Source organism: Emydura macquarii, unplaced genomic scaffold (genome assembly GCF_026122565.2).
Source record: "Emydura macquarii macquarii isolate MOO-44397 ecotype Brisbane River unplaced genomic scaffold, CSIRO-AGI_Emac_v2 contig_1483, whole genome shotgun sequence".
Taxonomy (NCBI): domain Eukaryota; kingdom Metazoa; phylum Chordata; order Testudines; family Chelidae; genus Emydura; species Emydura macquarii.
The window spans coordinates 9094527-9216422 of NW_027131620.1; the positions used below are offsets into that span (position 1 = coordinate 9094527).

The 121896-nt window shown below is 41.0% G+C and overlaps 6 protein-coding genes and 1 pseudogene across 7 annotated transcripts; 5 read left to right on the top strand and 2 right to left on the bottom strand.

Moving 5' to 3' along the window:
- Positions 1-8137: 8137 nt before the first annotated feature.
- Positions 8138-16904, top strand: LOC137157256 (androgen-induced gene 1 protein-like). The gene is made up of 6 exons (XM_067554549.1): positions 8138-8317; positions 9519-9662; positions 11123-11224; positions 12573-12688; positions 16171-16322; positions 16752-16904. The coding sequence occupies exons 1-6, from the start codon at positions 8138-8140 to the stop codon at positions 16775-16777; spliced, it is 720 nt and encodes a 239-aa protein (XP_067410650.1). The 3' UTR covers positions 16778-16904.
- Positions 16905-34066: 17162 nt separating this feature from the next.
- LOC137157257 (aurora kinase C-like) lies at positions 34067-39935 on the top strand (annotated as a pseudogene).
- Positions 39936-40778: 843 nt separating this feature from the next.
- Positions 40779-53756, top strand: PRELID3B (PRELI domain containing 3B). Of its 2 annotated transcripts, none has more exons than XM_067554156.1 (6): positions 40779-41080; positions 42004-42172; positions 42685-42774; positions 43455-43525; positions 48798-48900; positions 51646-53756. In XM_067554156.1, the coding sequence occupies exons 1-6, from the start codon at positions 41049-41051 to the stop codon at positions 51763-51765; spliced, it is 585 nt and encodes a 194-aa protein (XP_067410257.1). In that variant the 5' UTR covers positions 40779-41048; the 3' UTR covers positions 51766-53756. The 2 variants fall into 2 exon arrangements, with proteins under 2 accessions (XP_067410257.1, XP_067410258.1); XM_067554157.1 differs by having other exon boundaries at positions 40781-41096.
- Positions 53757-65417: 11661 nt separating this feature from the next.
- ATP5F1E (ATP synthase F1 subunit epsilon) lies at positions 65418-68008 on the top strand. Its single transcript, XM_067554624.1, has 3 exons — positions 65418-65577; positions 66119-66245; positions 67847-68008. Exons 1-2 carry the CDS (start codon positions 65546-65548, stop codon positions 66240-66242), a joined length of 156 nt encoding a protein of 51 aa, XP_067410725.1. The 5' UTR covers positions 65418-65545; the 3' UTR covers positions 66243-66245; positions 67847-68008.
- A 3813-nt stretch (positions 68009-71821) lies between these two features.
- Positions 71822-79067, bottom strand: TUBB1 (tubulin beta 1 class VI). The gene is made up of 4 exons (XM_067554158.1): positions 78919-79067; positions 76281-76389; positions 75636-75746; positions 71822-74059 (listed from the first exon to the last, which is right to left on the bottom strand). The coding sequence occupies exons 1-4, from the start codon at positions 78973-78975 to the stop codon at positions 72975-72977; spliced, it is 1362 nt and encodes a 453-aa protein (XP_067410259.1). The 5' UTR covers positions 78976-79067; the 3' UTR covers positions 71822-72974.
- Positions 79068-88591: 9524 nt separating this feature from the next.
- On the top strand, positions 88592-96467 carry CTSZ (cathepsin Z). Its single transcript, XM_067554159.1, has 6 exons — positions 88592-88857; positions 89798-89961; positions 92075-92254; positions 92943-93093; positions 93413-93575; positions 94172-96467. Exons 1-6 carry the CDS (start codon positions 88721-88723, stop codon positions 94283-94285), a joined length of 909 nt encoding a protein of 302 aa, XP_067410260.1. The 5' UTR covers positions 88592-88720; the 3' UTR covers positions 94286-96467.
- A 1541-nt stretch (positions 96468-98008) lies between these two features.
- On the bottom strand, positions 98009-110278 carry NELFCD (negative elongation factor complex member C/D). The gene is made up of 15 exons (XM_067554550.1): positions 110159-110278; positions 109167-109282; positions 108950-109059; positions 107574-107683; positions 107015-107122; positions 105740-105892; positions 104449-104579; positions 103766-103931; positions 102992-103126; positions 102035-102174; positions 100842-100956; positions 100357-100452; positions 99989-100129; positions 99404-99533; positions 98009-99008 (listed from the first exon to the last, which is right to left on the bottom strand). The coding sequence occupies exons 1-15, from the start codon at positions 110276-110278 to the stop codon at positions 98974-98976; spliced, it is 1806 nt and encodes a 601-aa protein (XP_067410651.1). The 3' UTR covers positions 98009-98973.
- Positions 110279-121896: the final 11618 nt, after the last annotated feature.

A 121896-nucleotide genomic window follows, 5' to 3' on the forward strand; every position in this document is an offset into this window, starting at 1 on the left:
ATTGTACTGTATAGCACCCTGATTTGATAGTTCAGAAGAGATAATCCTGGCAATTATTTTTTCTTTTATTCCCCTTAACTCTTTACATCAGGGACAAAGTTTCCTTTTTAAATTGATTCAGAAGCATTAGAGAGGTACCACGTCTTCTCATATGTCATACTGTCAGAGCTGGGATCAGCAGGCACTTGAGATGGAGCCTCATTAGTAGAAAGAAGAGGAAGCTGGTGGCAGGGCATTATCTGTGAGGGATCCAAGGCTTCAGAATTTGCTACCTCTACTGGTCTGAAATATCCTGACTCTGATGACCTCCAAGGCATCCTGGCTCACTTTTCTTCCCAAGCATTTGAAAAATAAAGGGAATTGTATGGATAGGGAATTGTTCAAAGGGGAGGTGGATTTGAGTTTTTAACTGATCACTAATGGGTTATAATTGTATTGCTGCACTTAGGATGCATTTTTAAATTATATCAAGAGCACTGATGACATATAGACAAATGCCTTTTATAACATTCCTATAAATGGAAATAAATAAATAAATTAGAGACTGAGCTTTATTTTATTAAAATTTTGCTTCAAAGGGTATGTTAATATTGGATCCCTGTAACTAAACAGCTAAATCTTGCAATTAATTTAAATACTTAATGTTAGGGCAGCTGCCGTGATGAATGTTGCCATAACAACACAACTGCAGTGATGTCCATGATGACGCAGAAGATCGTTTCTATAGTAATGGAATGTCTTAGCTTCAAGGATGCATTACAAAAAATGGGAACTGACACACTAGGTTGAGGGAAGTTTCTTCCTTGTACTGCCCGTCTGTCTGCATCCATCTGTTGTCTCTTGTCCTATACTTAGATGGTAAGCACTCTGGAACAGGGGCCTTCCTTTTGTTTAGTGCTTGCATAGTGCCTAGCACAGTGGGGTCCTGGTGCATCACTAGGGCTGCTAGGAGCCCTAGCAATAGAAATAATAATAATAATATAAATGGGACAGTCAGCTTACAAACCAGAAATACAGGAGCTAGATTTTGTTTCTAATTATGTAAGTGTAAATTCAGAGATTTACTGGTGTCAGTAAGATCAGAATCAGGCGAAATACCATGATTCTGATTTCATTCCATTTTTACCCCCCTACTTACTACAAAGGAATTATTTCAGTGGTGTGAAATCAGAATCTGGTATCCATTCTAATTTTAGTTTATCCAAAGGATAACTGGAGGTTTTTAAAAAGTAGTTAAGAGTTGAAACAGTAAGGGAAAAGGTAAGTGAGGGAAATAGAGGGACCTGAGGAACACTAAAGGCAGACATTAGACTTTAGTCTAATGAAGAATTATCAGTGAAAAAAGCTATTTGGATTCTCTTCCAGAACAGTAGGGGAGAAGGAAGGTTGAGGGGGAGGGAGCTATGTTCTTGTTTTGTATTGCTTTTTGCCAGTTGTTATATAAAAATTACATCCTTCTAAAACTTTCCACCAGGAATTTCAAAGCAAATTATAAAACAATTAACATTAACATTTAAAAAATTAAAAAAATTAATTAACATAGCATATATAAGGCTTTTGATACTGTGTCACATGATCTTGTCAAAAATAAATTGGGAAATGTTGCTTAGATGAACCCTACTATAAGGTGGATGCACAACTGGTTGGAAAAGTGTTTTCTGAGAGTAGTTATCCAGGGTTTACAATCAAGCTGAAAGGGCATATCAAGTGAGGTCCCCCTGGTCCAGTTCAATTCAATATCTTCATAAATGATTTGGATAATGGCAAAGAATACACTTATAGTTTGCAAATGATACCAATCTGGGAGGGGTTGCAAGCGCTTTGGAGATCAGGATTAGAATTCAAAATGATCTTGACAAACTGGAGAAATAGTCTGAAATAAACAGGATGAAATTCAATTCGGATAAATGCAGAGTAATAGACATAGAAACGAATAATCAATTGCATAGCTACTAAGTGGAGAACCAACTGCCTAGGAAGGAGTACTGCAGAAAAGGCTGTAGGGATTATAGTGGATCATAAACTAAATGTGAGTCAACAATGTAATACTGTTGCAAAAAAAGCGAAACATTCTGGGATGGATTAGCAGGAGTATTGTAAACAAGACATGAGAAGTCATTTTTCAACTTTACTCAGCACTGATTATACTCCATTTGAGGCCTTTGCAAAGGTGTGAACAAACTGGAGAAAGTCCAGAAGAAAGCAACAAAAAATGGTCTAGAAAACATGACCTACAAGGAAAGACTGAAAAAATTGTGTTTGTTTAGTCTGGAGAAGAGAAGACTGAGGGGAGGACATGATAAGTTTTCAAGTATGTAAAAGGTTGTACTGAAAATGTGGTGATAAATTGTTCTCCTTAGCTACTGAGGACAAGACAAGAAGTAATAGGCTTAAATTGTAAAAAAAAAAAAAAAAAAAGGAGATTTAGGTTAGACATTAGGAAAAGCTTACTAACTGTAAGGGTAGCTAAGCACTGTAACAAATTACTTAGGGAGGTTGTGGAATTTGCAGCATTGGAGGTTTTTAAAAACCGGTTAGACCAGTGATACTCAGACTGAGGTTCACGAGCTGCAAGTGGCTCTTTAATGTGTCTCCTGTGGCTCTTTGCAGCACATGATATTAAAACACCATGTGATTCAATTATTAACCAAACTAAGTTATTAACCAATCAGGATGCTTTTACTATGTTATTAACCAATTGTAGTTGATAAAATAATATGTGGTCAATCATTTTGCTGTGAGAATTGTGTGTGTGTGTGTACACACACATACATAGAGAGAGAGAGAGAGTAAATGGAACAATGAATTCACATTACTGTGGTCCTTTTAGGTAATGTTGATTGTTAATTTGGCTCCTGAACCACTGAGGTCTAAGTATCACTGGATTAGACAAACATCTGTCAGGGATGACCTAGATAATACTTAGTTCCTGCCTCAGTGCCAACGATTTGACTAGATGACCTGTCGAGATCCCTTCCAGTCCTACAGTTCCATGTTTCTATCACAACACCAGTACTAGATAAATATGTATTATGAGTCACATTTTACAAATAGGTAAATTTAAAAACCAAAAGGCACCATGTGGGTTCCTTAATAAATGTCCTGATTATCGGGGAGGGGGAGGTTCTGCAGTCTCAATGCTCATTAAAATAAGAAATGACTGGATACTCCACACCTTTAAAAATCAGGCTACTTATTTAGGTGCCCAAATTTAGGTACCCCACTTTGAAAATTTTGGACTAAATTACTTAAGTCACACACTGAGCCAGTGGCACAACTAAGAATAAAACTCAGAAGTCCTTATTCCCTGCTGAACCACTAGACGTTAAAATTCCTTTGTTGTACTATGTCAAAAAGAAAAGAACTTTACAACACTGGACACCAATCCCACAAACACTTAAATAGATGTGTAACTGTTCTTATACGTAGTTCTACTGACTTCAGTGGGACTACCCATATCAGCAAAGCCACATACACACAGTTAAGATTTCTTCAGAATTGAGGGAATTAGTTACCTTATTTGCTTTACAATATGTTTGCATGAGATTGGTGCCTTTTTAAAACTAAATTGTTTATTCTGGAAAACAAAACTAAGGCCTATAAAAAATTAAGGACTGCCAATACATTAGGTTAGTCTGTAATGTTGTTAACACCAAAAATAAAACCTCTGAATTACTTAAAATGTGTCTTAATAATGGAGATAAAGTGGAATGACCTACTTTCTAACGTTATAATTTACCTGGAATGCTGGTACAGTCAGTTTTCAGTTTCAGTTATTAGATAATTATGTGTGTAGCCTTCCAAGAATCCAGGCCTCTTTATCCACTGTTTCTAACAGATACCTCCTAAAGCTACTAAAATGGTTATAGTAGCTATATGTAGGATATTAAATGGTCCTTTGGGATACAAACATGTTTTCTTAAATTTTGGAAATGTTTTCTCCAAAACCAAAATATGTTAATTTTCTTTGGAATTTACAAACCTGGGTTCCCTCAGGAGATGATTCTCTGTGCAATTATGAAGCACAGTTCACTTACAAATGTTTTAGTAGCAATTATGAGATTTTTCCAACTCCAACTACTTTCATTAGATGCCAAAAATGTTTAGCAAATTTCAAAACTATACTCAAATGTTTCAGGAGCAGTCAATCCCCACGAATTGGCCTGACTTTTGAATCTCTGTTCTAGATATCACCAGTTAATCTCATTGTTAGGTGGGGTTCTCTTTAAAAATGTTATGTAAACATCTAGCATGTTTCGAGGTTGTAATTGATACTTGTATCTGGAACATTCCAAAGTTGGAGAGAGAATGTCAATTGCAGGTGAGATGTGGAGAAGAGATGCCAGTTAGTCTGAATGCAGCAGTGACAAAAACACAAGTACCCAGACAGATCTTATGAGAGGCGTGACGACAAGAACCCCACTCAGGTACCTCAATTATAAACTAATCATCACCCGCTTTCCTAAAGCAAACAGTCACGCATCGATATTCTTGTAATAGTTTACAGGGCCTATGTCTATCTTACTGTACTTGCAAAGACCTTCCAATTTATCTTAAAATCGCTTTTGACTCTAATTTTAACACCTTTACTTTCCTTGTCTTTAAAACTAGCCTAAAAACAATTTAAAAAATAATAATGAACAGAATCAAACAAAAGTAGCGTTGAAGTCTGGCAAAGAATTTCAACTGTTAATTTTGAACTAGAATTGTAATGACTTCTCTTCTTCCCTTATATACTTTTTTCCCAACAGGTTCTTCATTATTAATAGTAAGTATTGGAAAACCAAGTTTAGTTCCCTATAGCACACAGCTTTGTATCTCAAACCACTATTATCAAAATTGTATATTTATCATGTACTTTTCATGCCTAACTATTTTATGAGCTATACAGAAATCATTCACCCACCATAGAAATACAACCCCCTCTGGGGGACAGCTCCAGTTGGATAAAAAGAGTTAGGACAGGACATGAAGAATTTAGGTTGGCATAAGAAATTAGCTATGATGGAATCTGATCAGGGCACTGGCATTGACACCACAACTCTTATGAAAAGCGTCTGGGGTCTTTTATGACAATATCAGGAACTTTGTTTTCATCTTATGCTAAGGATGGTGGACAGACAGTGTGCCCAGCCAGAACAATGTTGTGAAGGACCTCAGTCTGTGGGGCTTGGGAGGGGGCATAAGCCACAGAAGTGCTTATCTCAAGAGGATTATGCCCATCCCAAGCCCCACATGAGGTACTCCACAGCAGATGTAGGCATTCCCCCATAGTCTGAGCTTCATTTTGCCCAGGACACTTAGGTCCTGCACTACAGTCTGACCCCTCCCATCCAGCCAACACCAGGTCCCTGTGGGTGGGCATAGTCACACAAGCAGCATGTCAACTTCTCACTAACCACTGACATCACCTGTGTTACTCCACTGAATGAGCCATGGTCTGCTGAGAGGTTAAGAGGAGTAAATCTGGGCTGCCCGTCATCACCTGCTCCCCAGACCCCCACTCCTCACACTGATGGGCATTCCTTGCTACTGTGAAATGAACAGGTGTCACCACAAAGCTTCACTTCACCATGCAAACCTCATAACATGGTGTCACAATGAGGTCACACAAGATGGTGGCGTGGACAGGCATGTGCAGAGTTGGGGGCGTGTAACCAGGGACTTATATGTTGGTCTGTCCTGCCAGCACGGAGCTGCTCCACTGCTTTTCCACTCCACTTGGCCGGTATGCCTGTCTGCCACTCCACTCCACCGCGCTGCTCTGCCTGCTCGCCCACCTGCCTCTGCCACTCCGCTCTACCCGTCTGCCACTCCACTCTGCCATGCTGCTCTGCCCATCTGCCTCCCTCTGCCCGTCCACCGCTCTGCTCCGCCATGCTGCTCCGCCGGTCCACCCGCCCGCCTGCCTCTGCCCATCCGCTGCTCCAGTCCTGTCTTATCCACTTCGCCTCTCCGTTCCTGTCCGCTCCACCAGCCCATCCTCCACTCTGGTTCTGTCCACTCCGGTCCTCTCTGCTCCACTCAGCCAGTCGCTCTGCCCGCTGCTTCGCTCCTCTGGTCTTTCAGTGATGGCCCTGCTGTGCCAGCCAGCTTGCACAGTCACAGTCCTCATACAGAGAGAAAACCGTATGTAGCAAACAACTGGAACTACTAACGAAATAGGTCATCCTCGGGCTCTGCTTCTTCTGCCTCTGTGCCTGTGGTGGTCTTCGTTGCCTCTGTTTGGTACATTCCCATGTTGAACCTTCTAAGCATCTCCTGGGTTGGGCCAAACTATTTACAACAGATCCCCCGCCATCTTAATTCTTAGCAGCTATGCAATATACTAGACAGAGTCTGTTGACCCATCCGCTACAGAGCTTGGATTTGACATTGTTCATGTGGGAGAACGCTTGTTCCACATCTGCATTACTCAGAGGCATGGCACATCTGCATTACCCACAGTAGGGAATGTGCAAAGAGGGCTAGCTCTTTAAAGAACCATTCACCGCTGTTGTCTTCAAAACTGTAAACCTCGGCCCAGGATTGCTCTGCCTTTTTGTCATCAGCAGTTTTCCATTTTTGGAAGTTGATGACTTGATACTGTGTATCTAACGTCCCCAGGTCACCTTTGTACATTTTCAATGTGAAGACAGTACACAGTTGAGGTTTCCCCTGACCCTGGGAAAGAATAACCGATGGACTGAATGCTAACATGGAGTTCCACAGATCGGTATTTGCCGGACGTCTTGACTGCACTTGTTCTGCAGCTTCAAGAAGGAATTCTCGTCATATAGTCTTCAATAGCTTTGCATCTTCTACAGACAAAGTAAACACTGTGCCAAAATTAACAGCAGACAGAGGCAAGTGGTTGCTTGAGTCAATCAAATTGACTTCCAGCAGCTTAGCGTCCGATGTAGGCATTCACCCTGAAAGCAACGGTCTTGACAAAAAACAACAGAAGAATGACTGGAGGCAATCCAGCATTTTGAAGGCATTACCTCCAGATTCCAGTTGGAACAGTTTATTGATTCTTGAAAATTCCTGTAGAATCAGTGTCAGAAACTGTAAAAACAGTTTATTCACAGGGTCACAATACATCTAATAGAGGACCTCTTCATCACAGCATCGTTGCTTATCTTTGCTTATTTGGAAATGCAATTTTAACTCATCCCACTGATCCAGTATGCACACACAGCATTCATGGATGGAGAGCCATCTTGTTGCTGATAGTTCGGTGGCTTCCCTCCCTCCCACATGCGCCTGGCGGCTGGGCCCCGACACCACAGCTGCTGGTGGGCAGTGGGTATTGTGGGTCCGGGGCTCCAGATGGGACCTGGGAAGGGCAGGCAGACTGGCAGAGGGTGGGGCGGTGTCACTTCTCGCCACTTGGGGCTGGGTGGGTAGGGGCTGCTGGGGCCTGCGTGGGCTGGGGGACCGTGGCACGGGTGGCAGCCAACAGCCTTTGGGCCCAGCCGGCCTGGACTCACAATGCTGCTGTGCCTGCTGCCCCGCTCCTTACCTGCCTCCTCCTTCTGCGACCCCAGCCTCCACTGCTCGTGTGCTACGCACTACACAGCCATGATGCTGCCACGCTGCCGCTCCTCCCCAGGCTCAGAGTCCAACTGTAAACAATGTATGTAGTAGTAGTGTAAGTAAAAAAGAATCAGGGTTGAAATAAAGGAAAAAGGAAAGGATAAGAAAATTACAAAGAGAGAATAAAGAGACCGACGTGAGGTCGGTCCCCCAAACTCAGCTCGGCGACAAAAAATTCAAACTGAGCTTATAAAGCTCACAATTACCCAATCAGATCCATCCCCAGTGATCAACTGCCAATCAGATTCCCTCCCTGACAGAATTTTTAAAAAGCTAGACCACTTAATTTTTTTAATTTTAGGGGGGCACTGCGTACGTAGTATGATTGACAGGGGAGGGGCATGTTATGTGATGCAAACATTAGTAGCGTAACCTAGCAACGAGCACTTCCAGTTCCGGTTGTCACTCAAAGCGGAAGCAGCCCTCACGCAGCAACCGCCGCAGGAAGCCCAAACGAACACAAAACCGGACTTGGCAACTTTTCACACGCGTGCGAGTCTGCGGGAGGCCCCCGGGGTGAAGGGTGAGGGTGTCGCAGCTGCGACAAGGCCCACCCAAGATGGCGGTGCGGTTGCGGTTGCAGTTGCGGGGCCAGCGGCTCGTGATCTCCATCCATCTGTCCTGCTTCCTGTGGACCGTGTTCTCACTCTCTCAGAACGTGGGACTGCCCCACTCCCTCCGCAGGGAGAGTGAGAACAGCTACGGTGGTCGCTGGAAATACCTGACCTTCATCAATCAGGTGTGGGCCGGCCTGAGCGGGGCTGGGGTTGGCGGGGAACCTGATAAACGAGGGGCTGGAGGGAGGAGGCCAAGTGAGGGCTCTAGGCACATTGCGAAGGGGGAGTAAGAGGGAGGCTTGGCTTGAGTGTTGCAGGGTGCAGGTGTGGGCCAAAATTGGGGAGGAAGACTGGCCTGAAGAGGGGACCGGGCCTATCATCACTTGAATCAATAGTCATTGTTATTTGAAAAATTCAAACAAAGTTTACATTAATTTTGAAAAAAAAATTGGAAAAAAAATTAAATCAAATTATCTTAGATAAAAGTAATTAAAAATATAAAAGCAATAATGATGATGACAGTATCCAATATCCCCCTGCCCTTGTGCTGTGTTTCTTCAGAGTACTTTGCAAATCAAAGAAATCAAACAGTATTTTGAGGATGTTATCACCTAACTTATGTTGAGAATTCATGGAATTTTTTTTTTCTCTCTTTTCAGTTTTTTTTAATGCTCGATAAAAAAAATAGCAGATGATTAATTCTAGACAACTTAATTTTATAACAAGAAGCCACATAAAATAGCTTTTATAAAAATGGGAAATTTTGAGATAGTGGAGATAGAAGATTTTCACACTGATAATTTGAGACTTGATCTTGCAAGTCCTGCTGTTCACAGAACTCCTGTTGACAGGAGTTTTGCACAGGGACAACTTGCACATGGAGAGGTAGGATCAGATCCCTGCACTTTAAAAAGTTTGAAAATCCATTTCTAAAATGCATGTTTAAGTTGCTAGAAGCAAGAAAGCAAGTGTTTTAAAATTTGTGGGCCTGACCCAAAACTCCATAGGGAAAGTCATTGGGAATTTTGGCTGTATTAGAAATACAGAATTTTGTCCTATTTTTGAACTGATAAGATGTCATTACAGTAGATAGACTAGAAACACAAACATTTGAATGTTTTTTTTTTCTTTTCAAAGGAAGCTTATAGCCATTATAGTGCTAGTAAATGCATATGTGCACAAAAACAAGTATATTGATTGAAGTGTGAGGCAACAGGCTAGATAAACATGAATATCTTCCAGGGCAAACAAGTTATATACACTTAAATAAATGTTTTCTTCTTTGGAAAACTAGAGAAGAGCAATAAAAAGCATATATTTGTAACCAAAATAATGTATTAAACAATTTCTTAATGTGTTTTCTTCATTTCTTAATACATTTAGATTCTGCAAACTCTATTGTTTGGAATATGTGTCATAGCTGACTTTGTTCTTATGTTCATCCCTGCCAAAAAGAAGAGTGTGTCAGCCCGATTATTGACTCCGAGAGACTTCATCTTCTCAGTGCTAGTATTCCCTGTTGGCTTAGTAAGTAGTTCCAAGAAACAGGACCCCTCTCAAATAACTTCAGAAAAGACAGAAGATATTGGCACATCCAGATTAAATTGACACAGCTGTAATATTTTATACACCTTTTTTTTTAGTTTCAGAGAAAGTAACAGGCCTAATTTATCCCTGACTTGATTGACTTTTAATCCATGCCCAGTAGGAAAGGACCATTTTGTCTAACGTGTTATCAGCTGCTTTTTGAAACATAGGGATACAAAGAAGGAGAGAAACTAGATTCTGTTGAGTTCACTTAGGGCCTACCTTTCTTCATGTAAGTAATCCTCATGATTGGGGCTACTCATATTAACAATGAATATTTATGTGAAAATGAGTTTGTGGCCTTGTCCACATGAGAGGTGCTCCAGTGTAACTAAATTGGTACAACTCCGTAGGTGGACACTCTTATTCCAGTGTAAGAGTACCTTATTTTGATTTAGTTTATGTCAGCAAGAAATGAATGTAAGGCTATGTCTACACTACCAATTACGTTGGTATAATTTATGTTGTTCGGGGGTGTGAAAAAACAACCCTGAGCGACATAAAAATTACACTGATGTAATAGTCAGTGTGGATAGTGCTATGTTGGCAGGAGAGCTCTCTCCCATCGACATAGAGCAGGTACACAAGTGATCTTACAGCAACGCAGCTGCATCGGTATAGATGGTCCAGTGTAAGCTGTCTAGTGTAGACATGGCCTAAGATAAACCAAGAAAAAGAACTCATAAATCGAAATAAATGTCCACACAAAGGATTTACATTGATTTAACTGAATTGGTTTCTAAACTGGGTCAGTTAAATCAATGCAACTTTCTTGTATAGACAAGGCCTGGGATTGTCTTGAGTTCTGTGAACAATGGAATTTAAGAAAATAATTCTTACCATTTAGAAAATATAAATATGCATATTTTAGCAATTACGGAAGTATTATATTTTAAAATTGCTACTGTAGCTCCTGTACATATCACACTTTATCTTTCTACAAACTTTTTTGTTCTTGGTTAATGATTAACAATTACATTGTATTTTCCAAAGGACTTATATGTGCTCTGAGTTCATTAACAGCAAGTTACTGATAACATTTCCCTCATTCTTTAAGTAAATGTTAACCAAAATGGCGTGCAAACCACCCACTGTGTCTGCATCTACTGACTTCAAAGGTAAAGTTCCTATGGACTTCAATGGGAGCAGAATTAATTCCATAAATTCTCCTTTACTTATGCAATAACTTAGAATACTTCTTCAATGAACTATAAATTTTCTGATTTTGACTGAAAAAAAAGACGGAGGTAATTTTAAGATCCACCATATAAGCAGAGAAACATTTCAAAAACCTTACCCTCAAAGCAACTATTTTGATAAGGATAAACTCTGTCTTAATAGTTCTGTGTACAAAGATTAGTAATATTTAGTTTTATTTATATGCAATTTTTTTATCTCAGTTTGTAGCTGTTATGTTTTGGACCCTTTATGCATATGACAGAGAATTGGTATATCCTAAAGAATTGGATGAGATTAATCCAGCTTGGCTTAATCATACCATGGTAAGTAGATAGTGTTTCTTCCTTAGAGTCTTGGGTTTGATGATTTCCACTTTATGGTATTTTGCTTACTATATATGTACCATACATGCAGTTTGTTTGAACATAACAATAACTTGCAGACAATTTAGTGTACACATTTCTTACTTATCTTGTGGTATTCAGTGCAGGATCAAGCCTCCGGAGCATTCTCTAACTATAACTCCTACCATTTCCACCGCTAGTGGAGCTGCACCAGTAGTAACAACAGTGTAGACCCAACCCTCTGTGCTGAAGGGTACAACTACTCTGCAAACAAAAAAACAAAAATACCTGCAACAACTCTCTGGGTTTCAGAGCCCAGGCTCCAGCCTGAGCAGAAACATCTACATTGCGGTTTTTAGCCCCTGTAGTGTGAGCCTAAGTCAGTTGACCCAGGTTCTGAGACTCACTGCTGTGGGGTGGTTGGTTTTTTTGGGGGGAGAGGTGTTTGAGTGTAGTTCCCTTATGTTCCCATACCCTTAGTTCCTCATATAAACAGCTAGCTGCCTCTTTCACTGAATATCACCCATCCAGTGCACTGAATTAGGCAGGGTACACATAAAACAGTATGTAGCATGTAATTAAATACTGTATTATAATGCAGACATGGAAGGGGAAGAATTAAGGCTGCACAAGTCTGATTTTTGGGTGCTTCACTTTGCAACCAGAACATTCTTTCAATCTGTTTTTGTATGGAATATATATTATATACGTATTATGGAATATATATAAATTTGCACCACATAATTCCTTAAATCTTGTAGAACATCCACAGACAAATCTATAAATTGCACAGTAACTTGTCCTATATATTATGGGCCAGGTCCAAAGCATGTTGAATGCAGTCAGCTTTGGATCAAGACCAATTTTAGCTGACTATAAGTGAACATAACTCCCACTGAAGTTCATTTGAGTTCTGAATGACTGCAAGGTTTTACATTATTTTGTGACTGACTCTCTAATGTGTCTCAGAGGTCCTGAGCCATGTCACCATGTCAATGACACTTTGCCATTGAACTCAGTGAACATAGGATCAAGTCTCTAGTACTCAAAATCAACTATGGGCATTTTATTTCCTGATTAAAAACATCAATTTAATTTTGATTGCATCTTTTGGTGACCTTTAATTTCTGGGGGAGTGGTTGCAGATGTTATAAAATAAAGAGACTACATTTGTGAGGGATGGAAGGAGTCTGTTATAATGAATAGTTCATCAGAGAAGCCTACTCAACAAATTAGTCAATGTTTCTGTCATATCATTTTCTAGAACATCTTTTGTTTGTATTGTATATTTCCACATCTGACTCTTCTATTTGATTTTTATTTTCAGCATACCACTATACTGCCACTACTTCTCATTGAGCTGGTTACATGTCCACATAAGTATCTTTCTAAATTGAAGGGAATGATAGGACTTAGCATCTTTGGTACTTCATACCTCACATGGTAGGCATTCCTTGTTTCTCAGAAACACATCAGCAACAAGAAGCATAAGGAGCAGAATGCATGTGTGTACTGCTACCATGTGTGTGATTTTTTGTTATAATATTTATTGCTTTTCTTGATGTAATTACTATACTGTATCTTGGTTCTTACACTACAATATAATAATATACTAATACAGAAGAAATCATCACAATCTTAATGGAAGATTGTGGATGGAAAATATCTTCCTGGACACTGCTACTGTGTGAACACAACATTTAGCGACACACCTGAACTGAAATGACAACCTTTATAAATCTATACTTACCATACTGCTGCATGTACATGCATATAATATGAGAAAAGCTGAGAACTAAGGAATAGGTACAATGTCATATTCCTTGGGATTGGCAACGTAGGATCAGGTGTGTCTCCTATGCACAAATTACCTGCATAGATCGCTGGAAGCTCTTCTAAGTTCCATTCCCAGTGCAGCTTTTCTGTTATCATTTCCTCATGCATGGCTCTCCTCTCCTTACCTGATGGAACAAAAAAGGTGTGTCAGCTCCCAAAAACAAGTGGATCCCACAAAATCTGCTTGGATATCAGGGGAACATGCAAAGGGAAGGCCTGTCTGTGCAAAGGCTTTGTAATTTTCTTCCTCCTGTGGCTCTTTCCGCTCTTGCTGGCAGCCTGACTGTGACAAAGCCCTGCTGCTAAGGACACATTTAGGGATGATGTATGGAGAATACTCACTGAGATGGAAGAACAATCTGGCCAAGGTTGAATAAACGCTACAGCAATAATGCCCTGTAGCAGTTTGGTGTAAGAGTTTGCTTATGGTATTACATTATTTGTATAAGGCCTATGCATTGCAGTTTTTAAGTGTTATTTTTTGATTCCATCATTTACTTTTTCCCACTGATATTGCAGTTCAGAGTTTTCCATTAAAATACAGATAAGCAATTACAACATTTCTGAAGCTCTGTTTATATCTACACTGTCTTAGTCTTATTGTGGATCTGTATTCCTAGTTTCTTCAGCCGTGGAACTTGTAATAAAGGGAATTTATATTGGCTCTAGGCAGATGTCGTCATTCAGCACTATAAAAGAAAAATACTAGATTTTTTTTCTTGGTTTGACCAGTGTCTTATGGTGGCAGTTGAAGTTGATGTTTTCTGCTTACCATACAACACCATCATAGTCTGGCAGAAAGCAACAAGAAAAGCCCTACCAGCTAAGAGAATGAAAGTTGAGGAAAAGTTATTTTGAAAGCCTTTACAGTAAAATTCATACCCTCTTTCTGTTAGTGATTTCTCTTTTATAACTAGAGAAAAATTTTGTGCAACTCTACTTTTCATTTGATTCAGTTTACAAGTTCTCCCACTTAATTAATACACTCTTGTTTATTAAGCTTCTCTTCTTTAGTTTCTCACTGGACTGATGATGCAGCAGTGCATAGCTATCTGGTGACATTAGTCCCCAATGTTGATAGCAGATGTTGCTAAATGAATGCAGAAAAATGAATCTGTCATCCGCCATTTCAAATGACAATTCCATTCTATGCAATACTTGACCTATAAGCCAAAAGACCTAGTTTCAGCTCCTTGGGCTGATATTTATTTACTCTGTGACCTTGAGCAAGTCCTTTCATTGTCTCCTTCGTCAAATGGAGGTATTAATACCTTCCTTGCCCAAAGACGCATGTGAGCATTAATTAGAAATATTAAAACTGTTATTTGAAAAGATGCAGCTCTTCATAAGTAATTATTATTTGTCCCTTCCAGAGAGTGCAGTCTTTTATTGTACCTCTACTGCCTTCCACAGAAACTATAGGGGGCATAAGAGTCTCAGATTTACTGCACTTACGGCCAGATTTTTAAAGGTATTTAGGCACCTAATTCCCAGTGAAATCAATGAGAATTAGGCATCTAAACATCTTTAAAAATCTGGACCTTACCCACGGGGCCCGTACAGAATGCTTCAACTTGTTCAACAGTGGCTTCTCTGATTTATGAGGTAACATTGATTGGAAGTGAAGGTCAGTCAGTCCTCAGATGCAAGATTGGTAGCTACTACATGGGGCCTGAAGGGTGGGAGTGGGAAAAATATGGATGATTCTGTGTACAGCAAAGAATATGGAGGACTTATTAAAAATCTTATCAAGTCTTTAGTTATACATTTTTTCAATTGTGGAACAGCATAAAATATTTAAACAACTACAATAAAATGTTCCTAAGGTTGAGGCAGTTCTGTACCTGCTATAATGTCTATGCCATTTGTAACTTAAAATTCTCTGATTGTGTGGGTTTATGTTGCATTTTTAGGGTCATATTTTCAAAGGACAGCCATGTAAAACTTGTTCCTGCAAAAACAACAATGCATAATTACCAATCAAAAGAGGTAGATAGACATTCAGCGATGACAGTTTTCATTCAGAAATGCTTTGTTTGCTCACACACACAGAATTGGGTTTTGTATGTACAAACAGTTGTATGTGTAATCCACCGTTCGGTTGTGTGTTACTTACCTTTCTAGTGGACAGAGGTTTATGAATCTGCTACTGCTTACAGCTAGAGAACAGTCATTTAGCTCAACTGACAGAAGCTTGTGCTTTTAGTCATAGGTTCAAATCCCACTGTTGACCCAAGTGGGATTAGCTGTACCACATCCAGTGCTGAAGGTCCTCTATAAATTTGATACACATGGGAAGATTTTTCAGAAGAGCTCATGATTGCCTTCCCTTTTTGCAGGCTAATTTTTGCACCTCAGAATGTGAATTCAAATTTGTATATTTGCACCCACAGGCACCTAGTTAAAGGTTCAAGTACTCAGTTTTGTGCCCACAATGGATACAGAAGTACTGACACAAACTTTGTAGGCTTGTCTTGCATTAAATTTTGAATATTTGGCCTTTAACATTGTTTCATTTTAGTATTCTGTACTTAAATGACAGTTGGAATGCACACACACTTAAAAGAACATCTGATAGTAACACAGTTTGGCACAAATGAAGAATTCTGTACTGATTCTCTCTTGTGTGCACATCTGCTATATATTATAATTTGTGGTTTGGCAAATCTCCATAGTTTTGTGATTTTAAGCAATGCCTGAAAAATGCTTTGTGAACCTTTGTTCAAAGGTGCTAGAGAACTTCAAACCATTATTGCTATTAAATATTATTTAAATAATAGCAGGGATATTACATTTCACTCTTAAAGCCTTTCATCAAGGATCTCAGAATACTTTATAAATATTAATTTATTCTCACTGCACTCCACTAAACCCCCTTATGTTGCTGTGACTGCAGGGAATAGTTTAAATCAAAACAAAGCTATTATAATTTTAACTGAAAAATTTAAATACGAAAATTTGGGCAGAAAAATTGTTGTTTGAAAATGTAACTACTTATCAAACATTGTTCCTTTTAAGTGCAGAATTAAAACAGACAATAGAATTCTTAATTCTTGTTTCTTAATACTCTTTGTCTTTCTTTGTTTTAGGATACTATGGGTAAATTACGCCTCAGGGATCTGGGCATACCCAGTTCTAGAAGTGCTGGGCATACTTGAAAAGGCGGTATTTTTTATGATTTCCTATCTTGTAATGGTAGGATTCTATTTACTTGGAGAGCATCTAACAAAATTATTATGGGGTAAGCAATGCAGAGAATTTTCATTGTTTTAGGGTTTTAATTGGGATAAGGACAGTAAACGTGTTAACGGATAAATCTTCTGTCTAAACCTTTCCCTTTTCACATTCCCATCCTCACTTCCTCACCTCTATCATTAGAACATAAATTTCTTGAATGATTGATTGATTGTAGTCTAATATGGAACTTTATAAGTAAATGTCGGCTGTTTCAGTGGAATTTTCATCTCTGGAAATCGAGGCTGAAATCATGCTTGAGTCAAAAATGAGAATGACCTTAGTGGCCTCAGTTTAGTCTCTAGTTGATACATAGCCATTGGACAATTTGAAACAATTCTTCAGGAATCTATGCTTAGAGAGTCCCGGAACTGGAAATGCAAACCAGGATTGAAATGTCCACACTACTTAATTTTAATTTGTTCCTTTCTTGCAGGTGACTTTCAAAAATGTAAGAAGTAAGCATAGAGAGGAAGCTGAAAAATAGGTCACAAAAAGTGCGAGTTCATTTATGAATGTATTGCATTTTTAAATCAAGATGCCAACTTGCACTGTTTTGAAATATGCTCAGTCATGTCTCAAATATATTGTTCAAAGCAATAAATGTTTTTCTATACTGTTAAACAAGCAAATAATCTATAAGGAAAAAGCCAATTTGTAATCAAGATTTTACTGCTTCTAACAAACTCCCTCTCCAGTTATACAGAAAAAATGGTTTACATATATATATTACTGTCTGTATCTCTGTGTGTACACATGCACATACATATTCAGGCCACAAGAATGCTTGGCATTCTTTATCCAAGAGGATATGGTTCTGGCTAGCCTTAGGGTTTCAATGCTCAAAGACGCTAAAATTTTCTCCCAGGATCAATTCAAGGACATATTAGGCCCTACGTGTCATTATATGATGTCCAACATTTGATAGAACAGTACTGTGTTAAATAATATTACTGGGGATTTAAACGTCAGCCTTATCATTAATTTATCTCTTTAATGATTAAAACTTGATTTCAAGACCAACAAGATATTACCTTATGCTCCCTTATAAATAATATACCATTTATTTCAATTTAAAAATAGAAATAACTGTCCAGATCCTTACAAAATATTGAGTCATAATAACATCCTATTAAGCACATGAGGCATAATTAATCATCAGGTCCTTCTTTGGATGGATTAAATATATTAACAACCTTTCTATTGCATTTATAGCCAATCTAGATTTAGGATTTTGACTCTATGGGAGATTTATTTAATTGTAGTAAATCTTTTTGTCTCTTAATGTGTATCTAATATTGAGGTATATTTCAACTTGGACCCTTGATATTGGAAATGGAAAATATTTATAAACTAATTCCCTGAGGATGAGTCCTGGATTGTTCTCTCTCTTTTCTTGAGTACTTTGTCCAATCTAAGAATAGGGCTCCACCACTTCTTTTGGGAAGAATATTATACAGTCTGATAGACTTGGGTATTAGAACAATTCTCCTACTATTGAAACTAAATTTTCATTTTCTCAGTTTCCCCCCATTGCTTCTAGGGGATCCAAAACAATTCCTCTCCCTGGTTGACATTTACATCCGTCAAATCCTTGTAGACAGTTATTCTAACTTATTCCAGTGCTTTATTTTCCTAACTGCTTTCAATAAATTGTTCCTTGTAATAGTTGCACAAACTCAGAAGAACAAGTTAAATATAGGCCCACATTTACAGATGTGCCTAAGGAACGCACAGCAGAACTCAGGAGGAGATGATGTCAAAGGTGGTCTTTGTGCTTCTCAGAGACTAGCCTTGATGTGCATCTATCCAAACCCCTGGTTTTAGTCAGAGCAGCCCAAAGTTGTTCTAACTTATGTGAGTTACCAACACTCTAAAGGACTGATGGTAGCTGGAGATCACAGGGATGCAGGGAAGCCTGGACCACACTCACTGTCATGTAAAATGGGGTTTCTGTGACAGTAAGATTCAGCTGATAATAATGGATTCAGCTCCTCATACTCAGTCTCTTCAGAATTCTAGTATCTGGTATTAAATTTCATGTCACTGACTCAATGTTGCAAAGCTTTATTGTAACTTATGACAGTAGTGGTCAAAGCCTCATAGCCAGACATGGTTTATAAATCAGTAAAACCCTATTAGATGTCTTGAATTTGGCTAGAAACAGATTGTGTTTTGTTGTGTAATCAATTCAAAACTTTACTGAAAAATGTTTGATCTTTTTAAACTGCTGGATATAAATAACAGCCTCTGAGCTTGGGATTTGTATTGATGAGATTGAGGTCTAAAAAAAGAATTCTTGTCATTTCTAACCAGATAACGTATTGAAATTTTGTGTTATTTACTTTTGAGGGTTACGACAGCTGACGTTGGGTGTAACAGTTACAATTACAATGAGTCTCCTCAAGGTCTTTATTTTTTTCTACTAAAACAGACAATAGAGTGCAAAACTTAAAATATTGTTATTTCACTTAAAATTGTGTAAACCTAATCATGTGTATTTCTTGCTGAGCAGTTTGGGAACTCCTGCCTGCTTGTGGTCCAAATCCAAAAACTCAAGGATCGTCCCTTAATCCTCCCTTTACACCCTGCTCATGACTGACAGTCAGCTCACAACTGTGTAAGTCACAACAATGGATCGTCATTCAGTTATATGGACCAAGAGGTGGATTACCAAAGGGACAAACACATACACAAACCAGCCCCCAGTATTCCCAGCTTGCCCCCAATTGACTTGTGTGGGGTAGACATGCTTAAAGCACACCTGCCGAATCAGACTCCACAGTCAAGATAGGCAGGGGAGATTGAGACCTCTGTCAGGGCATAGGCATGAGCGGTGGATCCAAGCAGCTCATTAGCTGTGGGGGAGCTTCAGGGCTTAGGTGTTTTTGTGCATTCCTATCAGTGGAAACTTTGCCACCTACAAGGTTAGCTGGCAACTGAGTGGGGATTTTGAGAATGTCAATGGTGCCTAAATGTTAGACTTCTGTACCTCATGTATCTGGCCCCTATCTCCCCCCTGTACAATCCTGGGATCCTCACCACCTAACTTGGAGTTAAGAATTCCATTAAGAAGCAGGGGGCATAGGAGTTAGACATTGCAATGCCTAAAGTCCCCATGTGAAACTGGCCCCAAGAGCTTAGCAGGATTCATAACAGAAATGTCCGGGGTTATAATTGTAAACATTTTTTAGAAATAATGCCATGTAAGCCTTCGTTCTTCAGGGCTTAAACCAGCATCTTAACTATTTGGAGTAGGAGGAGCCTTTTCCTGTGAGCAAGTTATTCTAGAACTGCTTACTGTAGGAGTTCTTGCTGCTTCTTCTGAAGCAGCTGGTAAAAGTCTCTGTTAGAGACAAAATACTGGACTGGTTGTAAGACATTGGTCTGATTCAGTATTCCCACATTCCCTCACACAAGGAAGAAGTCACTTTGGTGGTAATTTTAGCTATAAATCCCCTGGCTGTCCAATGCTCAGTATTTTTTTTAATAACTTTGTTACTAATAGTTTAAGGGTAATATAAATTTAGACAATCTGTTTATTCTAAGATTGTGTAAATATCAGAGAAAATTATGAATGGTTGTGATTACAGTTTTCAATATTTGTTTATAATGGCTATACGTTTTGTACATTTTACCCCTTAAGCATGATGAAATAAACTTGTAAAATAGCCCTCAGGAGGTAGTCGGTAAAGACAGCAATGTTCCACAAAATTAAAAACCGAAAATTGAGTTTTATCTGTGTCATAGCAAGTTATCAAAACTTTTAAATTGTCCTTCTTTCTTATTTTGTGGAGCAAGCATTTTGTTAATGTGGCATAATATAGTAAAAAGTTCCAGAGGGGTAGCCGTGTAGTTAACAAATGAGGTTCCAACACTAAGTTCAGTATAGATAGGCTTGATCTTTGGATCTGGCTATTGGTATAGGACCCAGAGAGGAGCAGAGAACAAAGATGGCTTGATGCTTTGCCCTCCTCCCTATCCTGCAGCTAGCTGAGGGCCAGCACAAGTTATTGCAGTCTCAAGGCGGTTCTAATTTGCATAAGGTGGTAATAGTCCCCAGGGTCTATTACAAATAGGAACTGACAGAGCACAAAGGCACTCCATTGGTTCTTATCTGGGGCTGGGCAGGAAGAATCAACTGGCAGCTTCATGGTACCTCTATACCATTGTAGCAGAGGCCAGGATCTGGCCTTCAAACAGAAAGGAGAAACTCTTGCCTCTCTCTACAGGGTTAGGACTGTGAACTATGTCAAGAGAATGGCCAGAGAAAGTACATTCAGGTTTCAAGCCTAATCAGAGATGTGGATATGGTAGATACCTAGCAGATGGATGAGGGAGTGTATTTTGGGGGGCCATATACATAGGGTAAGACCATATTTAGGATGTGGCCACTGTCAGGATGAATCGAGGCAGGCGTGGGTAGGTAGCCATCCATGAACTTGAGATCAGACATTTCTATGTAACTCTTCAGGGACATATATTGATTAATGGAACTTCCCCTTCTGAGTTAAGTGTTGGTGCCTAACACACAAATAATAATAGTATGTGTACATTTTTATGATAAATAGAATCATTAGATTCAGAATTTTCAGGGATCAAAGTTTGAGAGTATTATGATTGTTTATTTCATAATTAGAGGACAAGACAACCTCTCAAACAAATTAAGCTATGCAATTGTGTAATTACTATGGGCAGGTCTACACTAGAAGAGCTACAATGGTGCAGCTGCACTGATGCAAAAGCGGAAGCCATATCAGCGGGAGAGCATCTCCCACCAACCAGTGTGGTCAGCACTTAGGTCTCCGTAACTTGCATCGCTCAGAAGGTTGTCTTTTTCACACCCCATAGCAACATAAGTTAGATCGACTTAAGCGGTAGTGTAGACCTGACCTATGATTGTTCAAGGACACTGAGCAAATACATGTGCAAATACATGTGATTAGCATCTGACTTCACAATTATGCAATTCATATGCACATTTATTGTAAATATAAGCATGAATTGTTGGACAGCTCGCTCATAATTATCATATCCTGGAGGTTTTTTTTTAAAAAAAGCATTTGAAGTATGAGATATTTCATTGTTGAGGGGTAGTCACTCACTTCACATGCATTACGGTTCTGTGCCACCAGTTGTGCAACTGGTTGAAATAGCTGGTGACCGCTGCTCATTTAAAGCACAAACAGGATGGGAATAATAAAGAGAACTATTTAGTACAGCTATACTCAAAATCCTCAGAACTATGTAAGTCAGGCTTATTTCCATTATTAGAAATATGTCGGAAGGAAGAGGGCCAATGCCATGAGTCATACAATATGTACATTTTGTTACAAATTCTGACTCATTTTTAAACTGAAATTATGCATCATTCAAGAGCAAAAAAACATTTTAAAAAGAGTTGTGTATTGCCTACGTATGACAGTCTGGTTATCTCTCAAATGTAAAAAATATGATTGCACCTATATAACTTGGTATCTCATTTAATCATGGGGTGGTTTGAATATGTTAAAGCAGAAGAAGACTCTACAGATTGCATGGGAAAGAGCTAGGGGCATACAATACTCTTGTGATGGGCGTCAGAGATGGCCAAGGGAGTATCCTTTGGGATGTTGTAGGATTTTAGGATGGGAAGAGATCTGATTGAAAAGTAATTCTTTGCACTTTCCTGACCAAGGTCTCAGTACACTTCACACACATCAATTATTATAGCCTCAAAATACCTCTGTGAGGTAAGTATTCTGCCCATTTTACAAATGAGGAAATGACACTCCAGAGAGGTTGTGTGACTTGAGAAAGCCACTCAAGAGGTCTGTGACAGAGCTAAGAACAGAAACCATGTCTCCTGACTCCTGGCTCTGTGCCTTAGTCACCAGATCATTCTACCTAATCGAGACTGTAAGCTCTAATTTAAACTATTTGCTCTTTGAGGCGGAGACAATGCTTTTACTTGTGGGTTTGTTTGTGAGGGTTTTTTTTTTTTTTTGGTGAGGTGCATAGCATATTTTGGGGGAGCACCCAAAGAATTGGTAATATAAGTCCAACCTCTGTTGGGACATTCTGCTGGGATTTTAACTTCAGCCAGAGAGGCTGAAGTGTTTGCTTATGGCTCACTCTGAACTCATTGAGTAGAACTAAAGCAAGGAGTAAATCCTTAACCCTTTCATGGGCCCTTTATGGTTTGAGAGTAAATGGAAGGTGACCTAAGGCCAATTTCTGCCTCCACATACTAATGCACAATTTCCATTACCTTATTTTATTTGTTTATTTATATTTCTGAGAAATCACAATGGAATCTAAACTTCAGTGGAAAATTTCCTACAAGTACAAATCTGATGGTAGAATTTAGCCACTAGCTGGAAAATCTGCCTGTTGAGTAACAGCAGAGAAATCAAGTGTTCTAAAGCTTTACTTGTTAGCCACGGGGGGAAATGTATATCTCCCCCTGGAGAGGAGGTCATAGAAACAAGAAGAAACCCTAGCTTAGAATGAATAACTAAGTGATGCACTTCTTCTCCTTTTGTGTTTTAAAAAGGCAAGAAGTGAAGAGTGAGGGGAACAGCATATTTTATTGCTTGCGCTCCAACGCATTCCGTTACTGTAGAAAGTTAATAATGCATATGAAGTGACATGTAAAACTATGTGAGCCGTAAGTATGGTATTGTCCAATGAGCAACAGGTTTTTGTGTGCTTTGTTTCCATTCTGTATTTGTACATGAAAATATCTGGAAAATAAATCAATAGCATCTGTCCAGTGTGTCCCCAAATCACATATTCTGAGTAATGCTTATTCATTGGAGTTCTACTCTGTGTCCCACATCTCCACTTACACCCTGTGATCAAAGCAGTGGTAAGATTGAGGCGATAAAAATTTTAGTAGATTATTATTTTACAAACATGCTGACTTGAAGCTCTTGTTTCTTTTCATCTCTTCAGCAAGACACTGGTGGGACTAAATTGTAGAAGATCAGGCGTTGTATTTTTTTTCTTTGTGTTTCACGTTCATTGCATACTACCAACATAAGGGGCCAGATTCTCAGTTACTCTGCACCCTCTGTAGTCATTTATACCAGTGCAAGATGAGGGCAAAGTGCGGTATGAATTGTTACCATTCTGATTTGCACTCATTTTGCTCTAACATAAAGGGTCAGGGCAATTAAGATTTAGGCCTAGGGTTTTCAACATTAATATCGTGCTAAAACTGTCATATGCCTTGTATAATCATTTATACCTGGTCAAAGTGAATGTAGAATGTTACCATTATGATTTGGTAATGTTTTATGCTGACTTTACACTCATTTTGCGTAGATGTAGATGTGCAGGGCAGTGGAGAATCAGGCATACTTCGTATATACATATTATATACAAAATGTATGTACAAAAATACATTAAAAATAATGTGCAAGTCCCATGTACATCTGTACTTTTCCTAGTTAAATGGCTGAAAGTGTCGTATGTGAAATGCCTTGTAAAATTGGGATGATTTCGTTTACCTGGTACTCAGATGCACTGAGGCGCTTTGTAGACAATTACTATGAAGCAGACAGAAATCTAAACAAGTTAGAACATGCACAGCAAGGAGCTTTTTTTTTTTTCCAAGGTAAGTATTAAGCTCCAATGCTGCTGCCCTTCCTTGTAGGCATACAGATTACTTGTATGAATAGTTTTGTTGAAATAGTTGTGGCTACTCATATGATTACAGGTCATTCCAGGGCTTGGTTCCTTATTTTGGTGGATTCTGGTTATTTTTATCAAGTCTTTATTATTATTTCCTTTTATAAACTATTAAAAAAGGGCCTAATTGTATCCCCATGATCCACTTAAAGGACACATCCACCTCTGCAGGAAAACCTGTGGACTCTATGGACAGGCTACCTTGGAGCAGCTGCTGGCTGTGGGAGCCCTGGAAGGGCAGACAGACGTGTTGCCATGCAGATGTGATGCCACAAAGCATGGCGTTAGGGTCACAGAGCCAGTGTGGTGGCACAGGACTTCCTTCAGATGGTCCTGTGCCGACTAAACCCCTGGGATCCCCAAGGTTTGGGGTGAGTCCTGTAGCCTGTTTTATAAGGGCGAATCCTGTCCTTTTCCTGATGGAATGACTAGCAACAATTCTCAATTAGTCCTGCCCCTTCCCCCCAATAGATTTTCCACACGCGAGGCATGAACAAGCTGAGAGCTATTACACATACTTTTGAATAATCACAAAACCACCTTCTGAAGCATGTGTGCAGTGCTGATTCACCTCTATCTTCAGACCACATACAGGCATTCCAGCACAGAATTTGGCTCCCTGAAAAAGTTTTAACACTTATTTCACTGCAACCTGGTGCTCACTTCCAGCCAAGAAAATGAGGCAGCATGAGTGAAATGTCACGTTGAATAAAACGTGATATGTTTGGAGGGGGAAGGCTGAAGAGAACTGTAATTTGAATTGCCTGAAATGCAAAAAAAAAAAAAAAAGAAAAGAAAAGAAAATTAATCACTTATAAACAAAAAAATCTGAACGATGTAATAAACAAAATTTCATGTGACTGGAAAGATGGAAACAGATTAAACATATTGCTATTTTTTTCAAATCAAATGTCTTTGCAGGATCTTCTGGAATAATTTAAAATTCAGCCGGAGATGTTTCATAAGACATTCTGAAGCATTTTTTTTCTTTTCTTCATTTGATGGTATATAATGATTTTAATCTGTTCTACTTTTCTTTAGTCCTTCCACCAGTCTTCAAACTAAACAGCTATAATTTTGAAGATTACCCCTTCCTTTCACTTTCATTTAGCAACACATTATGCAGATATGCACAAGGAATTGCTAAGGTTCACAAATGCTTCTTGGAAGAAGTTTTTGAAGAAGCTTTTAAAGTACAGTTCTGCTCTGAAAAGCAACAATAAATAATTATAGCTCTCTACTCAATAGATCTGCTTCCAGTGTGTGTTCAGAGTCAGATCCGCAGGCTTCAATGACAAAAATAAGTTTTTGCTACTTTTTACTCCTCTTAGCTTGGCAGAGCCAAAACAGCTAACAGAGAAAAAACTGGGATCTTGTGCATCATCAGCAGAATTGTTTACAAAGTTCCAGTCATCACTGTGCAACCGCATTGAAGACAATGGCTTTGCATGTGTCAGAGGACATAATTCAAAGGCAATAAATTTACACAGGAGTAAGTGAGAGCCCAGTGTGGCCTGCAAATACTTCATTACTGATGAAGATAAATAAGAAGGAAAGAGACTGACTTTATGCCAAGAGCTCAGGTTGAATTTGCAAGGTTTGTAGTTAGGAAAAAACATCATTGTCACTTGTAAACTGAGCACATGTGATACAGAAATCATTGACGTACAGGAAATGTGGAGCCCCACAACATCTTTTTTACTGAATGATTTTTCAGACTAGAACTGCACTTTAAGAAGATATCAAGCCAGAATCTTGAAGTCTGTCCCATCCTAATTTATACAAGCTTGGAATCTGACCCAATCTCCAAATCAGTTTAAAACTTATCCAGTTTCACCCAGTCAGGATAATATCTTAGGGCTGTTAACACTCCAGGATTGTCCTGGAGTTCCCAGGAATTCAAGATTAATCTTTAATTAAATACTGTCATGTGATGAAATCTCCAGGAATATAGCCAATCAAAACTGGCAACCCGTGAAACCTACAGTGCTGCACCACTGTTTAAAGGATGGATCGCAGTATAAGTAAGGCAATAGATCTCCCTAATGACAGGGAAAGAAGGGAGGCATTAGATTAGCGCTAGAGGACCAGATCATCAGCTGGTATAAATCCATGTAGCTTTATTCATTGGCGCTTTGCTGATTCACACCAACTGGCCATCAGGCACAGCATTCGAACTTGGGGCAGTAGGTGATTTCTGGCCGCTCCTAAGTGTGGAGCTCACTCCTTCCGGGTATTCACCTCAGTTCATTCCTTCCCACTTTTAAAAAGTTATTTTCTGGCTCACGTTTATTCTCTCTACCACTCCCAAATGCTGCCATGTTCTTTGGCTTTTAAACTTTTGGGTCTGTCTACACCGCAACCAAAGGTGTGACTGCAGCACAGGTAGATATACTGGAGCTGGCTAGCTTTGATCTAGCTAGCTAGCATAATAATAGCCATGAAGCTACAGCAGCTATACAACTCTTCCTGGGACACTGGATATGTACTCAAGCTGCTAGTCCATGCTGATGCAGCTTCACTGCTTTTGTTATTTGAACTAGCTAGGTCTAAGCTAGTCTGGGTATATCTCCATGAGCTGCAGCCACACTTCTGATTGTATTATAGACATTCCCTTTGTCTGATTGCTTTATGATGCTTTTAGTCTTATGTTACCTTTTTGCACAAGGCATTGAATGCCGCCATGGGGCATCCTTTCATTGTTTTTGTACGTTTTGTCTGCATGCTTATTATCCTGAATAAATGAGCTGGCTTTGGAAGAGCTGTGTTGGTAACTTGTAACTGCTGGCATATAATCATTGCTACTTCCACTGAGAGGTGGGTAATGCGACGTCCAGTGGCCAGTTGACAGCACTGGTGTTTTAGTGGATTTGCACAAAGCATGAAAAACACCAGCAGTTAACAGGAGCACCACGTGAAGGCTGTCATCTTGCTCCCAGGGGGCCAGAAAGACATTAATCAGCTCACTGCTGTGGCAACATGCTGGCTATCAAATCTAGATATAAATTTGTAATCACTGCTACCTACTAAGCCATACGAAAGAAGAACTGCTGGCATACGTTGTTCGTAGCCCTTGGAGAAAAAGCACAATGCAGAGGATGGACGCAGTCAGATCTGCTTGCTGGGGAGAATGGCAGTGAACTGTAGAGAACTGGTCTGGAACAAGGAGTGACACAGGTCCCTGCCCATACCAAGGTGAAGGCTAGAGACCTGAGACTTGAACAGGCATAACCTAGAGCAGACCAGAGAGGGGGTCAAATGTGCAGGTACCCTCAAACTGTGACAACCTACATAGCCTAAGTGAAAACCCTGGGGGTTTTTTCAGCAGCATTCTTTATTTTTGGTAACTCAAGATTTTTCATAGCATATGGGATAACAAAGGCATGCTACCCAATTTATTAGCATGTATTTGGAAAGAAGACAGCTACTTAAGTGAGATTTTTTTGGTGACTACATGGAGACACAACATTTTTGTTAATTGCAGTCACTGGTGCAATTGTTGCTTTTATTGTAGGATGCAAACTGATTGTTTTCAGGGATAAAAATGACTGAACCTCTCTCTCTCTCTCTCTCAAGTTTTATAAAGTCACTCATCACTGTGATACCAACGTCTATCCATAGGCCGAATTAAGTCCTGACTTTCTAATCATGCTGTGAAACTCAGTGGTTTGGGCATTAAACTTGACTCTGGCTTATGGCTAATGCCCTGATTTCAGATTGTGGCACATCATTCAGACCTAAAACTTTTCTACTTCTGTTTCCCTTTGCTGCAAAATCAAACAGCTGTGGGAGGGCCAGTCTTACTCAAGCAAACTCCTACTAAAGTCAATCAAAGCTTTGCCTGAATAAGGGCTGCGGGATCTGGCTCGGACTCTGCACCAAAAGACTGGCATGCTCCTGCAAAGCACACCCAAAAAGGAGAGCACGATGGTTGAACTTTTTGGACACCTCCCACCCCCACTGTGTTCCCCAGAGGTGGTAATTTTTAGACACTCCCAGGCCTTGTGGGTTGGGGTGTTGATGTGACCATTGTGTTTGGCGCTCTGTTTTTGTACAGAGCCCCTGACTCTCTGCTCTGTGTTACAGGCATATGCTGTGTGTTTGTACTGACTGAGGTAATAAAGAATCCTGTACTTTTGAAGGTCAAAATCTGGATCTCGAAGAGGTGTTCTCGCCCCTGCGAGCTGCCTTTGTTCCCTGTTTCCTATAGTCAACATTTATTTCATTGCAAAACATATATGAGGATACAGCCAGCTGAGCAGATTAGAGATGTGCAGCTAGTGAACTACCTACCCCTGCTTGGGGCACCCGCAGAACATACACAGGGGCCTTTTCACAGTGCTGAGTACCTTCAGTTCTCATTTATTGCTGAGTACACCAACTCCGTTCAGTGGGAGTTCAGTGTTGAGATGCTGGTCAATAATCTAAGCATACAGATATCTGACCTAGGTGAGAGAGACAGTGTAACTTATATTGGGATAGTGAAATGTTTATTATATGCCAAGATTGCTTTAATTCAATGAGGGCTGTTGGAAAACAAACAGGAAGGCAACACAACACCTCCAGATATGAACATTCCGGCACACGTGTGAAAGACAATGGTGGGGAGCTATTCAAGGATTCAATATTCCATTTCCAGGGACGGTGCAGGCCTTGTTTTGCCAGGATGGGAGCCTGGCGATGAGACCCAATGAAGACTAAGCAGTTAAAAATCCTTTCACAGGAGATGGGAGTGGATGAGTTGTCAATTGTCAGCAGATGTCCAGGAAGACAAGCTGACAGAGAAACAGTCTAAAGGCATTGGGCCTTCCTCCAGATCCAGGGAATGGTAAGACTTAGGGAAAGGCGGGTATGTATATAGACTACTTTATGTTTTTAAAGCTCTGTTTTCTCTGAAATGCTTTCATTCTAAATAATTAATGCTTTGCTTTAAGAAAGCTGTTTGACTGTTGGGTACCACTATCATTGCTCCTGGAAGGCAAAGAAGTGCAGAGTCTGGACATAAGTCAGAGCTGCTGAGATAATCACAGTTAGTACCAGAGCATTGCTCCCCAGCACCCAGTCTGAGTGTGGGAGAATTACATGATCCCACCCTGAGACAGGTGACAGGCAGAGGCTTGAGACCTGAAGGGGGACGTGTTTGAAAGACCAGGAGCGGTTAGATGTTCAATTAGCCTGGTAACTGACCTAACACCTCACAGAGTCTGGGTCTAAGAAAATATGTTTTGACAGGAACTATTTTTTTTTTGTCTGGATGTAGCAAAAGTGTGTTAAATCCAATCCCTAGATCCATACTTAGCCTAGAGATGTTCTATGGCAAAAAATGATGTCCTGTAAACTGTCAAACTGTATAATTAGGTTTTACTAAATTTAGAGACATTTAAAATGAATTTAATCTGGTCCACATTAAGTAGGAAAAACATTTTTAACTGGCATTTTTAAAAACGGGTTCAGCTAGCATGGGTATTTTTTTAGGGCCCAATCTTGCAGTCTCAAAACTCAACTCATCTTAAATTCAGCAGTAATTTTCTCTGAGTAAGGACTGTTGTATTTGACCCTTACTGTGACCAGGACCATAACAAGTAAGAAGCCAGCTTAATAACTGAATAGAAGACTTCCAACAGAATGGTCAGCATCAGATGCTTCAGAAGAAGATGCTAAAATCTTCATGTTGGAAAGTTCTGTAATAACCAGTCCATGGGGAATTTCCTTCCTAACCCAAATCAATCAGTGGTTGGCTAGTAGTAGATCAACAGTGCTCCACAGGTTAGCTGTTATTGATCAGTTCCTACTTGAGAGTTGTCCATGTAAAACAACCACCATCTCAGTTGGCACTGCTTGGCCCTTTCGTGGTAGTCTCATCACAGAAGCCAGGGAGACTGGGCCATTGAGACTGAAATATCCTTTCTTCCCTAGTGCTGCTTTGAGACATATTGGCTGACCACTGTGGGAAAGCTTGTACTGCTGCTGCCCATGCTACATGTGCTCTGGGGAGAAAGAACTTCACTCTCCAGGGCTGTCATTTTGGCTCCTTTCAAGAACTGTAAGAGCCCTATGCTGTCACATACTCAGATCTATTGCTCTTTAAATAGTCCCATTGAAATGATGAATGAAGTTATTACTTAGCATTATTCAGGGTGGCAGAATCTGTCCCAGAACAATTAAAGATGAGATCCTCTTGTTTTTTGCTAAAACAATGAGAGTCCTGTAGCACTTTAACGACTAACAAATTTAATTTCTGCAAGCATAAGCTTTCGTGGGCTGTAACCCACTTCGTCAAAGTTTAAGAAATGAAAACAGCCAGTGACATACATGTGGATCTCTTATCTCAGCCATTTAGAGAGTGCTTTATAATAATGGCCTGTAATATTCTTCCCTTTTTAAAAAAAAATGGATTTACTTTTGCACAAATCAAGTCACTTCCTACTTCATGTTGTATTTATAACTGTGAAGGGAAATGCTGATTAAAGATCCATGTCAACAATCTTTGAGAGACCTATTTTGTGGCTATAGCTGGATTTTTGTGTGTGTGTGTTTTATGATGTTTGTAAATCACTTCTATTTCATTCCAGAAATGTATAGGAATGACAGGCCAGAACAGTCAACGGAAAGCAATTATCTTCTGGAAAAGGTACTTTGTAACAAGAGGAAACTGCCAGAGAAGGTAATTTAGGAGGAAACTAACTGTTTCATAACTATTAGTTATAAAACAACTCCCAGCCAGCAGGGTTACAAAACAAGTTGGCTAACACCAAAAAATTGCTGTGGGTTTGATGATCATGAATAAACCAGTATAAATAATGTTTATACATGTCATCTCCTCCCCAAAGCATCATTCTAGCTCTATCAATGGGATTCACAGCATCCCTGTGCCCTCTAGTGGCTGGTAGGCAAATAGATCTGTTTTCAAATACAATAAAAATTAAATGAAAGATAGACACCTAGTTAAGGTAACATGACATGACATGACATGAGTTGTGTTATGTAAGAGAATAGTGAATAAACTTAGATTTGCAGGTGATACTGACCTCATAGCATTGACCAAGGAGGATTTACAGAGAATAACTTACAAGTTAGACTGGGAAAGCAGAAAATTCAGACTGAAGATCAGCACAGCAAAGACAAAATGTGGCAATCGGAAGAAAAGAGAAAGAGGCAAAGAAAAAAGTCAGAGACAAAGAACTAATGGAACAAATGGGAAAATTTGTGTCCCTTGGAGATTTAGTATCAAAGAATAGAATAGAAAAGAATAGAATAGAATTGTGAAGATGACATAAAAAGGAACCTTGGACTAGCTGCGATTACATTTGGAAAACTGTAAGATCTCAAAATCTAAGGACATTTAAATAAAAATGAAAATCAGTGTATATGAAATAATTATCATGCCAATACTGATGAACAGTCAGAATGTTGAAATATTAGGAAAACTGACAAATATAAGATGTTCACTGTAGAAATGAACTGGCTGAAGGGAATATTGAGACTTTCAAGACTGCAGAAAATAAAATGAAGTGATAAGAAAATAGCTAGGGAAAGAAATTCATTTAAGAAAGATAACTGCAGTGCTTTGGACACATGTCTAGATTGAACCCGAAAAGGATATCATACATGGCAATATACTGGAATGCAAGAAACTTGAAATAGAGGAAGACCAAGGTTGTGTTGTACAGATTCAATGAAGAATGACATAGAATAAAATGTTTTTAAAATGAATGAAGCTATAAGGCTGGTACAAGACAGAAAGTGGTGGAAAGTCTTTATTTGGCTCCATCTTTGCTGGTCCCTTGCTCTGTAGTAAGTCAAAACAAATCATTCCAAAGCTTTCTTCATTCCTGGGTCCATTTCTAAATCTAATTATATTATATTCATATTAGGCACAAGCCTGGAACTCAGAAGATCTGTATCCTTTTTCTGGCTCTACGATTGACTTGCTGTGTGACCCTGGGCAAGTCGCTGCTTCCCTCTGTGCCTCAGTTTCACAATTTAGAAATAAAGTTCTGACACAATGGATATAGCAGAAGTAGGGAGTGTGATTTTAAGGCCTAAGGGGTGTCATCTGACCCTGACTTGTTATATAAAGGGAGCTTTTAGAACTCTTTGGTCTTTCCAGTGCTAGCTGGTGAGTGTTACATGGAGATGGAGTAGAAACTGCTGATGGTCAGAACTGAGAGCCAGACACACCTCTAGATCTATAGCCTTATTGAACATTATTTTACATTAGAAAGTTACCAAGATTCCTGGAACAAACAAAATCTCTTTAATTGTGGGCACTCGTGTTTTAATATCTATCTATCTATCTTGTTATTTGTATTGGAAACAAAACTCAGCACTCACTTAGTACATGTGTTAATGAATCCTTAAAATACTCATTTTAATACCTTTGGGCAATCTCTTATAAAATGTTCTTAAATAATAACTTGTCTACATAAAACTCCAGCAGCGCAGCTTAATTTCTGGCCAACCTTTGGTCTGTTTGGTGCCTATAAACTGCTTCTTAGAGCAGGTTTGTGTGACTGTTCTTGCCTATTTTCTTGTTAAAGCCTCAGCTCTTGTGAGAGGTGTGTGTCTGATTAAATGAGATCTACTCTAACTATCTTAGCAGGTGTAAGTGGTTGGGTAAAATCTTCTCTACTAATGACTAATGGGGGAACATGGCATCTTACAAATAGATGATGGCCTAAGATTTCAAAAGTGACGAGTGACTATAGGTATTCAGCTTAGGACACTTTAAAAAGGGAGGGTGCTGAAAAATCAGAGTTGTTCTGAAGTTAGGCACCTAAAATTAGTGACCTGAGAACAGTGTAAAGGCTAAAGAATTCTAGTTTAATCCTTTTACCCCTTTACATCTATGCTAATGGGAAACTCCCTGAAAGTGAGATGTTAACCTGGGATGGGGGCTAGGGTTGGGCGGTGGCAGGCATTTAAGTCAGACAGGCAATGGAAAACAGAGCCAGGTAAAGAGCACATCAAGGTGTGGAAGGAAGCTGAGGGGGAAGAGGCTGGGAGTGACTATTGACTAAATCAGTTTAGCCAATGAAAGTTCTTAATTTCAGTGTCTAAAGAGCCAACTTCAGACTGTTCTGGGTTTGCTCAATCTGGCCCCAGCTCTTCCTGTACTGGTGTCAGTCTTGTGATGTGGATATTTTATTTCTTTGTCCTTGATCAGCTAGCTGAGCCTCTGTTAGCACAAGTATCTATCTGTGCCTTAATGTTCACCACTATGATTCTTTCTCCCCAGCATCCTCCTCTTTACGCACGTAATACACCATGGAAAGCAAAGAGACTGTAGCTACATGCCATGGCAGAGGTGGCAGAAAGGTAGGTCCTTGTGGCATATAGGCTGGGAGACCATTCATTGAGTTTAGGTTAGCGTCTGTGTTAAGATTCTGCCTCTCTGGTTGTTTACAGAAGTATGCATTGTGCTTGTTCTCTTGTGCAATACTACAGAAAAAGCTACCATTTTTATTGAACTACTGACTGACTGACTGAATTATCACATGAGCGCCTAAGCCATTCTCAACCTTACGCTGTTCCCTAGGCTAGAGTGGATTTATCATTGGTGACAAAATACCAGTCTAAAAGCATTGGCAACTGAAGTCCTCTACGGAGGCAAAAAAATCAGCCAGTCTTTGTGCCTTCATGCTAATATTACGGGACCATGACAGTATTTTGTATTGATGCAACCTTTAACTGCTGCTGATAATGGTAAAAATTATGATGGTGGCTTCTGAGAGGTTGGATAGTTGTCCATTTGGTACTGAGACCACTCATTCATTCTACTGGCCCCTGAACAATCATCAGATGATAACTTTGGCCTGTTGTTTTCAGGACAGCCCAGATCAACAGACACAAAATTAAAAGCTGGTAATCCAATACTCTCAAACAATACAGTTCACATTTCTTTATGTATAGTGTAGCCTAATTATTTTATTATTTGTATTGTGGTAATGCCAAGCAGCTCTGCCCATGAACTAGGGCTCTACAGACACAGAACAAAAAGATAGTCGCTGCACCAAATCTAACTTTATGGTGTTCTTGCCTCTTGGATTTTCACTCTTAAAGTTGACTCCAAAGCCAATGACCATATACAGCTCAGATGTGCACCAGAAGAACATGACAAAGCATCTGAGTAGTTCCTGCATTTCAGTGTTTTCCTGCAAGGGGCTGTCTTCTCCAACAAACAAGAAGATAATAAGCAAAAACAAAGCAGGATCAGAGTCTAAGGGTATGTTACTCACTCAAACCATAGCTGGCCCCACATGTTATGTGGAGATGGGAATTTTCCAGTACCCAGACATCCTGAAGGGGTCTCCCACTTGCCAAAGAAATGCCTACAGTTTCAACTGTAGCATCATAAAATATAAAGTCAAGGTAGTGCAGTTGAAATTGGACAAGGAATAATCTGTTATTTGGGCAGTAACTCATCTGGTGGGAGGGGGAAATAGGATCCTCTGCTCCTGATTGATGCTTTCTATTAAAAATCTGGCTGAGATTTGACTGACTCTTAAAGCTTCCAGCGCACGCACTAGTTCTATGACTTCCTCTTTTAAGAAGTTTATGAACACAAAGAAGCTTGTGTAATGCTTCAGCTGCTTTAAAAAATCCTGTAAGCCAGGTAACAACAGCAGAAGTCACTGAAATAAGGGTGCTCTTTCACCTGGTCAAAAGTAGCTTAGCCGAACTCCAACAAACCAGGTAGGGATTGGATGCTCCACCTGTCAATAACTCAATTTCAGTGGGTTCCTGAAGTTGCTTCCCAGTTTATCATCTCTGCATTTATTTATTTTTTAAATGCAGGGCAGTTCAGCCTTAAAACAAACTCCCCATATTTAATGGTGCAAAAGACACAGGCCCTTCTACAAAGATACAAATGAGCCTCTGAAACATTTTTTACAATAGTGCGCTTATTCCTAGTCAACTGGAGCTCCATGTACCTAAGTGCAGAAATTAGCCCAGATATAACTGATGCTTATTGTGCTCCAGACACTTTTAAACTGTTGATGAATAAAATTGGGTGCAGTTTTCTTTTAAGGAGAGTTTGAAATTTCCCCCTTGACTCCTAAGTTAAACATGCAGGTAGTTTCAGTGAGTGATCATCTTCCTATTCAAGGATGCGAGAGTTACCTGGGGGTGCCAGCTTCTTCAGTCCCCTTCCATCATGAGATAGCAATCACTGTTCTTCCCCTGGGCTCTGGTCATTACTCACCCATCCCTTCCATCTCCATCCTTGGTTGTTTTTTTTTAATTGCACTTTATTATCACCACAATTGATGAGTAACATGATACCTCACATTAACACTATGTCCAAACATTCCTAGGGCTACTTTCACGACAGAACACAGATCTACCTGATGTTGGAATATGCTCCAGGAGGAGAGTTGTACAAAGAGTTGCAAAAACATGAGCATTTTGACGAGACAAGAACTGCCACGGTGAGTAAAGTATTGATGCTGCTTATGTTTTGGGAAGGGGAATGGAAGCTCATCTTGGAACTACAATAGTGTATTCGCTGTAGGCCTACGCACGGGGTTCACGTTCAAAACAAATCTTCTTGCCTAAGCAAAACTAGTTGGAAATATCTTGCTCAAAGTGTCTCATGTGACTGCCAATGCTCCAGTTCCTGGATAGAACCAAGAATTGCCAAACTATGGCAAGATTTCTTTCTAATCCTCAAAGGTTCAGTACACTTATGTGAACTAGTTCATCCATCCCTGGTTTTATATAGTGTTACCATTAGCTTTCTAAGTAACTCCTACAAACAATATCAAAACAAAAATTGGTAAATATCAAACCAAATCACTCACTGCCGAGTCGCAATATGATTTGTATTTCAATTACTAAATCGTTAAACCGTATTTACTATATAAAACTACTACGTAAACTGTGTTTTGACTGTATAACTCTCTTTGGTGTGTGGCACCTTCTGCAGTATGTAGAAGAAATATCTGATGCTTTGATATACTGCCATGCTCAGAAAGTGATCCACTGAGATATCAAGCCTGAAAACCTCCTACTAGGACTAAAAGGGGAACTGAAGTTAGCAGACTTTGGCTGGTCTGTGCATGCTCCATCACTCAGGTGAGTCTGAATATGGACGATATTTTGGTAAAATCTGTCTAACATCTTAATCCTCTCCCTGATGCCACATAATAGTCTCCAAAGAAATGAACCGTGGACAGTCACTGGATTGTGACACCACTGATAGTGAGCAAGGAGGAGCAGGATTGGCTCAAGGTTGTGTGGTCCCTTGAACACTGAAATGAATCCTCAAGGCCTCCACAAAGGCATGAAAAGCATTGTGCCCCACTTTGCTTCCTCTACGTGGTCCCTGAGACAGCATGAGCAGGGAGGTCCACCTGTAGCCCCATGATCAACATCTGAGAGAAGCTCTCTTTCAAGGCTGGCTATCTCTCTACACCTTGACTGGCACTTTGAGGAAAGAAAGAAAAACAGTGCATATGGCTTTTGTTAGATATTAGAATCTTTATTTGCTTCAAAGATTCTTACTACATGAAATAGTCTCAAATATTAATCTCATGGGGCCATAGGAGTGCTTCATGAAAGACAAGAGGCACTGAGAGATTGTTTTTGCTTATGCAGTTCAACATGTCATGTAGCTTCTGTTCTACCTAATCTAGATCTCTGGAGACTAGACATTGTCTTCCGAAGTTATCAAAACTGCTCCTTTAGACTGAAACTTAAGAAATTGTATGCAGTCACCCAGCTTGCATGCACAATTTTGAATGTTTGGGCCTTAATTGGTCAGAAGATGGCTGGGCAATAAAAGCACTTTCCAGGATTGAGAAAAGGAAGTTAATTTACTTTCCCCAAACCTAGGCCACAAAGCTGATGTCCTACCTAGGCCAAAGTTTTCAAAACAGCTCAGCATCTACCAGGTCCAAAGCTGACCCCTGAAGTTCTAATAAATTGGATGTAGATATGTAGTAGTCATCAGTTATTGATAAATTACTACTATACCTTATTTCTATGCAACAAAATGACTGGTGATTTGTTTTTAAATAGAAGGACAACATTGTGTGGCATGACAGACTACCTTGCCCCAGAAATTATTGATGGGGGAGCCCATGATGAAAATGTTGATGTCTGGTGTGTTGGTGTTCTGTGTTTTGCGTGTCTTGTGGGGTATGCTCCATTTGAAGCACCCACCCGCAATGAAATATACAAAAGAATCTCTGAGGTAAGTTTTCGTAAATCTATGTAAGTGGTTACTTGTTTTTGAAAGCAAAGAGAACCTCCCACAGGCAAACAAATAATTAGGCTCGGAAGGATTTTTTTTTTTTTTAAATCAGTTGATTTTCATGGTTCGCACAAACCAATTAAATAATAGTTTCATTGATGATCAAAATTTACAGATAGGCAAAATAAAAAAAATGCTACTTGAGAACTTTAGTTTGATTTAAGGATATTTACTTTGTATACTTCAACTGATGTTGACAACTTGTGTTTTTAATGGTTATAAAGCTTTAACTTTTTGAATCTCAGCATCTGTTATTAAATTGTTTGATTCCCCATAACTTTCCGCAATTGTGAAAATTTCATCTGATACAAATGGGAAAAGGCTTAAATAAACATTTTGATATTATCATTGAATTATATAAAAAAAAAAAATCAAACTCTAACAACCCTACAAATTACCTAATCATACAAAAGATTAGATTAGGAACCCAGAATGGTTGGCACCACTGATGACAAGGCAGATAAATTCTCTTCTTTAGGATCAGATACTGGATTTTGATTTTATCGGCATCAGACATGTGACTGGTTAAACTGTCACGATGCATTACAGAGAACTGGGCATCCTCGAAAACTATCTTGTTTGATACCATCTCGTATTCATTAGGAACCCTGACACTCCCACTTAAAATCTTCAGAACAAAGTCAAAGTAACTTTGTTTATAATGAACAAACAAATTTTGAATATATTCCTGTTAATAACAAGAAAATACTTTTTCTTGCCTTTACCATTTCCATCTTCAAAGTCTGTGGGTGAGCAGGGTTGGATAAAGATGCCTTCAGAGCACACAGACTCATTCTTAAATCAACCAGTATCCTTGCATAGTAATGTGAAGCACTCCCTTTTACTGAAGCACTCATCTGTTGCATTACCTAGTTACCTAAAATAGCACAAACCTGCCATGGCACTTCAACTGGTAATACACATTGCAAAAATGCTAAATCTAAATTAGTGTTGGATGTGTTTCAGACAGCTGCTCCTTTTTTGTAGTGTTTGGGGTGAAAAGTGGTGACAAGATGTAAGCTACCTAATTTGAATCATCTTTAATATTGATTTGGGGTCTTGTCTTTTATCCATTTAAATCTGCTGGAGTTTTGCCATTGACTTGAATGGGAGCGAGATTGAGGCTGTAATTTCTTTTGTCTGTATTACCAAAATTGACATGGTGGACTGAAATGTACAAAGGGGCATGTGCAGGAACTTCAGTTTCAGTGCTTTTGGAGGTGCATGTTCTGGGCCTCAGGGAGCTGTCAGGCCCTCCCCCAGGCCCTGGAGGAGTGCACCCTTGCTTGCCACCCCTTGTGCACACTCCTGAATGTAGATAAAAGTATATAAATATATTGAAGATTAGGGATACAGATACAAAATATATCAGTTGTATACTGTAATACTGGCCTTATTCAATGACAGTTCCCCTCCTTCATTAATTCTAACTGTCTTCCATGCTGCTCAGTACAAAATGTCTCTTTAAAATTCAGAGCAGCCAACCAATTTATTCCAGTGAACACTATTAACTAGTGTCCTTGACAGTGACTTTAATGTGTACACTGTATCACAGATAATTGGAAGTGTATTATGCCAGAAATTACTGATCATCTTCTGCACATTAATAAGGGTTAAAAGTATATTACATAAAGTTCTTGTGATTAGATCTATTCTGTGTCTGCAGTGACAATGATCTGGTTTAGGAGATGTTATAATGCAACTCTGGGGAGCACAGAGTATCTTACTTTTCAATCAAATTCAGCTGTATTCATAAAACAACTAACACTATCAGACTTACATGAATTCCAAATCCTAATAACTATCAGTAACAGTCCTGTATTTTCATAGTCTCTTTGAAGACACTAGTTTACTACAATGGAATTACCTGGCTTTGGTAATACTGTCACATCACTTATTACCTTTTTAAGCAGTACTTGAAGTAGCTGTGAAGCCTACGAAAAGCTTGACAACTGCTAGTGGCTGGTGTGCTGAAACTGTCACAGTCTATCATGCTGATCAATATTGGCTCTTCTGTCGGTTTGTCTTATACTTAGATTGCAAGCTTTCCAGAGCAAGGAATGTCTCTTTAATTCTGTTTGTACAGCAGTGCAGTGGGGTCCTGGTCCATGACTGAGGCTCCTATATGGTATTCTAGTACTAGGGTGACCAGATAGCAAGCATGAAAAATCAAGATGGGGGTGGGGAAGAGTAATAGGCACCTATATAAGACAAAGCCCCAAACATCAAGACTGTTCTTATAAAATCAGAACACCTGGTCCCCCTATCTACTACTCATTGTACGTGCATCATACTTGCCTTTACCTCATGAAACTAATATTGCTTCTTTTTGTTGTTTTTATTTCGAGGTTAAATTCACATTTCCCCCATCGGTGCCTGATAGTGCCAAGGACTTTATTTCAAAAATACTGACGCGCCTTCCTTCTTTGAGGCTCCCCCTCAAAGAAATAATAAAACATCCCTGGGTTAAGAAGAACTCAAGAAGGATTTTCCCACCAGTTCATAAAGAAGATGCACAATAAACTCTTGTGCTTCCAAGAGAAGACACTCACTCTGGAATTGGCCACTTGTGCTGTTTTGAGATGGCTGGATGGTTTGGTTTTTTTTTTTTTTTTTTTTTTAATCCAATGATTAGAATTCAGTTTACCAAAATGAACAGGAATAAGAATTAGACACACGCGGGGAGAAAATTTCCTCCCCGTGACTCTGAAAGGAGAAAATGTTAGTGTGGGTTTTGAGAGGTTGATGGGGGAATAGCATCAGCACTAAATGTAATATATTCAAAGGAAGAATGGGTTGATTCACTTTTACACACAAAGCAGCTGCTGTCACTAATCGTTTGCTTTTTCTATAAGCTTAACTGCATAATTGGGCTCTCCCCCTCTCAGCTGATGCCTCAAGGCCAGCTTTGAGTGTAAGTACCACCTTCAGGCTTAAAATGAACATTTTGCACACTCGATGCTGGCTTTACCTCCGCATCCTGCCTGCAGCCCCGTGCTCTGCCCCGGGCGTGACCGCCTCCACTTTGCACAGCTCAGGCTCCTGGCTGCCTGCCGCGAGAGGGGAATGGAGTGGGTTAAGCTGTGCAGGAGGCGGCCAGGCACGCAGTGCCGTGGGGCGGCAGCTGCGGAGAGTGGACAAGTGCTGCCTCCCCCGCCCTGCTGTGCCCACACCCTTATGCTGCAGCGTGCACCCACTAGCCTCCGTGCAATGCTGGAGGCACAAGGCAGGGGCACTTCCCCACGCGCCCAGCCTGGCCGCAGCAGGCCAGCACCTGGATGCACCATGCACGGCCAGCCCCGGAACCCACAGGACAGCCCAGGCCCAACCCACCAGCTGGCGTACGACCGAGCAAACCAAGCGCTCACTGTGAGGTGAGTGACTCAGGCTGCGTCAGCGACGTGCAAAGCTGCGCATGCGTCCACAACACCCCTCCCCTCCCCCCTCCAGGCCGCGCATGCACCCTGAGTGCAATTGTGTCATGACCCACCTTGGGCGTGCGTCTTTCTTGGGCTGGGGGGGGGAGGCCGGCGCAGCACGTGGCCAGCGGCGTGTCCTTCCGACGGGCGGCGCGGCCCTTCTGACGTCACGCGGACGCAGAGCGCAAGACGGGTGGGGGAAGGCGAGGCACCCGGAGCCTAACGCCCCTCTCCTCACGGCGCAGGCGCAGTGGCCGCCGCCGGCTCCTCCCCCCCTACTCCCCCGTCGCACAGGCGCTGGGAGTAGCGGTCGGTCACCGGTGCCGCGTGAGGAGGAGACGCGCGGCCGCAGCCCGGCCCGCCCCGGGCCGAACCCGTCACCATGAAGATCTGGACCTCGGAGCACGTCTTCGAGTAGGGGCCGGGCCGGGTGAGGGGGGGCCGGGCCGGGTGAGGGGGGGCCAACGGGCGCGCGCGCGATATGCGGGGCCGAGCGACCCCCGTCGGGCCTGCGTGGGGGGGGGGGCGCGGCGTGGAGAGCGACTGCCCTGTCGGCATAGCAACCGCTGCTCTGTGGGGGCGAAGCCTCTGCCCGAGGGCTCCCGGAGGCCCAGGGGAGTCGGTGGCCGGGTGTCCGCCGTGTACCCGGGGGCGGGTTTCTTGCCAAGGGGCCTGTAGCTAATCGTAGGTAGGGGCGTGAGCGCCGGGCTCCCCGATGAACGAGGCGCGCCTGGGCAGCGCGGTGGCCGGGCTCGTGGGCTGGTCCCGGGGTAGGAGGCGGGCGAAAGGATTTATCGGGCCTGGCGTGTCTCGGGGGAATGGACGGCGTCGAGCCCCGCGGAGCTCGAAAGCTTGTCCTTCGTTCCTACCAGCAGCCGTGGGAGATCGCCTCGCCCCTCTTGTCTCCCTCGTGCTGTGGCCAGGAGCACCAGAGCTGTGTCTGACATTTGGCACCTTGTCGTTCTGTCTGCAGAGTGACAGGAATTTGCCCCCTCCCCTCCCGAGTTAATGAAAGCTCAATGCATAAATTATTGGGGCAGAGCTCCTTTAAACTTTCTTTACAGCTTGGGAGAGCAGCGGAATGATCGTGGTTTTACATAATTGTTCATTAAGGGGTGTGCTGAGTGTTACAGGAAAGCCTATAAATAAGAACTCGGCAGTTCTCTGGTATTTTACAGAGGGTTGGCTTTTTATGTATTGTTTCAACTGAGTCAGTATGTTTTGTATCTGTTTTTAAAGCAAACTGTTAAACCACCTCATTTTTGTTGTGTAATAGAAAGTATGACAAACCAATGTATGCAATTTATAATTGTGTTAATTTTGATTTGTTTTGTCAGCCATCCCTGGGAAACAGTTACAACAGCTGCTATGCAAAAATACCCAAATCCCATGAACCCTAGTGTGGTTGGAGTTGATGTACTAGACAGACACGTAGACCCCAGTGGAAAGTTGCATAGCCATAGACTGCTCAGTACTGAATGGGGGATGCCTTCTATTGTTAAATCAGTAAGTACATTATTACAAGATTTGAGAGAAATTGCATACGAGTCGTTTCATTTTTACAAATAAACAAAACAGTATATAACTTACAATTCGGCTCTTCTTGGGACGACAACAGCCTGGGGGAGCATATATGCTGCACCATTCCTTAGTACCATCCCATGTCCCTGTCTCCTTTGCAATTATTTGTGTCCTTGGTGACATGAGGGAGCAGTAACTTTACCCACCCTCAAGTGCATTAAAACTGCCTGAGGGATTCAAGGTCAAGAACTGCAGATTTCAAACTGGTGGTATCCTTTTAAATAAATTGCATTAGATTATAAACCGAAGATAAATACCAATTTAGTCATTTTAAGGCTAATCCCATTTCTTACTCTTTATTCAGTACAGTAATGTTTACTTTAATATTCCATAATGGGTTGAAACGAAAAGGAGAAAAATAAATACAAATCTTTAAATTTTCCAGAATAGTTATTGCAATATGTATGCATGTGTAATCTTGGATGTCTTTCTTGTAGCTTATTGGTGCTTGCAGAACAAAGACATATGTTCAAGAACACTCTGTAGTTGACCCTGTGGAAAAAACAATGGAACTTAAGTCAAGTAACGTAAGTACTGTAATTTCTTATATAAATAATGCTAAAAAGTCATTTGTTAACTAATGTGTTTACATTGTATAAACCTTTTGAAAGAAAAAAATTTATCTTGAAAATAGCATAAAATGTTATCATAGTGAAAATACAAGCTACTTGAATATAACTGCAAATATTCCTTTCCTGAACATACCTCATACTATCAACCTCCCATGGTCCATTGTAGTAAAGGAACTTTTAGTATTTCAGAGCTTGTTTGTCAGCTTTGTTATGAAACACCTGAACTCAAATTGATAAGCAGAATACAAAGTGTTCTTCTTTGTTTCATAAATTCTTTTGTTGTATTGCTTCTTCCTTAATGTACTTTGCTCAGTACTGTGGATCATTTGTACACTGTCATTGTGAAAATACTTTTGTGAGCTTGAAAGTCTATAATGAAGGACACAAGAAGAAAAAGTAGTTTAGCAAACTTGAATTTAAGGATTTATTTCTTTTGTGTATGTTTTATATTGGTTTTGTGGAATAGCATTTCAGATGTAATTTTAGAATAATTAATGAAAATACCACAAGGAAGGGTGGGATTTAAAATCAAATATTTGAGTGTTAAAGTCTTAAATTGTTTTGGTTGTATTTATTGCATCTTCTTAGATTATTATTAACACACAATTAAAATATTAAGTCATTTTATTCCATAGATTTCATTTACGAATCTGGTGTCAGTAGATGAGAGGCTTATCTATAAACCACATCCTCAAGAGCCAGAAAAGTAAGCACATATACATTTATCTTCAAGATTGCACTTTAGTATGGTTGCTGTCATTTTTTTAATATCTCTTAATGTATTTTGGGGGCGGAAATAGAATTGGCATATAAATTGATTTTTTTTTTCCAGAAGAGTAAAATAAATTTACATTCTCCTTAATGACATTGCTTCTGCAGATTTCCACTGTGAGATTGCATGCCCTTCCATATGAAAGTGGAGTCCATTTCAAAGCAATTGTTCAGGGAGTGGACATATGCCCTTCTGTTTCAGCATTTTAGAATGAAGGGTATAAAAGTTCCTAGTCTCCTTAGTCCCCTAGTCTCATTTCCAGAGCCCTGTGTTTTTCACAAATATGAAATAAAATGAAAAACAACCTATAAAGCAAAAAACTCACCATGCAACAGTAGCTCCTGTCCCATGGGGCTGGCTCAGCTCTCCAATCTGTGGCGTTGTGACCTGGCACATGGTTTCTCAGTGCCATTCAGGTTTGGCCCAGCCACCCCTCTATCGTCATGATACCAGTGCAAATCGAGGGAAGTGATTATTCTCCTCTATTTGGCACTGGTGAAGCCACATTTGGAGTATTGTGTCCTGTTTTGGGCCCCACACTACAGAAAGACAAACTGGAGGGAGTCCAGAGGAGGGCAACAAAAATTATTAGGGGACTGGAGCATGACTTGTGAGGAGAGGCTGAAGGAATTCAGCTTGTTTAGTCTGCAGAAGAGAAGAATGAGGAGGGATTTGATAGCAGCTTTTAAATACCTGAAAGGGAGTTCCAAGGAGGATGGAGCTAGGCTGTTCCAGGGTGGATTAATTTAAATCACCATGTGAAAATCATTGATTTAAATCAAGTTTCCCACCCTTACTTCTTCATATATTTCTTAAACAATGGTGCAAATCCGATCACTAAAACATGTTAACTTACAACTCAGTACAGCATTTTACAACATCTAGGAGGGTATACTTTGTGTAATTTTTTAGATAACTTGATGTTTATTAATTTAGAAAATAGTACATAATACTCATTACCTGTGTCAAGCTGTAGATGCAGCAGTAGTACATTAGGAATGGTAAGAACTAAATAACACTAAAGAAAACACAATAGCATTTATATTTTAGTAAACTAAATCTTAAATGTTACATAAATGTTTCACATTTGCAGTTGCAGCAGTCTCCTGAGTTGCCGGCTGATGGCTGTCCTTAAACTCCTTTTTTTAAATTTTCAAATGTTATTAACCCTAACAGAGTCATCACAACACTAAACATGTGCTGTCCTTAAAACTTCTACAACTAGCTCTCATCTTTCCCACTCCCGCTGTCATTTTTATTCATAGAGTGAAACAGAAATACGAGTTTTCCTGCTTTTTCAACTCCCAGTTGATTTTCTTAGCTTTGAGTGAATAATACCAAATGATGAAAATATTCTCTCTGTGCCTGCAGAGGAAGCTACTGCTGTGAAAAGTTGGCTTAACAACTGAAGGAACTCTGTTTCAAGGTGACTGGCTAATGATTTCCACCAATTCAGGGGAGTGACTTTGTTCGAAACATCATCAGTAAACCATTTACTATCAGTAAAAATGGTTCCGCTCCAGCCCTGAAATTTATTATGACTGGCATAACTGAGGAGTGATTTTGAGATGCCCATGCCATGGCAGCATCATCTTCTTCAGAAGTTAGGCTGGGATCGAGAACATTTGCAAGAAAATGAGGTGGAGTTAGTATTTGATCCATTCACTTCTTTATTGCCTACAGTTAAACTTTCTGGTGAGGTATTTCTTTCTTCAATGTCTCTTGAAGTGCCTTCCAAATTTCGACAGCATCAGCAATGCAGCAACAATTTCTCTGAAGTTTGTTTAAGGCTATAGATGCAGGCTTCAGTATACTGAGCATATCCTCTACATTCCTCTTTAATCCAATGTTAGATACTTTGGATGAGATAATTCTATCTATTTTATCATGGTTTTCTTCACAAAGTTTTATGAGAATAGGTCAGTTCTTCATAAATTGTTCAAAGCAATCCACCACAGAATTCCATCGAACATCTTGAGGGAGAATTAGTTTGGATCCTCCTGCTCTCTTCAGTGAAGCTGAAGCAAAATGGTTGTCACAGAAGTATTTTGCGACTTCAGCAACATTTTCTTTTATTCCTGGAGAAGACATACTTAAGTCTTTGGCTAAAAGATGCATTAAATGGGCACTGCAGCCATATGTGATTAAGGAGCATCCTTCCATTTCTTCTTCTAAGTATCTTCTCATCTTTGCCACATTTGCAGCATTGTCTGACAAAACTGCACACATGAAAGTTGAATTTTTGTTCTCAGTTTATTACAGCTTTTACTGCCACTTTTAAATATTCTGTTGTGTGGGCATTTCCTGAGTATTGTTTCTGAAAGATATGCAATCCCATCTTCCGTTGTCACACAGGCACATATTACTGGATCATCGTGTACATTGCTCCACCCATCAAGGCTTAAACTGGCAAATTTCCCCTCAGTATTTCTTGCACACTGTTCCAGTCCCTTCTCATACACTGTATCTAGCAACCTTCCACCAATGTCTGCTCTACCAGGTGGAGTGTAGCCTGGTTGTAAGGACTCAACCATGTCAATGAAGTGTTTATTGTTAATGATGCGAAAAGGAGAATTTGTGGCATAAATGAACCGAGCAATCTTTTCATCTATGGTGTCTTGTTTGTAATTGCTGGTCCTTACTACAAACCCATCCCTGGTGGTGGTTTTACTGGATGATTGAAATCTTTTGCTTGCTACTGATACTTGGTTGTCTGAAATACGTTTAGTTGCCGCACTGCTGCTAAAAGTACCAACAGATGACTCTGAAGTTGTTGCAGATAGACAGTCACAGTCTCTTATGCTTAAATGGAATCCTGAAACAAAATTCAAAAATGATTTTGAATAGTCATTCTTCTCAGTTCTTCTCACTCTATTTATTATTCAGTTCATCGTTTACATTTTTTTCAGCAAGGATGCAGATCCGATTCCAAATTACCAAAAAAGCTAAGACTAACTGCACATAGAGTGCACTTGATTTTGGAGTAAGCCCCATAGAACTCACTGGCGTTTTTTGAGAAAACAAGTATAGGATGGTGTTCCCTTCGGAAAGCTGAGTTATGCTGAAGTAAAATAGGGAATAGACTTATGGCATCACCATTATGGTCTGTGGTCATGATGTTCCAAAATAAGGGACATGTATTATGTAATATAAAATAAGAAAATGGCAACTGGCAACTCTAGATTTCTCTTACTGCAGCTTTCTGTACCATATACTTGGGTGATAGCTTCTAAACCTCGTTAACTAAACAAACAAGCCATAAGGATTAGCTAAACTACACTTTTTTTTCTAGTAACATCCAACATAGCAAACAGCTGGAGAATTTATTTGTTAAATCACACTTATACTAAAAGGCATAGAGAGAGTATTGAAGAATGATGCATTGCAAAGTGAATTATTTACGTTACTAACCAGTTGATCCACATTGTTCTTCAGACATATTCACATCATTTTCTCCCAATAAGCAGTTTTCTTTATGATGTTTCATTCTTGCAACTAGGCCCTGCATCTCCTTGCACTGCTTACACTTGACACATTTTCCTTTTTTACCTAGGGAAGAAATTTCTTCAAAATATTCCCATATAGGGTCTCCCTTGCACCCAGAAGCCATGACAGTTTTTCTATGGCAAAAGTGTGGGGGGATATAGGAAGTTGTGTGTGTACTGAATAATATTTTCCCTTTTTCTTTCCAGTCCACTCCACTGTTCCTTTCTACTCTGCCTCCATCCTTTGTCTCTCTGTCTTTAAGACAGTGTCTTAACTAACTCCTCTGCCTAGTTTGGCCCAGCTCCACTACCACATAAGCACAGAACAAAAACAGTTCTATCCACCCTATTTCTTTCTTTGCACATGTGACTTTAGTCTGCTGAGAAACTGAAACAGAAACTGAACACCCAGAACTTCGAAGAAGCAACAGCTGGTAGTTAGGCTGGACAGACATTAATTCATTTTTATGAGACATTTTTAGCATGTTTGTGATGAGATTTAATTGTATCTGTTATTTTTTAAATGAGAGAGAAATTTAGTATTTTATTGATGATTTTAAAAAAAATCTGATTTAAATTTTAAAAAATCTGTTTTTTTTTGTTTTTTTGTTTTTTAAATCATTCATTTTTATCCACTGTTCTCAGTGGTAGTAGATGGCAGAACTAGGAGCAATGCTCTCAAGTTGCAGTGGGGGAGATCTAAATTGGATATTAGGAAAACTTTTTCACTAGGAGGGTGGTGAAGCACTGGAGTGGGTTACCTAAGGAGGTGGTGAAATCTCTGTCTTTAGAGGTTTTTAAGGTGCAATTTGACAGTCCCAGCTGGGATGATTTAGTTGGGGTTGGTCCTGCTTTGAGCTGGGGGTTGGACTAGAGGACCTCCTGAGGTCCTTTCCAACCCTAATCTTCTATGATTGTATGATGATGAGCGTGGGGCAGGCTTGCTCTGCAACCTCCCTCCCTCCCAGGGGCAAGACCCATTCTCTTCCTCCCACCCATGTCGATAAAATGAAATAACACAAAATTGTGGGAAAATAAAATGAAAAATTACTTTAAAAATAAAATAAGGAATTTCATGGGTCTGTACTCTTTTTTTTTCTTCTTTCCATCAGCCCGAGTGCACACAGAACATACACCTCTGTCAGCATCTGGATTTATTTTAGAATAACTGAATTTTGATTGTAGATCAGATTGGCTGCTCCTTTTGGGAGAGTTGTGTTTATCATTTTGTAGTTAGTAATAGTCCACAGCCACCTCCTGAAGGATGATTGCTGCTAGTTAGTCTCTCTCTGTGGAAATATGTCCTGGCAATGTCATAAGGGAGAAAGAGAGGTGACTTTTGTTTTTTAAATGTATTCCCTCTGCAGATCCACATTGACCCTGCCTTTTACCCTTTAAAGGATTCAAGATGAAGTAAGGGACATTAGTGTGTGGTGGGGGCTTTTGTATTTTGTTTCTGGAATGCTGGAACAGACTCATGCGTGCCCTGCCTCACAGCAGCACAGCCCATTTCAAACCAATTAGACATTGGGGGAGTTTGTGCATGCTTTTCTGTTCCTGCATTCCAGAAGCAAGATATAGAAACAGTTTTGTCAGATGGACCTGTAGAAGCAGGGCATTTGGAGAGATGGGGGAGGGAAAAGCTACTTGTATAAATAACATCTCTACTTGTTTTTATAATGTGAAAAAATAAACAACATGAACTTTGTTTTTTGCTTCAGGACCATTTTGACTCAAGAAGCAATAATCTCTGTGAAAGGTGTCAGTGTCAGTAGTTATCTAGAAGGATTAATGGAAAACACTATCTCTTCCAATGCGAATAAAGTAAGTACGACTTCTGCATATATGTTTTTTTTATGATTTTTGGCTTCCTGAATTGTGGAGTAAAAACTAAGATTTGTTTATATTCTTCATCTTATGTTTAGTTTATTTTTGAAAAAGATATGGCAGGGTTTCTTAAAAGGGATCATAATGTGAATCACTTCTTAAAATACAGATCCTGGCATAGGCATCGACACTCTCAACCTCCCAATCCTGATTCTGCACCTTCCCTATAGTAACAATAGCTCTTTGTTAATATTGTCCTAACATTTAAGATGACAAAATGAAAATAAGCATATTTTAGCATGATGGATGTGGCTGCTTGATCACATCTGTCTATGAACCTATTGGGTTTTCCCCCTCATTGACTGTAGGACTTACATTTATTAATACCAAATACCCTTTGCTGCTTGGGCTAGCATCGCCAGGTCACTTTGCATTTTGGTTCTATCCTATATGTTTACCATTCCTCTGGTTCAAGTGCCATCCACAATTTTACATGAAAGGAAATATGGAACACAGGCAGATGTGAAGGAGAGGCAAGAAGTTGCTTCTTTCTAGTGCAACTGGTACCAGCTCCATGGACTGCACTACAGCAGTTGGGAAGCATAGGCTTCACAGAAGCAACTTTGCAGATCACAATTTAAACACTGCTAAACTAAAGGAAATCTTTATAAAAACGAAAAGCTGCACTTAATTCCTTGATACTTTGGTCGCTCGTTTTATTTGTTGAAACAATGTGTATTGAGGTCTCATTTAATTTACATCTTCCATTTTATAGGAACTAAATTCATCAACTTTAGCAAAATAAAGCTTAGGATTTTTTTAGTTATATGCCTCATCTTCAAAACCTCTACTGTTTTGATATTGTCATAGATTACAAGAACATGGGGACACACAAAATGAAAAGGCTGTAATTTTATAAATCTAATTAAAGAAAATGCTATTTCACATAATATTCACCTCTGTACAAAGATACTCTACACATTGTTTTATGTAACAACTTAAACTATACTTAAGTCTTTTAAAATGGGGAATAAGAGGCATGTAAGGCTTAGAGTGGGCCTCCTGCATAGGGATAAATTTCAGCCTTAGAATATAATTAATCCATGATAATTGCTGGTGCCAGAGATCAAGAAAACAATAATTTTATTGCCATTTATAACAATTGTATCTATGGCCCTTCTAATATTTCTCTTCTGATCTTTATAATAGTGCCCATCACTTTAGTTATCTGAGTGTCTCCCAAAGAATTTGAAATCAAATCTATGAACAGTTTAGAGGTCCAATTGCCCTTCTTGCCTTCCCATCTGGTATTAAGCTCTGAAGTCTTGGCCCTGTTCCTGAAAATGCCCTGTTTCCCCTTTCTCAATAGCTTCATCCTTAACGTTGACAGTTTTGTAGTTTCTGTTGACTGTCATTGCACAGAGGATTTCCCTTTTAAAAAAAACAAACCTAGAGCCAATATCATGGAAGGCCTTAAAATTTAGAATTACAGCTTTTGAATTTGACACATTCTTTTGAGAGACAGCATAGTGAGAAACCCATATATATTTATTTACAGAAATGCACAAGTGAGACACCTAAGCTACTTGAACTCTCCCTATATTGACACTGTGCAATAACCATACAATTATGATTGGCACTTAAGTGTTTGTAAATCCCAGATTCAACTGATTCAAGGATACTTGACTCCTTTTTCTCAGGATGGCTACAGGGCCTATTTTTTAATTTAAACTCATAATCTAACTGATTTACTTGTAAATTCTCAGAAAATTTATTCTGTGCTCAAAGAAAATGCTGTATCTTCATACATAACAAAGTGGTTCAATCCCTCTTACATGTAAAACTCAACACAATCTTAAGTGTGGAATTTCAGTCAACTTCAATGTTGTTGAGGTGCTTGTGTCTAGGTATAGTACAATGTAGTTATTCTAACCTGGATATTCCAAAGACCTTACTCACATTGCATCCCATCATATACAAAAAAGGTCAATCTTTTAACCTGTCTTGACTATCATTCTTGTCAACTGTTTGAGAAAGTCATGGACAGGTCAATAAACAAAAATTCACAAAAAATCTGTGATTTTTACTAAAATAATGGGGGAGGGGTACTGATGGAAGGGACAATTGAAGCCCAGGGGTGGCGGGGTGCGAGCGCAAGCCCCGCTGTGGGAGGAACAAGAGTCCAGCACCTGCTGCAGCTGAGAGCTCCGAGGCACCCACCACCTGACAGCTCCAGCCCCACTGCCCCAGGGCTGAAGCAGAAAATGTCACAGAAGACTTCTGTGACATTCATGGCATAACTTTATCCTTAATTATCAAATTGTATGGTGTGTATTCAGCAAGAAGTCACATTATCTACATTATATATGTTTTGTCGAGACCTAATTATGTCTACAAATGTTTTCTGCCTACCAAAAGAATAACAGCTGAAATAATTTTTAGATTTCAACCCAGAGTATAAATAGAAATATCTTTAACACAAACTGGGCTCAAATAAAATTAATTAGATATGGTCTTTCATAGCTAGGTCCTGTAAAGGTTTTAAAGGAAAGTCTGGAGCTTGGAAGAAAGATCTTCCAGTTTGCTTGAAGAGTGGAGGTATATCTTTGCCCACTCTTGCCTCCCCCATTTCAACTGATTTGTTCTAGCTAGTCTTCAAGAAAATATGATGCCTTGGTTATTTACTTACAAACCTTTCTTTTCTTGATGAATATGTGAATAAGTGGGTTTTTTTAATTGCAGGGCCGTGAAGCATTGGAATGGGTAATTGGTAAATTGAATACTGAAATTGAAGAGTTCACAGCGTCAGCAAGAGGAAGCATGAGGACTTCTATGGCAGCAGCAGCATTTGTAGAGAAATAATAGTGAATACAGCTATATCAATTAATAGTTAGGTCTAAGTGTCTGAAATAAGCAAACTAAAGCTTCTCTCCAAGTTGAAATGTATTTATTCTTATATTTGTTATTTAAAGGCATATTTGTATATTAGGTAGGTTTTAAATTAAAACTTGGAGAGAAGTTGCAAATTCTTGTGACTGAGGGTAATGTGCTGGGGCTTCACTAACTTGTTAGTGCCATTGGACTGAACATTAGTTTCAAATTAAATAACCTTCTAACATTCAGAGCTAGTTCCTGTATTTAGATGAACACTTACATAAAATAGTTTTTTTTATCCTACGTAAGGTTGCAAATGTTGCAGGAGATTGACGTGTTAGTGAATCCTACTTGGGTAGAATTTTAGTGCTTTGGTTCATGGACTCTACCTCTTTTGGGACCAAGCCCAAAATTAAGCAAAATGGCTTGTTCTAGCAAAGTTGCTGTTATGTTTGTCTTGGGCAGTTGAATGATATAACTTGATTTAAATGAAAGGTTTATTACTTGAAGTCTGAAATATAAATTAATGTTTGTATAAAAATAGTTTTTGATAAACTGCTGTTAAAAATTATTGAATAGCTGAGTTAAAACGGTACTTTTAAAGTTAACTATATCCGTCAAACAGCATCTTAAAATTCACAGTAAATGGCACTGCATAGTTTTGAATAGTGCACTTATCTGCTGAGGCCCAAGTTCTGTCCTTAAATATGAAGTCAGGTGTTACATGCCAATAACTGAGGGAAGAATTTATCTCTAGATACTTACTTATTTTTGTCCACCATCACAATAAAAAGAAAAACTACTTCTATTTCTGTAACCACATATGCATTTTTAAATATAATTTTGTAGACCATTAAAGCTTCGTAGAAATGTATTTTGAAATTCAGAAGAAAAGCTTTCTTGAAGTTATTAGAGGAACTTTCTAGATCTGTAGAAGTGAGATTGAGATACTTCCTCATATGTTTACAGGCATTGTTACATTGCTAAACAGGTTTAAAATGTTGCCTAATCATGCTTCAAAAATACTCATTTAGCATAGCATCACAGGATGCATGTCCTTTAATGTAAACAGAGTATTTTGCTTTTAATTTTCTGTGTAATGCTCTGTCTTCCTCTATATATCTTATTGAAGTAATTGTCTGCTTACAAACAAGGCTCTTTAAATGAAAGACGAATCAGAATTCAGAAAAGGGTTTGATAATCTTGTTTCTTGGTACTGACCACAGATTCTTTGAGCTCTCTCATTCTTGAGTTCCCACAGCTTATTGCTAAGGGTCAGATTTTTGCCAACTGTACTGATATCAAGTACCATGTTACTCTGCAGATAATTCCATTGAAATCAGTGAGAGCTTCTTATAAAATAAGGCACCCTTCAGTGTGGCGAAGAGTGCAAAATGTAGCATTAAAGAAACTGCACTGACGATTTACTGGTTGGAAATACTTACTTCTGGTGCCATAAAAGTCTATTTGGCATTTCAGACCTCATCATGTTTTGTTTTTTGTTTTTTGTTTTGTTATTCAGAATATAAAATGTCACTTGTTTAGTATTTTACATGAGTATGTTACATGCCATTTTTCTGTGTTACTAAAGTTGCATATTTGAATATTGTGTGTTAAACTGGTGCAAAACTAGATCTTTTCAGTGCTCAACATAGGTGGAAACAAACTTCAATAATATTTTTCACATAGAAAAAGGACTGGTGTATATGTGTATATAATGCAACAAAAGAAAATTTACTTATGTAAAATTTAATATTTTTTCTACTTAAAACCTATGAAGTTTTAATTTGAAACGTTGTTAGCACATTTTGTAAAAGCAAAATCCACTAGCGTTTGTGGCTTTTTTTTACATGCGGAGATTGTTTGTACAACTGAAATTATATTTCAACTAAAGATTAGTAAATGTTGCTACTTGATAAAACTTGATAAAATTTCTGTAAATCATACTGTATGTTGTGATAAAAGATGCAATGCTTAAATTAGTGATTAGAAACTTTGTACATAAATTTGTACATTTACTCTTAAACCTAGCTTAATTCTGTGCATTCTAAACTCAGCATAAATTTTCCTCAGTTTGTTGCATTGAGGACAAGCTAATTTGAATGGGCACTAAATAATTTAGTAGGCATTTGAAGGATTTTGATTTTTGTTTCGTATTTATTCAGGCTTTGTGTTCTTCCTTAGGAGGGAAGTGCTTTTGTGGTGAATTTTTTATTTTAAATAAAATTATGGGTGAGTGTTAGCTAGTTTGTCAGAAATCAGTCAGGTCATGAGATCTTATGTGTACTTTAGAGTAGGGCAGTCAGATTGAAGGCTACTGATTCTTTTCTTCACTGTTCTGTAGTGGAGGAGGAACAGACACTGCTTTTTAATTTACTTATTAAACAGCATATCCCCAAATTTACAGAACCACTGTAAGTTAAACACAAATAGTTCCTATAACCTTTCTGTTCTGCCTAGTAGTGTGCTTTTTCTGTAAGATCACCACACACTAACCTGCAGCCTAGTTCAAAGTTATTGGAAAGACTTGTTGAATTGCAAAAGGAAAATGCACTATCTGCTCACCTTGCTTGGCGTTAACAGAGGGAACTGAAGCCATTGGAGCAGTGCAGTCCTTTCTGCTCTGAGCTTGTAGTGGCCTCCAACAAGAACTACTTTCCAGAAATGTCCCAAAGCTCTGTGGCACTGGGGATAATATCCTGTCGGTGTGAATATGGAGAGGCAACACTATGAACCACAGTTACCATAGTAGCCTGGTTCCTTTTTTTTTTTCTTTTTTTTTAATAGTTGCTTGCTTTCTGACTACCACTGTGGCATTAAATCCTTTGATTATAGAAAGAAGCTGGGCCCCAGCTAGCTTAGTTCCTAACCAGTCTAGGAGTACGTTTTAAAAAAATGATCTGATAGGCTGGCTCGACTGTTAGGAACTAGGTTTCGGTGAAGTCATTTTTCAGTGCTCTGAAAGGTTGGTGCATTCGTGTAGGTGAGGCCATTCTGGGGGCAACAATGTGTGTTTGAAAAATTAATAAAAGCAAAATGGTATTTTTGGGTGTAATGGGGAGAGTTAATCTAGTGTTTGTGGGTTTTTTGTTTGTTTTAGTAAACAATTTCACTGTGCATGTCATTTACCCTTCCCCCACTGATTCATTTACATAGGCTTTGGGGTGGGTATCTAGTGTAAAGATCCAGTGATGGAGTTTGCCATCCCCTCAACCTTTGGGGTATCCTCATAAAGGTGGGTCTAGCACGCCCTCAACCCCAAAAGCAACCTCCATGTGGCCTATCTTGAGCTATCATGGACCCTCCCTTTCATGGCAGATAGCAGCTGTCTGCCTACCTGCCCCCTTGGGACTTAAAAGACGCAGAAAGCTTTGCATTTGCTCTCTGAGAACAGTCTAATGTACAATGTCTGAGTCTAAATACCTAATAATTGAACCCTTTGAAAATTACCAGACACTGATGGGTATCCCATTCAGAGGAAAGATCAACCTGCTGCCAAAGTTCAGAACCAGGTTTATGACAGAGGTGAGGAAATGCATGCAAGGAAATCTCAAGTGAAAGCTGAGTCATTTCAGAGCCCTTCAACTCCTGAGAGTGCATGCTGCTCTTTAGGGGGAAGGAGCTATCTTTTTTCCTGTCCCAGAGCACTTGGGGTTAGATCCACAAAGGAGCCTAGGTGTCTAACCTCCATGCTAAGAACCTAAGTCCAACACTTAGATACCACTGAGATTCTTAAAAGCCCCACTCAGCTGCTGCCTAACCCTAGAGGCACCTAAATTACTGGCAAAAGCAGCTGTTGCCTAAGGAAAGTCTAGGAGCCTGTTTCCACTGGTGGATATGTGCAAAGCTGCCCAAGTCCTGACACTGCTGAACTTCTCAGTAGTACCCTAGTTAACAGGTAAGACCCAGTGGGGTTCTCACACTAAGCTTTTCCAGTGGGGCGCAATCTGGTAGGCGTGCTCAGACCGTAACTAATCCACACAAAAGACAACCTTGAGGTAACTAGATAAGGAATTTTGGGGAACTGGCTTCAGCTGGGAGCCTAGCTCCTAGGAACCCAGGCAATGTTTTGCTCTCCAGGGACCCAGGTGGAACACACGGGGCTACAGAATGCATGCAGCTTCCCTACTGCAGCCAGGGGGACTGGAGATCAGCAAGGAGAGAGGCAGCCGCTTTGCTGAACTTTCGTCTGGCTGCAGTGGGGGCAGGGGGCTGCTGGTGGAGACTGGTGCCCGTTGAGGCTTATAAAAATTATATTTGTGACCCTTGAGCCAAAAAGGTTGCGAACCACTGATGTAGACATTCAGGCTTGGTCTGGAGCCCAGACTCTAAGGCAGGGTTTCAAAGTCCAGACTGAGTCTGAATGACTACACTGCTATTTTAGCCCCACGAGCCCAAGTCAGCTGATCCAAGCTCTGAGACTTGGTGCCACTGGTTGTTTGTTGCAGTGTGGATGTACTCTTTGACATAAAACCTAATGCTTCTAATTGACTGTAAAGTATGTTGGGATACTGTCTGTAATACATACAATATACAAATACATGATGCTGTAGAGAGAAAAGGCTAGCTTGGAAACACTTCGAAACCCATCAGAGTTCTTCCTTTATTATCATGCTATCAACTAGAGAATATAAACTCAATAATATGAGCATAATCAATATTTTTCCTGCAAACAATGGGCCAAATCTTGCTCTCTCTGAAGTAAATTGGAACAGGATTGAGCCCAGTGTGAATTTTAAAGAAATCCCTAGAACTTGCTGGATTTCAAAGACAGTAAGAAACTGGTTTAATTTTATGGCCCTGATCCTGCAACCAGGTCCACTGGGACAAGTCCCTCTCAATTGGGCTCTATGGGGGTGTAGGGGGGCTGCTCCAAGGGAGTAGCTTGCAGGATCAGGGTCTATGTTTGTAAAGTAACGTGAACTTATGGGGCAACATACCTAGATGATATTTTTAAAATTCCAGTGCAAGGGGATTAGCTGGCAGCCATGGGGGTTTTTTGTCTTGTTTTTCTCTTATTTTTAAATTTATTTAAAATAAATACGAAGTAATGAAAAGATTGTACAACCTTCATTGCTTTTCTATCAGTGGGTAGGTTCATTTCAAGCTGAGACAGTGCATGTTTGCTACTTTTCCTGGTTCTATGGTTTGAGCTGAAATTATTCTTTTAAACAAATCAAACAGCATTTAGGAAAGTAAAGGAAGCAGTGTTTAGTCACAGAGGAGTTGCACAAGAAAGGGTTCAGGTGGGGTGTGAATTTTATTTGGGGCTAGACTAGGGTTTTACAGGAAGTAAGGGAGAAATTTCAGTTTTGTGGAGTGGCTTCTTTTCTGCAGAGCAAGTTTATGAGCTTGCTACTGCTGTTTGTGTCTTTATTGGATTGCATTTATAATTTGTCAAAAGTGTCTGGACTCTGGGATAGATGCTCTTTTATATTCACTGCATTGAAATTTAAAGTAATAAGTAACCTGCTTCTGATTAAGAATCTTTAAAACCCTTTTCATCTTCAAAAGCAGCTATATCCCAAGCCACTAAGAGACAGCAAAGGTACAGAACCAGTAGCATGGCTTGAAGTGAAGAACCCAGTTTACAGCAGTTCGAAGCGTATTGCAGTCCTGAAGCCATTTACATGCTGGAACAACAAATAAAGGCTAGCTTGCATACAACCATATTTAAAAACAAGCAGCACTGTTCTGCTTAACGTAGAGCAGTGTGCTTGGGCATAACCATGTTTGCAGACAGTTTTAAACTCATTTACTAGTAGTAGTAGCAACATGGTGTTGTACATAGGACGAGGGATTGGAAGGCAGAGGATCTGGGTTATACGTCTGACTCTGCCACTGTGTGACTTTAGACAAGCAATTTTATTTCTCTGTGCCTCAGTTCCCCGTCTGTAAAATGGGTAAAATTGTCGAAAGTGTCTAAGTGGCTTAGAAGCCTCATTGACTTTCACTGGAATTTAGGGCTTGTCTACACGGTACACTAATCTGTACTAGAGGGGTGTGAATTCTAGCATGCACTAGCATGTTGCACGCTAACTGGCCCATGTAGACCCTAAAAGTTCCCTCATGCACATTAATGTAGTCCAGTTTCAAACAGTACTACATTAATGCGCACTGGGGAATTCTTAGTGCACACTAGAACATAGAACTTCCACCCCTATAGTATGTACATATCCATAGTCTCCTAAGGGTTGGATTCACAAAGGTATTTAGTGATTTCAGGGGCAGTTAGGTGCCTAAACACCTTTGTGAATCCCACACCTAAGTGTCTTAGGTGCTTTTGAAAAGGCTCTTAAGTCAGTTAGGTGCTTTTGAAAATTGTACCCAGTGTTATTTACTATCTTCTGTAAAATGCTTTGACATTTACCAAAAAAAGCCCTATATTATTGTTATATTACAACTGACAGGGCATAAGAATATTAAATACATTTTAAATTAAAAGAACAAGATCAAGTCATTAAATACATCATTTAAAATAGTTATTTGTAACTAGACCATGTGGACTGTATCCTGACCCACAACACCTCTATTATTCCAGACTTGGGTCTCTCTAGAGAATAGTCATCCAAGCATGCCAAATTGTGTCTCATTTGTGGAGTGGACAACTGAGAACAAGAATTTCATTGCCAAAGTCATTTTTACTTGCAGCCTAAACCAGGAGTTGAATCCAAATGTCCAAAAGTTAAACAAAAAGACAACTCATGGGTTTATCCATTTCACCATCTCATCTCCAAAATCCAGCTCTGTAAAAGAAAACAATACAGAACCGCAACCCTACACTAAAATTGTAGATCATTTCAGAGAGTGTATGTACTAGTGATCCATGCTGAGTGCTTCATTGAGGCAGTAAGGGCTTTACCAGCAGTTGACCTGTATTTTAATCAGCCTAGCATGATTTTCAGTAGCTGTTGAACAGATTAGAGTCATCAGCAGGAAGCACAGCAGAGCTTTAATAGCAGAGCCCAATATGGCTTACACTAGAGACGAGAGGTGACAAATCCACACATAGAGAAGGTATGACGGATTATTAAAGCTCTGTGTCTATTCTATGCAATGATGACTATGCTTCCATGTTTCTCCAATGTGTGTCATTTCACAGGAAAAACTGAGTAGCTTTACCACGCTAAACAAATGCAGAAGAGACACAGTGAAGGGAGATTGGACTCTGCAGTGTGTTGGAAAATCATGTCAAGATCGGCTTTTCATTGTGTTGTGATTAGGCTTACTTATAATGCTTTGCTTTCTATTGTAATGTGCATGTGTGAAACGTTTCAGATTAAAAAGAGAGAGTCTCAGGACGATCTCTGTTAATTAGGTAGGAGAGGATTTCTCAGAGATGGGATATCATTTTTATTGTTTCATCAAGTGAGGGAAGGATAGTGAGCATACGTACAGTCTCATCATAAACATTACTGACACCTTTGTGGCAAGAGATTTTCATGTATATTGGCATCTTGATCCATATATTTTGTATACTTGATAAAATAACAAATATGTTGAATGACCTCTAAAGTCATGGGTTATTAAAAATACATGTAAAGTTTATTTGGTAATTCAGTACTGTTTAGCCCTTGTACTGCTGCATATGTGGATGTTATTTTGTAGAATGAAATATTTTTCATATGATGCCAACTTCCAGTAGTCCTTAGGCTGTACAGACTAAGACAAAACTCCTGTTGACTTCAGTTGGTATCTAATAGACATTAGAGGGAGTGATAACGTTAATTATGTGTGCATCTGCAGTCAGACACCGATACAAAGTTTGGGTGTGTTCCTAAGCACCCAAGAAACTGCAGCCTTGCATCATGAGTGCATGTCTTGCTTTCCTGGCCCATTATACTGTGTTTGAACACAGCTGTGAGTAAATATATTTTTGTAAAAAAAATTTTTAAATACATCTCTTGCTATGTATCCCATCATGACAACTGGGATCAGTAACATTGGAACTGCTCACTGTCTTACTGTGCAGTCTTGAGAGGCAGGGGGCAGGGCCTGCAGCTGTAGAATTCTGACCTCGTGATGTATCCCAAACTATATCAAAGACACCATTCTGCATTAGAATCTAAAGTTTTCAGTTCCCTTTTTAATTTTACAATGGTTATATTGTGAGGCTCTGCTAAGAATGTGCCAAACTTCGTTCCCACTCTGGGATTAAAATGGATGTACTGTCTTTTTATCATAATTGAGCGCTTCAGTATAGTTTATTAAGGCAGCCAGACTGCCCACAAATTAAAGATCATGATTATTTTATTAAAAATTACATCCAAAGAAAAAAATGACAAGTGATCAGATAGGACCACTATATAAAATAAATAAATAAAATAAAACTTCTTTTCAATATGTTTCGTAATTAGTTGTGAAGCCAGTTTGGAGTAACATTAGTCCCCCAAAATAAACCAACACTTATTGCTGAGAGAATTACTATTTTCTTTTCCATCTCTATTAATATCCTTAAGGAGATGCACTTTGCTGAATTATGCCATCTCTCTCAGCATTGATTCAGATGAGAAAGAAATGATCCATCATATTTTTATAGTGATAGTCTAAATAGGACTCATACTTGCCATTTACAACTATATTTGTTTAAACTATAAGCCATTAAAAGCCTATCATCTATCTGTCTGCAGAGGCATTTATTCCACTCTAATCACCATGGCATCTGAATGCCCCCTGGTATCTGGAGACCAGAAGCTGAAAAAAAGGTTTAGTAACTTCCATTCTCTTATTTAATTATAAATTTATTTTAAATCATCAGGCCTGGTGCTGAGCCTGTGTAAGTAACAGGAGGATATTTGGAAGGTCCTGTGCTAAGATTTTGCGCATACAATGGTCTAGACACATAGATACACTTAGACAGACAGATACGTACTGACACACAAATGCTTCTATGCATTACTTGACTGGCAGTATGGGAAATGCCAGTATTCTATGGGATAATGCTATGAGCTTGTAATATTAGAATTTGCTTTTATTAAAATCCCAGAGTGAAATCTGTGTTTAGTTACTTTCAATGGTAATAACTGGTTTTCATGTTCTCATTCTTTTATATTTTCTTAGCATTTTCATTGTTGGAGATTTTTAGCCGAACCTGCCTATGATTTTATAAGACACCAATTGTTTTGTGGATTTACTTGGCTTTTCATTCTCTTCAACCTCCCTGGATCTCCCTTGTCTCATCTTTTTGGCCTCCCTGGACCCCTCCATTTTTGAGTCTTCGGCCTCCTTAGAACTCTCCAAACTCACCTTTTCAGATTCCTTGGACCTTTCCAGTCTCAGCTCCTCAGATTCTTTGGACCTCTCCAGCAACACTCCTTCATCCTCTTTGGACCTCTGTGATCTCACCTCTTCATCTTCTCTGGACCTCTCTAGTTGCAGCTCTTTGGCCTCTCTGGACATCAACATCACCACTTCAATTTCCTTGGAGCTCTCCAGTCTCACGTCTTCAGGCTCTCTGGACCTCTCTAATCCCAGCTCTCCAATATCCTTGGACCTCTCCAGTCCCACTTCTTCTGCCTCCTTGGATCTCTCCAGTCTCTCATCTTCACCCTCCCTAGACGTCTCCAGTCACACCTCTTCAGCTTCCTTGTACCTTCTTCATGCAGCCTCTTCACCCTCTCTGGATATATCTGATCTCATCTCTTCAACCTCTTCACCCTCACCGGACTTCACTAATTTAAACACTTTAACATCTCAGGGTTCCTCTGATTTATTCTTAGCCTCTCTGGATGTTTCTAATCTCATCTCTTCAGACTCTCTCAATCTCTCCATCTAACCCTCTCAATATCTCCAGTGTCCCGTCTTTGGCTTTGCTGGATCTGTCTAATCTCCCCTCTTTAGCATACCCATTCTGCTGTCTGTGTCAAAGCTCTTTAAATGAGTTCCGGTTTGCGGGCGTTCAGAGCTTTTGGAGTGTTCTATAAATTGTACTCATAACTGGGTATGAATACAGTTTGTACAGATCTGTAGTGGTGCCTTGTTTATGGCTGCAGAAAAGTTAGTCATCTACATTCTACAGTTTTTGTAGAGCTCCGTGTATGTTCATACACTAAGCCTCATTCTGTCTCAGCCTGATAGCTCTCTCGGAGCCCTGCCTTTTCTTCCAAACTCATACTGATTTTCATCTTCCTACCCAAAATCAACAGATGACAAATAGGGCTAAATGATCAAATAATTGCACGTAGTTTGCATATCTGCAAAATTGATTTACACTTGAGCAAAGTGTGCACAATTCTAGGCAGGTAGTAGGTCACACTGGAATACAGTGAGAGGGACAACACGGACAAAGCGCAAGGCAGGAGGAAAACGGAGAAAGACCAAAGAGGAAGAGAGAGAGACAGGGCAAGAAAGACAGGCAGGGTTGAGAGAGGGAAGACAGAAAAGCAGAGGAACATATAGCTAGGATAAAGGTGCCCAGGGCTCCTAATAGTCTAATAAATTGTCTTGGTTTGGGCCACACATGAGGCTTCAAATGACCTTGCTTAGAGCTATTGTATTTATCAAATCAAATCACCAGGTGTAACAGTTCAAAGCCACCTAGTTTAAAAATAGCCTTTCCTTCCCTCCCACCAATACTAAATGCCTTGGATTTAACAAATAGAATAGTTAGCTGTACAACGCCTAATTTGTTGGCAGGATTGTCACAAAAGTAGTGGAGGTAGGCATGTTCCAATGTTTCCTTGTATCCTACTCTTTTTTGTTTTGCCACGGATGCTTCCTGTGCTTTCAGGCAGTTGACTCAGTTTGTTGGGTTTGATATTGACTGACTGACACACCCTCTCCTTGGCTGCTGAGTCCAAAGTGATGTGTGTTCAGTATAAATAATTTGTATTTCTCTAGTAATAGGTTGCTTTTTACATGCTGGAAAATTGCTACAACATGCCATGTATGCCTTGTAAGTAAGAGACCAAAAATGACTTGCAGAAAACCAAGCAAGAAAATAAACACATCGAAGAAGATTGTTTTTGTCTGCTTTTATAATATTTTTTTCAGAATTATTATAGGAGAAATTTTGGTGTTTTTATTTTATAAAAACTTTTTAAAATGAAGTCTGAATTCAACTGCTGCAATTGCTATCAAGTAGTTGAGCAGACCCTTAAAAATCAGCAAATTAGTGGCTTAGGTGAAATGAGCTGGTCAAATTCAGTTACCGATAGAAAACATACAGTAATCACAGCTGGCACTAACTGGAATCCTTGCTAACAATCTCAATGGAGAGGTCAAGCAGGGAATATACAGGGAGAGTGAACTCTCCCTTCCAGACCTAATAGGGTTTTGAGGAACACTGGTGTGGGAAAAAGGGGAAGTTTGTACTTTTGGTGCCTTTGTTACATGTTATGTAACAGACTGTATTTGTGCATGACTAGACATCTCCAGGGCTGTGAGTCTCACATCTTGCATCAGCGCCAAATAATAATTAACATGGAAAATAAAAAAATAATAATCCAATGAGAAAAGGAAAGTAGAAATTATTGATATTGCCACTGGATTCCACTAACAGATAATTATTCCATAATACTAGCATTTTTGTCATTTCAAAGTAGCTGGTCTTACTCAAGATGGAACAGAATCCACTGATCTCTGGTTTGGATTCTGGGGAGGCTATGCCATCTTTCTTATCATGTATGGATTTTTTGTTGTCATGGTTTTCAGATCAAGTAGAAGCTCTAGTGTGCATTTGGAAATGACCTGTTCTTTGCCATGGAGAGTCTTCTGTGTGTGAGACAGAAACTCTAATAAATTGATTGATAGTTTATTGGAGGGATTTGCCAAGTAGTGGTGTCCTGCTTCTCTCCAATGGAACGAAATAGACTTTGCTTCCAATATGAACCATTCAAATGCTGCTTTTCTGGCAACAGCACTGAAAAGAGGAGAAAAAAAGGCTTGTTTCAGTTTACGCCCAGTTTAAATCCACCTCCACAGCACCCTCTTTGCTCTTTCCCAGAACTGCTGCACAGGGAGCAGGCCAGCATGCATACATAATCTTGGTAGGCAATCAGCAGTAAATACGCTTGAGACTTCACTTCATACTGGAGCCACTTCACACTTGAGAAATTCCCTTGAAAGGCATTCCGAGGGGCCATCTCTGCTTCTGAAATCTTTGCAGTAGCTTCTATGGAGACACACTGGCAGGGCCCAGAATAGGCATGGAAGCACAGGGCATCTGCATGGATGGCCCAGGTCTCCAGAGAATTCCTAACACCCACCTTGCCCAAGGGGAATCCATAGGTTGTTTTTTTTGTTTTTGGGATGGGGGGGCATGCTTGGATCCATCCTTTTTTTATTATTGTTATATATGTAAAGTCATCCACTATTTTCAAGACGCTGTAGAAAATTATTAGATTAGTGGTATTTTCCCTCCGTTTCCACGTCTATGTTTAGGCAAACTATGAGTTTAGTTTTCAGGAGTATATAAATATAAAAAGAGTTTTTTCTGTTATATCTAAAGGCGGACCCTTTTAAAGCCTCATATTCCCAGGGATCAGGTCTCAGTGAATGTGGGGGAATTTTAGGGTGCGCAGACACCTTTGCTAACAATTTTCAACTCTTCAAATATAGTTAACTGTAAGGGGTTATGTGCATTTTAGAAAAGCATATTCTCAAATGTTTGCTTCAGATATTTTTTAGTCAGTTGTAACCTAAAACCCTACTGAAAGATGTTATATAAATGTAAGATATCATTATGCAATGAAAAGACCATCCACTGTTCTCCAGCCTTGTAGAAAATAATTAGGGTTTCCTTTCTGTTTTATTTTGTTCTAACTTTTGGTGGTTTTTCAGGCAAATTATTGGTAGTTTTTAGAAATGATAAACCAAAGCCCTGATCCTGAAACTGGTTCCCTTTGGACAGACCTCTGAGCATATGCAGAACGTCACCTTTAGTGTTTGGAATATTATGCAGCTCAGAGGTCTGCCAGTCCACAGACAGTTGCCACTCCAGGACTGGGGCCATGGTTTCTCTTAATGTTAAATGAGGGAGTGAGGAGGGGAGGGGAGGGGAGGGAAGGAGATTGTTGAACATTACAAATATGCAGGGAAGAGGGACCTACACTCTGGAATACACAAAGAAACAGGAAAGGGAGGACTGTGTTTTCCTCTAATCTGGCCCAGTTACAGTGATTGTGGGAGGCGGTGAGGCAGATCTCAGACAGAAGGGTGGGTTTGGATGGCTTATCGTGGTCCCACAGCCTAGGCAGGGCTGTGGAGGTGGCCTTGGATTGGGCAGGTTTGGGGCAGGCCCAGGCCTGGTCTGCTTTGGCAGCACTGTGGTGACTGGGTCTGTCTGTCAGGTCCCAGCCCAGGCCAGCCTGCGTGGAGGCGGAGCGCGCGATGATGGCCGGCTTCAGGGCCCGGCCTGAGGGAGGCGCGCGCACAGGATGCCTCGCGCACACCCCAACCCACCGCCAGGGGCCGCTAGACGGCCCACGAGCGTGGCGTGGCTGTGAGCTCGCCGCCCGCACCGCTTGGCGGCTGCCAAGCCCTGCCGCAAACAGGGCGGCAGCGGCGCCGGGCCATTCCGCCCTCTGATTGGCTGCACAGAGGACTCGGGTTGTGATTGGTGGGAGCAGTTGATTGGCCGAGTTCCTTGAGGGGGGGTGTAAACTGCGCTTGGTGACATGGGACGGCTTCTGATTGGTTACCGGCGAGTTAACAATAACTTCCACCTTTCTTGTTCCGGGGCGCGCGCGCTGACCTTGCGGTCCGGAGGGTCCGTTTCTCTCCCGCTTCCGGCCGCTGCTTGCGTTGCGCGGCGACCTGAGCCGCAGCCATGGTGGCGTACTGGAGACAGGCCGGCCTCAGGTACCGGCTGCTCGAGGCCAGCCCGCGGCCCCCTTACACCCTCGTCTCCTGCCCGCGGAGCGGTCGCAGGGGGGCGCCGAGGCCTGGCTCAGATGCGAGGGGGCAGCGGCTCCCTTGGGAAGCGGTTGCTCCGTGTGACCCCAGGCGGCGGGATCCCTGTAGGCCGGGCGGAGGGTAGTAGCCCGAACGGGGGGAGGCTCCCTAGAAATCCCCGTGGGGAGTTCAGCCTGGCCACTGCCAACCTGGGGCGCAGTCCTGGGGGCCAAGGACGGGAGCTCAGCGCGTTGTGCGCCCGGGGCAGCTGTGCGGCCTCAGCCGCCGACCTGCGGGGCTGTGGCTCCGCCGCGGGCAGAGGAGGGGGCCTCGCTGGGGTGGACACTGTCTGCTACAGGCCCGCGTCTCGGGAGCGGCCTAGAAATGCGGCAGTAAAAGTGTCAGGCGGCCCCCTGGCCTGCTGCCAGCAGAGGGAGAGTCTGATGAGCTGATTATGTTAATTCCTGGGTCCCGCCTGACTTTCATCCCGTTTATTTCCTCTCTTCAGCTACATCCGCTATTCCCAGATCTGTGCCCAGGCTGTCAGAGCAGCGATGAAACCACAATACAAAGCTGAGGCAGAGAAAGCTGCTGTGGCCACTGTAAAAATAGCGAAACCTAAAAAGGAGTAAGATGTAAGTAAATAGTGTGGGAAGGGTTTTTTGGATTCCTTATTGTAGGTTCCTTACGACTTCACTAAAGGTGAGTGATATTGAGGCTTCCGCTTCCATTACCCTTCAGGTTAACAATAAAATTACAGGTAGCCTGTACGCTATGCTGAAAGTGCAGCCCAGATCTTGGTGCATAAGGCTGGTTGCATAAACTGTTGAGCAGCATATTGGAACTGTGTGCAAACTTCTCAGACTACTGGTTGGTTCAGGGATAGGAGAAAATTATTTAATCTCATTAGTTCAGTGAAAAAGATCCTCTCCGCTTTCAAACAAAAGTTTAGGTTGTGGGGACTTTGAGCTGTGTATGTGTCTAATTGGGTCAAACTGTTACAGGCTGATTAAAAGCTTTTAACTTGAATAGCTGGGTTTTTTTAGTTCCTTCTCTTCACTTGAACAAAATCAAGCAATTGCTTTGCTCTCTGAACTCAGTTAATTTCCCACCTCCACACACATCCCTAGTATGCAGAGCCAAAGTTCATTCCTAAATAATTCTTCCACAGATGGCTAACAAGTCACTTAATCTCATCCACATCGTTTTTCCGTTGAGCAAATATTTTGTGCTTGTGAAAGGTCCGGAGTGGATACTATTTGTGCTTGTAAGGGCACGTACGCTGCCAGCCATTAAGATGAGTTTTTTCAGGTATCTTATCTGTGGAGTGGAATGACTATGGATGAGAAATCTAGTGTGTATCTGTTGGGTTAGCATGATTAGTCAAAACAGAAACCAAAGAATACTTGAAATCTTACAATTAGAACTACAGTCTGAGATATCTACCTATTTCAGTAACATATTTACCTTCAGTGTCATGGCCACACACTCCCATTCTGTTTATGTTGCAAGGAACCCTGTCTGCATAGTGTGTCACTCTTCAAGAAGTTGGAGCAATGTTATCTAAAAATTTGCAGATAAATGTAAAAGCTCAAATATAAGCAGCTGGACTAAGATAATCCATTACAAAGGTTGGCAAAGTAAATAACTTCAGTCTTAGTGTTTCTCTGAACACACAGGCCTAGATTTACAATAGCTCAGTGGTTGGTTGCTCTTCTGGGAGATGGGAGTCCCTAATTTGAATCCCCGAATTGGAGCAGGGACTTGAACGGGTGAGTGCCCTAACCACTCAGCTGTGAGATATTCAGGGGTGGGTCTCTTTCTGTTGAAGCTGTTCCCTGTTTAATAAATCATTGTTCATTAAGCTAGTGAGAGAGAAATAGTGACTCTGTAAACTCAGTGGTTAGGGGAGTCACATAAAGTTCTCACCACAAGGTCAGAGGATGCACCAGCCAACCCCCAAAATTGCTATCCCATTGTGAATGTAGCCCAAAGTAACTAATTTCTCAGGGGCCTTTCTGTCTAGTCCTTCTCTACCAGAAGGATGACCACTAGGTGAGGAGGCTTAGCAGTTCTAAAAATACAGCAGCAGAACTCTTGCACTTGAACTGAGACAACTATTTTCCCACCCCCATTATGAATAAAAACTATCTTTTTGTTGAGAAATGCACTGCAAAAGTTAACATTCTGTTTCTTTACAGCGAATGATTTATTCCATTCTTTAAATCTCTCATAGGATTGGCCCTGTGATAAACTCTGTATGGACAAAATATCAAGTGAAGACCAAGTCATGGGTCTGCAGACATGCAATGTATTCTCTTCATGTAAGCTGTAAAATCTGTCTGCCTCTGTAAATCAACATGCTAATAAACTGAGCTGCTAGTTCACCATGACCATGGTAACTATTGTAGTTTCTCTTTGAAAGCATGAATTAAAAAAAGCATGTCTTTGGGAGGGACATTACTTCTAGTGCATGCGTGTGAGCCAGACAAATCATTAGACTCTTTGTTAAAAGGGAAGTTGAGTGGCTTTTATATTGGAAATTCATGCATTATCTAGCCTAGAGTGCTTAATTACTGCAAAACTAGTAAAACAGTGAATTTGGGGAGTTGAATAAAAGCTGAGAGGGGGAAGAGATTTTTGGTCAGACTACTCAACTTTTTTCACCTGCTTAACTTCAGTGACTAATGAACATCTTAGGTATTCAATCTCTACTAAAAGGTATCTTTCTCCATCTCTTTTTGAGGTGCTCACAATAAATGTATTCTGTGATACCCCTTCAGTACAAACAAGTCCACCACCAAAACTGTGGGACACCTGAGTTGACATTCCTGATACTTTAGATGAAAGACAGGAAAAAATAAATAAATGAAGCCACAAGTCTAGATTCTTCATAAGTTACCTTTTAGGGGTTGATGTTCCCAATTCACTGTGAGCATTAAACAAACTTCTACATTCAATAAATGGTATATATTTGGGCACATTAACAGTTCTAAAATGTGATATCTAAAGACCAAATGTCCCTCTGAAGATTACAGCTTACTTCAATTTAACACCTGTTAGTCTTCTATTGACAAGTGTCATAGCCGTGCATGGAAAGAAACAAACTATTCCTGTAGATTACTTTAGCTTCCTCTGAAGGGATTTCATATGTTAATACTTTTCATACCTTGGTCTAAAGGGAGCTCTCCTGTTTCTCTGGCTTGTCCTTGATGGTGTTCACAAATACCAGCAACAGCTTTTTTTCTGGGCTTGGGACCAGCAAGGTGTCCACTTTCCCAGAATGTCTGCTGCAGACTCCAAGAAAGCCCTTTTAACTCCATGGTTATCTACTTCCCGCATTTCTCAGTAAGTGAGGTCAGGATTGAGTGTGTGCGTATGTGTGTGCATCTGTCCGTAAGAACTGTTCCTTGCTGAAAAGTCCCTTTAAAAACCTTCAGGGAAGCAGAAAAATCTTGTACAGCTTGGAAAGAATATTAAAAATTCCAGACATGCTATTGAAGACAGAAGAATAGGACCACATTGCCTTTTTTTTTTTTTTTTTTAAAGATGGTCAATGTGGAAACAATTCAAGCTCGTAGACTAAGGTCAGAAGGGCCCATCATGATCATCTGGTCTGACCTCCTGCACATTGCAGGCCCCAGAACCTCATCCAGCCACTTCTTAATAGACCCCTAACCTCTGCCTGAGTTACTGAAGTCCTCAAATAATGATTTAAAGACTTCAAATTATAGAGAATCCAGCCTTTAAAACTAGTGCAATCATGCATGTAACCTGTGATTCATGCTGCAGAGGAAGGCAAAAAACACCCTCAGGTTCTCTGCCAGTCTGACCCAGGGGAAGATTTCTTCCCTGATACTATCCTTTTAAAAATAGTCAAAATTGAGGGAAAGCCCATAACCTAGCTTTGCTGGTAAAAATCCACTTTGAAATGACATTGTCAAAGTTTTGCCTGGGATTTTCAAAAGACCCTAAGTGACTATTTAGGTACATTGGGACTTGTGCATCTATGACACTTTGCACTCTTTTAAAAATCTTTTTCATGCAACACTCACAGTTAAATTCACCCATAATTTTCAAGTGTTTATCTTGTACATGGTATTTTGTGCAACTCTTGCTGAATCTTTTTTCAAGGTTGCTATGTTTTATGGGGCAGTTTGAGAGAGGTTATTGGGAGGAGGTTTCAGTAGTGGTTGATTGGCCCTACCATTTATCAGCCAACCTTTTCATTGTAGTTAGAGGAGAATAAGACCCCACAGTCTTCAGTCGAAGATGACAAAGCATGACTTACACTTTATCAGCCAATCTCGTGTTTTTGTTACTGAAATCATAACTGAACCCCAGTACAAGCGCAATGGCTGAGGTTTCTTTGTATCATTCAGTTACTACCCCTTCCCCCAGTGTCTAGTTGTCTAGCTTCTCAAGGTACAAGTATATAAGTTTAATAACATCTGATGCTCTGGTCCTGTCTCTTTAATACTTGAACATTTGACAGCACTCACACATGGGGTGGGTAGAATAACAGGAGGGTGGTGTATACACAACAACCACTTCTCTACTGTCCTTTCTTGTAACTTGACAAAGTGTTACAACTGCCATCACTGTAGGTGAAAGGATAGAATACTCAAATGCAATCACCAAAAATAGAGCAGTATGGGAGTAAAGGGGAAATAACAAAGAGCAAATGGTCTCACAGCTAGAATGAGCTGCTGAGTGCATGGCCCACAAGTTTGTTAATCTATCCTAATTCAGGTGAAGTAGATACAAGCCATCTAAGATCCTGACTTCATTCAGCTAATTGTATTGGCGTATAATGTCAGGAAAATGGAATTAGCACATGCAGGATTATCACTAAGTAAAACATCTAGTTTTCATGAAATGTCAGCATCTTTAAAAAGAATTCACAGTGTCATTGAGGGTTTCATACTTGCTACTTATCTCTTTGCTACAGGAGTTAATCATTCAGCAACAGAATGTGTGAGCTATGTAACATTGTCCAAGTTTAGTTATATGACTAGCTGGGTCACCGGGTGTGTTCACTTGTATGATCAGACTAATGCAACTAAGCATCAAGCATTTTGAGGTGGATAATAAACAAATCTCAACCAAGTTTTTAATCTTGGTTTCCTTGCATTCGAATTTGTTTATAGAAAGAACAGGAGGTGTTCACAGAAGAAAAAGTTACCTTAAAGGCATGTATAAACTTCAGAATGCTGCTTAACTTGTAATACGGTTACCCAGCCAAAGTTCATGTATCATTTCTCAAAACTGAAAGCCAAAACAGGAGAGCTCTCAACATGACAGCAGTCCATTGCATAAATGAGCTACTGCAGGAGAACCTGTTCCTTGCAGTCTTTCAGTCTAACCTAAGCTGTGGTTTAGAAGAGTAATGCTACAAATTGGGTCTCTGTGTTGGAGAGAGTATGATTGATAAAGTTTAGTGCTCAGAGAGAGATACTTTGGCTGGGATCTTTCAAACAGTCTAAAACCTTTTCTAAATTGGGATGTAAAGGTGTGACGTTTGCTAACAGTTGATTGCTAACGTCTGAAAAGTCTAAGGTAGAGAAGGCACACCGTTTTTAAGGTACTGAACTGAGTTAAAGTTGAGGTTCCTCCCAAGTCATTGGGACGTGTGCTCCTAAATCAGGCTGTTTTGAAAATCCTACCCTTTGTTTTCAATGACCCTTTTCTGACAGAGGGAATGTTGTAGACTGTGTTGTCTGCATTTGAAGCAAGAGAGCACTTGTAAATAGGTCAGAACTGGCTTTTCCACAGATAACTGGCTCAACTGCCATATTTCCTAGATGAGTAGTAACCACATTTCATGGTTTGGGCTGAGAAAAATAAATCTCTCTTTTATCTATTCACCCTACTCTTAGCCTCACTGTAGGGAGTGAGTAATCTACATATGCGGTCATAACCATTTGCACAGCAAAACTTAAGTCACCTTGCCATTCACCTCTCCCCGGAAGAGAAAGTAGTCAAATCTTTGGTACAGACCATAAAAAAATAGATGAAAACACATTTTTAAAATACTTCCAGTAACAAACAACTGAACCATGATCCTGTAGTTGATTCTACTATCCAGTGGCTGTAAGATTTTAACGTGAAAAGGTTTTAACTAGAAAAGGTTAATTATTTCATCTCCAAGCAAGTGGCAAAGTTAGAGCTTGAAAGGGTGGGAAAGAAATGATCCAACAATTTTGTCTTTTCTTTTTATTTTAAATAATGCATAATTTAAAAAAGCTCAAATTTGTCTGAACATAAACATTTGTTTCTTATGAGATATAACTTTTAATTAAGCACATTTGATAGACCAAGAAAAAAATACAAGAAAATGTTTTGTAAAGTTGTTAGAAGTTATTTGTGTAAAACTCTTTAGAAGTGGGGTAATGATTCAGGAAACATCAAAATAGCACGGTAATAGTTTCTGTATTATAAATAGGTGATAGTGTGGAATGGATACCACCACCACAATGCTAGGAACAGGGGCTGTCTCTGAGAGTGATACATTGTTGTTTCTAACTTTTTCCTAAATTTTGTAAACTGAATTTGGACATTGGGGTTACATTGCTAACTAGCTGCAAACAATTCTATTTAGCGCACTCTAACAACAATAAGAGGGAAAGTTATAAATAGAAACCAAAAGAAACTTCTAGATAAAGTTCCCAAATCTACACGCTAATATAAACCAATCTAAATATTTAATTGAAAATGAAACATACAAACGTGAATACAAAAAAAAATAAGGTGATGCTACTGGTTGGTACTCTTTCAGGCTGTTGGGGAAATGTTTTAGAAGGCACCTTAAAACTTTGTTCTACATCAGTTAAGAAACACTGATTCAATATGCTGACTGGTATGCAGAACAAAATAGGAACTTACTGTTATAATCTAATAGGTTAAATACACATGTATGCTTTTAAAAATCACGAATGTAAAACCGAAATCTGCATTTACCTGAAAATAAATAAATGTTATGACAGTTTAGAGCCTATTACAGGAACACTTATTGCCATGACTTTTGTCACACACGACACACTATATTACATTCAGGATCTGACTGTACCATTCTAAAAGCTAGTAATTTTGTGAAGAAGGCTGCCACAGTACAACTTGCTCTCATGGTTGTTCTTTTTGTGGGGTTTGCTGTACCAGAGATTGTTTAGGAGGAAAAAGGCATAGTGGGCGTTAATTTCAGCATTGCTGTACTTTATACTCACATATACATTGGATATGCTTTGGGTTAATCTAGAGAAAAGTAGATACATTTAAGAGTTCTCCCTTCAGGTATGTAGGCGACTGTTTCTGCTTTGTTATATAGGATGCAGATTCACTTTGATCTCTTGGATAGTGTTCTGATATTAAAAATCTTTTTCAAATGTTTCCTGTTCTTGGCTAACTTCCACTTCTACCTCTGTATATTCATCTACATCAGCTGTGGCATCCTGGTATTGTTGGAATTCAGACACCAAGTCATTGGTGTTGCCTTCCGCTTCAGTAAACTCCATCTCATCCATACCTTCACCTGTATACCAGTGGAGAAATGCTTTCCTTCTGAACATAGCTGAGAACTGTTCAGAAACTCTACTGAAGAGCTCTTGGATGGCTGTGTTGTTGCCGATAAAGGTGGATGCCATCTTCAGGCCACGTGGTGGTATGTCACACACGGCCACTTTCACATTGTTAGGGATCCACTCCACAAAGTAGGTGCTATTTTTGGTCTGGATAGCCAGCAGCTGTTCATCCACTTCTCTGGTAGACATCCGGCCTCTGAAGATACACGCCACAGTCAAATAGCGTCCGTGACGAGGGTCACAGGCTGCCATCATGTTCCGTGCATCAAACATTTGTTGAGTGAGCTCTGGGACTGAGAGGGCTCTGTACTGCTGACTGCCTCGAGCTGTCAGTGGAGCAAAGCCAGGCATAAAGAAGTGCAAGCGAGGGAAAGGCACCATGTTAACAGCCAGCTTCCTCAGATCTGCATTGAGTTGACCAGGAAAACGGAGTGAGGTGGTGACGCCACTCATGGTCAGGGACACCAGATGGTTGAGGTCACCATAGGTGGGGTTGGGCAGCTTTAGGGTTCTAAAGCATATGTCGTACAGCGCTTCATTGTCAATACAAAAGGTTTCATCTGTGTTCTCGATCAGCTGATGGATGGACAGTATGGCATTATATGGCTCTACAACTGTGTCCGATACTTTGGGTGAAGGCACTATGCTGAAAGTATTCATAATCCTATCAGGATATTCTTCTTTGATTTTGTTGATGAGGAGTGTGCCCATACCAGATCCTGTGCCTCCACCAAGTGAGTGGACGAGCTGAAACCCCTGAAGACAATCACAGCTCTCACACTCATTCCTGACCACATCCATTACACTCTCAATCAGCTCAGCTCCTTCTGTGTAATGGCCCTTAGCCCAGTTGTTGCCAGCACCTGAATTACCTGTAAACACAATGACAGAAAACCAGCCACATTGTTATCAAGCCAAATGTAAAAAGTCATTAATAAGAATGCTGCTAAATACTAACAGATGTAGAAGACTATAGGACACATGACATAGTGGAGAGACATCATAACTGCCCACAAATACAAAAGAAGATGTTCTAAAGAGGCCAGTGTCTAATCGTTATTCCCATTAGCTAAGGCATAATGTGCATTATAGCTGAATCTGGGAAAACTCAGGTTGGAAAAACGCCAGGCATGCAATTGTACACCTCACCTGCACACTCAATTCAGGAAAGAGTCCTTCAAAATTGTGATGAAGAAGCGGCATTTCCTTATTTTGCTGTTTAATCTTTGTTTTAATGTTAACCCATAGTTCTGCTAAGTGCCTACAAAATTGCTACCATTTTCAGTAGTAACAATTCTTTCAGAGCTGCTAAAGTTGCTAATAGCACTAGAACATGTCGCTGCTGTTCAAAGCCAACAAAAAACAAATGACAGTTTATTAAACTTTTTCAGTTACAAAATATCTACGGGTCATCCCTTTTCTGAACCCAGAACATTTTCAGGGTAAAACTCCTGTATCTTGATTTTCACTCACCCTAAAAACTCTCCATAATCATACTACCTTAACTATTTCTGTGATTAAAAACACTAAGAATGTGACTTATTCTCCAGAATAATGCTATATTTTGACTGTAGCTTTATTGGTACACTTCGCAATTTAAAAAAAAAAAAGATTTCCACATTGCTGAGAGAAAAGAACACTACAAACAACAGAGGAAATATGCCAAAAGCAAACTGAAAAAAACCAGAAATCTATATCCTCTAATCTCTTTCAATATTTGCAATTTTAGGTGTTAATGCAACATTTTTTATATTATTTTATAATTATTTGACTACTTGACATTAAAAAGAAAATTTCTGCCAAGATTTTGAAGAGGCTGCATTGCTTAGTTTGACAGCTGGGATTTTAAAGAGACACGGGCACATGTATATATGTCTAAAACTTAGGTTTTCTATAAACCAGTTTTACAAAATTTAAAACTGCAGTGAAAACGATTCCATGAACTATTTTGTTTTAGACACCAGTGAAAAGTGTCCTGTTTTTTCCTTTGGGGTTTTTTTTTTTTTTTTGCATTTTATCTTTCTCAGGCATTTTTTTTGGGACCCAATCATTGCAAAATTAGAATAAAGGAAAAGGGCTCCAAAGTAAAATTGACTATAAGCAAAAGTGAAATGGAGTAGTTAGTTTTAATTCAATTAAATGCATCAAGTAAATCAGAATTAACAATGAACAGTAAATCAGATTTTAAAAATTCAGTTTTAACGATTTATGTTCTTATTACTACCCCAGACACAGCCTTAAAAACATTTATTGTCTGTAATCTGTCTCCCTCTAACTCTGTTGTAGCAATTCTGCGTTAAGAGTTAATACTTTCTTTTGCTTTTTAAAACAAACAAAACAAAAACAATACATTTTAGGGAGACCCTGGGTTTGGGATTCTGGGTTTGTCAGTCTACACGGTGTCCCCATTATGTCCTATTTATATTATTAACAACACATTGCACATACCATGAATAAAATTGTCAGGTCGAAAGAGTGGGCCTATTTTGCTGGATCGTACACTGTCCATGGTTCCAGGTTCCAGGTCCACCAAGATAGAACGGGGCACAAACTTATGGGCTGTGGCAAAAGGAAAGTAAGAGTTAAGTTGACAGGCAGCCAAACAAAATCTTATTCCCATCACATCTCCTCTGTTTAGACATTGCAGTCAGTACATTATACAAAAAGGGGTGAATGAAACAGCCATTAGGAAACAGACTAGAACAGAGCCAAGTGAAATCCATGCTATTGAACTGATAGTCCCTTTAATAATTACAGAAGATCAATTAATGTTTCAGCCTGAACAAATCCTCATTGGCCAATCAACAGTGGGCCCACTCTTGCAGTGCTTACAGGGAAAAATTTTGTTGATTTCAGTGGGAGTTTTGATTTGTAAGAACGAATTAAGACTACAGACAGGGAGAAGAAGATACAGGGTCATCATTTCAACAGCACCAAAGTGACTCAGGAGAACAATTCCAATGGGAGTCAATAGACTTGTGCTCCTAAAACAGTGATTTTGAAAATCCCACCCACGGTGTTTTTTTATTTTAACCCTCCCATGTTGATTTTGTAATCTGCTCAGCCAACCCATTAAAGACCCTGAGAACTTACAATAAGCTTCGTTGAAATACACATTAATTCTCTCAAGCTGTAGTGGCGAATCACCATGGTAGTTCCCAGTGACATCAATTCCATGTTCATCACTTATCACTTCCCAGAACTGAAAAAGAAAATAGAAAGCGATGATTTTTATTAACTTTCTAAAGTGAAGTAAGAGCTTCTTCAGTTCCACCATTACCTGTAAACACTATGACAAGGGGGCAATCATCCTCATACAAGCAGCCTCATATGAAACACATCTGAAACATTAATAGCAAAAACAATACACGTCACACAAAAAGTCAACAGATACCTATTTACAGTTTTAGACATCAACTGCACAAGTTAGCGAAAGAAGGTCATTATAGTCAATGGCACGACACCCACTGATTTTGACAGATGTAGCAGCAGGCCCAGTCTATATGGTCATATACAGTATGGGTTAGCCTGTGGTTTTTGGGGGCTGGCCCACGCTGAAGTGAGTATGGAGGATCATTGCTAATTCACTCAGCCAGGTTTACACATTACAGCCAGAACTCCGCCATCCTTTCATTAGGTGTAGCATGCATACCTCTCACTGCCAGTCAGCTATGACCAGTTAGCTACCTAAGTGAGCATTTCCACATGCAGTTGCACACACAGTCCAAGTAACCGTGTATGTGCATTAGGTCTGCAGTTGTGTTAGGATTTTTCTGAAGGTGATGGCTAGTGCACTACGGTATCTGGCATAGAAATCTTCACAGCTTCTAGGAATGCAGATGCAGGAGATGCATTCAAGAGTTCAAGCTTGAGTTTACATTCTAATCTATTTCATTTTTCCTAATGAATCTCATATAATTGTTAGTAATACAGGTTTAGTAATAGAAGTCTACACATTTTAGAGTGCTTGCTTCTGGCCCAGCACGCTTCGAAATAAACACAACTTTCTTGTAAGAGGGAGACTTGAAGGCAGCACGCTCAGATGCATTCTTTACCCAGGCACAAATTAGTAAAACTCCTATCTAGACCGCCACGCACGCATCCAACCCTGCAGTCTCTTATCTGAGCAGCTCACAACAGCACTGTTAATGCAGTCACACCCTCCGTCATGACCAGGCTCTTATAATTGTAAAGGTCTCTTGTCTTTGGCACACAGCTTCGTTTTCAATTGACAAATGTAGCATTTCCAGTGGTTGCCGTTATAGAGTGTGAGCACTTTGCACCAACATTACTAGAGAGCACCGCTTTCACAGCAAAGTTTCTGAGCGTGTGTGTGTGTGTGTGTGTAAGAGAGAGAGCGAGTAATGTGTATAGGCCTTTGAAAAGCCACATGGGCTTTTTTGTTCAGAAAATATTGCCTCTCAGGCCAGTCCCGCATTTCCCAGGGAAAGAAATCAGTGGGAATTGTGGATGAGTGAGAAATTCAGGCCCAGGCCCTCTGTTTTATCCATTACCTGCTAAAGAGCTCACTTTGCTGAGTTGTCCCAAGTAATTTTTAATAGATTCCTACTAAAGAGCAGCACAAACAGTACTTCTGCCATAGCCTGAGTGCACAATAAATAACCATTTTCATCACAGCCTATGACATAGGTTTACTCTTAAATAATATTTCTGTCCTCACATACACACAAAATAAGTTAGTCACAAGCAATGGCACGCACCAGAACACTAAGTGTTGACAAAAGGCACGTAAAACCCTCAGTAGTAAAACTTCAAAGTACAGCGCAAGCTCTTCATTAGTATCATCCTCCACTAGATGGTTGCAAAGAGGAGGTACCTGCCTGTTCTGGCTACTTTGTACAACACTTATAACCATTTTAACAATTGGGGTAATTATTTTACTTTATACATTTTATGTGCGGTATCTGAGACTCAAAATTATGAGCAAAAATTAGCCATTTTATGTGCTTTAACAGTGACCTTTGTGAAGCTCTTTCCAGGTTATGTATTGCTATCGATTGCTATGTATATAGCTCGCTCAGAAATAGTTGAGCCAGTTTATTGGAGGATTTTTTTAAAAATTGCTTTTGGTTGAAACCGGACTGAACTCTGTGGTATGCGGTTGGTGCAGTTGTTTTTGAGTTACGTGAATGTAAAATAGATATTTATTTGTCATTTGTACGGGGAGTTTTAGGCTGGAACCTTAACTACGCTCTCTGTCAGCCTTGGAACATTCTACTCACGCTTGTATCACGGTCAAGTAATTTTTTAAAAATTTCTAAGAAAGAAACACCTTTAAAAAAAAAGATTACGTTCAGCAGCATATTGAGCGTGGGGGTAATCAATTATGTTTCAAGACTGTACCTTTTCATGGGAGCTTTGCAAGGCTAGTATATATAAGTTACCTGCACACATTCCAATGTTTTTTGGCAGGATTGAGTTTCCTTGAATGTTGAGAATCCCAGACCTGAACGTCATGAAACATTTATAAGCAAATCTTCACCTAACTATGGCAGATGTTTCATGCTCAGCCCTCGCATTTGCCTGATGGAACCGCTCATCACTCTTACATTAAACCATACACACCTTCAACTTCTCACTCTTCTCAAGCTTCCTATGAACAGAATTTCATGATACCCTCCCCCCCCAGTCTGTATTTAATCACTCCGGTGCTGCCCATATTGCCCCAGGTCATTTGCCACGAGTGATCATTACTGAAAACAATCCTCACCTTAGCTCCAATTTGGTTTCCACACTGGCCAATCTGAAGATGCACAATTTCACGCATTTTATGTAGACTGGAAAGTTCAGCAGCTAGCACCTATTCCAGCGCCTCTAGACTCAGTCTCTGGAAGAAGCTCTCTCTCTCTTTCTTGCAGTATCAGCTACAGCCACTGGAGTCCTTTCCAAAAGGACCTTTTTTATACTGGCGGTGCTGTCAAACAAGCAGGGGAGTATCCAATTCCTCACATTATGCTCAGCTCCCTCTTAACAAAGCCTGCACATATACAGGCAAAACTGCCATCCACTGGGATGTCTTCCTATGTATGGAATGTAGGCTCAGACTGACAGTGCAGAGTAAGTGGAGAGGGAGAATTTGCTTCTCCCTCCACTAATGTTAATTCTGCGTGGCATGTGGACTGTGTCCCTTCAGAAACAAAGAGGCAATAAAATTGTACATGTTCCATATCATAGGAGTGCTGCTCTCCAATCTTATTAAAGCTGCTTTAGACAGAGATGCAAACACCCTCAAGCCAAAGCCTCATCTGTTTGTGAAGTAAATGTGTGGTTGATAAATACCACATCCTCTCCCCAAGCAACACTCCCATGGCTTGCAATGGGAGCTCCAAGCATGGACTGCTAGTGGACTATTGCCCATCACTACAATACAAAGAGTCAAATCTTGAGCAGGCATGAGGATGAAGTCCACATTTGCCAACACCAATACTATATACATCCCCAAGATGATGTTCTGAATAGAACTAGTATTCATGACTTTATAGCAATTTTCTGCTTAAGAGAAAGGGCTTGAGTCCAAAAGAATCAACTGCTTTTCCAGACAATACACATGGTCCCCCACAAAAAATATTTCTAACTTAGAGTGTTTGTGTGTTCCTAAACTCTAAAATGCAAAAAAAACCATGTTAAGGCAACATTCACACCCAATACAGACTGTCAAACATTAGGTCACTGCTATCACGCCTCAACCGCACCAATATCTGCTGACATTTTCAACGCAACAACATTATCAGCCTAACACAAAGAAGTGAAAACCACGTGGCAGTGCATACCCTAAACTCTGACCTCCTAGTACTATGTTACTTAATAATTTAATGACTTTAGCTTAAAAATTACAATTTTAGCCTCTTAACCTACTATAAACCAGCTAGGAAAACAATCAATGTCAATTACATACACATGTCTCTTCTTAGCACTTCTACTATTCGCTTGCATTATGACATTCAACAAGTCAGCTCAGCACTCTACAATACACATGGCTATACAACTATTACTACACTTTACTCACATACATCATACCTTGTGTAATGCATGATATGTGATATAACAAAATAACAGATTAGCATGTCAGCATTAAAGTTGCTATTAACATCCTCTGCATGTGTGTGTGTGTGTGTGTGTGTGTGTGTGGGTAGCATACATATCTCAGCTACGTATGCACTTCTAATGTATCCATCACTGTGGTGACTGGACACACCACCAGTGGCCAACATTTGCTTTTTGTAAAGTAAGGGATTTTCTTCAGTCAGATCCTATCTCACCTCCGTGCTTTGTTCTGCTCTTACTATGGGCCAAATTTTCAAAGGTATTTAGGGTCAAGAACCTCGAAGGTACTAAGAGGAAGTTATTGAGTGAGGTGCCTACATATCATTGCAGATCTGGGCCTAGGTGCCTAAAGATGCAGATAGGTGCCTAGAGGGATTTTTCAAAAGCACTCAAACAGGTTAGGCATCTAAGTCATGTTGAAAGCAATTGGATTTAGCACCAGATTTTCAGAAGTATTTGGATGCCTGAAGATGCAGCTACGTACTTAGTGGGATTTTCAAAGGAGCCTAAGTAGGTTATGTCTCCTTTGTGTACAGCACGTGCTCTGCCTCCTTGACTACATTTATTCTGCTTTAATTGCCAGACATCTCTCTCTCTCGACTTTGCCTTAATTTCTTTTGCCTAAGCCTGTCTCTCTTTCTCCCCCTGCAACTATTTTATATTTTAACTTTGTGTTATTCGCCTTGTAAAGCACAGGCTGAGGTAGAGAGTGGGGTGTGCTGTTGTATTGCTATACAATGCCTCAGTATAAGCCATGTTACACTGCCTTGAAGTACTGACCATTTGTACAAGTCTGCTGTGAAATCTGCCTTATAACACAGGGACATTACTGCCTCCCACGAGGCACTTGGCTGGGAAGAAACACTATGGTGTATGGAATCTGCCATAAAAATAGCAGGGTAAAATCCTGGCCCCATTGAAGTTAATGACAAAACCCACAATGGTCACAAGGAACCCTAGAAATGCTTCATTGCATCAAAGCAGTGACATAACCTCAACCATGCCATGATATAGGCGTGCCTCCTGAAGATAGACACAGGTCTGGTATCTCAGAGCACCAGATGACCCAGGCAGGATGCCTCTGTGAGTTTAAGATGGCTTTATTATACATAATGCGCATATAATACAGTTCAGTGACACATTCCTTCCAGTTTCCACCTAGGCCAGAGGAAGGGAAATTAAGGTGATTCCTTTAAATATTTATTTTGAATAAACACATAAGACCAGCACAGTGGAAGAAGTTGGCTCATTGAATCAGATTCTAGTAACTCCTTTTATCACTTTATAAAGACAATCTAGAGGCTTCCCGACACCCTCCCCTAAAGGGAATATCAGCCTAGTCCAGACTTCCCCACCACAAATGTAGTGTCAGTTTCTCTAGCTGCTAAAGAAAGAGCTGATATAAATAAGAGGGAAAAAAAATGCTACAGAACTACAGTTTGCAGGGAACTTGGCACAATATACATGTGCAAGCACAAGGCATAATGACCCTTTTGTCCTCTAGACCAACCTTATCAATCTTCCATGTCTGAGCATTAAAATTCATCCAGTAATTAAAAATGATAGACATAAGAGCTAAAATGAGATCATTTCATATTCTCTTTAGAATGGGGTAACTTCATCGTATTTCAGAAGAAGAGGATATTCGAACCAGTCTGTTTTAACAGGCAAGGAAGTTGTATATTCTAGACCAGGGGGGCCAACTGTGGCTTCTGAGCCACTTGTGGTCTTTTACAGTTGAAGTGCAGCTCACGGCGCCCCCTGTGCCCCCTCCTCTCCCATTCTCTGCCTACCAGACTGGGTGGGGAGCTCAGAGCACCCGGCAGGGTGGTGGGGCTAAAGGATTCTGCCCGGGTGGGGTCAGTAAGTTTGGCCATCCCATTCTAAACTATTGTGTCCACCTGCTGCATCATGGGTATTTCCTAGAGCTCAAAGAATGATGGAAAAATTATTTGTGAATTTTTCTTTGAAATTTGAAAGCTAATGTGAATTTGGCCATATACATTTTGCGTTCACTTCCGGAAAACATTCAAACACTCAAGTGTTTGCTGGTATGACTATTTCCACATTCAAATTGAACGTTCAGTTATCAAGTGGAACTTAGTTACATCAGCCATCCAGTTAGGGCAAAGAACCAACACCATCTGACCAGTGCAATTTACTTACACAGTTTGCATTGTATCTAATCCCAGTTAGTTAATGAGTGCCAACCAAGAATGAGTCGCTGAAGAGAGCAGAATGGTTTCTGAGTAACACAAATTTGAGATTTTTCACAATCTTTTTGAGAACAATTCATGAGCAAAGAAGAAAGCCAGCGAAAACCATCAAATAAATTATTCACTGAGACTCATTCACCCATTACTAGTATATTTTCTCTAAAGATAACCACTTGAACCCCTCTGCCTGTTTTGAACAGCTTCTAAATGCAGCCTAAATACATTGTTGCCTGGGGGGGCGGGGAGAGGGAGGGAGGACACACAAAACACCTTCAAATATGGAATTGTTTAAAAGGCACTTTTCTGTAATTCTCCATCTTTATACAAACAATTCTGGTTTTTACCGGCTTTCCTCAGCTGTTTGGAAATTTCAAGCCTGTTTAATAACACGAAGGCATTTCCTAGCTGCGCATCTGTTACCATTGATAAGCAATGTATGTTTGCAAATGATCAGCAGTGGCCGCATTCAGGGACATGGCTGAGGGGTTGCTTCTCCATAAATACGTTGACTGACTTTCAGTGAATGTGACAAAGCTCACGGCGCGGCATTGCACATTGACATTACCAGCCCTCTCCATGCTTCCACTGACTTTCGTGGGAGCTACAGATTGGCAGGACACGAGGTGAGTCCTAGTCTAGTAACGAGTCAATGGGTTTTGTAGTGTACTCGTTAGGACTAAGCGCATGCAGGAAGTGTTTAGCTGTTTAGTTCTTGTGGAAGGCAGTGGTGTACCGTGGGTCTCCAGTACCTGGGGGCCATACTTACATTGACACCCCCCCCACACGCGGAGTGAGGGGGGGGGTCTGCGGGCCCATTTCCCACTCACCCCCCCTCAGTGGCAGCAGTAGTGTTGGCAGCGCCCTGCAGGGAGGGGCGGTGTCTGCTGGCCCATTTCCCACTCTTCCCCCCCCACTGTGGGGGCGGCGGGGGCTGCCCGGTGGTTGGGGAGAGGGGGGGGGGGGCATGACAGGCTCTGGTCCCCGTGACTCCCTCCTGGCGCCCAGCACAGGAGCGGAGGGGGCCGGGAATATGCCCTGGCTGCCTGCGACAGGGGGCGGCTCTGAGAAGGAGGGCCTGGCCGGTGCCCAGGGGTATGGCCCCCCGCCCTCCTCGGCCACTGGCAGAAGGAGCTAGACTCACAGTCCTAGAGCGTCCCCTGTTGCTAACCACAAAATAGGTGCAGCAGAGTCAGTGCCAGCAAACAAGCTACACCCGCTGGCCTGATCCTTGTCATGCGTGGATCACGACTTGGGGCTGAGGGGTGGGGGGGCAGACGAGATCTGCACTCTCTAAGGCTCTTTTAATCCTTGGTCCATTTGCTGAGCTCACCAATAAGAAAGCCATTGAGTATTCACTCATTGTGATGATGACGGGGAGAGGAGGGTTGTGAGGAGACTGGACTGAGGCCAGCAAATAATTTGACTTATAGGGCACAGAATGGCCACCAGCTTGTAACCAGTTTTAGTCCCAGCCGAGCTGGGCCATACTGCTAGTCCTGGGCCTATTACAAACCGTATTCAGCACTTGGCAGCATCAAAGCCTTTTACAACAGCTATTTAAAGTCAATCTACCCTCTGCTCCAAGAAGAAAAGTGAACAAATGGATAGAACACAGAGCATGCGTCTAAACACAAACAAAAATACTTACTGCCAGAGCCAGCTGTGAGGCTGCCTGGATTAGGGTGACCTTTTATAACTATTGATCTCAATATAGCAAAATTACAACAATTCGAACGAGATATGCCATGTCAGCCACCATTGGCAAGGTGATAATGTGCTAAATACGATAATATTGTTTATGTGTATGTATTGTTTTTGTACTGTAAGTTATGGATATGTGTAATATAGAGCTGTATCCAAACACTGCTACTGGCCCTCCCTCCCCCCCACAGATTAGTATCAGCATTGATGACTCATTGAGAGCCATAACCTTTACAATGAGCCAAGAAGGAAGCCAAGACAGTACCAATGAGTCATGAGGACATGTGACATGCCTGTGTTGCGTGGTCAGGGGACTGCATGTGCCTGCTTTTCCCTTCCCTGCCCACATGTGCTGTGAGTTTGTGTTTGAAACAAGCCACTTCACCATCTCCATCTTGTCTTCATTCCTGCTTCCTGCCTCTGGCTCAACCTATCTACAACTGAAGTTATGAAACAAAGGACTGAGACCCATCCAGGTAGTGGATGTACAGCAGAGAAACTGTACAAGCCTGCAAACTCCACAATTCTGCCGAGAATGTGATATATATGAACTTTAAAGTAATTTGTCTGGATCTGATTGCTTTGACCATTTAACATTTATCTTCTCATTTGTTTCTTCCCTTTGATAATAAACCTTTAGTTTTAATTCCTAAAGGATTGGCTGGCAGCATGGTATTTTGGGTAAGATCCAAACTTATATTGATTTGGTAATGCGGCTGACCCTTTGGGGATCAGGAGAACATTTCTGCTAAAGGGAATAGAGTTTTAATAACTTATCACTTTACTGGCCCTAGTAGCTAATTGGGGCCAGAGACTGAAATGAAATAAAGGAAGCTGTGTATTTCTTTTTGGGGGCTTCTTGATAACGAGTGTGGGGAATCAGGCACACTGTTTGTGCAGGCTTTGCAGATGAGGATCCTGAGCAGAGGGAGCTCAGGTGTGTCAGGCAAGTGCACCAAGTCAGCCACTTAGGCACCTAAGTCCCTCTGCTCTCCCCACCCCTCTTCTTGGCATTTCACACCTGGCTAGATTAGCTGGCTCCCTGCTCAGCTGGGTGGCTTCTAAAAATCCCTTTCTTAGGCACTTAACTATCCCCATGCACACTACAGGCAGCCTCGGCGGCATGGAGCCACATAGTTTGGGGCTGAAAATTCCAGTAGCACCAAGTCACCTAGAGAACAGACATCATTCCACTCAGCCAAGCAATGCCTAAATCCCTTTAAAAAGCTAGCCCTCTTTGGCTTGCAATTGGATTAAGGCTTGTACATGCCTGTCACTTTGGAAAACAGGAATTAGGCTTCTAAGTCTCATTAGGGGCTTTTGAAAATTGGCCCCTCTGTCAACGCCCATGCAAAGGTTCTGTGGGAAAACTAGGTAACACAGCTTATACTAAAGAGATTTTATTGTACGTTTTGTGGGCAGGGAAGCTCAAAAGCCGTAAGGCCTCAAATAGTATGCTCAAAGACTTGCGTAGATAGCTTTTACATATATATATATATGTGTGTGTGTGTAACACGCTAAGTACCAGCACAGGAAAGCTTGAGACGTTAAAAACTCATGGCTAACAAAAATGGCCACTCTGCATCCTGTGGTCATGCAGCCTCTGGCCACAGCTTGCCAATGTGTTGTTTTTTAAGCTCTGTGCTTTGAAGCATCTCCTGCATCTTGTCATACACCAGGGGGACTTTCACTTGCAATGTGTCATATCTTTAAAGCAGATGCCTGTGTCTCACAAACCTTTGTGTCGGAAGCAGCACATCTATTGCAGCAGCTCAGTATTCCAAGTGTAGTGGACAGCCTTTATTTTTCAAATTCAGTTTTATTTTTTAAAAAGTGACGTGCAGGCTGCGACGTCAGGTGTCAAACAATCACACAGCAATACAGGCGTCTGTGTGAAAATTCCAGCAGAACAGTCTCTATAACAGACTATCACAGCTACCATGGCCTAAATGTGGAGAATAGACAGGACAGGGATTTGAACGCTCTCACCAAAGCATTGCTAAGATGATAATGACCAAATATTGTTACCAGCTAATGGCTTTGGTGGCCTATATGCATGCATTTGGTGTTTCCCAGCATCTAATAGCCTAGTGTCCACATCGCCAAAGAACTGGGGAAAACCAACTACCACAATTGGCCCCAGGGTTGTCAGCTCAAAAGAAAGGACGAGGATTAAACAAGCATGGAACCTGAACCCTTAGAGATGCTCATACCAGGTTAGAGTTAAGGCTTATCAGGGTACTGGAGGGCTCTTGCCCTGCAATAGGCTACATTGTACAGAGGCTTTCAGGCTCCACGGCTGTCGAAGATGGCACTTTTCATAAGCACTACATTCATTTAGAAAACTAACTCGCACGCATTTGTGTGTGTACCACCGTGTGTCAGGGAAATGTGTAATTTAATTTAATGTTGGGTCCCTAGCATTAGTTTGAAATGTAGGGTTATTAATGCTCAGGAAAGAGGAGTCATGAGACATAAAATGTGCTCAACAGGCAGAAGCGGGCATAAACATTGCACCACAACTGGTTTCGCTTCTGCTTTCTGTTCCGTTTTCTACAGCACCAGGACGAGCTCTCGGCCAGCACCACAAGGGTATGTCCACACAACCACCTCCAGCTGTGTTGCAGAGCTTGTCTCTACAGATTCAGTCCACAGACTGGCGCTTGTAGGGTTTATGCTTCGGTACTAAAAGCAGCCGTGTAGACATTTCCACTTGGGCTCCAACACACAGCGAGGGGGGGAGGGTCTCTTAAGACCCTTTGAGTTCCAGCCTGGGCCGGAACATCGACACTGCTATTTTTAGTGCCACAGTCTGACTCTGAATCTGCAGATCTGAGCTGTGAGGCTTGCCGCCACAGGGTTTTTTTTTTTTTTTTGCAGTGTAGACATGCCCTCTGTGGTTCCGGCCACAATCCAGCACAGCTTTTAATGGGACTACTTACCAGGCATAAAGTTAAGCACATGCATACCTCTTACAGGAACCAGATATTAACGGCAAATCAAAGAACATAGTTAGGGCCTTACACAGACAAGAGCATCAATATTTCTGCAGACGGCCTTGGGGAACTGATCTTTCTAGTGTAGTTTGTACCTTGACACTATCAGACCATAAAAAGAAGACAATTTCTTGTTAGATGTTCCTGCATGTTTATTAAGAAAAACCACTGCAGTGTAATCAAGCCACCTGTTCTAAAGGAGGTGGTGACCAGCTGAAAAGGTTTCAGGACCCCATTCCTCTCTGCCTATAAATCGCTGTAGTGCCTGCAAAGGGCAGGGGTCTGGTTGAACAACACACCCAAGATTGCAGGCTGCTGGAGCGCTGCTTGGGCTGGCTCCGGCAGCCCCCTGGGCATGAAATAGGGTAACCAGATGTCCTGATTTTATAGGGTCAGCCATGATGTTCGGGGCTTTGTCTTATATAAGGGGCCTATTACCCCCCGACCCCTTGTCCTGATTTTTCACACTTGCCATCTGGTCACCACAGCACAAGGGGGGGGGGGGGGGGGGGGGGGGTCACGATGTGGTTATGGGGGGGGGGGGGGGGAGGAATCACATGGAATTGTGAACCCATCTTCCTCCCTGCAGAGGAACATGGGGGGGGGGGGGGGGGCAGAAACAAGTATTGAGCCAAAGATGGGGCTCCCCTCCCGGGAGCTGAGGAGCAATGCCAGGGCTCCCTGATCCAGGTCACTTTCCCCATCTGAGCTGTGCTGCTGCGCTCTGCCCTCACACAACCCAGGTGCAGAAGTGATTTAGCTACCCAGACCTTGTTTCTCACCCCCAAAAACCAGTTCCCTAAGGGTGCAGGAGGAGCAATGTTGGAGCCAGCCGCTCCCTGCCTGCAGGTCCGTTTCCCCAGCTGGGCACAGGAGTGGGGTACAGGGTTCAGGGGAAACGAGGAAGCAGGCAGCCCACAGGGGCCGGGGCAAAGGGGCGGGGGAGGGGAGCGCGCCCCTTGGGACGGCACTCAGCGGCTCACCCCACCACTACAGAGCGCTGGAGACCCGCTGCCCGAGCGGGAAGGCTGGGATTAGCCGCGCGGCCAGGGCACCACCAGGCGCTAATCCCAGTGGGGCCGCCGAGCAGGGCCCCCCACACCGCGGGGTGGTGGTGGTACACGTTACCGGGCCTGGAGGCCCAGGGAGGGGCCAGCCCAGGCTGCCACCCCCCATTACCATGAGGAAAAAAAATTGTCACGGCACATGAGCGTGTACTCTGGGCTGAAGGGGGGGGGGGGGGGGGGGGGGGGCGGCTGGTGTGTGTGTGTGTGTGTGTGTGTGTGTGTGTGTGAGAGAGAGAGCCCGCATTACACGTCTGTACTGGGCCCCACCACCGAGTGACCCCTCTCTCGGGCCGTGCGGACCCGGGCCCGGCGATGCTCCCCTGCGCTGCGGGCCCGGCCCGCCCAGTGCCGGGCGCAGCTGGGGATTGGCCGAGCCCAGCCGGCCCCGGCTGACTCAGGCGCTGCCGCAGCTTCCCTTAAATGCTGGCGCCGCCGGCCCGGCCACAGGAAGCAGCTGCTGCTCCGGGACTGTCGCCGCCGCCCTGAGCATGGCCGGGCTGCCCCGGCATCTCCTCCTGCTGCTGCTCTGCGGCTGCCTCTGCCCGGGCCGCTCCGGCGCCGGCCTTTACTTCAAGGCCGGGCAGCGCTGCTACCGCCCCGCCCCGCGCAAGCCGCCCGGGCTGAGGTGAGCGCGAGCGCGGCCCCGCCGCCGCGGGGGAGACCGACCGACCGACCGCAGCGCGCTGGGTTCGGCGCCGGGTGGCGGGAGGGAGCCACGAGCTGCCGCTCCCGGGCATGGCCGGGTGAGGGGCGGCAGGCAGCTCCTTGGACACGGGAGCAGCGTCTGTCCGCCGGGGACGGCCCTGGCTGGGCGCAATGAACCCGGGCCGGGCTCGCCGAGCACATCAAGGCGGCTGCCCGTGGTGCCGAGACACCCCCCCCTCAGCGCCCCTGCACACTGCCGGGCTCTGCCCTCAGCCTGAGCCGCCCGAAGGGGCCCCTGGTGGCCGCGCCCCAGGGAGTGTCGGTAACAATCGGTGCCGCTCCCACTTGCCACCCCCAGGAGCGCTGGGAAAGGCGGGGGTGGGAGGTGGCCGGGCCCCGGTGCCGGCAGCAGCGCCGAGGGTGGGTGCTCTGCTGGCCCAGGGGCGATGGCCGGGGGCGGGGGGAAGCAGCTCCTCAAAGGGCATTGGGTACCTTAGCAGCGCCGAGGCTGTGGGCACAGGTGCCCGCTGGGCAGGGCGAGGGCGGGATTTGCACCGCTGCTAAACTATGCCTCGGCACAGGGCTGAGCCATGCGGGAATAAACCCCCCACGTCGGTCTGAGCGGCACTAGAGAGCCTGGCTTGTCTCCTGTGCAGCGCAGCATGGGGCACTGGCTGCCCGCTAATCTGCGCTGTTAATCCCGCTGTGTGTAATCGTTCCCTGGGTTAGCAGCAGTCACAAGACCATCGGTGAGGGGAAGGTAAAGGTCATGGTGGCCACTCCAGCGATCATGTGATCTCAAGGGTAGATGGAAAATCTCACACAGCCTGAGACTGCGAAACCTTTTTTTCCTTTATCTCAAAGTATAAAAAACATCTCTAGGGAACAGGTTTAATTACTACTGTTTTGTTTCTGTCTAGAACCTACCCCCGACCTCATGAGTATCTGGACACTGCCACACTTCCCAAGAGCTGGGACTGGCGAAACGTCAACGGGACCAATTTTGCCAGCACCACTCGGAACCAGCACATTCCTCAGTACTGTGGGTCCTGTTGGGCTCATGGCAGCACCAGCGCCTTAGCAGGTACATGTCACTGGGTATCTGTTATTAGCAGAGTGTCGGCTGGCCAGCCAGTCCCTTTCCACTGCAGGATCCCTCCCCGTTCTGAACCTGCTTGTGGGTATCTTCAGTTTACAGGATTATCAGCACTATTATGGGCTGACACTGCACAAGATTGAGGGCCCAAGGTACCTGCTGTCACTAAGACAATGAGAAAGGCAGTGGGAGAGGCCAAGGAAGATTCTAAAGTGAGGGTTTTTGGGTGGCAGCATCTGCCCTGGGAATTCCCCAGCTGGCAGCTGAGATCAGGGGAATTTTTTTTTCTGGTGGAATGTTCCATTGTGTCCTCCCTCATTTAGAATCATACAGAGATTAAAGAGGAAAAACTGGTGCAATTATAAAACACTTGGCAGAAGGCACGTCTCTTGTGGGGTAGGAATGTCACACTCCCATCACTGTACAATTCTTTTGTCCCTTCCACTCAGTTAGGCTCCCAGGACAAGCAGGTAGCTAGAATATTTATCAGTACAGAGAGACAATTGTGACTTCTTTTCGGGTGCTGTTGTAAAAGGGAGGCTGGGGCAGTAGCTCAGCTGGAGTTTAGCTTTAGGTGGAGCAGTTTCCCTTCTGCCTCTTCAGTGCAGCAGGAGCAGTGGGACAGATGCACATCTGGCTGGGAGTATGTTGCACAGACTGAATGGATGTACTGAAGCAGGGGGAGAGGAAGTCTCATTGGGGTGGGATTTCGCTGCTGTTCACTCAGGGGAAAAAGACTGGCAAAGTACATAGCGCTCTACAAAACCCATGGAGATGCCCACAGAGCTTATCTGTTACTTCAGCTAGATATAGTACAGAAACAGTGTGTGGGATGAAGAGTGATACTAAGTATAAGGGAGGAATAGAGAAAGATGCAGAACAGGAGACTGGGTTGGAGACTGTAGGAGCTGCTGGGAAACTAATCAGGGGACAGAGATGGAGTTATGAAGAACCCCATCTTTAACTAATCCAAAAATGCAGATACACAGGCATGGCTTGGTGATTGTGTATATCAGAGAGCTGGACTTCAATGTGAACACAGCTGAAGTTTCAATGACTTGCTTAATTTATTTTGGTGCGGGTATGATTGAGAAAAATTAAAGGTGCCCTCGACATAGGGACACGTCTCTTTCCTTGCTAGATAAAAATATTACCAAACTTATCAAAATTCCTTGACTTTAGAAATAGAAGGGGTATAAATCTCACCTTCCTTGTTTTCTCTGGAGACTAGGGAAGTGGAATGCAAGTTTTCTCAGTCCTCAGCTGAAGCAGTAGGAGTGTCTACTTTTCATAAGGAGCTCTTACAAGTCTTTGAGAAGAATTCATCATTATGATTAGGGGTAATAGATTACCTGAGGATTCCAGTTGGGATCATGGTCCCAATGTGGTAAGCAGTGTACAAATACTTTTTATGAAGTCCCTGCCCCAAAGAACTTAGTCCAGGTAGACAAAACAAGCAAGTGGGAGGGCACAGAAGGCAAGGAGGTGGAAGAGCAAGTACGAGTAAACCGAGCAAGTACAATTGGGCATAAACTTGGCCCTTAGTCTCAGTGCTGCCTGAATCTATGAAGATTTGAGATTGTAGAACTGGGATCTACAGCCAGCCTTACCAATGACATGGAGCAAGTCAGTATCTCTCTGGTTTTCTTTATCAGTAAAATGGGGATAGTTGTACTTCCAACCTTTGTAAAGTGCTTTGAGATCTGTAGCTGAAGTGTGCTATAGAAGATCCATTGTTATTACTATTATTGTTACACCTGAGTGCTTTCATAACTGGCAGATGTTAGGATTTACCTAATTAAAGGTTGAAATTAATCCTGCTCATCCACATATATCTGCACCTGAAGCCAAACTTCTGTATGTTTTGCAGATGTAGCAAATGTTTCTCATTAGGTGTCATCCTTTTGCCCACTTAGATTGGGTCATGGTGTGTGCAACTAGCCATTCTGTTATGTACCACTGTAGGCTTTTGCACCCAACTGTCTGCAAATATTTACAGATGCAACTAAGGAGACATAGCTGAAACATTTGGCTCACCATGAGTCACAACAACAGTAAAACTAACAAGCACCAATTGCTAATTCTTTTGTTATTGCCATAGATCGCATCAACATTAAGAGAAAAGGTGCTTGGCCTTCTGCCTACCTCTCTGTTCAGAATGTTATTGACTGCGCCAACGCAGGGTCCTGTGAAGGTGGAGACCACTCAGGTGTTTGGATGTATGCACACGACCATGGCATTCCAGATGAGACCTGTAACAACTACCAAGCCAAAGACCAAAGTATGGCAACAGATTGCAAACATTCCTACTGCTCCTCACTCTTATTTGGCATTGTTTGGTAGCTTTAAAGGAACTTAAATATCATTAACAGGCCCATTTTTCAGCCTCTACCTACTGCTGACTGCTAGTGTAGCACCTACTATCTGACTAGGAGCAGCAGATTCCCTTAGAGTAGATGTTTGGTATTTTTGCATCAGAATCAGACACCATAGAGTGTTACCATCATGTCTGAACAAGCATCCGACATCCAGGCTGCTAATTTGAACTCACTAGTCACTGATGTGCATCGGTGCTTCAATGCCATAATATTTAGAAATGTCATCTTAAATTCAGTCTGCTTATACTTATTTACAAAAAAACCCTTGAATTGTTTCTATAGTTCTACAGAAGCAGTTTAATTATTTGCATACTGAGACATATCACCAGGAAGTAGGTGATCTCCTTGAAATGTTGATTGTGGAGACTGCCTTAATTAGCAGTCTGAACTTGCAGCTTTATTTAAGCTGAAGAAGCCAACAAACAGAAAGCAGAGTAGTTTTAGCTGCTACATTTAATATTTTAATTTATGGGCCCCCCCAATGGAATTATTAAATAAAATTTACCATGAATTATTTCACTGAACAATTTTAAGTGTAAGAAGAAAAACACTATCTTGCAATGATAATCAAATATCCCTGCTTCTTTATAGAGTGTAAGAAGTTTAACCAGTGTGGAACATGCGTTACCTTTGGGAAATGCCACGTGATAAAGAACTACAGCCTCTGGAAAGTTGCGGACTATGGCTCTGTCAGTGGGAGGGAAAAAATGATGGCAGAAATCTATGCTAATGGTCCAATCAGGTAAAGACACAGTATTAAAGGGTAAGAGTTATCCTGTTAGGTGTTTGTTTTATTAAAATTGGAATAAACTGGAAACTCATGGAACTTGCTGAGCCAGGTGTAGTGCAAGCCTCTTTATGTAGGTCATTCAGTGCTTCTCAACCAGAGGAGGCCTTAGCCTCTGAAGAATATGTGCTAAACATTTGCACAATATCATATATGGACAAACTTAAGTTAAGAACTTTTCATTTGAAGTCCGAGTGAGTGATGGACACTGTTCTCCTCTAGCCTGCTATAAAAACTTTTAGAATAAGGAAGCTCTCTTTTTGCTTTGTTACAGTTGTGGCATAATGGCTACTGCGAAGCTGGATGCTTACACTGGAGGACTTTATGCTGAATACAACCCCTCTGCTGTGGTGAATCACATTGTATCTGTGGCTGGCTGGGGCATGGAAAATGGAACTGAATACTGGATTGTCCGTAACTCCTGGGGTGAACCATGGGTAAGGAAGAGGCGGAGGGGATAAGCTCACAGTGACTGCAAAATGAAATGCATATTATTAAAAACTCCAGAAATTTGTATTACAAGCTGTACAATTAGCTTGTTTACAAAAAACTAAGACTCCCTCTTAACCACAGGTGTTGTCTCAATCTATGATTTTTAATACAGCTGACAAAGAGGGAGAAAAACCTAAATTGAATCTAATGCTACCCAGTCCCAAGGAATAACATGTAAGGCAGAAGTAGGCTATCCCCTATGTGGTGACGCCATAAGTCCTAATGCTGCCCTCATGTGTATGCAACTTCCATGGAAGCAAGTCGTAAATAGCTGTTGGAGCCATAAGTCACAAAGCTAGTTGGCTCTGAGGAGTGGGAGATGAAGATGAATTCCTGGCTGCAAACAAGTTCACCAGAGAACAATTAACTATTGAAATAAGCTTGTTTTGTGAACCCCACTCAGAAACCTTTTGCAAGTGTCTGCCTTCACCTCCAGTCACCCTTGCTGTGCCCAAAGTATACTGCTGATGAGACAAGTTATTTTGACTGTACTAATTCATAAAGCCTTTTGCTGATACTAATGAAAATTAATTTACTATAGGGCGAACTGGGCTGGCTGAGGATTGTGACAAGCGCATATAAAGGTGGAAAAGGAGCGGAGTACAATCTCGCTATTGAAGAAGATTGTGCCTACGGGGATCCTGTGGTTCCTTGATTGTTTCCAGGGTTTTTTTTGGGTACTTTCTGGCTTTGAAATTTAAGAAGTCTTTTTTGATCAAGTCCTGGATGTTTTTTTTTGTTTGTTTTTTTTTTTTTAAATTAAAAAAATCTGCAGTGCAGAATGACCAGGTGGTTAATAGGAATTAGCCCAGATCACCATTGTTTTAAAAGTGAAATAACCTGCCTGTAGATTTTTAACTTAACAGATGCCTTTAAATCTGCAGTGTAAAACAAATTTGCTTCTCCTCCACTTTATGTGCCTGGTACTTACCATGCAATTTATAACAAGTTAAAGATACAAAACCTGTCATCGGAAAAATTACTTTTTTCCCCCTGATTTGTCAATTAATATTTAATCTGAAGGAATACTTAATCTGTTTTACACTTGTAACAAAGGAGGTTTTACTTCTGTACAAACTTGAATGTTTACTCAAAGCAGTATAAATGCTGATTTTCTTTTGAAAATTTGGGATTAGAGATTATTGTAAATTATATACACAAAGTACACTAACAAAGTAAATATTACCCACAGCTACAAAAATACAGAATACTATGTTTTTGTTTCCTATTTAAAAACTGAATTGTATAGTCACAGCCTATTGTTTTCATTAAGGCATGTGTTGCATTATACACAGGAAATGTTGATGCTGTCATCTTATCCGATTGAAAGTGATGCAACAGTAGGCAAATCTCTTTTAAACTAGTGGAAAACTTTTAAAATAAGCACTGATTGTTACTGCCTGACGGTTTCTTTGCTCTAATTCTAGGCTTTGGTATTTGAATGGCCGTACTATTTTTCTGTATGAGAACAATGCCCTACAATTTTTTTTTTAAAGGGGGGTGTGTGAATGGGAATATGGTTTAATGAGACATAGCTTTTAACATGTCACTAGCATACAAGGAAAGATGGTGTGTTATCTTACTCTAGACCACTTACTCAGCGTGATGTGCCCAGTTCCCTAATGGTGTTACAATCCAAACCACATCAAACATGAATCAAACTGAATCACAGTTGTTAAATTAACAATGTTGCTTATGTGAGGTGATTAGAGGGTGTGTAAGGCGGATTGTAAGAGTTTAAGGGAATTTATTTCTAAACATTAGCTTACACTCAGTACCTCTGGCAGCACCTCTTGGCAGGGCACAGGGAGGGGGTGCACAGACAAGGTTTAAAGAATTTCTACTCTAGTTAAATGCCCTCATGAAGTGCCAAGGAAGGATGGGTGCAGGGGTAGAGCCACCTTCAAGAATGTGTGTTTAAGTGCAATAAACTATTCAAGTGAAATAAGGTCACCTCTGTAGAAATTGAGTGCACCACGTCAACAAGGGTGCTGCTCATAGACTGATGCTAGTCAACCACAACTTACTAAATGTGGCAGTATGTACTGAAGGTCACATTTACCTGGAGCAGAGAGTAGGGACCTCTATTTCAGGTACGCTATAGCGAGCTACAGACTACTGGGCTCTGTCCTGGCACGTGAAGGAAAAACTGATCTGCTAGTGTCTTAAAACACCTCTAATTTCAATACCCAGGGACTGGTACAAACTCACACAGCTTTGCTTTTTTTTAAATAAAAGCTTAATGGTTTACCTGCAACCTAACAATTAACAGGCATGTGTTACGCATTTATAGTTGTTTCATTGTGACTTAAGCTTTGTTCCTCAAATTACCTAGCTGTCATTGCCCCCCTGATCTCCAGCACCATCACTGCTGCTTTTTTAATAAAGTGATACTAAGTTCAATCATTACCTTCAATCTGAGCGAGAAAACTCTTGAACTAGTTACCAGGCAAAAGACAGATACTCTATGATCCATATTAGACCAAGCAGCATGGTCTTGTGGACACAAGATAGGATGTGGGCCAGGAGAGCTGCATTCTGTTCCTAGTTCTGACATTCCTTGCAAACTTGACCAAATGCCCTTCCTTTAGCTATCAAAGGACATTAACAACGTTAAAGTTGCAAAGTTGATAGATCATCTTTAGTTCAGTGGCTTTCAAACTTTCTGAGCAGAGCCATTTGACAGCAGAGTAATGATGAGCCTGAAGAATGCTGGGTTCCATTCCAATTTCTGAAAGGAGTAACTCTTTTACTCGCCTACCTTGCAAGTGTGTTTATTCTCTTCCTTGCTGCCCAAGTACTAATTGGGGGAAATATGGAGAAACATTCTCCTTCCTTTCAGTCCAGTGGTCACGAGCAGCAATTCTAACACAAGTCCTGCTCAGCTGCCACAGCCAGGGAAGGAGCATGCTTAGTACCAACTGAATGCTGCTGCCACCCAATGGACGGTCAGAGGCCAAAACATGGATTTTCACAGGAACAGCAAAGAACGTTTGCCTGCGAGCAGGGTAATTCGTCTCTTCAGTGCATGGAGGGACTAGAGCTTCTTAGTGAAAGTTGTCAGAATTTTTTCAGACATGGGCAAACATTCTCCCCTCCCACCTCTCAGAAAGGGCTGAAACATTAAAAAAAACAGCATAGAAAGGCAACCTGAATAGTTATAGTTTGGCAAAGTCATATGCCATTGAAAATAATTTATAATGGAAAGTGTCAGCCACCTCTATAGTTATTTATTTATAGTTTTTAGTTATTTTAGTTATTTATAGTAATGTCAAGGAGGCCTAAATCATGGCATGTGTGGTGCTAGGCACTGTACAAACACAACAAAAGATGGTCCCTGGCCCAAAAACGTTACAGATAAGAGATGGATAGACAGGAGAGAACAACAATATTGGTCAGCATAGCATACACTGGTCTCAGTATACCAGTGGCCTAGCCATTTTTTGTAAGAATCATGGCAAAGGAGAGTTGAGGATTATGAGGTCATGATTACCTGTTCTTTTCATTCCCCTGGAAGCACCTGGCATTGGCCACTGTCAGAAGATAGGATACTAGGGTAGATAGACCATTAGTCTGACCATTCTTATGACAGTGCCCTGATGTTTACAGCAAGCCCCTCCTAACCATGAGGGGCAGCAGGATAAAACTTTCCAAGCATACACTTTCAAGCTAACAGAACAATGAAGGCTGGCACTGATGGCCAAACTGAGGCAGGAATCCATGTCTCAATTGCAAAAAATGAGAGGAGGTAGGTATTGGCCATGAAAGGCTTTGAGAGTAAAGACAAGCAGCTTCTGTTTGATGAGACAGAGAAGGGGGAGCTTATGGAAGGATGCAAAGAGAAAATTGGGTACCATTTCTACTTAGAACACTCCCAGAAGTGGCTGAAACCTTTATATGGCATGCTCTGGCACCTTCCATTTAAGAATCGGGGAGCATTATTTATGCAAAAGATTTTCACCACCTTTGATCAATGGCCCAGTGTCATGGTAATAACACACTAGAGTTGCTACAGCAGCAGTGTCTCTGCTCCCCTTTAGGAAGCTGATTATGGACTGAAAGTTCCACTTGTATTACATGCATGATGGGGAGGAGAAAAGATTCTTGCAGTTCTGCACAAAAATCCACAAACAGCAGCAAGTTATCTTGTGTAACATGTTTATAAACCATTTAACTGGCTATTTTGAGGGTTTGGTTTCTTTATGAATGTCACATTAGACAACAATTTTGTGTCCATCATTAGTTACAAGTGCCATTTATCTGGATGAAATTAGGGCATATAGGTATCAACATTCTGGTGTCTCAAGTTTGGATTTCTGTGTTCCCATTATTTTTATGCACGTGTTTGTGTGTGCAAAGCACCAAACCAAACATCCCACACAGTTATGTTTTAATAAGAAGTCAGGCTAACTATATGAAGCATATAAAAGGTCTCTATCAATGCAGTGTTTATGAAAAAAAAATTAGAATCTCAGGTTTATTCCCACTGCACTTCACACTAAATTAGTAGATGCTAAAGTAATAAAAAAAGCTGTATCAAGAAGTGTTTTTATATATATATATATATATATATATATATATATATATATATATATATATATTCAGATAATTTAACTACAGTATCAACTCTGACATGGTAATGAAACTTACCAGTAATGTTTAACACATCTATAAAAAAAGAATTCTGAACAAGGCTGTTTCCCCACAGGACTTGTCTATCAGTTCAAAACTAGTCTTGATTATTACAACTCAGTTTGTGTTCCATAACACACTAGTTTTTCAGAAGGTAATTTTATAGGCTATTCAGAACACACTCCTATGGAATGCAATGAGAAAAATCATGGGTTCCCTGCAGCACAGGACTAACTGCACTCATCAAATCACAAGATCAAAGCCTGCAGCATTCAGGGTTACATTCACCAGAAAAAGTCTGCAGAAAGAGGTTTCCTCTACTTATCACCAATTTCCATTCCTCCCCTCACTCACACAGTATCTGTAGAAGAAATTTCTACAAGTAACTGAAAAAGAACATTTCTTGAAATATGACTGTCTATTTCTCATGCTGCTCTGAGGCTGGCAAACTGATTTTTGTAATACAAATATCCTGAAGTATTAATCCTCTTATGAACTGACCCTTTCCCCAAGATACATTAAAAGTAGACCTCCAGAATAAAGTTCACAGTTACTGTGCAATATGGATCAGCAAGCATCTACCCTTCTTCCTTGTTTGCTGCCATTGTGTAATCCCCAGCTAAGTATTCTCATGGTGGTAGGCATGGCAAAGAAGTGATTGTCCATAACCTCAGTATTCATGGTGCTCTGCATTCTTGTTTTTTTGCTTCCTTAGTTCACCATAATGAAGTTAGATTTGCAATGAGCTTAAAGAAAAAAAAGATTTAAAAAAATTGTTTAACATATTGTTTTGGTTCTATCTTCTATCATGTGCAATGTCTGCATTATGTAAGTTTGTGACAATTCAGCAAGTTAAAATCTAGGGACTAGATTTGTTCTCAGGCGATGGAGGCAACAGGAAGTGACTTGCACTGCTATATAGCAGCCTCTCTAAAAGTAGTGGTGAAGGACTTTCAAAGGAAGGCCCATCTAACCATCATTGGTTAAAGGAAGATCTCTGCACACAGATCTTAGGAAAGAGAAACTGGAATGTACACAGTAATGCCTATACAATATATTCTACGTAACCCCCTCCCACAAATATTACCTTCAGAATGTAACAGGTATGGAAAGGAGTGAGGAGGGAACAAACAATTCTTACCTATGAATTCTGTGACTGGGTCGTGTTCACCTTCCGTTTTAATAGTGCCTGCAATGCTTTCATTCTCTAAGATTGGAAGGAAAAGCTGCACAAAGTCTGAGGTATATGGAGGAGCAATCACATCCAGCACCTGAGATGTCAGATAGAAAACTGGGGGTTACTACTCCAGTTTGTTGATTATATGAGGCAACTGACTTGTGCTACCCTCCTTCCTTAAATCAGACTAGTGGCATGTTACTAATTCACATTTCTTTCACACCACCTCTAGTCTCCAGCCATATCCTGTCTCTGTTCAGAGCCATAGCTTTCTGATGTTGCAGTCAAACCTGTTCCTCTCACTACAGGAATTTCTGCCCTCTGAAAACAATAAGCCATGTCCTAGCGAATGTCCAGTGTTAAGTATACCTCTCAGAATCTGATATTATGTCTTGAAGTATTTGTAAAATCAGCAGTTAGTAATCTCAACCAATAGTCTAATCCAAACAGGTACATAGCCTACATTAAATCTTATCTGGTTGTTAGTTGTCCCTCCCTTTTCAAAGCAAAACCAACAAAAAACTACTTGTATGAAAGTGAGCAGCTGACCTCAGTAACAAAGTATCTAATGAGAGAGATGTCTGTGTCTAGTTTCTCCAAACACTTGCGAATATAACTGACGACAGGTAGGACGTATCCCCGACTGAGTAAGTGAACCATTCTATCCAGAAGGGTTTTCTTCAATTCCAGCTGAAAAGATGAGGGGGGAAAAAAGCCATGCATCTGAATCAGAATCACCTTCTAAAAAAAGGTGTTATTGTTCATACTTATCAATTCTGTCTGTCAAGTAACTTTTAATAATGATGTAATAATCCTGAAGCAAGCTCCAATGGGAATGCTGGGGCAGCAAGATCAGTCATCATGCGTCTAACTAACAGGTAACGGGCAACACAAAGCACAAATTCTTTAAATATCACCTGTTCCATGACATCAAGCTGGGAGTGCTCTGTTTCAAAGAGCTTGACAAGAAGTTGCAAAACCTGGGGGTGAAGCAGCTGATGGCATGTGCTGATCTGAAAACATAAGGCAGTGTTAAGATCACTAGTACTTCCACTTTAAAAGACAGTTATTCAAGCAGGTTTACACTTTTTTCAGTTGTTGATCTAGTGCTCAGTACAGAATTCTTCAGGACTGAATGTGGATAGCTGCCATTCATCCCTTTGGTGTCAAGAGTTGCCAACTCAGTGCCAACCCCAGGATATTCCATCTCATGGTACCAAGCAGTTAACTCGGGATTCTGAAATGGATTTATCTCAGTAAGTTTACTGGGTTTCAGTAAACTGACTGATGTAATCCAGTGTGTGACTTCAATGGATTTACCAGGCCCTTAGAATCATTTCCTCATAAGCCTAAAAACTGCCATTACCATCACCATCCAGTAACACATCACTTAAGGTCTTACCTCATCCAGTAATGCCAGATGCACTGGAGTGTGATCAGTCTGAAGCTGAAAATATCGTGGTTCTGACACTGTCCAGTCCACCCACTTTAATACACCCATTGCCACCACTGGAAACCTAAATAGAATACGCCCCATTAAACAAGCTGAGTTTACTTCAGCCTAAAATGTGGTAGTCTTGCCTACAACCGAGAGTTTCATATTTTAAACTTAAATTGGAATTAATGCTCAGAGGGACAGACAAATACTTTTCCTGCTACCAGCATGTTCAGAACAGGCTCTATTGGTAAAATAAAAGAGACACTCTGCCTAGAAGAATTCTTTTTCCCTTCCTGGGGATGCTCTCTTACCAGAGAATGGCATGTTCCATACAGAGTGGACAAGAAGATCTGTCCATGTAATCAACTGTAAGGCTGAGCAGGCCCAAGTACTTTCCAGTCAGACTACTCAACAGCAGCTGTCTCAGACTTTGAGGGGAGACTGGGGTTCGTGTGTGAAAGGAAGAATCTTTGTGCTTACAAAGATTCATTAGGTAGGAAAAAGTGACTCTGGTGTGACTCATCTCCTTCCAACTGTAGAAATGCACAGTCTTCTAAAATACAGAACATTTCAGTTTGGGGAACAGAGTAATAAGATGGAGGTAGACCAAGATGACTTGATTACAGACTGATCCTGATGAGGTGTATTTCGAGCCTCAATATTGCTTACACTTCGCAAATGTGGCCACGAGACAGTTCTTTCACATATATGCTTAGAGTGAGAATACTCCCTAATAGTGCCCACAAGAAACAACTGCTCTGGCAGAGTGAACTGTGAATAGAAATGGAAAAAAAGCTTCCCAGTTCAACATTCCCAGGGAGGTCCTTTTGGATCTAGTTATCTACCCAGAACACAGCAATTATATCAGGACTTATTACTGAGAAATACGCCTCCCCTTGAACAACAATTCTGAAGACTGACAGAGTTCCACAGAAATACCTGCATGCTCTCCCAAGGATTGCAGTGCAGCTACAAGGAAAAAACAGACAGAAGCCAACATCTAAACAACAATCCACTGAAGCCAGTGACTTGTGCAGCATTATGAAGTACAGAGCTAGTTGCAGCTTGCACCATTTTGCTTCCTTTTATTACAATGTAAAATGTACTTTCTTGTTAACAGAAGGGAGTTTCAGCTCAGGAATAGACTTTCTACTTACCTGATACACTGATAGAGGGTGCTCAGCTCTGCAACCAGCTCTGAAGCTCCTTTGTTCTCGTTGCAGCACAGATTGTGAACAGTTTCAACAGCTTTCGAAGTCGATTTGAGTTCGTCTTTGTTTATGCTTACTCTCTTGTTCTGAAATTGTTTCAGAATTAAGCTCTGAATGCAAGAGTTGTGAATTTACAGGAAATTGTTGGTTGCTTAGGGAAATAATTATCTGACACAGGTCTCAGATAGCTTTACCTTTCTCAATGCTGAAATCTGCATACAATTTGTGAAGTAACTAAAGTACAGATGAGTATAAAATACTAATATGTTTCTTTTGTATTATAGGATTATTTTAATAATTTTAAAATTAATTCATTTGCCTCTAACAGGAGAGTTAGATTTTCATAGCACAGAGCTGCAGTTGCTATTCTGAGGGCATATCTACAGTGGGAAGCTCCGTTAGTCCCACAGCCACTGATGCAACAACATCGATTGAGCATGTCTTCACCAGACCCACTCAATCGATTGCCGAATGCTTCTCTTGACTCTGATACTCTAAGCATAGGCTATGTTGATGGGGGAGTGTCTCCCGTTCAGATAGCATAGTGAAGACAGCATGGCTACTGGATGCAAAGTACACTGATGTCAGTTACGTTACTTATGTAATGTAACTTGTGTACTTTGCATCGATGGAGCCGCGCAGTGTAGACCAGAGGCCTAAGATATAATTGCAAAAAAATACATCTAATTCCAAACTTTTACTCTATTGGCCTAATATACAGAGGACCTGCAGTTCCCATTTATTTCAGTTGGAGCTGGGGGTATTTAACACCTTTGAAATATCAGGTGCACACAATTTTAGCCTAAGCAATGATGAAACTTAAACAAGCCTGGGTTTTCCTTAAGCATATTTACGATAATGCATTCATTTTAACTTCTGTAGATTCAAAGAATCTGATATTACCTTTTTCCATGTCTCCACCACACTGGCTGCATATGCTAATATGTGGATATACTTGTGTTTATGGTCCTGATTGATCTTAGCACCTGGTTTAAATAGTGACTGCATGAAAAGGTCAAGAAAGGCAGGTACTCGAATCTGTGAAGGAAATGCAGGGTTCATTAGTGCAACAGATTAAAAAGCACCAAATAAATATTTACATCTTAGTGTACACAGAGCATAGGGTAAAATAATGCATTATTCACTCAGTGACAGACCAGATGGTTTAATGGGTCATACTTTTAAAGGGGCCCAAATCAAACTGCTGGCACAGAGTGGAGGGTACAATGAGTTTTCAGCACAGACAATATTATTTAGATATCTAAATTTCCCTGTTTATTACCTAAACTCCATACACAATCAGGCAGTTAGAAATCTAAACAGTATCATTTACACCTGCAATTAACTGTGCCCATAATAGACTGGAGACACAAAATTATAAGTCACTTTTTAAACTTTGGCCTAACAGGTCTTTTTCATATTTACCTTCTGAGAAGTTTTGTAAAAGCATTCATAATTATACGTTACAAGTAGCATGCTCACAATTCTGTGTCCCTTAGAATTACAGAAGTGAGAGGAATCTTCATGCTGAGTAACTGAGGCTAGCAAGGGGCAGAACATCGCTTATTTTGTGTTTGTACAGCACCTTGCATGATGGGGCCTAAAGCCCCGAGTAAGGCCTTGAGATGTGAATGTCACAGAAATAAAAAGTAACAGTATAAAGAGGTAACTACGAACCAGTTCTACTGGAGGTGGGTCCATGCTTGTGAACATTTTGAACAGGACTGTGATGTCTGCTGGATTCAGAGCACCTTTGGATAACATGGCACCGAGTGCTTGACATGCTCGAGGGTATGAGGCTGCAGTACCCAGGGCTAGAGTGATCTGACTAGCATCATGGCCTCTTGATAAAAAGCAAGACAAACATGGCTGTTATATTTTTCTTATAAAGAAACTCAAAATGTGTTAATGTTCGCCTCAGAAGCATATAGACAGAATAATCAGTGGGTGTCACCTAATGTGCAGAGGACACCCTTAAAGACTGAATCCTTTCCCCAGTGAGATTATACACATGTTGCTAGAGTAAGCAGGAACTAGAAGATTTGCATAGGATATTTTAACAAGTTTTTACACAGTCAGAACATTGACATTGCTTAATTCTTTCTTAAGTTCTATTTCAGGTATTCCAACACAGGACAAAAGGCTCTTGTTGCTCTGTTGGTATTTGTTTATTGACCACACCAGAGCTGCTCTCTTACTGTACAGCTTTATCCTACCAAGGGCAGGATAAAGAAAGCTAAGAATTCTCTTCGGCAGGGAACTGTCAATCAAGAATGGGCAAAGCTGACATTTTGTGACTTACCATACTTTTATTAGTGAAATTCTGCTCATGTGAGAAAGACAAATTAACAAGGACTTACTTCTCATGAGCAAATCGCTGAACCTCCTGAGCAATCCTGTGCACAGCAGACCCACCTTGCTCTTCTTGGGCTAACATGGACATCATAGACTGAGCAAAGAGATATGTGTGTTCTCCATGGCAAACCATTTTCTGTGAACATTCAGAGAGGTGTTTATGGGTCAGTCTAAAAAATATGGGTCACCCTTCAACAAATATTTTGCCTTAATAGCAGCAGCAAGGATTAGTTATGGTGCTAAATAAATGAATAATATACAATGTAAATGGAAAGGGGATACTATAGAAAATCCAGTGCAGAAAAAATGATATTCTGTTTGTGATGCTATTACAGAACAAGCTAGGTCTAGAGTTCCTGCTTCACTTTATGAGGCACTCTGGGAAATTCTTTGGGCACTGAAACACACTTAAGGCAGTGTATGACGTTTCAAATTTGGAACTTTCAGAGTTAAATGGAAGTTGCATGGCTAAAACTCAGTGCAAATCCATAAAGACCATCTCTGTGTATCTTTTAAGGCAGCACTGCATGCTGACAGAAACTATAGTTTACTTCTTGATCGCCAACTATTATTAACTAGACTGAACTCCAGATTGTCCTTTGTTAATACATGAAAAAACAGGCATTTACTGCAATACTTGATCTGTACTGTCCTGAAAGACGCTAGAAGCAGCAAACTCCAACTTTACATTAATATATTTGGCAGTGGAGCCACAATTTGGCACAGGAACAGTATTCATTCTCTCTCTATAACCAGGCTTCACCTTTCCATTTTATGGATATCTGAAAGTGCCTCAAAGCAAAATCTATCTGTAAACCCTGTGGTGGGATACCCCCGACAACATGCAGGACTCGCCAGTCTTCCTATTGGATGCTAAGGAACTTCCAAGGGTTGCTGCCTTGACGTCCCACATCAGAGTCAACATCCTTCTGGGTCTAGATTTTCTAAAGCAGTAAAATCATGCCAGAACTGAAACCCATCTGTCAACTGATAGCATGTGTCAATCCGGACACTGGTGATACTGCTGAAAGCAAAATGGGCTCTAAAATTCCTTCTAGACTTCTGGACCTTCAAACTGTTCATATTAATAAACCTCAAAGTGTCATCTCAATGGCCCATACAACCCCTGGTGGCCAAGACGTTGAACAGTATAAAAGTTATTTTTGATGCATGACTCTTGGTCTACAGTTTTTTGGAGTGGTTCCATAAGCAAGACTGCATGACCATTTCACAACATTCTGAAGATACCAGGGAAGCAGTGAGATTCCTTTTGACAAAAGGTAAAAAGGCACTTACAGCAAACTCCGGAAGGTTCTTCTCAAGGTTTTCTTCCCCTCCATCTAAAATTGTAGCCAGAGAAGTACGTAGCACTCGAGAAAAGACTTCTAATTGCTGACATGCTGTTGATACACTGGTTATTTCCCCTTGATAACCAGCATCAGATATAAGCTACAATAAACAACACTTTAAATGGTTTATTTTTGTATTTCAGCACATCTTAGCAAGACTGGATGATACTACACTGCACAGAATGTTAAATGACTCTCTGCAAACACTCCATGGAATCCAGATAATACAAATAAATAATAAACAGCATGTGGGTACTGAGTGAAAAAAATGATGATGATAATAGGGCAGGTGGATAAATCTCTCATACAACATTCCCTATATATTTTTTAAAAAAGATAAAACCTACAGCACATAATATAAAATTCCATTCCCTCTCACAGTATGAATATGTAATTCAGTGAAGTGTTTTGTTAATATCATGAATTGCAGAAGTAAAGATAAAGCAGTTCATATAAAACATAAGAACCACTCAAACTGAATTAAGCTTCTTAATTGAGTGCTCTCATCTCTGTCTGGGACCATTAAGTTACCTATAAAACCTTAAACAAAACAAGTTCATGCGGCCATTAGCCTCCTGGCTTGCCTATGTGCACATGGGAGAGCTAAGAGACTATCTACTTCTTAACACAGCACATATTAAAAAAAGTTAACCATCAGACAGCTGTTCTGTAGTCTCTTCATTACATCACAAAAATACACCATAACTGGAGGCAACCAAGAATGGGTCCCTGACGCTGTAAGTTTAAAATAGCGTACGGTACCGTCATGTGGCAGCGTGGTGAAGCCTGAACCGAGGAAATCTGTGCAAATATCTGCTCTTCAGCTAACTAGAATGCTGTAGATTTCAGTACATTATATTTCATAAACATTAAGATAAATTTAAAGAAGCCCCAAGACATGGCAGTCATAATGATGGTTTAGATTGCCTACAAATGAAATGTGGCCATTTACTATTAGAGTTCACAAGTGTAGATTACTGACTGTGATCCCTGATTTAGCTATGTCAAACTAAAAGAAAAATATTTCCAACATACAACCAGCAACATTCTTCCCATAGAAAATAGGCACTTAAAATGTACTGATTCACTGCTAACAATACAATAAATAGCATTATGAATGCCCAAGAGATATGGGGAAGATTATGGCTGGCATGTGATGGAGGAAGAATTAGCTTATTATTGAAACAACGGTTTTGGTTTATTAGACTCCGATATTTATTACCTTGACAGTAAAATTAAGCATCAGGCAGTCTGGATGAGCTTCAGCCAGTTTGTAAAAGAGATCTCTCCATGTAGGATGTGCTATCATTTGCTCAAGCCAGGCTGGAGTCTGCAAAAATTACAGTGACAGAAAGAAACACTGCTTTATGGTGCCATGAAAAACTCACTCTAAACATTTATAGAATCCAACAGAATCCATTCCTTAAGGTCATCCACAGTAAGATTTGTACATGTATTATTTCAAGAATCTTGAAAGAGAAATAGCTAACCAGAACCTTGTAATGAAATAAAATGTATTCAGCATTGAGCAGTTTCCACTGTATAAGTGAACCTACAGGACTCCTCAGATATGCAGAGTAATTTTAACAGAGCTACTTTTAAAAAGGTATTAAAGAGGAAGCTACACTGTATTTGAATCCAAGGGCCAAATTTACCCTGGCCTAAAGAGGTACAACATCATAGAGCTGAACTCAGAGAGACATTATGTCCAACTATGACAATCCTGAGTTTGACCACTGAGCAGCTGGTCTGTACTTGGCTATGTATATTCTATGTATTACCTCTCCTTCCTCTGTAAAGATGGAATCTGCTTTCCGAGGGTCAAAGTGTTTGATGAGTAAACTTTTCAAGTGGTTTTCTACAGTTTCCTGAACCTGTACCGGCTCAACACCTGCAAGAAAGCATATATCACTGAATGGAATCTAAACTATCAGAGTAGCAGCAACTCCTTGAAGTTTCCCATGACTATTATAATAATAGAACAGAAACCATCTAACAAATGAACTAAGAGGCAGAAAAGAAGACAATATTCAAAACCCAAAATAGGAATATCAACCAATATTAGATCAGCTTTAAAGAATTTGGGATTTCTCTTTCCTAAACACAGACCTACCAGCTATGTTTAGAAGCACAGGCACATATATGTGCAGGTTACCCTAATCCTTTTCTCAACTTGCCTTCTTCACTTATGTGAACAGGCTGGGCATTGACATTTACAAGGCTGCTACTACGCTGATAAGTACATTTCAATATCTTGTCTGCTCACATGAAAACATATGTAGAATAGAGTGTGAAGCTACATGGCTACAAACGAAAAGACAGCTGCTTCCCATATGACAAGTTCAAATACATGCCCACCAGCCTTCCAAGTATCCTTTTGAATAATGTGTATTGAAGTAACTGGTATCTGCACTGTGATCTGTGATTTAAGACATTTCCGACAGTGTGCATGTATTCTTTTCATACTAGTTACATTTGAATCTATCAAGACGTAGATTTCACCTCTTCATAACACCCTGGCAAAGATCCCACAAATTACATTGTAAACTTGCCCCTGAAGAGGCAGAGTTGTAGAAATCCCAGAAAGCTTGGCAGTAAAGGATTTCACTCTCAGCCATTACTTATGAGAACTGCATTTACAAAACTGTATATTTAACTGATCCACAAAAAGTGGAAAAAAAAGTAGGCTGCAAGTAATATGTAGTTAAATCAACATTAATTATGTTATGTTATTAAGATGTTAGGTATTTCTAGAGTATCTATCACAACACTATCTAAGTACTATTCTCTGTAAATGGAATTAAAATAATAGACGGAAAGCAAAAAGTCTAATTTACAATAGCACCTTTCATACTACAATTTTAGCATTTTAGTGTTCATCACCACACTACCTCACTCATCCCTGGGGTACAATTGTGTTGTTAGACAGCTGCCACATCATCACACAAAAGCGTAACTGAAAAATAGTCTCATCATGTATATCGGGATTCAAGGCAAAAAACTGAATTTAATCATATATATTTAGGTACAGAATGGAAACTTTGACATCACCCACCTTTTGGGTCTGATCAATGTTATATCTGCCAACAGTTCACCGGTTTCTGATCTATGAAGAAAAGCTAAAGCCATAGGACAATATTAGGCCACTGTAGCATACCTGTTTGAATGAGCCACTCTGCCAGTAGATTTACAGTTTGTGCCACTGCAGTATAATTCTCTGACAGCAGTTGGATAACATTCTCTGGAGAGCCACCTGCCTGGAAATACCTGACAAAGGGGTAAAAAAAGGCAGTTATTTCAAAACTAACTGAAGCAAAAAGTACCCCACCCCTATGTAAAGGCAGAACAATGCACTCAGATGAATTTATACTCACCTTTTTAGCGTGTTAAATATAGAGGGCTCCATTATATAATCTCGAGTGGAAAATTTATGCAAACACTCTTGCTGGACTTCAGCATCATCTTCTCCCTCTCCATATTCATCATCCTGCTATTTACAAACCAAGTCAGAGGGGTTATTTCTCTTTTACATTTGTTTTTCCTAATACCATAGTTACATTTTAGATGTTTTGCTTCTTGCCCACAGAGGTGCAACATCCACATCAGACAGCACAACCTCTTATGAGTTTATTTCAACACCTACTGTGTTCAGGGGGAAAACGTATTTTTACAAAAGCAAGTACAATCAAACCTGAAAAAAGACTAATACTGCAACTGTAGAATTAGAGCATTAGATTACAAATCTCTTGGGGCAGGACACCTGTCCTTCCTTTATGCTTTTTCAGAATCAACCCTGAAAAAAATCCAGGCCCCAGAAGCAACATTTACACTACTTGCCATCTGAAGGAGGGCTGGCAAGGCCTAAAGATCAACCACGATTGCCTGGGGTTTACCCCCAGGACGGATGGAGGCTCAGGAGGGGCCAGGTTTTGATCTCGCACTGGGAAAACCAGAGTTATTTTAAACACTGACCCCCCAAAAAAGTTTTCTGGTGGGTTGTTTTTTTTTTTTACTCCTGGGTAAAGAATCACAGACCGGGCCGGGGCGAGCAGGAAGAAGACAATCAAATCCACCAGACACCTCCGGGGAGCCCCGAAGGCGCTGCACACAACGCACCGCTCCCTCAGCGGGGCGGCAAGACTGAGAGGTCCGGGCCCGCCCGGGGCTGCGCCTACGTGCGGCGGCAGGAGCCTTGGGGGGGCGAGGGCCAAGAGCCCAGCTGCGAGCGTGTGTGGGGGAAAGTCAGTCAGCCTCTCCCACTACCCTCCGTGTGGGGGGAGGTAGCTAGAGCCCACCAGCCATTACTCCCGCCGCCGGGGGCCTCCGCCACCCCCCGGCTCTGCCCCCCGCCATCTCGGGCTCTCACCCCCCCTCCATCCGCATCATCCCCCCACTCCGCCGCGCTGCTGCTGCTGCCGCCGCCGCTGCCGCTGCCGCCACCACCACCACCACCACCGCCACCGCTGAAGTAGTCGGCGTCCTCCATGGGCTCCCGCCGCGGCAACCAGCCTCGTCTCGTCCCGCCTCCGCCCGCCGGCAGAACCAGGCCTGGGGGCGGGGCGAGGGGGGGAAGGGGCAGAGCCGCGCGTGACGGCGGGGCGGAGGCTGAGGTGGCTGGGCTGGGCCGGGTGAGTTGTCTGTCTGTCTGTCTGACTGACTGGGCGGGTGAGGGGCGGGGTCACCGTGCTAGCGCCGCCCGCCTGTCGCTCACCCCGAGGGGGAGCGGGCCGGGCCGAGCCGAGCCGAGCCGAGCGGGGGGAGGGGAGAAGGGGCCCCTGGCTTAGGGCCTCCCCTGGTTTTCCCGCTCCGGGAATCCCGCCGCTCCTCCCCCGCCTTTTTTTTTTTTGATCCCTCGCCCTGCGGCGGGGCGGATTTTTCAAACGCCAGGAAATGTTGGTGCTTTTCCGTGCAGGGCGGTCCCGGTCCCGGACCCGGATCCGGATCCCTGCGGCCAGCCCTGGCCGGAGACCGAGCGGCGTGGTTCCAAACCGCCTCAGCAGCCGCCCCACGCACCCAGCCCGCACCGAGCGCGGCCTGGCCCAGGTCCCGGGTTAGTCTGTCACAACGCGGGCAGGCCGGAGGGAGGCAGGTTTTAAAGCACTTTCCCCTCTGTTGATCTGGTTAAATTTTCTGGTGAGCAAAACGGGGGCTAGACTCGCCCCCTCCCCCCGATGGTTACCGATTGAAATGTTCACAGTGGCAGGACGTTACAGGGAGCGGGACAGACAATAAGTAGTTCCTGGGTGACAGGATTAAAAAAAAATTGAACTTTATAACTGTTAAAACAAATTGTCCACGTCAAAAGGTGCCAAGTAAATAAATCACAATCTAGTGAGTTCCCAAGCAGCCTTTTTTCGCCTATCCATACATTTTGATGATCATCAGTGGAAATATGTTCAGTGGGTTTTGTGTGTGTGTGGTGAAATTGACGTTTACCAACATTCACAAATCAGATCCTTCCAAGCATGTGTGTGGGGTTTGAAGGCACAAGCCCTAGGTTAATAAACATCCAGTCTCCTAGGCTGCGCCAGCTGTATGTGTAGGGGTGAGGTGCTGCTGTTATGCCCAAAGAGGTTGTGTATCCTTGACTTACACACATAGAGAACAGTAGGTGGAGATTGTGTGTTAACAAAGAGGAAGGAAACTAGAATGCACTCCAACCAGAGCCACAATAAAGTGAGAGACACTCCAAATCTCAAGCGTATTCAAGTTATCCCCATGATTCACTTTCTACTCCATACCATGCATCACTGAAGAATGGGTCCTTAACGTCTCACTAGCATTAGCAGGCCCCAGGAGGCTCTTGTAGTTACAGGTGGGCAGCATGGTATGAACTGGCCATGACTGTTCTTTACAGCAAGCACATAAGAAATTATGACATAGGATGATTTTTTTTTTAATTTTTTTTAAGGAAGATGGGTGGAGATGGATCTATGGATGAAGCATCTGGAGATGGTTTATTTGTGAATATGAATTGCATTGCATTGCTGCTGTTTGTTATACTTGTGTTCTGAGTTTCCTTTATTGGATACTATGCAAACATAGGTCAACCCCTTTTCTTGAAAATATTTAGAATATTTTTTTAAACCATAATTCCAGATACCATGTATTTAATAAAGGGGGAGGAGGGGAGAGGAGAGGAGAGGAGAATAGCTTTGAAGCATCTCTCCTACCTAAGAAGTTCCTCTTGTTCCTTTCTTGAAGTTATAGTATTCACTGCTTCTACAATTAGCTTTTGTTTTTCTTATGGATTATGGATGTTTTACATAGTTGCTGGAAAGGAATTGTTGGGTTTTTTTTCTCTCTCTCGCTCTCTTTTAAGCATGTTTGTAAAATCCACTGGTTGGAAAATTATGGGTGAGACCATTTTGAGCATGGGCAGATACAAACAAAATGTGAAAATTAAAGACTGGTGTAATAATAGCATTTTCAAGTGTGGGGTGAGTTTGTTCTGGCTGTTCCAGTTTAAGTGATTTATCCCTGGTTTCAGTTGCTACCAGAAACCGAAGGCTAAAGGCACAATAATATCAGCCTCCCCCCCAAAAAATTTTAAGCTAGATGTCAGTTACAAGAGAAGGTGGAAAGTAGATACAAAGTCACAACTGCAGTGTGTTAGTAGCAACAGCTTCCTACTTACTGTTCTTTGAAATGCTGAGATGAAATGTGAAAGCCAGTGCTAAGTTATTATTATTATTAAATATTTATATTGTGGTTGCACCTACACACCATACTAGGTTAGGCCCCAGTGTGTAAACATATATAGGCAATTACTCCCCCCACCTTTTTTTTTATTTAACCTTTGGACATACTCTATACAAAAGACATCTACTTGTATGATCTTACGGACATAAACTGTACATCTTGTTTACCAAATTAAAAAAAAAGTTCCTTTACAGAGATACAGAACAGCACACTAGTGCAACTTGTAGTAATAAACAAATCATATTAGGATCAGAGTCCAAGTATTCTACAACCAAACGATCTACTCCTTGGCACAGAATTGTGTTTCAGTCTGAATTTCTTCTTGTGTGTTTGCATGGTTTTTTTAAGATTATACTTCAAGGTTTTCTGGTTGTGAATAAAACCTTCCAAATGATAATCCACTGGTAAGTATTGCCTTCCTGTGTCTACAGAGTCTGAAACTAGCTCTGAAATCTGTGAACTACTCTGTTCATTCAATTAATATGGTAACTATAAAGCCAACAGTTAACATTTTAAATATCATCATTGATAACTGTTTCACTGCTGATCAGTGAAGGGGAACAGGCAGTGGAAGGGATCTGCAACCGTGAGGATACACTGGTCAAATGATTCTGCTGTTGTGATCTTTAGCCACACAGAGCATCTAACTGTACAGCCCACCCATTCAGGTTATGCACCGAGGAGATGATTTACTCCCTCTCCGGACACACAAAGTAGACACCGTAGATCAACTTTTCTGTTGGCTTTTGGAACTCCATATAGCCCACGGCAGAATTTGACCCTCTGATGTTTAGTTCAAATGTACAACTTTAATTAAACTAATGTGACCTGGAATGATAACCTAAGGAAATAGGCCAACAGTGGTCCTAAAGTGAAGGAAAAGACTGGAACAGCTGAACCAGGAAAGGAATAAAAAGGTGGGGAGTGGGAGAGAAGAAGGAAGAGAAAGTAAAGGCTGAAATGAAAACTGATCAAACAATCTGGCTTCAGGCAAGGCAAGGAGACGAGTATTATCAAAACTCAGAGCATGTGAGAGGAGTACACAGAGTCCCTTTGTTTTAGTTCAGATTGACTTCCTTTCTTAAGTTGTATAAGAGCTTATATATGAGACATAGGAGGATGAGATTGTATTCTGGGGTTTGGAGGGCAGCCAAGTGCATAGCTGATGAGTTATTTAAAAGATTCTTTATTCTAGTTCAGGTTCCCTTTAATTTGAGGGAGGGAAGTATACTCTCTTCAATACCTTTCTCCATCTCATGAAATCACATGGTAGAAAGGAGCAAAGGCCTGTCCCTATTTAATTTCCAATAGGACCTGATGGAGATGCACTCCCTGAAATATCCAAGTGATGATAATCTTGTTCACTGTTAGTTTATTCCACTTGCACACTATAGTTGTTTGCATGGGCCCTGAGCTGGACATAGAGTGGCTGTATTGCACTTCTCCACCGGCACAGCTGTGTTTTATCTGTGGGCATTTGTAAGAGCTTTCGGAAAGAAGAGTTCTAGATAAATATAGGGTAATATCTCCTGACCCTGCCAAGGAGGAAAAGAGACAGACCTCTTCACCAATACAAGCACTGAAGCACTGGAGAAAGGAGCAGGCCTGTGATACTGTTCTTCACCTGTGCTGACAGATTGCTTCCTGGCTGCAGGAGAGTAAGACAGCAGAATAACATTTCAATGATTAAAGCAACACTGACCATTTTTATGAGAAAAGTCTGGGAGTAAAGTGACACTGAGGCTGGAGACCAATGGAGACCTCTTTAGAATGTTAAAACCAAAGCTTTTGGCATATTTCCCTTTAGTCAGGTGAAAGGAGAAAAACATAGCCCGCATCCAGTGGTCGTGATTAACAAACTGGAGCAATTCGACTTACACAAGTGGCTCTAAATAGTAGGCAAAAGGTACCTAGTTTCTTGGATGATGGTATGTGTAGATCAACCCCAAGTTTTGTTTTCAGTCTACATATATTTAAGTTGGTGCAGTCCTATGCAGTTAACCCAATTGTAGCACAGATATTGCTTCTATTATCAGGTTCTAATGCTACCAGTATCACTGCTGAGTAGATTGCGCTGTTGTAACCAACTCCTGGTAATGCTGAACCACTGTGGATAAAAAAAGGCAAGTCCTAAGCAGCAATGCAATGTGTTAGCACAGTTAGAAATGCTCCCTTCAAGCTTAAGGAGAAGTGAGGGTGAGGTAACTCCAATTACATCTTCAGTTCTGGTGTGAGTTTTAATTTGGTCTCAAGATAACATGGCATACTTGTGCTGTATGGAATACACATGATATAGAAATAAGACATTACTATACTGCACCCATAGCTGCTCTAGCCAGGGCAAAGACAAGAGGCAGTTCCTCCAAGAGCTGAGTAACAAAAATATATGTACCCCTCTCACTTTTCATCATCTCACTTGAATGTTGTGTTTCTAACTCAGAATGGTGTGCAAGGCTGCAAACCATAGGACAAATTCTCAGAGAATGGTTGCAGGACAGCTACTATGCTGTCCTGTCTAATGGAGGGTAGAGAAAATAAAAGTTATCCTGCATGAAAAAGGAAACCAAAACACAGACTTCAGAAAAAGTCCAGCCTGGTTAGTACTCAGATCGGAAACTACAACGCAAAAACCTGGCACTGCAGAGAGTAGTCCTGGTGACTGCCCCAGAGCTCTCTTTTCTCTTGGGAACACAGAACACCCCAGCATTAGTGGGAGGTAGTTGTTACTGCAACTTGCCATGATCTGTAATACCAAAGCTTGAACCATTTGTGATTGTTTGAGATCTGCTGCACCTTTTGTAAAAGTAACATGTTAACCCAAGAGCTATGTAAAAACTTCAGATCAAGCTGTTACATTTCTGCCTTTCTGAATTCTCCTTCCTCTTTCAATTGGAGTGTTAGTTTCTCCTAATAAAAATAAATAAAAATGAAACAAAAAAAATTTCCTATCTGTGTGCCTATACACCACAACCATGGGTTATATAGAAATTATTTAGGGAATGTAGCATTGATGCAGAATGGCTACATGGCTGTATTTTGATGGTGGGTGAAGTTATCCCTAGATATAGAGTATGAACCATAAAGCACTTTGCAGACTTGTCATCTGTAAGGTATTCTTATTACTTGAGAACTTTCACTGCCTTAGCCTTTATCATCTGTGATGTATTATTGACCATTTCTTAGATTTCAGGAGAGAATTCCAAGTATTTCTCTGGATTGTAACTAAGATTTTTCCATACAAATATGTAGCAGTTATGATACAAGTTATTTGTCGTAGTTAGTCATCTGTGTACACTGGATTTCAGTTAAAATATTACAATCCTTTCAGTTCAAAGAGGAAACTTTGATCAATTATTAATTTATAGAGAGACAAAGGATTTGCATAGGCTCCTAACTTTGGAGTTTTACTGTGCGTCACATTTTTTTCCTCCAAAAAAACCCCATGCAAAGTACTATGCTTATTTCTAATGCTATTTGGAAGATGTTCAGGCTGACATTCTGTTCCCATGTATTAAGTTTTCTGGTGTAGATTAGACAAAATGATAGAAGATAACCAGCTGCTTAACTTGTTTGGTTACTGCAGATTAATACCCTACACAATCTATTTGCTGTGAATACAAACTGAAGAAGTAGATGCAGGGCCTAGATGGAAGCAACACAGATTTCAAAAAACAACCTTTAACGTTAGAATGCACTGTACAGCAGTGATTTGCAAAATTATGCTTGCATATTTGCACCCACAAATAATTGCAAACTATTTTATAGAGCTCTAACACATAAAATACTGCATCTTCAACACTATAAAATATACATGGAAAAATGCAAGGGATGGTTGGGGAGAAAGGGAGACACACCAGAGACCCTTTTGGAAACAGGGCGTGACAGTCAAATTCTCCCTTCACTTATGTTAATGGGGTTCTGTGGCTTTGAAGGTAAAATTTACTCCTTAATATGCATAAAGTGTGATTTGACCCCAGTCGAAGCAGACATGGAAATATAAAAATGAGTTTACATTAAAATGTGGCCTAGATTCTTGGTTTGTTGTATTGAACATAGAGGATAAGTTCATGGCTGAGCTCAGTAATTCAGGAGCCATGTTTCTCATGGAACATGTTGGCAGGAGTTGGCGAAAGTTGCCAGCTGAGTCTGGAAGGAAGTGCGGGGAGATGGAAGGAGGGAGTGATTTACCCCACTGCACAACAACCCCTCTGGCTAGTTAATTAGCGGCAATGACTCTCTTCAAGAAGTTTCTAGTCCTCCCTCAGCCAGCAGGATAGTGGCAAGGAGGAAGAGGCTGCAAATTGGTGAAGTTATATATAAAGAGAATAATCAAGGAGAGAGAGGGAGACAGAAAACCATTGAGAGAATGGAGACAAGATTGGAGAGAGTTACTGGGAAAGAAAACAGCCCAGACCAAGAGAACAGAAAGTCCCAGCCCAATTATCAGAAGTGGATGCATCTTAAAACGTGGCTGTACTCTGACAAGTGACACTAAAATAGTAGCAGAAAGTAGGTGTGTATCTTATTGATTCCCTGTAAAATAAGTTCAGTATGCAAGTAAAAATATGTTTTCTCTTAAATGCCAGCCCTGCAAACTCATCCTGGGCTCTGAAAGTTAAACTATTTCTTGCTTCTACTGCATTACCATAAATAGACAAGAATTGTCTCACTAGAGCAGACCAATTATCCATCTCCTGCAGTGGCCAGTAGCAGATGGCAAGGTTCAAGAAACCCATAGACAATACCTGAAAAACCCACCAAGAGGGGAAGTTTCTTCTTCACCCTTATCAGTTAGTATTGGCTTTTGCTTTGTAGCATGCGGGATGATCCCCCCCCCCATCATTATAAATAAGTGTCTGGATTGTAAGTAAGAGGTTTTTCCATACAGATATGTAGCAGTTATGATACAAGTTATTTCTGTGCTAGTTACAGTCATCTGCATGCACTGGATTTCAGTTAAAATATTACAATCCTTTCACATTGAAGAGGAAGTTCAAGGAGCCTTTATCAAGTTCTATCAACCCCTTGGCCTCAATGATTTCATGTGTCAACAAAGTCCACAGGTTAATTACATGTAGTGCAAAAAGTTATTTCCAATAAATAAGTTTTATAGGCCAAATTCTGCCTTCAGTTACATTTCTGTCTACAGAGGGCAGAATTAGGCTGTGATGGTGGAACTTGCTTAACAATGCAGTTGATAATGCACAAACTAGAATAGAATCCAGTTCTTTCTACCATAGCTGCACTATTCTAATAGATTCTTGTGCCATCTTCATCACCATGTTATTATTTGTATTACCATAGCACCTAGGAGCCCCAGCCACGAACCAGGGCCCCATTGTGCTAGGTGCGGTGCGAACATCTGAGCACCATCCACTAGTGCAGAAAGTGACGTGACTTAATATGTCCTGGGTGCTTCATCCTCTCCCCCAGAGGCAGAAGTGTGTATGCAGTGCAGGTTTATTTTTTTATTAAATGTACATGCTGCTCTTTGTTTGTTAGAGAGGTTGAAGAAACGTGTCTTGCTGTTGGAAGGTTGCAGAGTCTATGATGGAACTGGCTCTGCAATTCTGATATTTATTGTTTTACGGCACCTCACAGCGTCTTAGGCATTTTGTAATACAAACAGAAAGATATGGCATAGCCTGTGCCCCCAAGAGCAGCAAATCTACTTGCAGACATGATGCAATGAATGGGAGTAGTAAACAATACAGAGGGTTTTGGAGAGGAAGGACAGGGGAGACATCAATGAAAGCTATATCAGCATAAATAAATGGTCACTAAAATCTATTCATGGCATTGCTGGCTCATATCTTGGAGGCATGAATAACGTGTTTCTCAGACACACACATACGCTATAGGTTTAGGACCAAATCCTGGTTCCCTACAGAAAGTCAAATAAAGGGCCTTTGCACAGATCTCAGCAGATGTCTGTGCATGTGTGGGGATACCATTCCCCCCACAGCCCAAGTCTTGAGGTGCCTGCTCTGTGCACTTCAAGTAGGGTGTTTGGCCAGTGGACATGTCTGTTACGTTAGAGCTTCACAGTCAACGTGCTCTGTTGGTAGCGCCCGCTAAGTGTTTCCAGTACAGGCTGAGAATTCACCCAATGACAATGACTGGGAATGCTGTCAGCTGTGGGAGCCACAATCAAAGTCATGCTACAATACCTAATTTATCACCTAGGCAGTGCAGGAGGATTCAGTGGGCCACAACACAAAATGCTACCCATAGATCCAATCTTAAGAATAACTGACTTGATCACTTTAAGTAACTAGATCTTAAAATTAAACAAAGTTTTTAACTCTTTATATATTTGTATTTCTTTATTTTGATTACAGTAACAGAAAATGAATTTTCACCTTTTTATATATAAGAATGAACAATACTCAAAGTATTTACTTGCAACTTTCCTGGAGAGGGAAAACTAGGGACTGCACCAAAGTCAAACTTTAGCTGAATGACCCTTAGCAGAAAAAGCATGATTTCCAGGCTTTTTTTCCTAGGTCAATAAACAGCAGGCAAAGTGAGATAAGAAAAGACAGCCCCAATGTATCAGTTAAATTGTTACTAAACATTCTGAGATTACCAGAATTTGCAATTAGCAAAATATGCTTTTACAACTCTGAATAAGAAACGCTGTTGATGTCCCCTTGGAGTTGTTGTATTTTCCCATATGCATTGGTGTTTTTCAAGGTTTCAATGCAACATTTAATATTGCGTTATAATGAATGCACTTAAATTTACCTGAATGTCCTCGAGAGTTTTCATTTTCTGGTAAATAAATAAACAGGACTTCCCCTCTTAAATGCACAATTATTTACACTACTTGTCTTTCACATGAGGCAGCAAGGAATAAGCTATGGGTGGAGTGTTAAAAGCCTGAGTTTTAATTCTATCCTGCAATCAACTAGTTGGGTGGTCTTGAGCAAGTTCCTTTACCTGTCAGCCTCAGACTTCCTACCTCACACCGCTCATGAGGATTAGTGTCTGTAAAGCACTATGCAAGTGCTAATTATTGTATGAGGGAGATGGATATGATGAACCTTACTTTATACAAGTCTGGGAAATATTTTTGCAAACTAAAGTTTATCAGGGAAATAAAAACAAAACAAAAAACAAACCTCAAGGAGAAGAGCTGATTTCATACCAAAGTTAATCTTTCATTTATGTGTTTTCACACATTCCTCCCTGGAATCATCATGTCTAATCTAATTACCCCTGCCCTCACCTCTCACTAAATTCATTTAGCAGAAGCTTGTATTTCAGTAATCAGTAGCCCTTTTAAGACCCAGCCAATACATTCAAATAGAGATAAGATTCTAATAGCTTTCAGATCCACTAAGAAAATATAGCAGCATCAAGTTAGGCTGATGAGATGTGGCTGAAGGTTCTTCCTCTTGGAGAAGCTCAAGATTAAGCACTTTTTCAACCTTGAGATTCACAACTGACGGATCAGTTTGTTATTCTAGACACTGCAACATGAAGACACTTTGCTACGTAACTGGGAAATACTTTCGAGACAAAACAAGAGTGTGAGGTGGGGGAAGAGAGCATGAGTGGCCATTGATTATAGATGGAGCATGATTCTAATACCACTTTAAAATGTTAGCTGAACTATTTTTACCTACTGTAAATTGCTAAACAGCAGAACCTCACACTGCACCCCGGTACTTTTCAAATGGAACCTCTAGTGAAACTTGTTTCCTAACACCAGAGCCAGCACCAATTGATCTCTGTGTGTTGGACAATGTGCAGAAGAATGCTTACACTTTTCTTAAAAGCTTGTTCATTTCCCTTGTAACTTGGATATTTTATGTTTTTCAGTCATGTTCCTTAGTTTAGGACATCCTAATCTTTTTAATGAAATAACCCGGTGCCTTGGAGAAATTTTATAATGATTCAAACCGAAGACACTTATATTGAGGAATGAAAAATTCCTCCAAATTTCTTTTCTATCTCTGCTGAAAGCATTCAAAGCCCATTTCTCATTTTCTCCAGTTCCTTTGATTCTTCATGGGGCTGTCTCCTGCTGCCTTTCACAGCAGCTGGAGAAAAAAAAAAAGAAATACAACCCAGTGGTACTCCCACGAGCAGGGTAATGGTATTGACCAACCAACCAACCTGGTTGTGGTGGAACTTTAGGCACATATATGTTATTAACATGCTATTGTGTGTATCAGCTCTGGGCTTGCAGAGCTTGTTACACCTGTGGAACTTTATAGCCCAGCACTATTCTAACCTGGGGGAACGAATGGGTAATGGAAATCGGAGCAAATTCCAAAGCCTTTCATATAATCTAGTCAGACTCCCTGTTGGAGATGGTGCCTTCAAGCAAACAGCAGCATTCAGATTATGACTACTGAGAATCATCAACTCTTCCCAAGATACCTGTATTGTTTTATAGAGTTTTAGGTTTTATGAGGTGTCTTCCATCAGTCTCCCACCTTGGATTATACTGGGTTTTATCACCCCCTTCCATGGAAATTCTCCTTGACTTGGCAAACATAGGAGTAATAACAAAGTGAAAATGAATTTGGATGGAATCCCTTCCAAATGGCCCTCAAAATTGCATTCACAGGACTGATGTGATGTTCAGGATCCCGGTGGGACAAACCCTGTTCGCTGCCTGCTCCTCACCTTCACCCTGGCTAATTTTACATGGTACTAAGAACGTGACAATTGCAAAAAGAGAAATACTATACTTCATGTTTTATATTCAAATGAAAGTCACAAACATTAGATTGTATAAAAAAATCAGCAAAACCAAAAGAATTCCAAATACCACCATCTCTGTCCTAAGCCTGCTCTGAGTCTGTCCTCACCCCCTTTGACTAGGTATTGCAGGATTTTAACATTAGCACAAAGTATTTATTACATGCGGTTTCTAATGCAAAAAACCAAAGTGAGTTAAGGAAGGTGTTCAAGCTTTAAATTTTGAAATTCTTTGTATTTTTCTGTTCCAACCTTAGAATGCAGTTAGCTCTATTTCATAAGCGACTACTTAAAGATGGCATCTTCTTACTCAACAGATGGGTGTATTCTGGGTCATGTTTTCAGACTTTATTGACTAAAGTTAATTTTTGCTGCTTTTCATATTAGCATTGCAGAGTCAGTAGGAATGAATGAGCTGTAGATTCTATTCTATCTTGTTTCTCATCAAGAGAATTGTTTACCAAGTTTCAATCAATTACATCTCACAGCGTAGGTGTCATTGAACCTTTATTTCTGGTGATGATGCACAAGATGGAAAGAACCCAGCTTGACTTCCAGAGCCCTGGTCAAATTTGCAGGGCTGACAGACAAGGCATTTTTCCTACCTATCAAGCACATTTGACACAGAAATCAATGATGGACATGAACACAGAGCCACATAATGTCACTTTTTGAAGAACTGTGCTT

Bases quoted from the DNA above. Each gene is read 5' to 3' on its own strand.
- ATP5F1E (XM_067554624.1), top strand. From the start codon at position 65,546: ATGGTGGCGTACTGGAGACAGGCCGGCCTCAG. The intron at 65,578-66,118 runs GTACCGGCTGCT...TCCTCTCTTCAG, and splicing joins TGGAGACAGGCCGGCCTCAG to CTACATCCGCTATTCCCAGA.
- NELFCD (XM_067554550.1), bottom strand. From the start codon at position 110,278: ATGGAGGACGCCGACTACTTCAGCGGTGGCGGTGGTGGTGGTGGTGGT. The intron at 107,123-107,573 runs GTAATACATAGA...TAATTTTTGCAG, and splicing joins TCTTTACAGAGGAAGGAGAG to ACTCCAGCCTGGCTTGAGCA. The intron at 100,957-102,034 runs GTAAGTAGAAAG...TATTCTATTTAG, and splicing joins ACCCTCTATCAGTGTATCAG to GTTTCCAGTGGTGGCAATGG.
- LOC137157256 (XM_067554549.1), top strand. From the start codon at position 8,138: ATGGCGGTGCGGTTGCGGTTGCAGTTGCGGGGCCAGCGGCTCGTGATC. The intron at 8,318-9,518 runs GTGTGGGCCGGC...TAATACATTTAG, and splicing joins ACCTGACCTTCATCAATCAG to ATTCTGCAAACTCTATTGTT. The intron at 12,689-16,170 runs GTAGGCATTCCT...TCTTTGTTTTAG, and splicing joins GGTACTTCATACCTCACATG to GATACTATGGGTAAATTACG.
- PRELID3B (XM_067554156.1), top strand. From the start codon at position 41,049: ATGAAGATCTGGACCTCGGAGCACGTCTTCGA. The intron at 42,173-42,684 runs GTAAGTACATTA...TCTTTCTTGTAG, and splicing joins TGCCTTCTATTGTTAAATCA to CTTATTGGTGCTTGCAGAAC. The intron at 43,526-48,797 runs GTAAGCACATAT...TTTTTGCTTCAG, and splicing joins CATCCTCAAGAGCCAGAAAA to GACCATTTTGACTCAAGAAG.
- CTSZ (XM_067554159.1), top strand. From the start codon at position 88,721: ATGGCCGGGCTGCCCCGGCATCTCCTCCTGCTGCTGCTCTGCGGCTGC. The intron at 92,255-92,942 runs GTATGGCAACAG...GCTTCTTTATAG, and splicing joins CTACCAAGCCAAAGACCAAA to AGTGTAAGAAGTTTAACCAG. The intron at 93,094-93,412 runs GTAAAGACACAG...GCTTTGTTACAG, and splicing joins TATGCTAATGGTCCAATCAG to TTGTGGCATAATGGCTACTG.
- TUBB1 (XM_067554158.1), bottom strand. From the start codon at position 78,975: ATGCGTGAAATTGTGCATCTTCAGATTGGCCAGTGTGGAAACCAAATT. The intron at 76,390-78,918 runs GTGAGGATTGTT...TTTCTTTTTCAG, and splicing joins GAAACCAAATTGGAGCTAAG to TTCTGGGAAGTGATAAGTGA. The intron at 75,747-76,280 runs GTAAGTTCTCAG...CTTTTGCCACAG, and splicing joins GTATTTCAACGAAGCTTATT to CCCATAAGTTTGTGCCCCGT.